Consider the following 144,179-nt stretch of genomic DNA (forward strand, 5'->3'; position numbering starts at 1 on the left):
TTGGTACCGTATCTGTTTATTTGCTCTTTATAAGAGGTTATATCAGTGGACTTGCAGTCGATGAAGCATAAACATCAAACTTCCAATAGTGGCCCTTATTCTGATCTAGGCGGTACGGCCCGTGTGCGGCTGTACCGCCAATGTTTTCACTCTGCACATGCGCAGAGGTCACTCTGCGCATGTGCAGGCGAAATCGCCGCACACAAATTTTATACGCCGCAAAGGGGGCGTATAGGGGCGTGAGGGGCTTAATAGCCTCATTTCCCTATGCATACGCCCCGCGTTTCATGGGCGTTCCCATGCAAACGCGGGGCGTATGCATGGTAATGAGGCTATGACGCCAGTGATGGGGGCGGAAAGCTGACATCGCCGGATGTCAGCTCTCCACCCCCATACAAGCTTTCACACGGACGATTGTCCGTGTGGTCTAAGCTTGCGTGAGCGGGGGGAGCGTGCGGCCCTGCCTTCGATGGTCGTCGACCATCGAATGCAGGGGGCAGCTCCCACCATGGTGGAGGCGTACGCCCCACCATTTTCATGCGGATCGCCAGCCGTCCGTGTACGGACGGCCGTGGCGATCCGTCTTGTAGGCGGGGATTGGTTTGTGCGGCCGGAGCAACGTATGCGGCTCCGGCCGCACAGATCAGAATAAGGGCCAGTGTTATGTTTCCCATAGGAAGGAGAAACAGCCTCTGGGAGATAGATATATAAGTGATTTGGACAATTCTTCAGTCGACTCTGTGTCGTCACCTTAGGTCATACAGTATTAAGTAGATATAATGCAGTAGGTTGTGGCCCCAACAGTATTTATACAGCACATTCAAGATATCGTTGTCATATCATATTGTCATTTTGACATTTCATTGGACAGAGCTTTAATTCTGTCACGTGACAGGAATATCTGGTCAGGTATTGACTGCCACAGTCGACACACTGTGTGTCGGCCAAATCTGTCAGTGGGTAATATATTCAACTTAGAGGGAGCCAAAATGTATAATCAAACACTTTTGAACATTCTCCTGTATCATTATGTTTATTCTTAATTCAGAGTGACTGACACCGGTATATATATATAACCAAATTGGTTGTCAGTGGTGTGTCGACTGCCACCTGTCGACACGAGGGTGTGCGTGTTTCTCTAGAGGCAGTATTCACACTTCCAGTCAGTGAGCATAGATTTTATAGTGCAGGCTATGTACACGGATAAATAGGTTGGGTCCCTTCAGCAGTTTTAATAATATATATAACCAAATTGGTTGTCAGTGTTGTGTCGACTACCACCTGTCGACATGAGGGTGTGCGTGTTTCTCTAGAGGCAGTATTCACACTTCCAGTCAGTGAGCATAGATTTTATAGTGCAGGCTATGTACACGGATAGATAGGTTGAATCCCTTCAGCAGTTTTAATAAAATTGTGAATGCAGAGGGATAATAGTAGGTCAAAAGGACACTTTTATTGTTACATTTGTTAAATACTTATTCCTGTGTACATATTCTCACTTAGATACACTGTAGTAGGATGCTTTAATTGCAAAAGTAGATTAGAAGTGGACTGCAAGTGACTCGAGTATTACTGCTGCCCGAGGCTCTTTAATTTGATAAGAGGGGTAGACTTTATTACCGTCTCCCAATACCCACTGGTATTCAACTGAAGGAGCTCAAATGTGGAAATCCCTGTGGCATATACCGTACTGATACTGTGATAGCAGAGGGTCTTCTGATAAATCTATCAGCTCTGTGGCTGTATAATAGACCCCCTGTCTTAGTCAGTGATATGCGGGGATACGTGGTAGCTTTACAGGTGACGCGCTCCCATGGCGTGCCAGGTGTTAAGCTACTTAGCTTGTCAAACTACCGCTGCTGCCCTTCTGTAGGGTACGGGATCAGCAGCCGGTATAAGACAAGTGCAGATAAACCTGTGGGTAAAAGTACACAATCAAAATACAATGCTAAATATTGGCGAATGAGCAGGCACCACCGCTAGCCGGCGCGCGCTTCGCCTCCAGCTTTTTCAAGGTCCAACTGACAGTTCACCTTTTTAAACCTGGTCAGACAACAGATAGACCATCTTCTGAGGAAACCATCAGATTTACCACAGACGGAGAAACGCGTCAAGAGTCTATCTTATTCCGACACCCGCTTCCCATCTTCCCCTAATTACCATCTATTGGCTGCCCGATTCCCAATTCATCTGGACTGATTCCACCTTGCTACAACGGCACAGCCATCACCCGGGTGAGAGCTACCATCCTGCCGTGTCAGCTCCCAGCGCCGGCTCCCCCAACATCGGGGCCATGCTGGTTGTTCAGCAGACCGGCCACCACTCGCTCCCAAGTGCCTGCTCCCGGCGAGAGATACCGTTCCATCTCCATGTCAGCTCCCAGCGCCGGCTCCCTCAACATCGGGGCTACGCTGGTTGCCAGCAGACCGGTCACCATCTGCATCTGGAGTGTCTGCTACCGGTACCGGCTCCCTTACCATCGGAGCAACACTGGTGGAAGCGGACACCAAAAAGCACTGGATCTCTGCCGCAATTTCATCACGTACACCAGCCGGTAATATATACCATAAAAACAATGAATTTATCAAACTGCTACAACAATTGTAATTTAAAGGGGAGCACTCATATTGCCATTATCCAATTTGAGAACTTTCCTATTATTGGCAACATAATAACAGTATGGGCTCTAAGTGGTGCTAGTCGGAACCATTCTTTTATTGTATATGTATGTATGTATTTTTCAGTTTTTCAATTTTTATTGTATAATAACTGTATTAAATAATATTGAGTAAGGAATAATAACAAAGATCAACACAGTGCGCTCTCTTTTATCTTGTTGTATTTTGTATTGCTAGAAAGACCTATTGGCCTTGTTTTGGGAGCAGCAAATTGAGCTGTGGATTAGAGTTATATATCTATATAAATTCATTCCTTTTTTATATATCATAACTGCGCCTGATTTACGCCCTGGGGTATTTGCTTGTTTAGTTCTATACAATTATCCCCAATGCATTTTTGCCCCCCCAAAAATGGCTGTTAGTGAGATATATACAGTATATGACCAATGGTCATTATCAGGCTATCCAATTAGAGCTTATTTTTTTCAAGGAGAAAAAGGTTGATAATACATGGGATCTGGGATAACTTCCTGCACCTATGTAATATCATAAATCCGCAGGCACTTATTTGGGATTTTGCTTTTGGTGCCTAAGGCAACCAAATCATAATCTGTGATAACTGCTGGGTTATCAGGGCTAATTGGTTAGATCCATTCATGCCCACAGTAGTAGTGCCACTTACACACATGGAGCCTGAATCAGAGTGGATCACTAATGTGAGAAACTGCAGTGGACTGCAAGAAGTAAGCCACCACCCAGGCAGATAGAGCAATGAAATATAAAGGTAGGAAGAGGTATTGACTGCACTAAGAACTTAATAAAATAAAAATTATTAAAGTGGTCAGGTGTGTGAAGATAAAGAATAAATGTAATAGTTCTAAAGCATTAAAAACATGGAATATTTGAGAAATCAGACATTCAGATCAATAGTCACCCTTAGTTTCCACAATGCCAGGATGTGAAGAGCCTCAAAGTGCAATACTGTGCGTGGATCCGTATGAAGAGAGGCCTTATTGTAATCCACCCTTTTGGGTATAACGGAACTCAGGAAGTGGTACTGTGTGTGCGTCCTCATCCACTGGTGATACTGGGTTTTCAAGAAGGTGGTGTGCCTCCAAATGATCTTGTGCCTCGAAGTGGAGTGGGGGGACCAGTTGTTATCCTGAGAAGAGGATATCCCAAAGTGGAGAAGGGTGTGCTGTGGTTGCTTGGCAAACTTCTTCAATTCCACAGGGTTAGGAAGGCCGGATCCTCTGGCAAGGGTGTAGATAGGAGATAGAGGGCCAGATGCACTAAGCTTCAAAAGTAATAAAATGGAGAGTGATAAACAGCCAGCCAATCAGCTCCTACCTGCCATGCCACAGGCTGTGTTTGAAAAATGTCAAGCAGGAGCTGATTGGCTGGTTGTTTATCACTCTACAATTTCTCACTTTTGAAGCTTAGTGCATCTGGCCCGGTGTCTGTTAGGGTAAAAGCAACTTACGCGTTTCGCTGCTATCTGCAGCTTTCTCAAATGTGACTTACTCATTGCACTGACCTGGTTTAAATACCGATTGTAATAACAGGATACTGATTATGCAATCCATACACATTTTCTGTTTCTATTTCCCCTCGTGCATGCATGTTTTGATCAGCACGCATGTGAAGTCATTCGATAATCACACAATTTACTAATTGTCTGATTAGCAATTAACTCTGAATCAGGCCTATAATACCCATAGTTGAGAATAAGGGCAACAGGCACAGAAAGGTGCAACATGGTGTGGATAATGGAGGAAGGGTGAAAGAAGAGGTGTACAGAGGGATTTGGTTAGAGGCAGTAAGATGGAACAGGGGATGAAGGGGTTAAGGAAATAGCTGGAAAGGACAGAAAGGTGCAAAGATTGAAAAAGGGAAGATAAGAGAGGAAGCATTTAAAATAGATGGTAAACCTTACCTAACTTACCTTATCTGTTACATGGGGAACCGTGAGCCGTGGGAGGGGGTGGAACCTTGGGGATTGGATGGTTGCTGTAGCAGGAAAAAAATATCCTATTTATAGCAGCAGCACTGTGGGATCAGCACTTAGGCTGTGTCCACACATTCGTTTTAGCACCGGGCTTTTGGACCTGGCCATGGTTCCCAAAATACAGGGGACAAAGTGCGTGGGTGTCCCCTGTATTATAGGGACCAGCACTGGCACTAACAGAGAGTGTAATGCCATAGCCAGGGACACACTTGACAGATTCCCATGGCCAAAGCATTACCCTCCCTAACTAGTCAGCCCAGGCCGGAAGTTGTTGAATAGGTAGGTAGGGACCTCCCAAAATAAAGAGGTCCCCCCCTCTCCAGGGCACCCCAGGCCAGGGCTGAACCCTTGGGCTATGCCCTGCAGTAAGTGTGGGGTTGATAGCTGGTTTAAAAAGTAATATTTTCCTTAGGGACTACAGATTCCAGCAAGCCTGCCCCACATGCTGGTACTTGGGAGAAACAGATACCAGCATGTGGGGCAGGCCCATTGGTACCACTGCTTCTTCTAACTTTACCCAGGGGGACACCCCCCCCCCCCCTCTAAGGCTTCTGTGGTATCTTTATCCGGATGGCGGCAGACTTTCAGATCTTTTGCATGGCTGTCACACCCCTGGGGCATCTTCATCTGTGTTCTTCACCTGGGGGCGGCGTCCTTATAAGCTCTTTTGCATGGTCGTCGCCTCCCAGCACTTCGGTGTCTTCAGGAGCTCTTTTCTTCTCCTCATCCTCCGTCGGACTGCCCGCCCCCTGTTTCAAGGGGACGGCACGATTATTGAAATCTAAAAACAATGTTACCGCTTTTGCACCCTGTGGCAAAGGGACTATGGGCCACCACTGACGAGGTACCCAGACCATTGCCACTGCACATGGTGGACTCTAACCGCCGCTGCCACTGCCTTTGAGTATCCCGGATCACTGCTGCTGATTGCGGGACTGCATCGCCAACAACTGGGTGATACAGGATGTACTTGATATAGGATGTATTAGAGGAAGGGGGTGCAGAGGATTGCAGCTGTAATCCTGCCATCCAGTCCTACAGTGCTGTGGTAGGATCCAGCAGCTGCAGCACCACTGTATATGTGTAGACGGCCACAGGGGAGCCTGTGTGCTAAACGAAACCTGCTGTGTGGTCACAGGCTTAAGCTCCTTGAAGCTGCTGCTCTGCTGTTGCCTGTCATAGAGTTTCATTGGTGGAGCAACAGTGGATAGCAGCAGAGCGGGGAGTGCATTGTGCTGGCCTTGATTATATACCATTTTCTAGGGAGAGGGCCTAGACCAGGGGTGTCCAAACTTTTTGCGACGAGGGCCAGATTTGGTGAAGTGTAAATGTGTGGGGGCCGACCATACAGCCTGACATTTTTTGAATCATTAATCACATCAGAATGGTCCCCCACTCTGCCCCCATTCACTGTATGTCCCCCAGCCTGTCCATCAGTGCCTCCATTCATTGTATGTCCCCAAGCCTGACCCTCCTTCACTGTATGACTCCCATTAACTGTATGACCCCCATTCACTATGTACCCCACTCTGCCCCCATTCACTGTATATCCCCCAGCCTGCCCCTGCTCCCCCTTCTCTGAATGGCCATCACTGCCTCCATTCACTGTATATCCCACAGTCTGACCCTCCTTCACTGTATGTCCCCCACTCTGCCCCCTCCCTTCTCTGTAGGTTTCCCAGCCCCTTGTGTGAGCCAGAGGAAGGAGAGGCAAAGCAGGCACTGCAAGGACAGGAGATGCTTGGTCTCCTGCTGCCACCCTCCTCCACTCTGCATGTTACGGGAGCAAGCTTCCCCCTTGCTGCCCCCCTCCCCAAACACTGCTGTCACTGTTATTGTGAAGTAGGGTGATATATATATATATATATATATATATATATACATCTGACTGTGGTGGCCGGTACCTCCTTACTGCAGCAGACAGCAAGGTAAAGGCACGCTCGCCGGGGCCCCACCTTTAGTGTCCTGTGCTGTGCTTCTCACATCTGATGCTCTGCCCACTTCCAGCTGGAGGCTGCGGGCCGCATGAAATGACAGCACGGGCCGCATTTGGCCCCCGGGCCTGACTTTGGACATGCCTTCCCCAGACCCTACACACCCTATGCAATGAGAGGTGCTACCATACATAGGCTTATAGTGACACAAATAAAGATGCAGGTGCACTATGCAAACATTACAAATTACAAGTAGAATCCATTTTGCAATAAAAGAGTTTTTGTGTAGAATCTTGGCCATGGATAAGGGTTTACCCACCATGTCCAGGTAACCTCATCAGGTAAGTGCCTAACATTCTAAGGGTTCAAGTCTTGAACATGGGACACCCCCAAAACGAGCATAGCCAAACCACCCCAAGACATCACAATAGTGGAGCATGTGTTCATTATCCTGTTCTATAAAATAACATTTCTTCCAGCACAGGGGACCTCTAGGGCAAAGCAAAATTGTAGAAAGTGATTTAACAAACTTCCTCTACTTCCTCTACATGAGAAATAATTATATACTCGTTCACATCATATATATATATATATATATATATATATATATATATATAGCATATATTGTAGGTCCAGGCACTCGCATCAGACAATCAATTTCAGCAGAAAAAAACAGAATACAACAGGTATACGGTGGTCAACGTTTCGGGTCCTTGACCCTTTATCAAGACATACGATAAAGGGTCAAGGACCACCGTATACCTGTTGTATTCTGTTTTTTTCTGCTGAAATTGATTGTCTGATGCGAGTGCCTGGACCTACAATATATGCCATATTTCCCTGTTTGGGAGCAAAAGGCACCGCACAAGTTGCATCGATAGACGAGGAGTGCCGAGCACTTTCTACAACTATATATATATATATATATATATATATATATATATATATATATATATGTCTATTGTCTGTGAGTCTCCGAAACACTGCCATCTGCTGGCAGAGAGTGAAACGACATCTCTTTCTCACACTTGCACAAACACAGAAGGTAGCAGACTAGCTTTCGAAGCTTTTGTTTTGAGCTGGCTTACTAGTTTTTAAATAAATGTTTATGTCAATAAAGAATAAATATATCCAAAGCATAAACTTACTTTTATTGATATGAAAAATGACTCACTAAAAATAAACTGGTATGTATGATCCATATTAAAGGTCATTTAATGGGTTCCTGTTTTGAATAATTAAATCATTAAAATAAATAATTGATTTAAAATGAAATTATTGATCATGAACGAAGCCTTTGTGCTGAAACTTTGTCACGGATGGTAAACGTAAACATCTGCTTATTGCTGGCATTAGTATATACTGTATATCTATATATACAGTATATCGATATATAGTCGAGGAGAAGGTTCCCAGTGCGTGGCGGTGTTTGTGGAGGACACCCAGTGTGGTGTGAGGTCCCAGAATCCTAGTGAGGAGAGGCCTGCTGCTCTGCCATATTGGTAGATATGACACCATGTGGTTTTAAGTTCACACCAGTGAAATTCTGTGGTACCATCCTCTGGGTCTTACTGCTATGTGCTTTTAAGATGTTATCCACACAGTGAACTATCACATTTCCATGAAAACCTGGCCTGTGTTTTCCAATGCTAACAAAGCCGCAGCTCCACCTATGTACAGCCTGTGTTTGTTGTGTAGTGCTGTCACCTCTGAATAGCTGGCAACCCCCAACCTATGCTAATGTCACAATAGGTCAAGTAGTATAAAATCACCTGACCTCACAAACCAGTGTTGTTGTTGTTGTTTTACACAACCTCATCTGTTACACAGAGGACAATAATGTATGTAGCTGGTTCCCATCACCTTTGTGTCCCCGTCGGAAAAATTAATGAACTCACCAATTTTTTATATTTTTTTATATGCGATTATGTATCATAAAAATGTTGCATCTAAAGGTTCAGTACTTTATTTGCTTATTTTCTAGATGCAGGAACAGCAGGTAGTGTAGTTAACATTCTCCCCCTCTGCTCAAAGTAATCACTATTTGGGACAATGAGGGCAACCAGCCCTGTGGCTATGTTTTTGCAAAGCTGAGTGTTGCACTTATTCTACATAACAATACTGGGAGAGGCTCTGCCCTCAGCCCAGTGCTCATGATGCAGGATCATAACATAAGAAATCGCTGTTCAAATCCCTGCAAGTATTTACCTTTTTTGAATTGGGCACTAGCATAGTTTAATTTTCAACTTATATTGTTTAATTCATAAAAATAATTGAAAAGTCCACAATTTTCTGCTTAATGTTTTAATTTTATTTGAGAATCTTTTTGATCATTGTGTAAGAATGCAGGAGACTCCGGTTACTCCGGTTACTCCCCAATCCCAAAATTTACTGGTAGGTTAATTGGCTCCCAACAAAATTAACCCTAGAATGTCTGTGTGTGCGTGAATATGTGGTAGGGAATATAGATTGTAAGCTCCACTGGGGCAGGGACGGATGTGAATGTTCAAATGTTCTCTTTAAAGCGCTGGGAATATAATATACAGATACATTGCACTTACCAGCCATTCCATGAACAATTGCAACCAAAATGCTTAAAAATGTGCTTTGTATAAGTCTGTAAATGTATTTTGTTTCAATTAGAAAATATTGCAAAACAATACTGTAGGTAGAACAATAGGGACATATGAAAAGAATATGACACCTTGTGATCCCATCATACATTTATTTATTTATTTATTTACAGTTTCTTATATATCGCAGCAGATTCCGTTGCGCTTTACAATAGTAGACAGTGATAAAACAAACTGGGTAACAACAGAGAGGTAGGCGGGCCCTGCTGCAAGGTTACAACCAATAGGGACATAGGATGGAAACACAAGGACAGGCATCAGTAACAGTGGCGGATTCAGGGGGGGGCACCCGGGCACGTGCCCCCCTGTCATTTATTGTAGCTGAGGACCAGGGCTTTCCAACGAGCCCAGCCCCGTGTCTCTAGCCCCCCAGGAACTGGAGATATCGCCTGGCAAACCTGTAACGTTTTTTCCCCATAGGATAATATGGGACCCGTCAATTCCGACCCCCACCCGGTTCCGACGGCTGCCAGTTCCCGCCCTGGCATCACAGAAGCTTGTGGTTGATTTCATTCAATTCTAAATCGCTGGGCCTTCAATATGATACCAGGCTTGTCCATTTCGGTCAATCGGTTCCAGAGATATTGCGTGTAAACCGATTTTTTTATTTTTTAAATGTAATTTCATGGCTGTTCATGTTCTTTGAGGGCAGATTACTCTGGAACCAAACGTTCCAGTTTCACTGGACCAAAATCATTCAAAGCCCACTCAAAAGTTCTTTAATATGATACTTGTCTCATGTAAATGGGTCAGTTGGTTCCGAAGATATAGCCGGTTAAATGAGATAACTGGTTAAAGGGGGGAGGGGTGGTTTTCTCTCCCCCTCACACCAGAAAATGCAGGGACTAGGCTGGTGTAAAAGGGGCCAACCTGGGAATGCATTTTCTGGTGTGAAAGGGGTATTATTTCAAATAGCCGGGACCTGCAGTGCTCTGAATACAGCCAGGCTCTGCCACTGTCAGTGGCTATCACTTCTGCCTGGCGGCTGTCCCCCATTTACCACGAGCATGTATTCCCCCTTGGCAATGAGCATGTAATCCCACATGGCAACGAGCATGGAACCTCTGGCAATGAGCATGGAACCCTTGGCAATGAGCATGTAGAGAAGCAGCACTTACGTAGCATAATTTTTAATAGGCATTATGGTGTTTGGCATAACACATAATGGACATAATGGCGTGTAATTTAACGTGTAATGGATATTATGGTGTAAATGTTTAATGCGAGCCTTTGGTGGACAATGTCCCTGTTTATGAAGTGTATTGTGAATTTTGGCTTAATCTGTGTGGCATTATGTGAATTCTGTCTCAATCCATGTGGCATTATGTGAATTTTGTCTCATTCCGTGTGGCATTATGTGAATTTTGTCTCAATCCGTGTGGCATTTTTTGAATTTGGCTCAATCTGTGTGGCATTATGTGAATTCTGTCTCAATCCATGTGGCATTATGTGAATTTTGTCTCATTCCATGTGGCATTATGTGAATTTTGTCTCAATCCGTGTGGCATTTTTTGAATTTGGCTCAATCCATGTGGCATTATGGGAATTTTGGCTCAATCCGTGTTCCATTATGGGAATTTTTTCCCAATCCGTGTGGCATTATGTGAATTTTGGCTCAATCCGTGTGGCATTATGTGAATTTTGGCTCAATCCATGTGGCATTATGTGAATTTTGGCTCAATCCGTATAGCATTTTATGCATTTGGCTCAGTCCGTGTGGCATTATGTGAATTTTGACACAATCCATTTGGCATTATGTGAATTTTGGCTCAATCCGTGTGTGTTATTATGTAAATTTTGGCTTAATCCATGTGGCATTATGTGAATTTTGACACAATCCATGTGGCATTATTTGAATTTTGGCTCAATCTATGTTTAATTATGTCAATTTTGGCTCATTCCATTTGGCATCATGTGTAAGGGGCAAGTATATTGGGGTCTAGTATTTTGTTGCATAATGTGTAGAAGTTGTATATGGTGTTGACACGCCCCCTGTTGAGTGGCCACACACCCTTTTCCGGAGCGCGCCTTTGGCGTGTGCACAACTACATCCTTTACTTTTGTCGCCATGGTGGGCCTGCATACTTTAAATGCCAGGGCCTATTTTTAATTCCATTCCCACCCTCTCCTGCCGCTCTCTTAGCATGTACACTGGCACCACTAACACTGCCCCTCCCCCACCCAAACCCTTTTTTATCATGGTGCCCCCCCCTGTCATTTTATCCTGGATCCGCCCCTGATCAGTAATAGCATAGCAGTCCCACCAAGTTACAAGTCCAGAAAGGAAGCTATATAATACATTAGTTCCTCAGAGGGTTATGCGTGTGGAACGTAAATATAATAGGTTGAACGCTTGAAATTTTGGAGGCTAGCAGAGAGTCTTATTGTGCGTGGAAGGGCATTCCATAGGATGGGAGCAGCCCGATGAAAGTTCTGTAATAGTGAATGGGAGCTAGTGATCCGTGCAGAAGAGAGACACAGATCATGTGCAGAGCGGAGTGGTCGAGATGGGAGATATTTTGTGATAAGTAAAGAGATATATGCTGGTGCAGTATGGTTAATATAAGTGTTTTATATTGAATACGGTAAGATACAGGCAACCAATGAAGGGACTGGCAGAGCGGATCAGCAGACGATGAGCATCTTGCTAGGAAGATCAGCCTAGTAGCAGCATTTAAAATGGATTGCAGTGGCGAGAGTCTGTTCTTGGGAAGACCGGTTAGGAGACTATTGCAATAATCAATGCGGGATATAATGAGTGCATGCATAGGTGTAAGATAGGGTCATATTTTGGATATGTTTTTTAGATGCATGTAACATGATTTGGAGACAGATTGAATGTGGGGAAGAAAGGACAGTTCAGAGTCGAGGGTGACCCCTAAGCAACAAGCTTGTGTAGTAGGGTTTAAAATTGCAGAAATGGGGCATATCTGCTAGCTTTCACTGACATTTTTTGTTATTGTGAATTTTCCTCCATATTAGTAATACAAGAAACAATATTCCAAAGACAGCTGTATAATATTGCAGTGGACAAAAATTGTGTGTACTAGCTCCATCCAGATATATATGGCCTCCTGTGACCTTACTGATGAGAAGCAGGGAACATGTCTTCTGCTCCACTGCAGCAAGAGAGGGGCCGGATGATCTCCCGATGGTCAGTAGACCTTTTGTCAAGGTCGACATTGGAATCCTGACTGCTATAAGCACGACAGTCGTCAATAAAGGGAGAATATAACCAGTGACAAGTGCAGCGAGCCACCAAGCCCATAGCGTGGTGAGCGCAATGAGCCCGTAAGGGGCTTCTTTGTGCTTGCCCTGCTGTCGGAGTACCATCTAATGACCATCGGAATCCTGACTGTCAGACCCCCATACCACAACAAGCAAGACATAAGCTGCATTAGCCTGGTATCCAGTTGATAGGTCTACAATGTCTAGGTTGGCAGTCAAAAGGGCGACACCAAAAAAGTTGACATCAAAAGGTCTACATGGACACATTTCTACATGCAAAAGGTCAACACAATCAACATTGACAAAAGGTCAACACAACCAAAAGGTCGGCATTCACAAAAGGTCGACAAAGCAAAAGGCAATATGAGTTTTTCACTTTAACATTCACGTAGACTCTAGATGGGAACACTAAAGTGTGCCAAGGGCAGCGAGGCACAATGGCTAAAGTATGGCGAGCAAAATGAGGGTACGCATTTCACAGGTGTCGACCTTGCCAACAATTTTTTTAAATAACACCTTTCCATGTGTCTACCTTTTTCATGTCAAAATTTTGTCAATCTCTGCCTTTTGTTTGTCTTCCTAGACACTGTAGAGCAGGCATGTCCAAACTATGGCCCTCCAGCTGTAGTGAAACTACAAGTCCCATCATGTCTTGCCACAGTTTTGCTATTAGGGAATGCTGAAACTATTGCAAGGCATGCTGAGATGTGTAGTTTCACAGCAGCTGGAGAGCCATAGTTTGCATCCATACCCATCAGCCTATGGGTGTAATTATAGCCAGTTCTGACATTTACATTTAACTAAATTAACAAATACTGTAAATACAGAATTAAACAACTGTCCCTTAATAGAGGAACCAGTATGTGATTAGAGCAGGGGTTCACAATCTTTTTGGAATCACGGCACCCTAGAGTATCATAAATTTTTCACGGCACCCCTAGGCCCCCTCAAAAAAGCAGAATAAATATAACATTAAGTAGATCAGGTTTATATGCAATTCTTAGGGTCAGTTATGTGGCAGGATTTGCTTCTGTTTGTACACATATTTAATGATTAGCAGCCACCAGTACTGTTTTTTCCCATAAATAAGTTGACCACCAACCTGTGGCACCCTTGCAAGTGTCCCAAGGCACCCCAGGGAGCCACGGCACACAGTTTGGGAACCACTGGGTTAGAGTATAAGCAGCACACATAAGGACTATAGCAAGAACCTCAAAGTGTGCAAATCCTTATACCATTTATTAAAGTAGACTTTTACTGAACTTCAACTATTCATCTCTGAAAACAGAAGGACTAAATTGCTTATTTCCTGACCAAGATTTATTTAATTAAGACAACAATGTTACTTTTTGAGTGTTTTTGTTGGACAAGATCGAGGTTTATGCAATAGACGCAGCAAAGCTTTTCCTTGACAGCATCAATGTTTTTTACACAGTGCAAGTTAAGTTTGCAATATATAATTTGACAAAGATTCATACATAGGGCAATGGAGTCATTAATCAACCACTGCCAAGGTTAACTGCAGGAACAGATAGTGCATTGAAACAGCAGGAGGGGGAGTGCCGGGGTACTAACTTTTCATTATTCAGATGGGGCCTTTATTATATCCACCCATTTGCATTTACACAGTAAGGAATTGTTCCTATTCAAACATTCACTAGTGTTCGAGGTTATCTAAGAAAAATAACATTATTACTAAATATTTTCCAATTATAAATCTGTGTTTAACCAAAGACAAACTTATCTCACATGAAATGTAAATATAAAGCATGAGTTTTCATATTGTTATCTCAGATAATTTATTGAAACTGTGGCTGCAACCTAGATATAGCAACATAAATTACCTGATTGTAATAGAATATGATTTAATATAGGCTATAAACCAGTATAAAAGAATATAGAGGCATAAAAGTCTCCAATGGAAAATAATACAAGCTTAGATGTTTTTTGCTAAGAAAAACAAACAATTGTGAAGGTTATCATTCTACTCACTCTATGTAGAATACTTCAGTTATGTAGTTACCATATTTCTGTAGGCTCACCATGAAAGGAGGGAGAGTGTGTGTGTGCGACTATTTAGTACAGATGCTCCACTACTATTAAAGGCCCCCATACACTATGCAACTTCTCCTATGGGAGAAGTTGCAACCAATTTCCCTTCAGCCACCCGAGACCCTCCCGGGTGGCAGGATCGCATGCGATACAGGTCATGCAGCCCTTCTGGATGCGATGTATCACATGCGATCCACACTCCCTGCTGCCGGGAGGGGGTCCAACCTGAAGATCTTACATGCAGCACATATGATCTCAGGGTCTGTTTTGATGTGCATCAGATCTGACCTCAGACTCATGCTATTTGGGACGATTACACCTGATTTCTCAGCCTGTTCCACCAGAATCTGGTGAAATCGGGCCCAAATCACATAGTGTATTGGGGCCTTAAGCCCCATACACACAGGGTAGCGGGTGCAGGAGGCGGAGCGATGTGCTTAAGCATGATCACTCAGCACACATTGCGGTACACCCGCGATGTGCGCTGAGCGATCTAGGCATAGCGGGGTTTTGCCTATTGTTTATAGGCAAAGCCCTGCAATCTAGCAGGAATGACAGTGCAAGCACTATCTTTGCCTGTGGGTGAAGGAGACGCACGGGACCGCGCATTGCCATTGCCTTGGTCTACACACACCGGTGCGATCTAGTCAGATCGGTGAGAAATGGGCTGGAAATCACCCAGTGTGTATAACCCTTTAGGCCTAAAGTTTTTTACTGTGCGATCGTGATTTTTCAGGTGGTTTGATTTTCCAGTTCAGAGCTTTGAATTGAAACAAAAAACTATAATATAAAATTTAATGTTGTGTGCTTCAGGTCAAATGGCCAATTGTTGTATTGTTTGGTATCTGCATGTGGGAAGAAGGGAAAAGGAATGGAGGGATGAAAGGAAGAGAGGCAAAGGTCAGGGTTACATGGGGTCCATGGGAAACTTCTGTCACCAAAGGCGCCTCCAGGAGTCATAGTCTCCTCTATACTATCCACATGGCACAGGGAGGTTAGAGTTGTGCCAGAAGTGCTCAGAAATCCTTCTCTGCTTTAACAGCATCCAAGCTGCAATGCCGACCGACACTTTCACTGGAACTTATACTTTATTACATCATGAGGTATAGAAAAGTATAGTGACATGTAGGTATAGTATAGCATAGTATAGTATAGTGTAGTATAGTAGAATGAAGCATTGAGACACTGATATAATGAGGCTACATGGTTGGTCATATAGATGTATAAATATTTTCTGTATGTTGTGGGCATTTCTCAGATCCATCCACTTTGCACACTTCTTACTTTTTTGCCATGGCGCACTTATTAATTATTTTAGTTTTCACTGAATGGAAAAAGTATATCAAAGGGGGCATTGGAACTATCTATTTGAAGACAGCAATAAGTACAATATTGTTTTCCTCATAACACACATACAGGTTAGGTATGTTGTTTTGTTGTACATGGTTTTAATTTAATGGAAACCTCAAATTTCAGTGAGCATTGCAATAAAAATATTTCCGCTGGTCAGGATGCCGGCGGTTGATATGCGGATGCTCAGGATCTCATCTGTCAAGATTTTGGCATCGGTGTCCTGACCCTCGTCAGGATTCTGGTCATAGGTGTGTGGACATTGAGTGTTAGGGGGTTCTTTATGAACACCTCCCTGCTGCTAGCAATACCAGAAAAACTTTTTCCTGAAGACTTTTGCTTTTTAGAAATGTATTCCATTAAAAGAAGCGCCCATCAATCATTTATGTGTGTTTCGCATTGTTAATTGTACTAGACCATTGTTATATAACTACATACCTGCATCATCCATTTATGTTATTTACTTTATCTGCTTGTACCATAACGAAGAGTAATTAGAAGATTAAAACTGAAATTGGCAGGAGACTATGGTGTGGCTGAGAGACTTTTTATATTGTAGCGAGTGCCAATAGATGATGGTAGACACGCCTGATTTGCTGTATTAAGGCCCCCATACACTATACGATTTGGGCACGATTTCACCCGATTCGGATGAATCGGGCCATGAAATCGGCCCAAATCGCATGGTTTGACAGCCCCCCCGATCCGATGCGCGGTCCCGTGCGCATCGGATCGGAGTCGGGCAGTCGGACCGGCTGCACATAAGATTTCCTAAATCTTATGTGCAGCCTCCGGGCGGGGGACGCCAGAGCCAGGCAGGGGGAGAGCGGGCAGCGTCAGCGGTGACAGACGCTGGGGAGGGCGATGCTGGAGAGCCGGGCTGGGGACACAGGCAGCAGCGGGCAGGGGTGGACGCCGGTGAACGGAGCTGGCCGGGCGCAGCATGACCGGGGACAGGGAGAACGCTGCAAGAAAAAAAAAACCCATTACAAATGAATTGGAAGCCAGTGATTGGCTGAGAGAGCTCTCTCAGCCAATCAGCAATTGGCTGAGAGAGCTCTCAGCCAATCACTGGCTTCCAATTCATTTGTAATGTTTTTTTTTTTTTTCTTGCAGCGTTCTCCCTGTCCCCGGTCATGCTGCGCCCGGCCAGCTCCGTTCACCGGCGTCCACCCCCGCCCGCTGCTGCCTGTGTCCCCAGCCCGGCTCTCCAGCGCCCCCCCCCCCCCCCCCCCCCCCCCCACCGCCCGCTGCCTATTTGACAGCTAAAATGCCCGGCTCCCCCCCTGTTGCTCCCCAGTGTCCCTCACCCCGCTCTCCCCCTGCAGCTCCCCGGGAGTTTTATATGATAAATCGCATGGCGATTTATCATATGCACAACTTGGCACATCAAGTGCCTTATCATGATGGAAACCTCCCGGGGAGCTGCAGGGGAAATCGCGTCCGACTTGTCCCTAGGACAAGTCGGGCTAATGTATGGGGGGGCCTTAGACTCACTAAAAGGAGCAGTGTTAGACACGCCCAATAGGTGGTGCTAGACCTACCCCTTTGACAGTGCATCTTCTAATAAAAATGTGCTGCGCACACCTATGATTCTGGTGTGGGAATTCTGGACGGTATCAGGATTCCGGTGTCCGGATCCTGACCGGTGAGATCTCGATGTTAACTGAATCCCCTGAGGTGCAAAATGACCATCTGGTTTATTTACTTAAAGATACTTTTGAATAGATCATTTTATAATTTTGACAGTACAACTATCATGAATGTTCAAATATTATCATAAGCCTTGAAGCCCCTCCCCAAAAGTAAGCTAATCACATTTTACACCTACTGTGGGTGCACATGCTCACTGTAAAGCTAAACCTAGCACAAATAACACTACCTAAGTACACTACTTGAGCTACTTTATCCGAAATAAAAAAGTTGCAAGAAAAATGAATGTGCAATAAACCTTTCAATGCAAATAGCTTTCATTGCTGTCTCTACTCATTATATTAGCTGCACGGGAATCATTTTTCTTTAATTATTCCCAGGGGAACATTGATTTCCAAGGTATTCATGAGCAAATGTAAGGCCAACCATGCTGAGATACAACCCGTTCAAATGCAACTCATTGTCTTGTATTCAGGGAAAATGCTCTCTGCTTTTGTAAGCAGTCTATACATATAGAGCAACTTTGTATTTACACTGAAATTCAGCTAGAATGTGTCCCCTCCTGCATCTAAATGTTTCTACCTGGTGTCGCCAAGGCATACCTCCCAACTGTCACGATTCCGTCGGGACAGTCCCGATTTTCGGGTCCTGTCCCGACGTCCCACCCGCGGCAGGCATTGTCCCGCTGCGGGGGGGTGGCAGTTGGGAGACCCCCCAATGTAGTAGAATAGACGCTGTGCGCATGCGCACAGCGTCTATTCTCGTATGAAAATGAGGTCGCGGCTAATTAGCATAAGCCGCGCCCTCATTTGCATACGCCACGCCCCCTTTTCGGGCGCTCGCGCGGCTTCGCCGCGCGAGTGTCCCTATTTCTTAACATGAAAAGTTGGGAGGTATGCCAAGGTGTATAATTCTTTAATGATATTTATTACACATTTTTGTTTAATCTTTCTAAAGGTGCCTATACACTTGTCTGCATAGGCGTGCGCACGGGGGGTGCCAGAGGTGCACAGGCACCTCCTAATGACAGGCACCCCCCGCCCCGCACGATTGCAGACACCTCCTGGCAGCAGCAGTGATATGCGGCTCGGGTGGTCTGGCTGCTGACCAGTGCTGCGCCGGCCACCACAGGTGGAACTACAGGGGGATGACAGACGTGCGGGTGCTGGGCGGGGTTGTTCCTCCCCTCAGTCGGCAATAGCAACTGGCAGCCAATCGCGACGCTGCCTGTTGCTGAATGAGGGGGCGGGCCAGAAGTCACTGCTCAGACACGAGGGATCTGAGCAGTGAGGAGCTTCATGAGTGACAGTGCTTTCGGGAGCAGCAATTCCAAGCCAGCGCAACAGGTATAGTAAGTAAAGGGGAGGGGGGCACAGAAATATTAGAACATATAATACATATAATATAACAGAAGAACTAAGTTATCTACGGAAAGGAGGGGGGGGGTTCAAAATTTTAATAACAGATCCACAAGGAGGGGTTGTTTAATAGTAATAAAACTACACGGAGGTGCCTGAGCAGGATACAGCCTAGAATGCTGGGTCCTGGGAGGGAGCAGCATTTGGCTACTCTCCGCCGTCCATCGCCATGGCCCTGTCTGGTGCCTGCGCTGAGCTGCTCACACTGGCACTGACGAACATTTGAAATATGGCACCTGTCTGCCAGCCTGTCAGAGCTCAAGGATCGCCAGCCAAAGCTAGCAATTGGCTGCTAGACCGCAAACTCTGACTCATGAGCCAGGTCCATATATCAAATGTCCGTCAGTGCTGGTATGAGGTGCTCAGCCACACAGGAGCTGAGCGCACACCACACAGGGCTGGGACGGTGAGCGCTCTTCTTCCCTCTTCTCTCCTCTCCTGCACTAATATGTGAAATCTGTAAGGGGCCCTACTGGGGGAATTATGTGTAATGGTCATTACTGGAGGCATTATGTGTGTGGCATAGTGTGTAATGGGCATCACAGTATGAGGCGTAATGTGTAATGGGCATCACGGTGTGAGGTGCAATGTGTAATGGGCATCACGGTGTGAGGTGCAATGTGTAGTGGGCATCACAGTGTGTGGCACAATGTGTAATGGGCATCAGTGTGTGGCATAATATGGAATGGACATCACAGTGTTCGGCATAATGTGTAATGGGCATCATTGTGTTAGGCGTAATGCCTACCATCAGAGGTGGTAGACACAAATACAGTAGTACAATTTAAACATGCTTGGGATAAGCATATTGATATCCTTACAAAAAAATAAGGATCAAATATGGTTTAAGGTAACATGTTTAAAAAAAAGGGGCAGACTAGATGGGCCAAGTGGTTCTTATATCTGCCGTCAAATTCTATGTTTCTATGTAATGTGTAATGGGCATCACGGTGTGAGGCGCAATGTGTAATGGGCATCACAGTGTGAGGCATTACAGTGTAAATTTTTGTTAATATTTTATAAAAATTTGTCAAGCCCTGGCATAATGTGCAATGGGCATTATGGTGTGTGGCATTATGTGGAATGGGCATTATATGTTATGGGCATTAGTGTGTGGCATTATGTGTAAAGGGCATTATGTGTAATGGGCATTACAGTGGAAATTTTTGCAGCGCGTCCCTTTTTGCACACTGTCCCTGTTTCTAATATGTGTGGGGCGGAGATGATTCATTCTGAATTGCATATACATAAATAAGTCACCTTCTATTTAGTTTGCATTGATGGACACGCCCATTAGGCTGTGATGGACATGCCCCTCCAATGGTGCACCCCCTAAGAAAATGGGCTGCGCACGCCTATGCTTGTCTGATTAGGGGTGATTTCAGAGAAATGATCCAAATTGGATGTATTTGACATCCCCTCTGACCCGATGCGCGGTCCCGTGCTCATCGGGTTGGAGTTGGTAGGTCGTACGGGTTTCACATAAAATTTATCAGATCAGACCCATCACTGGCACATCACGGGTCCTTTTTAGAATCCATGATGTGTTGGGTCCGATCCCAGGTGTGTGCCAGCGGTGCTTCACCACTGGCACACACCTAAGTGCAGTGTCCATGGGGCAGGCAGCGGGATGCCGCAATGGCTGGGGAGGCAGTGGGGTCCATTCAGCGCTGGGGAAGCAGTGGGGTCCCTGTGGCGCTGGGCAGTCAGCGGGGTGTGTGCCGTGGCTGGGAACTAGTTGCGCTATTTGCCGGGCGTCGGGGGAGGGAAGCAGCTGCTGAATGTGAAACCATATTTTGAAAAGACTGGCTGGTCGTTTATTGGCTGAGAGAATTCTCTCAGTCAATCAGTGGCCTCCCATCAGATTGGTTGAGAGAATTCTTTCAGCCAATAAATGGCCAACCAGTCTTTTCAAAATATGGTTTCACAATCTGCATCAGCTTCCTGCCCCTGCTCCTGGCAAATAGCGCTCCTAGTTTCCAGCCGCTGCAGGCACCTTGCTGACTGCCCCGCTCCGAATGCACCCCACGCTGCATGGACCCGCTGTACGCCCCTGCCAGCTCCCCGGTGATATACGTGCAATAAATCGCATGCGATTTATTGCATGTAAATTTGGCACATCAAGCACCAAATCGTAAGCGAGCCTCCCAGGGAGCTGCAGGGGGCTCTCAAGGGCAAACTGTCCTTAGGACAAATCAAACTAGTGTATGGGGGCCTTAACCCCTTAAGACAGGCTTTTATTTAATGCTTCTACCGTATACTGCAATTTACCCACAATTTTTACAGCTGTTGCATTTTATGCTCAGGTTTAGAATTAGCACTACCAATGATGCAACTGGTGCAATACGCACCAGGGGTCCCTAAGGACTAAGGGGCCACTGCTGCACCTCGCTTTGTCACACTTTGCTTCCCCCTGCCTCTCCCGATCACCCACTGCTGTGTTGCATATTGTGAACTTGAGTTGGGGTGGGGTTATATTTTTGCACCTTTGAACCATATTTTTTCAGACCATTCCCTACCCACTCTAAGTGCCTTTTATGCCTTTCATACCCGTAGCCCCTTAATGCCCTCAAATGCCAGCCCACAGACACCTCATACCCTTTGATATGTCTCAAAGTCTGTGTTTCTCCAGCTGCTGCCCCCCTGTGTGTCTCCAGCTCCAGCACCCCCTGTATCTTTCTGGCTCCAGCCTTCTTCTGTCTTTCCAGCTCCAGGCCCCATCCAGTCTCTCCTGCTCCAGGATCTCTTCAGTCTCTCCAGCAAAACCCTCCATGTTTCTTTCCTGCCCCAGCCAGCATGTGTCTCTCAAGCAGCAGCCTACATGTCTGTCCAAGTTCAGCAGCCCTCTGTCTCTGGAGCCCAACACCTGCATGTCTCAATTCAGCCCTAGCCCGCATGTGTCTCTCCAGCCCCAACCTGCATGTGTTTCTCTAGCTCCTGCTCACATACGTATCTCCAGCCCAGATGATATCACGCATGCACTACTCCTACAACAAAGAAAAGGAGATGGGCTGGACAGCATAGCGTGCCATTCGTTGGCATTACTGTCCGTGCATCACAGCACAGCCTCTGTACTAATACAGACTTGCCTGCCATCTGAATTCCAGACACAACTTTTCCTGGATTATGCAGGCACTGAATTATGCAGACTCCAAACGGTGCTGATGATTTCCTGATTTTGCTGTATTTGTATATGTGAAGGCTCATTATTTATTTATAAATTTTTTTATTAATTTTTAATATTGGAAATAACAGTGATAAAACCAACTGGGTAGTAAAAGATCGATGTAGAGTTAGGAGGGCCCTGCTCGCAGGCTTACCATTTATAGGTTACTAGCAGTATTTTCCCTGCACACATATTCACTAATGTTTTTGGGTGTGGGGAAAGTGCAGACTGTCTGTATAGAACCTATAAATGTTAGGAAGCTTTATTAAATCATTTAGAACAGTGGTTCTCAAACTTAGGGTCCTGACATAAAGGGGATCGCGACCATCTCAGACTGAGGTTGCAAATTCATTTCTGACCTTCAGACTGATGATTTCTCTGATCTCTCAGCCAGTAATCCAAGGAGTCTGAAAAATCAATTGAATGGTCTCTTACTTCAGACTCCTCACATTATTTTGTGCTTCTACAATGCTACTGTGCACAGGGCCGGTGCGACACGCCGGAGCGCCCCAGGCAGGGAGGGCACCCTCTCCGCCACGGGGGGGTCGATGGGGTCCCCGCCGCCACTTTTTCTCAGTATTGCTCTACTTGGTTACATCCTGTAATAGCTTTTATTGTGTAACTGGGTCTCAGATCAAAATAGTTAGGACGTACCTGTATCTGTCTGCACAGTTCAAATTCACAATATGGATTTGCCAAGCTGCAAAACTGCACCTTCTAGCTGGATTTACTCCTAATTATAAATCAGACCATATTAATTTTTTTTTTTTTCGGATATTCATATAGGCAGCCGTCTAATCTGCATAAAACAGGTCTTCTGTATTCCTGGCATTTTTGAATGCTGTAATTAACATAGCATCTGAAACTGGTGAAACGCAGTTTCTTTGAAAAACTATAAAAATTACCCCTAAATATATTCAGTACATATTTAGCAATTCACAATTTCCAAGGGCTGTATAAATTGTACCTTATAATACTGTATATTCACAAAGAGGCACTCAGATAAAGTTACAAGTTGACATGAGATAAACATTTTCAGATACATGTTTTATTCATTCTGAAATGTCACTTATTTCTTTGTTATTGACCAAAAAAATAAGATAAACAAGAGCTGCTACTGCGTACCGCTGCGTGCCACTATATGAGTATAGTTATCATAACTTAATGAAGTATATAGCCTGAAGGCCATCATGCTAATAATTGAAAGCACCAGATGCATGCTAGATTATAATATGAATGCCTGCAAGTCTATTTACTTTCAAATCACTGTTCACTTAAAGATCCTGTGGGGGACAAAAAGTGTAAACAGACCCAGAACACCTGCACTTGTGTCATCTATTCACACAGCATCCAGATGTAGCTGTAATGATATCTGACAGCGCTTATTGGGAAATGACTATTTATTCCTTCACCAGTAATGCCAAATGATATTCTCCTTTTTGCAGATGCTTGGGTAATGTCAGTCTAGCCTGAGATGATACTGTCATTGGGTCAATGAATCTACTATTTAGCTTCTGATAGGCTGGCCCTTTCAGCAGCACAATGCACTGGGATTAGGTTTAACAGCTCGCAGATAGGCTTTCAATGGATTCCACTTTGCAGCAACTGTACTTTAGTAAAAGATAAATCATTGGTGCAGCAAGTCCTCTGACAAAGCATTTTGGGGTTTTAAGTGCGTGCTCCAGGATTCTTTCAAAAAGGGGACAATAGAGGGACTTCCTGTCATTTCCATTGCTTGGCTGCATATATATCCAATATGGGGGTTGCAAAGTTTAAACAGTTGCAAATGTAAGAGCATCATGGCTTACTTTGCATAGGTCTCCCTGGATGGGCGGTAGTTAAAGGAAAGACCCCCTCTTTGTTTCTTATTCCATATTCACTAGCAGGAATTGTGGAATTGGTATTTATCTAGGGAGGCTAGGGAAGAGGAGAGACAGAGCAAGAACAAGCTGAGAGGGAACGGCAGAAAGTGGGAGGCTCCATAACCTTGTCTCCTGTGATCATTAACCTTGCAGTGATATGCAGCAACCACTTCACTGAGAAGAGTTAAGTTGAAAGCAGCTTTCAAGGAATTAATTCATCAGCTCGTGGGGATTTCCAGTCCCAACAGAAAAAAAAATGGAATTTCAGAAATTATTTTACATTCTATTAATCATCCTGATGAGTCTGCTACTTATCCATGGACAAAAACCAGGTAAAGAAATTTAAGATTTTATATCATTATTAGGTTTAGTTAGAAACTTGAACAGGAGCATTTATTTCTTTTTGACCGGTTTTATTTATATTTTTATTATTAAGAATTTCAATGGAACAATATTCAATATGTCACAAAGCAACTTCAAAATGTAATTTGTTTGAACTTGTGATATTATTGCATGAACATTATGTTACAATGTAAACCAGATATATTATATATTTGGCGATAATATCCGGATTGGTATTGTTTACCAAATGATAAAAGTAGAGCAGATGAAATAGTAACATGAGCAGGTCAGTGACCACATCCGTCATACATTAGATAATGATGTAGGACTGTGCAGTACTTCTAGGTATTCAATAGATTATGGAATCAACCTGGTTAAATAACAAGGTTAAATATTTACTACTAGTGTGCTGGCTCATGAAAACAGTCACATACTGTACTGTACACGTAGCCATAGGTGAATATCTGATATTATATATAACTGAGTCCAGTAAATAAAGACAACACTTGGCTTGTAGTGTTTTTTTGGGGGGGTGGGCATGTTTGTAACTGATAATGATTCGTCTGCACGAGATCCTTTAATATTAACCCATAGACACCTTTATGGTACTGCCAATTACACTCATCTTGTATAATGAAAGCGATGTAAATATGTCTTAATGATTGTAGTAGCAGTGAGAAAATATTGTTATCAACTTTAGTTTGATAACAAACTTATGGTGCCCATACACGGTACAATTGTTGGGTGCGATGAGATGTGCGCTCCCTCCACATATTTTATTACACAGCTCAAAAAGGTATAGTGCTGCACATACTTTTTGTACTTGATCTCATCTCATTGCATTTCAATGCATTGCATCACTTATGTGCTCTAGTCCAAATTGTATACAATAATTGTACCGTGTATGGGCACCTTAACTTTGCATGAGTTTGCATGAGTGCACAGATGATTCCAGTTTTATCATTTATAGAAAATTGCTGTTTCATTTATTTATTTATTTATTTATTAACAGTTTCTTATATAGCGCAGCATATTACGTTGCGCTTTACAATAGGAGACAGTGATACAGCAATCTGGGTACAGATTGAGTATCCCTTATCCAAATATCCATTATCCATGTTATTCCGAAAAGCATACATCCCACAAAGTAGGAAAACTTGCTAAAAACCTACTTGGGACATCTGTATCAGCACTACTGGGGACATGATATGTAACTGGCACTACTGGGGACATGATATGTAACTGGCACTACTGGGGACATGATGTGTAACTGGCACTAAATATGTGCAAGAAGATGATTGATTGGCTTCCATATTCAGTATCTGAGATAGTACACAAACTTTGTTTCATGTTTTGAAACCTTGTTTTATGCACAAATAAAATATATTTGTGTGTATTTCATGTGGTATATGTACAACATAAATGCAAGATACCCCAAGATACATCATTGAAATATAAAAATATTCTGAAATACGGAATAATCCGTTATTCAAAATTCTTTGGGTCCCGAGCATTTTGGATAAGGGATACTCCACCTGTATTTACAGATAGTCAAAGGTACAATCTATAGATAGAAAGTGTTATCATTTATTACTTGATTATGTCAATATTAAAACAGGGCTATTTCAGCCATTTAATAAGATAATGTTTTTAAAAACTAAACAAAAACATAAATAAACAATGCAAAAAGTAATGGAAAGTTTGTAGAGGGTTTACTATATTTGAAACAAAAGTTGAATGTAGTTATGTGCAATAAACTGCAAAAGCCAGTTCAAGTAATGAATACCAAGAACGTCACTCTGCATAACAAAATAGTTAGTATGGAAGAGGAAGGATTTTATAGAAGATGACTACAACAATGTTCCTTACAGTGGGTGGAATACTAGCACTTGATTAACAAAGGTTCAGTGAGACACAAAATGCATATCAAATGGTGATGGGTGACCAGCACAATAGCAAGAGATCAACATAGATTTAAATCAGTGTCTCAAAGAACAGTTTACAATTGTACTGTGGTCCACCTGCTCAATAAAAGTCTATTGCACCTTTGTGCACTTGCCGAGGGGATCTTGGGAAGGTTAATAACTCTCCAGAACACATTAAAAAAAGGGATAAATCCCATCGCCTATCCATACTTTCTGCACTTTGGTTCATAGACTATATTGATGAAGGTTTTCCTTATCTGGAGCTAGCTTGAGCTACTGTTGGTGGCCTTGGGTTACTATGAGGTTATAGTTAAAGTGTGGAGTAGGCTTTGTTTTAGGACACAAGTTAATGGCATTTCTACATTAGGGTTAAGGTCGGTTGCATTAAAGTTTGCGGACTGCATCTCTGGCATGCAGATCTGAATTACGTATAATCAGTCCATGTATTATTAATTAATAGATGCTTTGTTTTAAATGCCAATTACTGCAACACTTCATATTAATGTTTATATTAATGCACAAAAACATGCAAGTGTCCATGAATACAAGTAAATGTGTACCTACTTACACTTACCTCTTACATTCACCATTTCATATGATAGGGAATGCTAGCAAATTGGTTTGCTTTGCATATGGTATTTCATATTTTCCGATGTACCTGAGTATAGGTGACAATCTCTCAGTGTCCAATCAATCAATTAATATAAACAGATGTTCTCATTTGTCCTCCATGCTGCGCTACCTACACTATGCAATGGACAGACATTCTGTAATTGTTCCAGTATAAGACCTTTATTTAAATGCAATGTCTCCACAATGCTTTACACAAGGGAATGTAAATGAGGAAACAATCTGAAAGAGTTGTCCCTGGATTATTCAACCCTTGTGCATAGTTGATGACCAGTAACCATTCAAACCTCCATTGTTTTTTTCCTTTCCTTTTTATTCCACGCTGACCATTTATTTTTATGAGCTAAGAGTCAGCATTTTTAGCAGAAGATATTCATTCCATGTTAGCCACTGACGTATTTATCCTGGCATGTAATTGCATTATGTGCTATGCATGTTTTGGATCAGTGGAACTTTGTGAAAGTAATTGCCTAGGGTCCATCTGCTGAAAGAATGTCTGTGTGACGGTGCATGTGCAGAAGATAACAAGGATACTGACATTGTGCTATCCTTTACACATTTGCCAATTATCTTCATAGGGGTGTACAGACAGTGACATTTTGGCAGGAGATTTTGACTAGATAGTTAAAATCTCCTAGAAGGTTTGCCAAAATCTCCCAGTGTTTCTCCTGGTTAGTCAATATTGTCTAGCATAGATAGACTGTGTAGGCAAGGCAATTTTGACTAGATCATAGACTATCATTAATTAGACAAAATCATTTAGTCAAAATCTCTTGTGCATCTAGTCAAAATTGCTTAGTCAAAATTGACCATTAGTCAATATCTCACCGTAAGGTGCATTACCCTGATCAGATCTTGGTCTGGATAGCAGGCATTTGCTGAGGGGACTTATGCCTTGCCTCCATTATATGGACCATGCTGTTTTGGGGTGATATGCAAAGATAACAGCATTCTACATATTCTGTAGGGGTGTACACATGGGGAGATTTCGGCTAATGGACAATGGAGATTTTGACTATCTAGTCAAGATCTCCTGAAAAAATCTCACTGTGTGTACACCTGGTGAGTAGCTTTAATAGATGGAATAGATTTACTAAAACTTCTAAAACAGACAATTTGTGGTGTTACCTATAACAACCAATCATATTCTGTGTATCATTTTCTAGAATGCAATAGAGAAATTATAGCATCTGGTTGCTATATAGATACCAGCACCTCTTTAATATTTTTTTTTTTTTAACTTTAGGACCCTTAAGCCTTTAGAAATAGGTGTTCACTATATTAATTAGCAACAACTCATAACTTGCTGAATTTACTTTCGTTTACGCCTATGAAGTACCAGAGGCCACAGGGTAGAGACAGCAGCAGAAAGTCCAACAAGTTTTCAGAAGTCAGATTTCTGATGAAATCCCAAATGTTACTTATTGTACACAATTAGTTCATAGCTTTAATTGTGGGTTCTATTTATTGCAGCAAACTTTGGTCAGCGGAGAAGAATACATAGACACAACTGTTTCCTGAAAAGGTGCATGCCTCTTCATTCCAGAGTGCCCTTTCCCTGAGGTATGTATCTGCATTACTCCTAACCCAATGTCTGGTAATGAATGTGTGTTCTGGAACTTGACATTCGTTTCACATGTCTCATATAGGGCCAGATGCACTAAGCTTCAAAAGTGATAAAATGGAGAGTAATAAACCACCAACCAATTAGCTCCTACCTGTCATTTTTCCAACCTAGCCAGTGACATGGCAGTTAGAAGCTGATTGGCTGGTGGTTTATCACTCTCCATTTTATCACTTTTAATCTTAGTACATCTGTACATCTTGGGTGAGAATCCTTCAGACATAACCTGCACAAAAGGCAGTTAGAAGCTGGTTGATTGGTATATTATCTCTAGCTAAAAGTTGGATACATCTCACCCGCAGTGTTATATGCATCTTATTGATGTTTGACTACTGCCCTTTAGTTCAGGTGTGGGTGGATGAAAGCTGCTGGCAGTAAGCAATGAATGGACAGATTGAATAGTCACACAGAATACAGTACATATGCTGTAGGTCTTGTGCACATGCTACACCTGGATGCAGCACAAGGCAGCTTTAGTAAATACAGAATCAGTTTACTGATAATAAAGCAGATTGGTAAAAACTGGATCAAAATATCCAAATCAGTGCATGTACAGTATAGCACTTGCCAATTCAATTGAACCCAATCACCAATATAATACTCATTGTTGTATATATATGACACCAACCTATCACAATTATTTTTCTCTTCTTAGTATTAGCATTTATTTATAGAGCACCACAAGGGACCTGTAGTGTCCATTTATAAACAAGTAAACAAAAACAAGAAAACAGTAACTTAAGGCCCCATCTACTTGTGCGATTTTGGCCCTTTTAATCCGATCCCGGGATGAGAAATTGGATGAAAAGGGCCTTCAGTGGTGATTTTTTATTTAGGGAGCGCTCCCCACTGAGTGAGTTTTTTTCTGGGGAGCGCTCCCTAAAAAAAAACCCCACCACTGTAACCCCGGGTCCGGGCAGCACGCTGAACAGCCCATGAGCTGCTGCCCGGCCCTGCCCCCGGCAACCTGGCTGTGTGCGGCATGATGTTACAAGGTCACTCCGCACACAGTCGGGGGGGAAGGAGGCAGGGCCGGGCAGCAGGAGCAGGGCAGCCGCTGAAGCTGAGCGCGATGCAGATTTCAGCGCTCAGCTCAGCAGCGCAGGCAGTGACACTCCCGAGAATTTTCCAGGTTTGCCAGTCTGCGCACTGGAGCAAAACCCAGAAAATTCTCGGGAGTGCCACTGAAGGGGTTAACCTCCAATTCTGATCTGATACGTGGTCCCGTGCATCCATCGGATCCCACAACAGGGAATGGGATTGCATGTATATATGTATATGGCATGCAAAAGGACCGCACTGGATGAGGGCTTTACAGTTCAAGACAGTATAAGACAAGTACATGGTACATAAACATTTTTGAATCAGCATACTAAAATAATTTATAGGGTGGCATAAAACTGAGGGATTAGATGCCATCAAAGGAAGTATGGAGATGGTTCAGGCAAAAGAAGGAAAGGCATATTAGGTAAGAGGGCCCTGCTCATGAGAGCTTACATTCTAACTTGGGAACAATTGATAAATGACCCTTCTGGAGACACATATTACATGGATGCTTAAAAATGGCCACTCAGAAAAAAAAAATGGGAGAAGTTGCCTATTACAACTAATAAGCATTTTGCTGTCATTTATATAGTCATTATAGTCATTGTCATTTATATAGCATTTTCTATAAAGATGTCTATGGACAACTTCTCCACTTCTTCACTTTAGCAGGGTTGATAGCAGGGTTGATATATATATGCCATACCCAACACTACTGTTGCTATACCTTTTACTATCAGTGACCACCTACAGTGTACAACTACAGACATTTTCCCATTCCAATGAGTTGGGCAGATTAGGGGATGGTGCTTACCTATTGATATACTTATCCAATCGGAACTGGAGGTCATGCAAAAGGATGTCTGATGCAGTATTGCATCAGAGCCAGAGGTCCAGGTTTTGTTGTCAAGGGGAGTAGTGAGAATTCGGGTACCCTCTTTTTAAATTATTGGGGTTTTCCTTTTTTTGTGAACTTACTCTTTGCCAGAATAAAAAAATAAGTGTTTCTTTTTCCTTATGTTAAAACAAAACACATACAGTACTTACTTCAAAATGTTTCAATAATATATTGTATGTATTGTCTATGAAGCCAACATTTAAAAAAAATATGAAAATATGTCATTAAGGTCTTCAGCTTGTATTACACAACTACAAAAGCGTAGAATAAAAAACAATATTACATGTGATACAAGTGACATCATTCTTGGAAGGACACATTTTAAAGGTGTAATATAGCTACTCTCAAAAATTAAGCATATGTGTTACAGAATAGTGGATATATTTTATAAATATTCAAACATAAATACTTACTATTTGCAACCTGACATGGCCCCATTGCCTTCAAAAGATCATGGCTAAACGCACCACAACCTCTTTTCTCTGATGTATGGACATAAATCAGGCTTAAGGAATTTGTCAATTTGGATAAGAAGGGCCATGACCTCAATTTAATCAGGCTATTTGATTAATTGAAGCTTCATTTAAACAGAAGCATATGTATTCTCTGTAGTAAACATTGATGACCTGTAAGTGGCTTCCTCATCTAACCATAGCTGCTGACCCAATTAAATAGAACTATAACTATTTCACCTGTGCATTGAACTCCTTCAAACATGAACCAAGGTCAATCTTGTTTATCCGAGTCAAGAGGTTGTTGGTAATATCTTCCCAGTCACCATCAGATGGGCGGAAAACTGACCATCAGAATCGTAAACACCGGGGTTATGGTTAGGCACTGGGGTGGAGGTTAGGATTAAATTGCTGGAGGAAGGGGCATTTAGTGTTAAACTGCAAGGGGTAGGAGTGGTTAGGGTTAGGCAGTGGGAGGGGATGGGTAGGGTAATGATTAGAGCAGCATTATTCATTTTTAAAATTGGCAAGAAGTGGTCATGGAAAAGTTTCATACAGCATAACGGGGTCAGAATTCACAATTATTTTTTTCTTTAATAAATTATGGCAACAAGTAACAAGTAACTCTCACTGTTAGGGCTGTTTCACACAGTACGGTTCCTGCCGCACGGTGAAATCCCGTACGGCCAGGGAGCCGCGCCGCACTCAGCAGTTGTGAATGGACACTATTGTGTCCATTCACACGGGACGGCCACGGCCCGGCCGCACGGCTGCAGCCGGATCCCCCCACTGGAAGGGACGGCTGCCGGGCTGTGGCCATCCCTGCCATAATAAAATTCTGAGTGCGGCGCGGCTCCCTGACCGTACGGGATTTCACCGTGCGGCAGGAACCGTACTGTGTGAAACAGCCCTTAGGGCTGTTTCACACAGTACGGTTCCTGCCGCACGGTGAAATCCCGTACGGCCAGGGAGCCGTGCCGCACTCAGCAGTTGTGAATGGACACTATTGTGTCCATTCACACGGGACGGCCACGGCCCGGCCGCACGGCTGCAGCCGGATCCCCCCACTGGAAGGGACGGCTGCCGGGCTGTGGCCATCCCTGCCATTATAAAATTCTGAGTGCGGCGCGGCTCCCTGACCGTACGGGATTTCACCGTGCGGCAGGAACCGTACTGTGTGAAACAGCCCTTACTATATATCATACAATTATATTGATTAGAAAGCCGCAGGTTATCTCAAGGTTTATAATATGGTGACACAGAAGAGCATACGTAACTCGACAAGTCTTTTGCTTAGCCCACAGTCTCCATTAAGTTTAGTATTGATAAAGTAAAGATACTGGTCAATAAAGCTTCGGGCATGTGATTCCTCCTCCCTCACCCCCCCACCCATAGTCTTGTATACTGTTGTGTAAATGTTACCGTTAGAATGCATAGTGCATAGTATAGTCTATAGTGTGAGTTTATCTTGTACTGTATTTTTTAATATGTACTATACTGTTGGCATGTGTACTGTGTTTTGGCTGTGCTGCGACACGGTATATGTGTGATATTTGTTATCGTCTGTTTTTTGCATTCTTTATGTACAATAAAGACCTGCTTTTTCAATCAAAAATTGATAAAGTAAAGATTATAACAATAGTAGCGGGTTTGTTAGCTTTAACAATAGATATGCAATTATTTAGGCCCATGGGTAATAAGATGATAAAATCAGGGCCTGGGGCAAAGTGCAGACTATAGACTCAGTTACATCACATCATTGCAGGTACTAATTGTTCACAAATAAACCCCATATGCAGCCATTATAGCACATGCAATAGAGTGCTGTAATAAAACACACATCTATGTAAATCTATTTATTTATCTATAAATAATAGAGAGAGAGAGAGAGAGAGAGAGAGAGAGAGTTATGCTGTGTACACACGGTACAATCCAGCATGAGATTTTGACTATATAGTCAAAATTGCATGCAGATCGTACAGGTTTTTTACCTTGCGATCCTGATGCGCGCTCCCGTGACAGCACAAATCGAAACCCAGATAGAACGGGCAGCAATAACTATATAGTGCAGATTGTATGAATTGTATGTAAAAAGTACAGAGTTAGCAAAGATTGTATAGCACTCGAATCTTAAGTTGAATAGCAAGGGAATCTCATCGTGTGTACACACCAGAGTTAAAAAGTTTGATGTGGAGATGTTACTCCAATGCTAGGCTCATTCATCCAGCGCCCTCCAATTACCATTGGCGTGTTGGAGCATATAAGCAAAAATGTAAAGATGGCTCTCTATAGTAAAGTAGATAGGTTAAGCTAGGTGTTAGGCTCCCCTCCTAGCAATTAAAGATATATTTCAGTCCCCTATTAATACCTTGCGGTATAATTCATTACTAAACATGCATGCGTAAACCCCAAACATCAGGGAAGGGGCCAAATTCGGGTCTGAATTGGCCCCCTAGTTTAAAAAAGTGATAAAGTGGAGAGCGACAAACAATCAGCTCCTGGCATGTTACACGCTGGGTTTGAAAAATGACAGAAAGTGATTGGTAGCTTGTTTATCACTCTCCTCTTTATCACTTTTTGAAGAGCATCTGGCCCTGGATCACAAATACATGTCTATGAAATCTCAGTCCCCGTGTAAAATGCCCATTCCCATTGAGTATGCCATGAGTATTGCGGATGGTGTAATGGTTAGCATTACTGCCTCACAGTACTGAGGTCATGGGTTCGATCCCCACCATGGCCCTGTGTGGAGTTTGTAAATTCTCTGCATATTTGCGTGGGGTCCCTCCAGGTCCTCCGGTTTCCTCCCACAATCCAAAAATATACTGGTAGGCTAATTGGCTCCCAACAAATTAACCCTAGAATGCCTGTGTGTGCGTGTACATGTGGTAGAGAGTATAGACTGTAAGCTCCACTGGGGCAGGGACTGATGTGAATGTTCAAATATTGGGGGAGATTCTCTAAGAATCTCCGCCCCCCTTCGCAATTATAATTATCGCATATGTTCTAACATATGCGATAATTATAGCAAAGGACAGCTCTTGCGTGGTTTTTACCGCATTTTTAGCTTAGAGAATCTCCCCCATTCTCTGTAAAGCGCTGCGGAATATGTGTGCGCTATATAAGAAACTGTTTATAATAATAAATAATAAAATGAGTAGGTCATGTTATACCTTCCTCCACTTTCAACTGCAATGTTGAACGAAAAATATTTATCTCCAGTTTCAAAAATGTGCGGTTTAACTAGCTACAAATTAAATATTAGAACAATATAATTATACCAAACAGAAAATGCATGTTGTTTATTCATGTACAGTGAAAAGGGCGGCAAAAAGCCCAGCAGGAAGATGTTATTATTATTATTATTATTATCCTTTATTTATATGGCGCCACAAGGGTTCCGCAGCGCCCATTTACAGAGTACACATAATCAGTAATTCCCTCCACCAATTAAGTAATACAATAAAGCACATAAAATGATCTGTTTTGTATTGCAAGCTATTATAATAATTTGCTCCCTAGCAATTACAGAAACCTAAGGCATCACTCGCACACTCATGGAAGCCCAGATTCAATGATTTGGGGCATATGAAATGTCATTGGCCGACTCATTCTAATCCTTTATAGGAATGTGTCCACATGACAAAAGAACCACATGATTAAGTAAAATTGGACTCCTGGGACATTTAAGTTCAGGAAAAGGCTCACTACGATGAATGTGGGTGGGTCAGGAACACATAAATACAAGCACCTTGTCACAGAGGTTGTTAAGTAATGGCATTGTCCAGGAGAACTAATCCTGCAATAGTTTTACACCAGCTTACAAAATGAGCATCATTTGCACATTTACTAGCTAGGAGCAGACACACAAAGCAAAGTAATGAACCATCCACATGACAGACGTCAGCAGGTTATGAGGAGCCGTGTATACAATATATAGAGGAAAACATAAAGTGCAACTAACCTTTGTACAGTTGTTAAGATTTTTAATGCAAATCAAACTTCAACTCATCATGCATACAGACATGTCCTGTGTATTATATTCGTCCCCTATTATTATTTTTTTTTAATAGTTCCAAATAAGTATTTAAAAGGTTGACACAAGCAATAGGTTGACATGAAAACAGTTGACATGAAAAGGTCAATGTGGGTTTTCATGGTTTTTTTTGGTGTCTATGTCGACTTCAGTCAACATGGACCCCCAATTGGTGTAACGCATACCCTCGCAAGGCTCGCTTCACTCCCCATGGTTTAGGCATGGTGTCTCGCTTTGCTTGACACACTTTACCAGTCTCAGTTGTAGTCCACGTGGATCATAAATTCTGAAAAAGTTCTAAGAATAAAAAACATAAACATTCTTGTCGACCTTTTCATTTATCGACCATTGCTATGTTGACCTATTGCTTGTGTCAACCTTTTGCATGTCGATCAATAGTGACCAGCCTACCTACTGTTGACCTAGACCGGGCATTCCCAACCACGGTCCTCAAGGCACACCAACAGTACATGTTTTAGTGATATCCAGGCTTGAGCACAGGTTACTTAATTAGTACCTGAGTGATTCTGATTAATCCATCTGTGCTGAAGCCTGGATATTACTAAAACCTGCACTGTTGGTGTGCCTTGAGGACCGTGGTTGGAAATGCCTGCACTAGACACTGGCAACCTATCGACCGGAACCAATACAATTAACGCCACGAGTGTTGTTTTTCCTTTTGAACTACCTTTGCTTGTCCTATCGGAAGGGGGGTGTCAATACCTAATCAGCCAATCAGAATTAGCAACTGTAGACTGTATTACTGAAAGTCATTATAATTGCATATCATTTTACCATCTCCATTGTACCTGTAGACACACGTCTCCTTACAAGTGTACCTGGGGGGGAGGGGGGTCCACAGATCATTACATTGCAGTTACCTTACCAGAGGCGGAACTACCATTGGTGCAGCAGGTGCATTGCACCGGGGCCCCTGACAACTAAGGGGCCCACTGCTGCATAAAACCATCAATGAGTTATTGTGAACCTGGGTTGGGGTGGAGGAGGGGGCCCAGATTATATATTTGCACCTGGGCCCACAACCCACAAGTTCCGCCACTGTACCTTACCATATATTGTACTTAGGACCCGATTCAGCAAATCTCGCTAAGCAGTGCTCGTTCACTGCTAAGCGAGCCACTAAACGCCACCCGCCGCCCAGCAGGCATTGGCCCACCTGCATCCCTAGGGGAACGCTTAGCGTTTTCATGTGGACGCCCATAAAAAGCTGGGTGTTTCCCTGCCCGCCCCCCTCCCTCCCCCCCTACATGTATGAATGCCTCAGCAACTGTGAGAGTCGCCAAAGGTATACGTACAGCATCCCTACACATGCGCAAATATGCACAGAGCCACACCATCGGTCCTCAGCACAAATATGCTGGGGACCGATCAGTATTGAGTTATCCCCCTTAGTCCTCTGCTTGTTAAACCACAATATATTTGGGTGTGGTATAACACACCGACAGTGGGGATTCCGACAGTCATTAGTGTGACGTCGGAATCCTGACTGCACAGCGGGGAGAGCGCAATGAAGCCCCTTGCGGGCTCGCCACGAGGGAGCAGTCGGTGGACCCCCACGAGGGAGCAGTCGGGATTCCGACGTCGGAGTAATGACTGTTGGAATCCCGACTGTCGGTGAGACGTCCGGCACCCATATATTTTATGGTAAAATAATGTTAAGCTACATTATTGAAGTACTTTCTCACCAACCCAATATAAATGTCTGCAGGAGGCCATACTATTATACTTAGAGATTTTGAGGGGGGAAAAAAACATTTTTATAAATATTATTTCTACAAGCACTATACCCATTTAGTAACATGATACCTAAGGTTTTAGTTACCCAAAGAACGCTTTTCCCTCTCTCCAACCAGATGTAAAGGTAGGACCATAACTCAAGGTGAAATATGTTATTTGGCTTAAAAGAAATGGAAAAATAATTGTTGTGATATAAATCAGATGTTTATTTGCAAATTATCTCATGACACATGGTCATGCTTAATTTTCCAGCTTGTGCTCAATTGTAACACGATCAATTGTGCCACATTTGTTCCTTGCTACAACTTAAGTGCTCATCAATCACAGAGAAGGTTTGAAAAGGAGGGGCGGACTACCTTCCCCGTACAGAAGCCCTGCCAGCCATAGGGACTTACCAATGAAGATAGGACAGCATGAGAAAGCTGTTCCAGTCTGCCTCAGACTTTCATATTTCAGTAATAGCGGGCAGGAAAAATAAACAGGCAAAAACAAAAAGTTTTCCAGGTTGTCACTTACTTTTAAATGAGTATTTCCAACTACAGTATGAATACATTGCTGTGATTTCATTTGTGGGTGGCAGGTAAACTATAAACAGTCTTCAGTAAAACATACATAAGGATTCTTTGTAGCACATTTTAGTATGGCAAAATAGATATAAGCACAAAATAAAAAAAAGTAGATTGGTAGTAAAAATCATCTGGCCGTATGTGGTAACAAGGGGTTAGATTTAATAGGATGAGAGATTCAGAAAGTGAGAGATTTGGTGAGAAATCTCCACTTTTTTTAAAGCGGCAATCATTTACACTGCAAAACCAGTTTGATTTTGCAGTGTGAATGATTGCCGCTTTAAAAAAAAAGTGGAGATTTCTCACCAAATCTCTCACTTTCTGAATCTCTCATCCTATTAAATCTCACAGATAGTGTCTTTAATAGGAGGTGATTATGTGATCCTATGTTTCTGGCTAAATTTCCAAAAGTAGTAAATTAGCATAAATAAAATAACAGGAAATATATTCTACACTGCTATACAGTGGCGGCTCCAGAGGTGGGACTGCAGCACAATCCATAATTCAAATAGGGGAGCCGAACCAACTGACAGTGAGTGTTGGAGTGGCAGTTGGTGTGACTTCCCTATTTGAATTTTGAAATGGGCTGCAGCACCCTGTCTCCCCTGGTTAAGGCTATACTGGGAATCCAACTCAAGATCTGAGTTCTGTGGGGCGGCAATACTAACCATTACACCAATTGTGCTGCCCAATTGATTCAGTCAAAACCAGAAGTTCTCAAACGCAGTCTTCAAGGAACCCTAATGATCCAGGTTTTAAGTATATCCACGCTTCGCCACAAGTGACTTCATTAGTACAGTATCTCTGTCAATTTGATTCAGCCACCTGTGCGGAGCTATGGATATACTATAGAGTGCTTTGAGGACAGCATTCAGAATCCTTTCGTCTAGATTATTGCATATGGAAAACCAGGGGGAGACTTAGGAGCAGATCATCATTGCATGGGTCCAATCGTTTATACAACATGTTGGAAGATCTACACTTGTTATGGTGCCAGCATTAGAGCATTTTGATTTTAGATCCAATTAATACTTACTAGAAATATTTGACAGTATGAGATTCCACTTATGAGACTGTAGCTCAGGGAAGATTGTTACAAAAAATGTATATTCCATATATACAGTATTTAATAAACAAAAATTGCCCTTTACCCGGTCAGTACTAGGTCAGGATAAACAATTAGCAACATTACATTATCTTCTGCGTAGAGCACTCCAGACACAAGATGAAGTGATACATTATGGCAGAGGACGGAAAAGATAGGCCTCTGTTTGTTAAATATCAAGACCACTAATTGACTGATACCATTCCTATTAAAACATTACTATCTCAAGGGCTTCCGCAATCCTATTGAAGCTCTGAAGGAGATGATGAATGACTTAACCTGATAATTTGGCCGATTTCAACAAAACTTATTTACCATAGGCCTTCGCTGAAGTGAAGAGGGCAAAATAGTATCAGTTGCATAAAAGGGTGTTTAACTAGCACTGTAAATGACCCACCCCATTAGGCCAAATAAAATAGCCTGCAGAAAGGATCATTGTTTGGCCACAACCCATTGTCTGTAGTTATCAGCTACTCTGAAAAGACAGTATTTTGTGTGTGTAGGAAGAAATACAGAGGAGGAAGACTCGTTTTAGTTTTCTAAAAACCTTATGAGGAAAAAAACACTTTCCCAGTATATATATATATATATATATATATATATATATATACATATATACATATATACATACATACAGTTGTTTGGAGGTGCGGCACTCCTCGCAAATTAACAAGACATACTGCGGTTTAAAGGTATGTCTTGTTAATTTGCGGGGAGTGCCGCACCTCCAAACAACTGTTTATATGAATACTACAGTGGGGGCACCCAGCCAAGTAACACACAGCGTCTGTGCAAGTGAGTGTGCCGGTCTCCAGTTCCTCTTGCGGGAATATATTGCTCAGTTTCTCCTGTTCATCAGCGACCAGAGATGGTCGCTGATGAAAAAGAAACTGCCCGGGGGAGCCCGGCAGTGGTAATCAGCTGGTCGCAGGAGCATGTTCCTGCGACCAGCGATCACCACAGGGGCAAAAACGGGAGCGCGCACCCGGCGATATATCGCCGGTGCACACTCCCATTGCAGGCAATATGGTCGCTCAGCGACCATATTTCCCGCGATTTTGGACAAAATCGCCCCCGTGTGTAAGCACCTTTAGGCTGGGGTAGCCAACCCTAGTCCTCGAGAGCTGCCAACAGTGCATGTATTGCAGGTCTCCTCACAGAGTCACATGTGAGCTAATTAGCTCCATCTGTGTATCTTTTAAAATGTGTCAGTGATTTATAAGTGCAGCTGTGCAGCAGCTAGGTTGTCTGGAAAATGTGCACTGTTGGTAGCTCTCGAGGGCTAGGGTTGGCTACCACTGCTCTAAGGAGTTTAAAAGTACCAAAAATAACTTGGTGTAGTGTGGATTTTATAAAATCACAGAAAAAATTATAAGTACCCAGAGTACCGAAGTGGTGAGTGTGTTCACTTGCAGAGCCTGAGTGATGAGTGTGTGTGTATATATGTATATATGTATGTATATATATATATATATATATATATATATATATATATTTATTATTTTTTTTATTTTTTTTTGTATTCCGGTTCCAATATCTTCAGTTTTACAAAAAGAAAATATTTGTAGTATCAAAATACCTAAATTATAAACATAAATTATGTAAATTGAACATGCTTCTGTTTTAAACATCATAATGTAGTCATTTTAGATGATCTAAATATGAAAAATACTATGTGAGTAAAAGAAAACATTTGCATTCATGTTTGCTATATGTAAATTTAATACAGAGAAAAGTAACTTTCAATCCCATTTTGAAATGTTTCATGACTTGTTTGTAGATCTGGCTAAAGTTTAAGATTTAGTGACTTGCTCTTAAGATTTAAATAGAATAGATTTAGGACCTTTTTTTTCCAACAGTGCAGAAATCTGATCCCAATTAATCAACTTTAACATATACAATTGGATACTTTGCTGTAGCATTTTTTTCCCAGCTAAAAGTACTTGTCTTTTTGCACATCCATCGTAATGGTTTAAATAAGGCACCAATACAGCCTATGTTTTAATGGTAGGTCTCTTCATCTTTATACAAGGAAAGAGCATTTAACAGTTTGTTTCAATCAATCAGAGCTGGGGTATGCAATGTACAGTACAGATGTTGGAAAACTATATATCCCACCATGCACTGGCACAGATTATTTGCTCGAGTAGGCTACAACTGTGGCATGCGGAGATGTGCAGTTCCACTACAGCTGGAGTACATTGCATATCCTTGATATAGGCAGTCTTCATGGAATACATATACAAGCCAAGCAACGGGATGCCAGTGGTTGGACAGTGGCATCCCAATCATCAGAATCCCACACAAATAGGGCCATGGTGGAAACAGGCAAATATTTTAATTCATCATAATAACCTGTAATGTTTACTTTAAGATTATTTATTATAATTTATGTAACAAATGTGAGCGACGCTGGTATTTTTAGCGGCTGTTGGCTCTCAAGTGGTTAAAATGTAAGAACTCAGTATATCATATTGCTGTCTGACCTCACACAAATCTAATACAACTTGTTTTGTTTTTAGGCTGAAAATTGTGCGTAATTTCTGGAGAATGTGAAAGAACAAGAAACAGTATTATTTATTAATGAGTACTTGTGCTTGATGGCTAAACATCTCTATGGATCATAATCATGAAATACTTATTCAAAAGATTTAATTGGTTGAAAAAACTGAAACTACAGAACAGCAAGACTTGGATTGTTTTTGTAGTCTCGCGGTAAGCAGAAACATCCCAGTATCACACTGACGGACAACCAGGATCACCTACAGATACTTCATGGCCAGGAAGGAAAAAAAACATGGAGTGTCTTTCTGAAGGAGTAATAAATGACAAGACTCGTTTGTGAATATTTGTTTCCAGGTGGATGACTAAATGTTCCAGAAGACAGTGGCAAATATACTTTTCTACCAAAAGGGACGAATGCACACTGCCACTCCATCCAACCCCTGCTATCTCCACATTTTTACTGTATTTTGCATAGCGGTTAATGTGGTACACACAATCAAGCAGTTTATGTGACCAAAATAAATATTTGCATCGACAAGCCGCTTCAGCTGGGCAGCATGAAAACAAAACAATCATTTTATATTTGCGATTGGTGCCATTCGAATAATGTATAGGACTTAATTATGCAGGAGTGCAATACTGATTTCTATAACATATGCAAGAATTAATATTTACTAGTATTGCTGTACCTCAAAGTTGCATAGGACTTCTGCACAGTTGTTAGTGGATGCCAGAGTTCATCCATTCCCAACAGTGTATATCCACAAACAAATAAAAATGCTTCTAGTGCTCAAACACTGAGGATAACAAGGAGGCAGGGAGATGATCAATACTTTATTTAAAATTGGTATATCCGTATTTTTCATATTGATTGATCACAAGGCTGTGAGTAAAAAGACTCTAGCTAATAAGTTGAGCTCAATCGGACTTTCCATCTGGACTGAATCAAATGTACCTTTAAAATATATTCAAGATATCACAATGATATTGACTTTTTATTAGGGTTTCAAAAATAAAAGTTGGTACAGTCCAACTAAGATCCTGATCCATTAATGGCCACATGGGGGGATAGATAAAACTATATATACAAATGGCCGCATCGTACGGACCTAGATGTCCGACTAACATGTGCGACATGTCCGAAAACCTTGTGCCAATGGAATTCATCGTTTCTCCAGAGACCAAAATAAGTGGACTGGATTTTGCTCAGGGATGAGGAACCAGAACATAACACAATGGTTGGTAGTTTTGGTTGACACTGGCTAACCAAATTAGTACCCAACACATGGCAAACTTCACCTTTGATATATGTTTAAGAAGTATAATACATCCATTTAAAGACTCTCACTGAAACAGCTTTAATGACCCATTGCACGTTTCCGGTGTATCCTAGTAATGACACTGGTAAAATAGACTAATACGGTCATTAGTAACTTGAAAATAAATATGTACATAATACTTAGTACATAAAGCAATTTTGCTCATACACTAAAACCTTGTGATTCCTTTTAATTTAATATTTTAATTCTCTAGCTGCTAGCATCTGCCAAAAAAACTCACAGTATTTTCATACATTTAAATGGACAAATCACAATACAGTCTACGCCATACATATTTTAATTTCCGATAAAATGGACAAGCGGTCATCTAGGCATAACATGATTTACAAAATATATTTTCTTGAAACTGTTCAAGTGTTACAGTTGGTTGCGTTTATATTTCTATATTAAAAAATGTATATGTATATTTCTTTAAAGAAAAGTTGCACTTCCAAAAACATTAACATGTTGTTGTAATAAACTATATATTTTTTTTTATGGCTTTATGCTTTTTGGTTAGCGGTGCTTTATTTTTATGACAAAATAAAAAAAAAATATTGAAATAAGACAGTTACGGATATATTGTTCTTTGCAAGTTAAAACGGTTTTATTTATAACTGTTTCATAAAAATTAACTGCTTAGGGAAAACTTCAGTTTAAGCTGTGTCTGTGTCGACATTCGGGATAAAAAAAAAAAAAAAACATGTTGACCTTTTGACTATCGGCATTCCCCATATCGACCTAATGACCCTGTGGAATTAGAAATGAGCAGGTCCTGATTTACCTGGATCTCAAAATGGGATCTTATTGGCTATGTTTTGGAGCAAAAACATGTGACAGCATATAGCCAATAAGATCCCGTTTTGAGATCCGGGTAAATCCGGACCGGCACATCTCTAGAATTAACCCCATGTCGACCTTCATGCATGTCAACCTAGTGGTGTTGACCTAATGCTTGTCTACCTCTAGTTGCAGCCTATCCAATGATACATACCCCCTGCAATGGTGATTGAAAAATAAATATGTTCCCGACTTTCCATGGTTCGTTGGCATCCTGAGCCTTTCGTAATTCTGGTGAAGGTTTGCTGATGTCAGCCAAGATGCTGGCGTTGGTATACTTAAGCAGACCCAAAAAGTGGCAGACTAAAACCTCTGGAATCTTCTCTGGTCCAGATCTTTAGTATTCACATCGGTGCAAAGATCTTCTCAAAAGTATATGCTTTTAGCTTTGGGTGAAAGGCTTGATGTAAATAATAAATATGTACATACTGTATAAAGAACATAAAAAAATGTGCTGCTTATGATACTGGTATGATATGGTACTTACAACTTAAAGATGAATCCCACTCAAAAATGGCTGTAGTTGCTGGCAGCCTCTGAAGATATTGACCATGCGCAGTGCAGTTTACCGGTGGGGGAGTTTGCACTACCCTGCTTAGGCAGCGAGAGTGACTCCTTGGAGAAGAGATAAAGCCGGAAGAGTTATACCCACTATAAATACCTATACCCCAAAGTACCAGCCATTCAGCTCTTAACTACCAAGTCACCAGCTGATTTTGAAAAATAAAAGGAGCTGGTGGTTGGTACTTTTTCTCCCTTCAATGCTTAGTACATAGACCCTTTTTTTTTTTTTATTACGAAAAGGATGGGCATATGCTAAAGTGTAAATCCATGCGTGCTTAATTTTTATATGCACGCAAGAGCATTTTATTGCGGGTTATTAGACAATAGTTATGTAAAGTAGAGGAATTGCCCATCTTATACTTCCACACACTGACCACAAAATCACAACATTAAATAAAAAACAATCCTGTCCGAACCAATTTGAACCTAGTGTTCATCAAACATTTGTCCCTTAAAAAAAAAAAAAAAAACAATATTCAGTCTGTCAGAAATCTTTATTAAACACGCATTATTTTATAAAGAGATGTAGCAAATAAACAGAATATATAGAAAAATTGACTTCTTTTTATTTAAACAGTCAATATAAAATTTTGTACCAATAATTTATGTGGTAGCATTCAAACTTTCTTAGAGGGGTCTAGTTTTATTTCAAATAAACTCTCACCTCTATAGGATCATCATGCCCCATGTGCAGGGCCGGTGCAAGGCACCGGAGCGCCCCAGGCGAGTCGGGGTGGGGGCCCCCCCGGTGCCGAGTTACCTGTTGGGCCGTCTGGGGGAGCGTACAGGGGGGTCCAGGCTGGCGTCTGACAGGAGCCAGTCCTGCGGCGCTGAGTATAAAGCTGGCGGCGGTGGGGGGTCCCTTCAGTGAATAAGAAATCACTAGCGCTATGATTTCTTATTCACTGAAGGGACCCCCCACCGCCGCCAGCTTAAGCTTTATACTCAGCGCCGCAGGAGGTACCCGCGCGGCAAGGACACCACTACAGGCTTCTGTCAGAAGTCGGCAGGGACCCCCTTTGCACGGGGGGCGAGGGTCAAACTGCCGCCCTCCAGTGGCCGGCACCCTAGGCAAATGCCTAGACCTGCCTAGTGGTGCCCATGTGCCTTCTCACAGTACATATACTGTGCACCATATTTAGTGGTCGTCACCCCCCTACCATGTTATAGCCAATCCTGTACTCCAGTGCTGAAATGTACCGTTACAGTATCTAAGAGGCTGCATGTAACGAGCTACAGGAAATGCAGACTTGGAGTGGTATATATTGGTGCTGGGCTAGGCTTATATAGTTAAGAATGGAAATACAAACATTTATTATAGGAGTACTGTAGGACAGTAGTAAAAACCATAATACTTCACATTATGACAATACAGTACAATGAGAATAAGGTGGCATTTTAGATGTTTTCATACTCTGTAATTTATTTCTAGTACAGCAGTTGCAACATTTAAAAAACAAACAAATCAAATCACGCACGCAGAAGAGCAATACTCCGATAGGGTGAAATGTACTGTAGCATGTACACTTGTAAGCAATCCATGCACAGAGGTTGCTGAATCCATGTACCTCCAGCAAGGGGTGCTCACATTGATGACCGGTGGACACAAACTGTGGACATGATATGGACAGTGCAATGCTGCTGCACATCTTTTATATGTTTATATTATACACGTCCGAACAGCAGCTCCCAAATGTCACATAAATATACATTTTAAATAAAATGATCATTGTATATACTTGTTTTTTTAGGTAACAATTTTTGATAAAAAAACGTACAAATGTAATTTTTCCAGAAAAAACAAATGCAACATATAATAGAAGCCCATAAATGGACACTTATCCTACATTGAAGAACAGAACCGGTCAATAGCAGCTTTGGAGATAAATCCAGAATGCAATGTAATAAGGACAATGGCATTTATAATGTTCATTGTGTACAGTAGTCTCTGTTGGTGCATAGAATGCAGTGCAAAAGTACTTAAGTGGGTATTCAATTCGTGGATTGTCAAGCTCAATGAGAGATTGAAAAAGTGAGAGATTTTTTAAGAAATCTCCAGGGTTTTTTTTAAAGTGGCAATCATTCACACTGCAAAATCAAACTGGGTTTGCAGTGTAAAGGATTGCCGCTTTAAAAAAAAACAAAATGGAGATTTCTTACCAAATCTCTCACTTTCTGAATCTCTCATCCTATTACATTTCCCCCAGGAAGTCATATTTTCAAGGTAAACACGGACACAGAGCCGAGAAATCAGCTGAAAATGCAGTTGATAGAGTACACAGGAACACTATATAATCAGTGCAACGTACAACCTGGTGATAGACCAGCATGTGAAGAAATGCACACAGATACTTCAAAGAAGGTCATTAAAAAGATGGAAATTAGAAAACAGAAGATTTTTGCCTTTTTTCTTTGGATCACAGTTTGTATAAACACCATACACATTAAACCAATAAATACAAGTCACCAAGTCAAAGATTAAATTTTACATTGAAAACAATAAAAATAATACTGGACCACCACAATAGGCTTATGAAATAAAACTACAGCCCTGAAAGGGGATAGTGGACATTTATAATAATTGACAATTAATTCTTTACAATTGCACTCAAAAAATATATACTTATATACCCATGTTTGGTTTGTCTTTTTACATTTTGGGAAAAGGATTCTCATTGAAATCCCATAGGACCATTTAAATATATTTCAATAGAAACCAAAACATTGCAACAAAATAATTCAAACAAACAGTTTATAATGCAAGAGATAATTGAATTATTGTAGATTGTATTTTACATCCGTAAGTAAAAAATGAAATAGAGTTAAGTTTACATAAATACACAGCAACTTCAATAGGTCAAAGAATTTAGACCAGAAAGAATGTTCCAAGCATCCTGAAGCTTCAGATCCGGGGATCAAGGGTAGGAAAAATCAGTTCTAGATTCTGAAGGTCAACCTCATGAAGGTCAGTAATATACTGAACTGAAGTCATAGGTCAGTTGTCTGCATCGGTGTGGCAACCCACTGATATCTGTGGCTGTGTATTCTTGTGAGGCTATGCTTGGGGTGATGTTGCAGCAAGAAGTTGCTGACACAGCAATGCATTGTGGCGCTGAAGATATTCAATTGTATCACCTTGTTTTTCAATGACTTCTTCTAAGCTTGCTCCTTCACTATAGAATACAAAAATATTGGAATATAAGCACAGATAAGTGTGACCATAATAGGTTAAAAGTACATATAGATACAAAATACTGGCAAATAAATGACTGCTTCTGCAGTAATACATTTCCGCTCTCGTAGGTTAAGCTTTTAAAATGTATGTAGTGCACCAGTATGTCATCCCTCATCTATTTTACCGTGCGTGTATGCATCACCACATGTGACTCAGACTTGGGAGCATGTGCACCATGCGGTCTTCACCACAAACAAGTCGCATCTGCCATGGCTAGTGGTAAATACGGGCTCAGACTCATTTGACAAAATGTTATAATTTATATAGGATTACAGTGAGGGAACGGAAGAGCTAGATATGGGCAGAAATCAAATTTACATTAGAATTGAAAAATCCTATTCAAAAGCCTGGATGACTGCTGATTGGCTGAGAGACCAGCTGCCCAGTCTTTTGAATAGGAATTTACAATTCTCCCACCGTCCGCGGGACCGCGCATTGGATCAGATCATTGAAATTTGGGAACGCGGGAATCGGGTGAAATCGGGCCCAAATTGCGTAATGTATGGGGGCCTTTAGAGTACAATAAATGTCTATGTTGCATTATTTCCCTAGTGGTTTTCATTCTGACACTGCCATACATAGGACCTTACTACTGTACTTCTCAACATTCATTAATTTCGAAAACATTAGAAATATATATTAGAAAAACTTTACATTACTAATAACTTTTAAAATCACCCTCAAGCTAAATTTATATCCAAATATTACATAAAGGAGATACCTGAATCCAATTCCTGGATTTACATGACTTTGAAATGTATGGATCCTCTCTTCTTCAATAATGTCTGGTCTAGGCATGCTTCGGTTAAACTTGTATATTTGCACTAAAATGTAAAGAAATGTATTAAGGTTATAGTCAAAGTTTCCTTGGCAATTTATTAAAGTACGATTAACTGAATATTAAGGAATGGCAAAAGATATGTGTGCAAATCTCAAGTGTAGAAGGAGCGTTTCCAGGGGAGCTTTTGTAAATGTCAAACAGGCACTTGTTGTGCTCGTCTGATCAGACTGACATATACAGTATGGATACTTGAAATTAGCCACTCCCATTGGCAAATTTAACATGAATAACTAATTCAGCAACATTTTTCAAGTGATGTTAAATAGAGGCACCAAAACATTTTTTTTTAAATGGAAAACATTGGGCCTGATTCAGAATGGATTGTATATGCTAAGCTAGATATACAAGCCATGTATGAGATCCTAAGCAATGGAAGAGATGGAGGAGATGCATCGGGACCATCGTTCACAATGTTTATCTGCGACTGCAAGCCGGATTAAGTCTGACCTTAAGGCGTGTGTTATGGCAGATTTGGACTAACTGCACTTTAGATGTACTTCAGATTTAAGGTGCATACACACGGACCGCATTCAAGCGATTTTCCCTGGGGTGGATGGCTTTCCATAGCAGGACACTATAGAAGCCATCCACCCTAGCTGATGATGCTGGAGTGCGCATCAGCACTCATTGCCAGGCCATACACACTGGTTGGCTTTTGAGCTAAAAACAGCTCAAATAGTTAAAGTGAGCTGCTTTCAGCTCAAAATCGCCCTTTAGGCCCCATACATTAAGTCTGACACAATGGAATAGGTATATCCTGCAGCCCTCCACAGAGAGATCTTATGAGTACGGATAGCCCACTACTTTCAGAGAGACCACGAGAGATCTGCAGAGCTTCGCTCTCTGCTTTTGGTAAATACCATCCCCAGGGCCGAAACTAGGGTTTCCGGCGCCCGGGGCAAGGCAGTCTTTTGGTGCCCCCCCCCCTCCTAGTGATGCTGCTGCGCGCCGAAATTTTCGGGGGGGGGGGGGGGGGCGTGGCGTGGCCTAATTTGGGGCGTGGCCTATAATCGCTGCTCTCCCGCGAGGCCACACCCCGTTTATTCCCCGCTGCTTAGTTAGCAGCTGACAGGGGGGACCGACCAAATGACGCCTTGTCCCTGGCCCTGGAGACCCCCCCCTCCCCGCACAGCCGGAGACCCCCCCCCCTCCCCGCACAGTCCTCTCACCGTCCATCTCCTACTAGCGCGGCTGCAGGAAGCGCTGATGACTTCAAAAAGACTTGCCGGACGCTGATTGGCTGAATTCAGCCAATCAGCGTCCGGCAAGTCTTTTCGAAGTCATCAGAGCTTCCTGCAGCCGCGCTAGTAGGAGATGGATGGACGGAGTCAAAGTAACATGCCCGCCACTACACTACAGCGTTCACATACACCGGACCTCACAGCGCCCCTCACCTCCAGCGCCCGGTGCGCGTGACCCCCCAGCCCCCCCCTAGTTACGGCCCTGCCATCCCTGTACAAATTATTGGGCTAGATTTACAACAATGGCTGCTTTTAATATTAGCACTGGCCTCCAGAAAGCAGAATTCATATACATTCCAAGTTTAATTTAATACTGTAGAATGCAAACACAATTTGGATAGCATTGGGATTTAGGAAACAATTTTTTATACCTTGCCTCAATTAAAGGCATAACTTGTTTAATAATGACCAATTTAGAATGGTTGGTTACCACCCCCAAAACACCTGCTTACTGTCAATCACCTTGCCAACAGCTAGCAAAAAGTAGCAGGATTTAATTGCTGGACGGCATTGCGCGTGTACATTGTGGCCCAGACTCACGCGCAGTCTATCAATAATGCAAATTCATACAGCAGCGATCAGGTCTGAATCAGGCCCATACACACTTATGTTGTGGCTATGTATGCGGTTCGATGACCATGCAGTTTCACAAAGCACTTCTGAGAAAGGCCTCCTGTATGTTCCCCAGGTTGGTGCTAATAACAGGGAGTTTATTATTATTTTTTTACTTCTCAGTGGCAGCCACGTTACAGGTAGTGAGACATTTGGTCTGAACCCTGACCCCTCCCACCTGTGTCAGTGGTGTTCCTACATGAAAGGTTCAGCACCTACTAAGCTGGGCAGTCTCAGGACATGCTTTGCAGAATTATTACACAAATGTATTCATCTTCCAAGAAATGCTCCGAAGGTCCAACATCAGCATGCTATTTGTTGTACAGATTAAAAAAAATAAAACGATTTGGATTGATCACATATTGTATTGGCTTAAGTCGACATGGACTTTAGGTCGTCGTGGTGAATTTTTTTTGGGTGTATGTCGACTTACATCGGCATGGACACCTTATAAGTGTACCGCGTCCCCTCACATGGCTCGCCATGATTCAGGCACACTATTTTATTCTCCCTCCACACCCTAGTGCAGCGATGGCTAACCTTGACACTCCAGCTGTTAAAATGCACATCCCAGCATGCCCTGCTACAGTTTTACTATTTGGCCATGCTAAAACTGATGCAGGGCATGCTGGGATGTGTAGTTCAACAACATCTGGAGTATAAAGGTTAGCCATCACTTCCCTAGTGGATGGTAGGGCATGAAAAAAAAATATTATAAACCATGTCGACCTAAAGTCCCTATGCCCTGTCTACTGAATATACTGTAGGTTGACCCAAGGACCGTATCCCTCACATATACTGTATGAAGATAGGATACACAGGCAAAAGGCTGGAAATAGAATCCTATATGGGTATACTGAACTGGTTTATCTTCATCTAAAAAGGACAACTTGTGCCAGCACGGCACTTCCCCAGTATATGATCCTATGCATGATGTCCCATTAAACCTTCTTTGTCCTCTTTTGTGACGAGAGAACAGCCCTCCACCATTGTTGCTGAGACCACCTGATGATTTGGGAGCAGAGTATATGGCTTGAACTCTGTGGTTCACAATGACTGTCCCACAGAAGAACACGAATATAAAACAGCAGGCTGTAAAGTAATCAGACAGGCCACCATCGGATCAGTTGCTGGTGGTCCTTTCCCTCCTTCTGCATTACATTTTAGAACAGGAGTGTTTGATACTTCAGATGCATTCAAGAGAAAAGATGAAAACAAGCTGAAAAGAAACCATAAAAACATGCAAAAGTAGCAACTGGGTCTCTGGGAAGCTTCTTTGTCTGTTTCAGACAAGTTCATAGGGTGCTGCTAAATAGTACGCCAGTCCGTAGAGTAAACAGAATGTATAAAGTCACATAGCTTAAGGAAGTACAGGACAGAACGCAGCACAAGCACTATGGTAGCTAGACAAACAGGAGGCAGAAGGTACTGAAGGCACTGCTTGTGAGATCTTACAGCCTAGGATATTGAAAATAATGGGAGCATGTTCAAGTCCAGTTGATCATTAAAACTACTGATTGTTGCAAGTTGGAACATGGACATTTTCAAAATCATACATGTTCATAATACAGGTTGAGTATCCCTTAGTGCCAGTTACATATCATGTCCCCAGTAGTGCCAGTTACATATCATGTCCCCAGTAGTGCCAGTTACATATCATGTCCCCAGTAGTGCCAGTTACATATCATGTCCCCCAGTAGTGCAAGTTACATATCATGTCCCCCAGTAGTGCAAGTTACATATCATGTCCCCAGTAGTGCCAGTTACAGATGTCCCTAGTAGTACTTTTATCAAAGAAAAGGGGAAAAAATGTTGGTTTTTGGAATAATTTGGATAACGGATATTTGGATAAGGGATACTCAACCTGTATGTTGAAATATATAAACAGTTCTAGAAAACAGTTAATTTTAATTATAATGTGTATGGAATGGTTGTATTTAATGCGCGTACCAGATCTACAGAATATTTGTATGCATACAGGTGCATGTGTATAGGTACAATGCTCCCTGTGGCTTTCATCAGGACTAATACTGGTGCTGACCAGACATTAAATGTGTAACCAGTCCTGTTAGTTCAAGATGAAAAAAAACTTAACTGGTGATTGATTTTAGAAGGAAGCTGCCAGGTTTTGGTTTTACGGCTATTATCGGCCAACATCTAGAACAGGGCTGGGAAACACTGGCCCTCCAGATGTTGATGAACTACACATCCCAGCATGCCTTGCATCAGTTTCAGCATGGCCACATAGCAAAACTAATGCAAAGCATCCTGGGATGTGTAGTTCATTAACATCTGGAGGGCCGGTGTTGCCCAGCCCTGATCTAGAACCACTGGCAAACTCAGACCCTATTGCATATACTCGCCATGTCTATTATGTCAGTCAACCCATTTTATTGTATCTGATTTGAAGCATTCAACCAATTACTCAAAAAAAAAAAAAACACATTCCAGTTTATTTTGATATGGAATTGCCACTAAATTTTATGGCAAAATTGCTGAAAAATAAGCACCTTGCCAAGTTGAACCCTATTACATCTGGTCTTATGTCTCAGTTGACAAGACTAAATACCCATCTTTTTCCTAAAGATCCGGTCATTCTTTTATGAGTCTAGTTTAACAGCACGCAATTTAACAGAATTGTAATCTTGGTGGTTTATTCTCACTGAGCAGCAACATCTGTACAAATAATCTGTGCAAATAAGGTAAATACTTGCTGTAGTTCAATTAAGTTAGCCACAAGTACAGGAAAAAAAAATCCAGAGCCATTGTTGCATGGCTCTAAGTATCTATTAGAAAGCATATAACAAAATAAAAAAAAACAATACCTTTACCACATATCAGAGATGTGAAAGTCATAACCTTATGTACAGCTTTTTCTTAGAAAAATACATGTAAAAACGTTCTTACATGGGAAACAGAGGTTACATTGCATTAATAGTTATTAAAGGGCCTAATTCAGAGATGTACACAAACTTGATGGCTCACAAACATCTCTGATGATTTTTGATTTGCAGTATGTGCAAATCTGTGTCTGTCTTTGACAATGGTTGCAGCATACTGGATATGCTGCAACAGTTTGGGAGTGTTTTTTTATGGATTTTAGAGAATAATGGGGCACTCTGATTCTGCCGCCTTTTCTTTAATGACATTGGATCAGTCCCTACTGTTCCTATTCAAATTGTATCTAAACAAGGGGGTATGTTTTTGAAAAAATGGCGCTGAATTAAGTTGGAGTCCGGACAATACGTATCTATTCATGTTACTTTGGATGTTTGTGACTTATCCACCTCCTGTGCTTGTTTTTATCACGGTTGTCAAGGGGGAACACAATGAAAGATGGAACCAATTGGTAATAGGATTTCCACATACAGGGGGAAATTTACTAAGATGTGTATTCTACTTCACATGTGATGTTGCTATGGGCAACCAATCAGAATCTACTACTTATTAATTTAGCACCTTCTAGATTAGGGCTGGGCAATTGCGGCCCTCCAGATGTTGATGAACTACACATCCCAGCATGCCTTGCATCAGTTTTAGCATGGCCACATAGCAAAACTAATGCAAAGCATCCTGGGATGTGTAGTTCATCAACATCTGGAGGGCCGCAATTGCCCAGCCCTGTTCTAGATGATAGTAGACAGGATCTGATTGGTTGCCTCATAGCAACATCACATGTGAAGTAGAATACACATCTTAGTAAATTTCCCCCCCAGGGTCACTCGGAATCAAACATTCAAAATGTACAAGCAAAGGCGCATACCTTACTTACACAAAATTAAATGCTTGACACATGTAAAAGGTATCTTTAAACAGGAAGCGAGTGGACACTCATACTCACGATGGAATTGGCGTTAACACTCCTCAAAAGGTAGCTTTTTAATGCCTTCCCGAGTGTGGCAATGGCCAGCATCACTGGAAATGTGGGTGTGTCAACCTGGTTTTCTGGGAGTGCCATAGGCAGTGGCTTTGTCCCCGGCAGCAGCAACATTGGCCCTAACAGTTCCGCAGATGTCAGAAGGAGGCTACTCTTAAAGAGGTGTACACTCGGTGCAATGTACTTCAAAACGGGATTGAATCGTACGGCGCTGTGTACACATTAGATTTAGACTACAAAGTACAGATCCGTACTATATATATATTCTTGCTTGCACAGTCTATTTTTCTATTCGATTTTTATGCCGCACATCAGAATTGAATGCATTAGATTAGATTTGATTTATATAAACAAAACTGAATAGAAAAATAGAGAAAAATCTAACCATGTGTACACCCTATATTACACAAGATGCCTCCAGAGGAATACGCATATGACACAGCAACATATATTGTAAATATGGGATGCAGTTAAAATCCCGGCGGTCGGGATCCCGGCGTTCAGAATTCCGACTGCCGAAATCCCGACACATTCTCCCTCCGTGGGTGTCCACAACACCCCTGGAGGGAGAATAAATTAGTGTGCCGAGCGTAGCGAGGCACCGGGCCCACTGCGTGGCGAGCACAGCGAGCCCGCAAGGGGGGGCGATCCACGTCCCCCCCTTGTCGGCATTTCGGCTGTCGGGATTCCGGCGTCGGGATTCTGAACGCCGGGATCCCGACCGCCGGGATTCAGTACTGAATCCGTAAATATAATCAATTTCATGAATAATAGGAAATATAAATATTTCGATTTTTTTTTTTTGGACCACAGAATAACCTTTCCCTACTGTTCAGGCAGTGAGTATATTCCGAATACTTTGGAAATGTTAAAAGCTTAGATGACAAGTCTATGTGAAGTAGAAAATAAATAAATAAATTTGATAAATGGACTCATTTTATTTGAAGACCTTTTATTAACCTATTATACAACAACAATTCAATATTCACTGTTGACGTATATATTGTATGGTCAGAATCCAAAATAGAATATCTTTAAATAGTAAAATACTGTCAGAGATGCAATCATCACTGGCTGTATCCACTGCTTGTTTTGATGACCGTTTTTGGTCATCTTAAATGTCATCATAGAAAGGAAAAGATTGGAGACTTAAAAAGCTAATCTGACACGTTAACAAACTGATTAAAAGACATCAACAAGCCCACAGCCTGTTCTGCTGCAGACATGTCACCGCTATACCATTTCACAGTATAGAGTAGGAGCTGTAGATAGCAACAGGGACAATTGTAGAACAGACTATTAAAAAAAAAAAAGGCAAATCTATAGGACAGTTCAAACGGAACTAGATGAACATAAACAATGTATTTGGGTTTTTGTTTTTTCTGCCAAATAATGATATAGGCAATAAAAGTCCTATGTTGGTGTTCTCTATTAGATCTGGTCACTCTACCGTTAATCCTTTGTTGTCTGTACAGCTAGAACCTACATGTGTTAGCTTAATAGGAGCATAAAATTGACAGTCTTCTCCTAAAACAGGTGTAAGAATCCCTCATTTTAAGAGCTTATTTAATTTAAGCACAACAAAGTTTGGGGACCAAGGCTCAACTTCAAATACCATAAATGACAAAAGCCAACTACTTAGTGAGATGTTTGTCCAATTAAACGGAGGACATTGATCAGGCCAGAAAAAGAGCCATCACTTCTCCTTTTAAACACCAGGGATGTAAGAGGGGAAAAAGTAATGAGCCTTTGATGTCAGGGATTGAATACAATTCAAAACCTGGCTTTGCCTTGGATGGTTTTCACTTGCAAAACAAAATACTACCTTCAAAGTTCAGTAACTAAACACAATCAAGCAACAGACAGAACATCAAAGTACATCGCTGTGTTCCAAGGAGATTTTAAAGTAAACAAATAAATAAAATTAGCAAGAAACAATAGGGGTCTTGAACACAAGAAAGAGAAGCATCTGAATAGATCCTCTGTATAAGTTATAGAAGTTCAAAGATCTAAAATATGAACACTACAGCTAACTTAGAAAATTACTCTACCGGGGGAACAGAGCAAGAGCTCACGCGTTCTAAACAAAACTATATCAGCAGCGAGATGCATACAATAGGCTAAACATGAAACTTTCATTGACACGTGCCATTTTGTGGGTGGATCCAAAATCCAGGAGGTTGCGACCATAAATTCACAAAGAACCAGTGATGCAAAAGAGGCACTGTGACCCAAAACTTATGATGTAGTGGTCTCTAATGAATTAATAGTCTGCATTCCACATGTATTAGTTAGGTACCAGAAAGGCCTCTGTAGGCTATATAGTAGCTGCTCTTAAAAGCAGCAATGCATGTAGCAACTTGTGGGTTTCAGGCTGACTGTAAAAAAATAAAATAAAAACCACACATCATGGCAGATCTGATGGTAGGGTGGGGGGACCAAATAAATGGATTTCAATCGATGTCTACTGCAATCCCATTCAGAGATTCTTCTCTCCCAGAACTCTAAACTTGAATTTCTGAATCTATCATTTAAATCAGGACAATGCACATTCTGGCACTGTGACCATTAGCATTTTTCCATAAATCTGACCATTTCAAGGCAGATGAACAGAGGTAGCTGGCACTAATTACACAAGCCCATTGCCGCCTCCCACAAACAGATCCACTTCCTCTCACCAGCCAAGCTACTGTGTGCCGTCTGCCAGAGAGACTGTTGCTGCCGAGAGCTCTACAGGTAAATAGGGATCTGATGTGGGATTAGAAATGACAATCAGTTCCTTAGTTGAAGTTCACTACAGCCATGGCATCAAGAGTGAAGGGCTCCAACAGTGACATAGTAACTGGTAGAAGACATGTTTAGAGTATGGTTAAAATCATGCAGCCATCATCTAACAGATAACATGGACAGTATGTGGTCCCTGGTCAAAAATGTCTAGGTAGACAGTCACTAGGTCAACTACTAATGGTCAACAGTGACTAGGTTGGCAGCTAAGAATGGTCGACATCTCCTAGGTCGATGTGGACATGGTCGTCATGAGGTTTTTCTTCATTTTCTTTTTAAAAAGGTGGTTTTCATACTTTGCCATCTAAGTGAGAATATATGTGTAATAGTGTGCAGAGCACAGCGGGGCCCCGCGCCCGAAGCATGGCGAGGGGATGTGGCACACCTGGCCCAAGAAACATGAAAACAAAACTAAAGATTGTGTCGACCTTCTGCCAATGTCGAACCAGGGTATGTCAACCAATAGTGGTTGATTTAGTGACGGTCGACCTAGACATTGTCTATCATTTATACTGTAACCAACATGGACACCACGGAGATACACTTGTTTAGCTTTAAATGTCTGTACTCTATATGTTCTATGCTGATGTTGTAAAACAGGATTGAACTAGGGATGGCCATCGACTATCAATGTTCCCAAAACATTGATTGGGACCTTGTGCTCGATGTTTTGGGCATCGATAGTGGATGGTCCAATAGTTATATGCCATCGAAGGATGGCTTCCGATGGTAAAAGTTGGGGGCGCATGCGCAGCGTCATTGCGTCCAGAGGCGTCGCTGCGGGCGGCCTGCCCCTGCTGTGAGGTGCGCGCATGTACAAATGAAACTTAAACTGGATTGATGGCTAAAGTTTCTTCTGCGCATGCGCACGGATCCCAGCCAGGCAGGCTGCCGCAGTGACCCATCCCTTTGCTCTGCACATGCGCGGCTAAGCGATGGCAGGAACCATCGATGGTGTGAGGTAGAATGGTTTATAGCCATTGATGGTTCCTGCTCTAGAAGCCATCGATGGCAACCATCGATGGGGAATGTGCCGATGGCCATACCTAGATTGAGCCTTTTAGTAAATAAGAACTTTGTATGATCTGTTCATTTTATTAGGAAGATTAATTACACACATATGTATAGAAAATAGTTTGAGAAAACAGGATTTTGCACCTGTGTGTGCTACTGCGGTATCTGAATGATAGGTCAACAAGGTTCAGGTCAACACTAGCAAAAGATTAACAAGACAATGGTCGACATTATTTTTTCCCATTAGATTTTATTTTTTGGACTTTCCTGCTTTAATATCCACATGGACTCAGATTGGGAATGGTGCAGTGCGCTAGGCACAGAGAGGCACCTGGCCCAAAACATGGCATGTAAAGCAGTACACTATTTGTACACGTACTTCGGTGTTGACATTTATACTGTCGACCGTTTGGTGTTTCCTACTGTCTGTTTAGCTAGACATGGTTAACCTTTTAAAATGGAACCTGCTATTACAGACGTGTATTACACGTACAGTGTACAGTACAGATGATTCTAAAACAATCTACAGTACAATAAAACTCTTCGGTCTTTTAGCAGGGTATTTATCAAAGTACGCAGAGAGATAAAGTGGAGAGAAATAAAGCCCTTACTTGTATCATGGAGCCCTAGAGAAACATATATAGAAACATAGAAATTGACAACAGATAAGAACCACTTGGCCCATACACTCTGCTTCTTTTTATCCATGAAGATACCTCGACCCTTTCTGAACCATTAGTTCCTTCTAAGGATATTCATAGACTCTATCCCATGTTTAAATTGCTCTACCACCTCTGATGGGAGGTTATTCCACTTATCTACTACCCTCTCAGTGTATGTCCTTGAGCAAGTACTCTTCCTTTAAAGACTGTTTCCCTCCTGTACTTTGTTAATACCCTTGGTATATTTGAAGGTGTCTTTCATGTCCCCCTTTTGATTTGGTAAAAGACTAGCAACCTGTGCCACCCTGCAAGTTCCCACTTTGGGAACCACTGTATTAACCACTCAGCTCCTAAATGTCAGTTCCACGGCCTCCTGTAGCATGGCAGTTACTGTTGGAGCAGATTGGTTAGTGTTTTATATGTCTCTGCATGCTTTGATAAATAGGCCCAATAGACATAAACCATTATGTTGATAACACTGGAGAAAATGAGGGCACAGAATTGGAGGAGAATGAGAACCTTAGCAAATGACAATCTTCTGGAAAGTGAACAAAGAATCAATTAATGAAGCAAAGAACCTAAATGGTAAAATGTTATTTTGACTAATAACATGGCTTTATAACAGGAAGGCATTGCCTTATAAATGCAGAGTTTCCTTTACTAGGCACACAATGAGCCTGTAAAAGAAAAGTAGAACAGACTGTTCTCCAGCTCATCTACAAATCTCCTGCTGTACTGTGAAGGAGCACAGTTCTATGGCCCCAGGACTGCATAGAGCTCATTTGAAGTGGCTGATTATAAATCTTACAAATCAAATATGTAGACTTCACTACAAGAAAAGAGGGGATGAGGTCCAAATGTCACGCTCTCTGCACAGGTTACATCTGCCCCACCAGCAGTGCAGCATGGTTTTGCCCAATTTGGGGACACATTTTCCCTGTGATCAGGTCTGAATTAGCCCCAATTTTCATAGGCCCCCTCCCAGCTATATCTTGTTTGCCAACAGTTTATGTCCATCCAAGTAGTGACCCCTAAAAGTACAATATGATTTACAGGAGAAAAGGCCTAGGCCAACTTTAAAATGAAGTATAATGGGATATGGTCACTAGGTCGACAAGCATTAGGTCGACATGCAGGACAATCGACATGCACGAAGGTAGACAGTGGACACAAGCATTAGATCGACATGGGGAAGGTCGATAGTCAAAATGTTGACATGGGGTTTTTCGTGTTTTTTGTAATCGACATGTGTCATGCCCTACCATCCATTAGGGCGTGGTGGGAGGATAAAATAGTGTGCCGAGCACAGCGAGGGGATGCGGTGCTATGTTTCTGTGTCCATGGTCGATGGTTCGGCATTCGTGAAAAAAAAAAAACAACGTCGACCTTTTGACTCATTAGGGCGTGGTGGGAGGATAAAATAGTGTGCCGAGCACAGCGAGGGGATGCGGTGCTATGTTTCTGTGTCCATGGTCGATGGTTCGGCATTCGTGAAAAAAAAAAAACAACGTCGACCTTTTGACTGTCGACCTTCCCAGTGTCGACCTAATGCTTGTGTTGGCCTAGTGCTAGTAGACCTAGTTGCTGTCTATCCACTGAAGCCCAAGTTCTCCAGCCACAAGACCTGACACTGAACCACTATCAACACGAACCCGAAGCGTGGCGAGCCCGCGAGGGGTGGCTGTACGCGTCCTCCAACCTTTTCATACCCCCACTATCCACGTCGGCGCGGAGTTGATTTTAGATAGTGTGGCGAGCGCAGCGAGCCACCGAGCCCAAAGCGTGGCGAGCGCAGCGTGCCCCGCGAGGGGACATGTATTACTTTACATGTATTCCGCGTGCGCTTGCCATGCTTCTAAAATCAACTCCACGCCGACGTGGATAGTGGGGGTATGAAAAGGTCAGAGGACGCGTACCGCTGCGCTCGCCACGCTTCGGGTTGGCGTTGATATTGGTGGGGAATTTAATATTGTAAGGACCCATCAGGGTGGTTGTACAATAAAAAATCAAATACCATCGCATTGTATGGCATACGATGCCATACTTTTTTTTTATTGTACAACATCACTTCGCATCGCATACCATATTTAGTCTTATGGTATACAATGCGATGGGCGCCATACTAGGAAACAAGTACCCATTGTTCTCCACCAGGGCAGCAAATTAGCTTTGTAGACTGCATGTAAACTTCTAGTTTAATTGGAAAAAGGGGGGTGGAAGGGTGGGAGCAATGATGGCAGGGGGTGGGAAATATACGAAACCACTGAATGATAATAAATAATCAGTTCTTTGTACACAGCCACCCAAGGGGTAACACAAATCAAACATTGCTCATTTTGCTGCAGAGCAAGACAAAGTGCCACAGTTACAGGTCTTCCTACGCTATTCCAAGAGCACAACGCCAGCATCTTTCTGAATTGAATTATCAACCCAATACTCTACACATAGGTAGAAAATCCTGATGATTCTATAGTGCAGGCCCCCTCGTCAATCTGCGGCCGTCCTGCTGACTCCTCCTATTGGAAAGTACTAGCAGGAAATAGCCTTCTGGTCTCTATCGATTCAACATCTTAAAACAAACAGTATGGAGATGTATTACTATTACTGGATATCATTTTACTCCTCTACAGGCCCTCAGTAAATGCAGTTTAATTGCTCATGTTAGTCACATAAACACACTCGTCTAACCTGCAGGCTATGACACAAAGCCGCTTAGAGGAACACATAGCCAATTTCAGATAAGAAGATTGTAACACATTTGGCTTAGAAATCTAGAATATGAAAGAAGATTAAACATTGTTTAACAAACTATAATGGATTGTAAAAAAAATCATAAATACAGAGATATACGGCTGTTCCATACATAATCATTTAACACAAAGGAAAGGAATAACCTGCAGGCTGCTGCGTAGGACATAGAACATCAGCCAAAGACAAGACTTGTGCAGCCCTGGGTAGGAATCCTTCACCACAGCTTCTAGTTCCAAAATAATCATGTATGAAAAATAAATCACCTTGTGCTGGAATTTAACACCCTACAACAAGCCTGGCCAACCTGTGGCTCTCCAGATGTTGGCAAACTACAAATCCCATCATGCCTTGCCACAGTTTTGCTATAAGGGAGTGTTTAAACTGTGGCAAGGCATGCTGGGATTTGTAGTTTCACAACATCTGGAGAGCCACAGGTTGGCCTGTCCTGCCCTACAATAAATAGACCGCTCAGACAACCACCTCCAAACAAATAAATTGTAATATGTATTTGTGGCACGTAGGGAATGAACAGTTTCAGCCAATACATTTTTGTTTGCTTTATTCATTATGGCACATGCTCTCAAAATCGGTCCCCAGGACCCCACACAGTGCATGTTTCTGTACAGAATGACAATAATGTGAAATTAGCTCCACCTGTGGATCTTTTATAATGTGTCCCTGAGTAATGAATGAACCTGTGGGGTGACCTGAAAAACGTGAACTGTGTGGGGTCCTGAGGACCGAGTTAGAGAGCCCCTGCACTATGGAAATACTGTAACAAGTAACAGTGGGCCTTATTCTGATCGGTGTGGATTTTACCGCATGCGGACGTCCCGCCGATGTTGATTGTCTGCGCATGTGCAGAGGTCACTCTGCGCATGTGCAGGCGATTTCGCCGCACGTATTCTTTATACGCCGCACAGGGGGCGTAGAGGGGCGTGAGGGGCTACTTAGCCTCATTACCCTATGCATCCGCCCCGCGTTTCATGGGCGTTCCCATGCAAACGCGGGGCGTATGCATGGTAATGAAGCCGTGACGCGTGTGTAGGGGGCGGGCATCTGACATCGCCGGATGTCAGCTGCCCGCCCCCATACGTGATTTCACACGGACAAGTGTCCGTGTGGTCTTGGGTGGCGGGACCTGGTGGAGCGTGCGGCCCTGCATTCGATGTTCGGCGACCATCGAATGCAGGGGCTGCTCCCAACATGGAGGAGGCGTATCCCCGTCCACTTTCATGCGGACCGCCACATATCCGCATACGGACGGAGGTGGCGATCCGTATGGAAGGCGGGGATTCGCCTGCACGGACATGACCGCATATTTCTGATCGGGCCGCACCGATCAGAATAAGGCCCAGTGTTGTCTGTTGAAACACAATAGGTGCCATGATAACCCATATCAGCCAATCAGAAGCCTGCTTTACTATAATACAGAGTATGATTTATATGTCTGGGACCATTCTCTATAACTAGTGATTACTTGCTTTTAACACATCGTTCCATATATCATATACAGTGTCTATGCATGCATTACAGGACACATTTAAAGTCATTTTTCAAGAGACATGTAAAAGAAAAAAAGGTAGTGTTACCAATAGCCTCTAATCAGGGATACTTTCTAAAGTGCACTAGGTAAGGTAAATGAGCTTTAAAATGGATCGCAGCATATTTACATAATCCTCCAGTGTAATTACAAGTTTACACATAGGGTTTATGTTGATTTAAATCATCTTTAATGAAATGCCAACCCTGCTGTGGCTGTGAACATGATGCCTGGATCTGAATATAAAATTTTAACAGACGTCAACAGGAGAAACATACCGTACATATGACATTAAGGGGGGGGATTCAATCCCTGCCGCTATTTCTGACAGGGGAAATAGCGGTGGGTGCCTATTCAATGCTGTCTTTCCCAACAGCATTGAAGAGGCAGAGCGACAGAAAGGGCCTGACTGTTGGGCCTGTTTTGATGATAAAGGCCATGAATTGTTGCGATCACGGTCGAATCGCAACAATCCACGGCCATTTATGGGGACACGCCCCCTTTTCGTCGATCGGCAGGCAGGACATTGAATCCCGCCTGGCGATATGCTGTCAGGACGGATTGACAGTCGTGACCCAGGATTGAATACCACCCTAAAGGGTATTCTATATGCAGCCATAATACAGCATTTTAAAGAGGAATGCTATTTACTGTATGTGAAACAATGTTAGAAAATTCAGCGCATGGCACAGAATTAGGACCACCATGGTGCAAGATGCAAATATTTCCATTTCAATGAAAACATTCTTTAACTTGTATTCAGTAAGTATGAAACTGAAAATATATAGATTAGTCTTCCTACTGTGAGGCATATTGTAAGAATACTGCACAGTTCTATTAAAGTTGGGATGATGCGATGGGCAATCAGTATATGCTTATTATTTATTTAGCACCTTCTAGAAAATAGAATCTGATTGGTTGTCCAGAAAAACATCCGATCTTAAATAGAACTCCCATCTTAGTAAATTTACCTCCATGAATGAAGGCAGAATGTACCGATCTTACCAAAGCATGGCATCATCCTTATTCCGGCTCTGCACACCATCAACGAAGGTGGAATGTACTGATCTTACCAAAATATGGCATCATCCTTAATCTGGCTCTGCACACCATGAACGAAGGCGGAATGTACTACTTTTACCAAAGTATGGCATCACCCTTATTCCGGCTGTGCACACCATGAACGAAGGAAGAATGTACCGATCTTACCAAAGTATGGCATCATCCTTATTCCGGCTCTGCACACCATGAACGAAGGCGGAATGTACTGCTCTTACCAAAGCATGGCATCATCCTTATTCCGGCTCTGCACACCATGAACAGAGGCGGGATGTACTGATCTTACTAAAGCATGGAGGTACCATATTCCTGCTCTGCACACCATGGACAGAGGCGGAATGTACTGCTCTTACGCAAGCATGGCATCATCCTTATTCCGGCTCTGCACACCATCAACGAAGGCGGAATGTACTGATCTTACCAAAATATGGCATCATCCTTATTCCTGCTCTGCACAGCATGAACAGAGGTGGGATGTACTGCTCTTACCAAAGCATGGATGTACCGTATTCCTGCACTGCACACCATGAACAGAGGCGGGATGTACTGCTCTTACCAAAGCATGGATGTACCGTATTCCTGCGCTGCACACCATGGACAGAGGCGGGATGTACTGCTCTTACCAAAGCATGGATATACCGTATTCCTGCGCTGCACACCATGAACAGAGGCGGGATGTACTGCTCTTACAAAAGCATGGATGTACCGTATTCCTGCGCTGCTCACCATGGACAGAGACAGGATGTACTGCTCTTACCAAAGCATGTATGTACCGTATTCCTGCGCTGCTCACCATGGACAGAGACAGGATGTACTGCTCTTACCAAAGCATGGATGTCATCCACATAAACGGCCTCATTAAACGATCATGGTGTCTATCCCTAGTACAGTGAATAAAGACAACACATGGTGGACATTTACGATGAAAACCTGTATAAAGCAAAGCGTCCCTTTATATGAACTGCTTAACATACAATTGATGTCTGTTTTATTCACATTGGACTCGAGCATATTAACATTTAAGTAAAAATGTAACACTAGTTGGGAAATTATGGGACAGAAATCTTATAAAAGTCAAATGATTCTAAATAAACTCAAAAAAGGAATATACATCTAACACAGTCCAGGCTACATCCCCAGTAGAGATTGCATAGCTCGACTAAAGTGTTTGATCTAGGCTCTGAAAATATCCTTTAATCTTGTTAATTGCTCAAATAGCTTGAAAAAAATAAATTAGCAAATATTACAAGAAGGCGGTAATTGAATATTCTAGAGACTGCTGAAAACCCCATCTTCTTGTGGGCTTCAAACAGAAAGGCTGGTGTCTTTCTGCTAATACACAGTATGTGCACAAAAACAATTACTGGGAAATGCGAAAATAAGGAGAATGCCACATCAGGTTTACATAACATAATAGTTGAAATGCATGCTGCATAGCCACAGTGTGCTCTCGTTTAATTAATGTGCATTGTTTAGCTGGAACGTTTTAAAAGGTGTCTAATTTTAAGTGCTGGGCATCAAGTATTCCAATTTTCATAGACTTCAATGTATAAATTACTACTTCTCATTACCGCCTTATTGGCAATCCCAGTGCGGAGGTTCAGGTGTGTAGGGAGGAGGATGGACATAGTGATGTTATTCACATCATCATAGCCCCACCTCCATTACAAAAATGCATTTTCGGTAGTCTACTGAATATTTCAGAAGAGTAGCCAAGCATATCACTGCAGAGTAAAACTAGAATATCCATTTAAAACTCAAATTAAAAACTGTAAAAAAAAAGGTCAGAAGAATACAAACCGCATCACCGTGTTACCGCCACAGGTTGCCAAGGGCATCACCGTGTTACCGCCACAGGTTGCCAAGGGCATCACCGTGTTACCGCCACAGGTTGCCAAGGGCATCACCGTGTTACCGCCACAGGTTGCCAAGGGCATCACCGTGTTACCGCCACAGGTTGCCAAGGGCATCACCGTGTTACCGCCACAGGTTGCCAAGGGCATCACCGTGTTACCGCCACAGGTTGCCAAGGGCATCACCGTGTTACCGCCACAGGTTGCCAAGGGCATCACCGTGACCGCCACAGGTTGCCGAGAGCATCACCGTGACCGCCACAGGTTGCCGAGAGCATCACCGTGACCGCCACAGGTTGCCAAGGGCATCACCGTGACCGCCACAGGTTGCCAAGGGCATCACGTCACCACGTCGCCATCTCCCAGCAATTAATATCATGCATGCAGGATAAATCTAGTGAGAGTGCTGGTCAGGGCCAGTGTCCTCACAAGAGAACACTGGCCCTGAAAGATCGCTCGGCATGCAGTGCTGACAGTGCTGTCAAGCGGTATGTGCTGAGCGAAGTTGCTGAGTGATCTATATTGCTCTGATCGCTTAGCAGTGTCGCCCCGTGTGTGGGCCCATTAAGGTATGTTGTGCAAACATAAATATATGAATACCAGGGCACAGGAACTAAAACAAAGACTGAGAACGCCATATCACTCTCAGGCAGCCCAGGGAAAATATTGCAAAAAGATGTCAGGTTCACCACTACTGTAAATTACTTTTTCCCCATGTATTTTTTAGCAATATTTTTGCTTCAGTAAGATGGAGAGTGGTTTCAGTATTTTGAGTTTGATTGATGTCTAATAGGGAACTCCTATTCTGCAAAAGAAACAAATGGCTAAAACACAGTAAGAAGTATAATACATGTATTGAGTAACCGTTGTGCATGGTATTAGTGGCATCCTGCACAGATTGCACCAAGTGTATAGGTGTAAAAGCACTACTTTTTGTGCACAGAGAAAACTATACCCAATACTTAGTTACCACTATTCCATGTGGGAGTACCATGGAGAGCACCATCCAGAATTGAACCCTGGAATGACTGCGAGGATGGAATCATCTATAAATTGTGGCAGCATTGACTCATACACATCGACCTTATTCAGATCTGATTGCCTTACAAATTTGGGGTACTTGTTTCCTAGCATGGCGCCCCCGATTTTGATTGTATTACATCTTATACAATCGCTTCGCATCCCATGCAATATAGCGGCATGCAATGCAATATTTTATTGTACAAGCACCCTGATGGGTGGTTTTAATGTTAAATGCACCCCCATTGGCAACGCCACCCCAACTATCAACGCCAACCCGAAGCGTGGCCAGCGCAGCAAGCCCACGAGGGGTCGGCGGTACGCGTCCTCCGACCTTTTCATACCCCCACCATCCACATCGGCGTGGAGTTGATCTTAGATAGTGTGGCGAGCGCAGTGAGCCCAAAGCGTGGCAAGCACAGTGTGGCCCGCAAGGGGACACGGATTACTTTACATGTATTGCACGTCCGCTCGCCACGCTTCGGGCTCGTATTCCGCGTCCACTCGCCACACTATATAAAATCAACACCACGCCGACGTGGATAGTGGGGGTATGAAAAGGTTGGAGGACGCATACTGCCGCAGCTCTCCACGCTTCGGGTTGGCGTTGATAGTGGGGGTGGCGATGACAATGGGGGTGCATTTAACATTTGTAAGCACCCATTTTCTGGCATGCAATGCTATGCGATATTTCATTGTACAAGCACTCCTGTTAATTTAGCATGAATATCGCATCGCACACCACCAGGAAACAAGTACCCAAATTTGTTCTCAAAATGGACAAAACCATGTTCACTGCAGGTGGGGCAGATGTAACATGTGCAGAGACAGTTCTATTTGTGTGAGTTATTTTGTTTCTGTGCAGGGTAAATACTGGCTGCATTTTTTTCATACTGCAATTTAGATTTCAGTGTCAACACACCATACCCAAATGTAACTCTCTCTGCACATGTTACATCTGCGCTACCTGCAGTGCACATGGTTTTGCCCATTTTGAGAACAAATTTGTACTGCGATCAGATCTGAATAAGGGCCACTGTGTGATGTCTTGATTAGAGCTATGCTGAGCAGGGCAAAAATAATATATTTTGCCTCCCCACAGTGGCCACCTTCACCTCACAGTGCAACAGATAAAGGCCCATATTCCAGTTCATTCTTTCTGACAAATTCCTTCTTAATTGGACAAACCCATGTGCACTGCGAGTGGGGCAGATATAACATGTGCAGAGAGAATTATATTTGGGTGAGTTATTTTGTTTCTGTGCAGGGTAAATACTGGCTGCATTATTTTACACTGCAATATAGATCTCAATTTGAAGTAAAACCCCACCCAAATCTAATTCTCTCTGCACAAGTAACATCTTCCCCACCTGCAGTGCACATGGTTTTGCCCATCTAAGAAGGAATTTGTCAGAAAGAATGAACTAGAATAACCCCCAATGTTGGCAAGTACGGCCCAAGTTGTCAGAAATATACCCAGCTAGAAGATCGCAGTGTTCATTCTAACACCCTGCAGATTTCAAAACCCATGCAGTTCTTTATTCCTGCCTGGGGTATCGCTGTCTGCTGCGGTGTCGCTATCTCATTGGTATCCTGTATCCCAATACAGATCAGAATGTAATAGACCAGGGGTTCTCAAACTATTTTGCACTGGGTCCCCATCAGACAATAAAAATAATTACAGGACCCCAGCAAGTTACTGCAGAAGGTCATAACATCACATGTGTAGTCGGCAGACAGCACATACATGGCAGCATTGTGGAGGCACAAAATGAAGGGAGGAGTCTAAAATAACAGACAATTCAACAGGTTTTTCAGACTGCTTGAATCACTGACTGAGATTAGAAAAGTCATCAGCCTGATAGTCAGCAACATGGAGTTGTGACCCCACGCTGAGAAGGTCAGGACCCACAGTTTGAGAACCGCTGTACTAGAAGCAGCACAGCAGGCAGCATTACCCAAGGTTGGAAAGAGGAACTGCACGGCTTACAGGTTGCTAGAACACGAATATCGGGCGTATTTCAATGCACAAAGCAACAGATTTCCCCAAGATATGTACATTTGTGGTTTGAGACCTGATTGGTCCCAGCGGGGAGGGGCAGCTGCCGTCACTTCTATTCTCATTAAGGAGTGCTGCCCGCATTGTCGAAGATTATATTATATAAATGGCTAGGCTGTTTATTTCTAAAACCTGCAGCACTCAGTGCAATAAAGACACCGTTAGCTTGGAAAATGCTTCAAAAGCTAGTTCATCATTTTTGTCAGGGTGCATGAACATTGGGTTGACTCTAGGTCTGTATTAATGTATATAACACAATACATTTGACATGACATCATTTCTGAGTCTTCTATTACTGTTACTCATGTCAATCGGATGACTTGGAAACATTAAAAACCAACACACACAAAAACATGAAACCACAAAAATATACACAAAAAAACAAAAATATATACACATACATAAATTATCTCTCTATCCACCACACACACACACACACACACACACACACACACATTTATACAGATGTAGCCACTGCCATCCTTGGCCGGGGCTCGCCAGACCCTCCCCGCTGGCGAGCGCCGGCGGACAGGGGCTACACTGAACTGGGACGCGCGTGTGTCTCACACGCACGCGCTTCCCAGTCTCTCGGTGGGGACGCTGCATGTCCCTGTCCGTCTCCGCTTCAGGGAGATGGTTAGGGGGGCGCTCGGGGCGGCGAGGGGTACCTGCGGCGACGGCGGGGGAGGTGGCGGGGACCGAAGACAGGCTCCGTTGCCAGGGGGCGCCCGAGCGTCTTGTGTGTCCCTTGGTGGGATGGCGGGGCTGGCGTTAGAATCGCCAGTCCCTGCAAAGATGGCTTAAGCTCCATTGTACAGGACAACAATCCCAAAAAATGCCGTTAAGAACTATCTTCAGCATAAAGAACAAGGATCCCAGCTGATCCCAACATCATAGAGTATGTCTGAGACAGAAGGATTTCAGCAAGCCTCCATCCACAGACGATCTGTGGTTAGTTCTTTGAGGTGATTGGAACCACTTCCCAAGTTTCTTCAAAAACTGTGTGCAAGTGGACCTAGTAGAACCTATGCTATTTTGAAGGCAAAGGGTGGTCACATCAAATATTGATTTGATTTCGATTCATTCACTTTGCATTTTATGAATAGATAGAAATAAACTATTGAAAGCATTCTTACTTTGCAGCATTATTCACACCGGCCTAAAACTTTTGCGCAGTATTGGAGATATAGATTTTCCCAGTGACATATTTATGCAATGTTATAAAATATTCTTGATTGTGAAGTGTACCTTGTAGGCAAGTATATATATCACATAGATGAAAATGCTGTAACAGGCATATCTCTGCTATGGCATGGTGTAGAAATAAAATAAAAATGCAGACGAAAACACCATGCTTATTTGGGTGACAAGGTCGTTTATTTATGAAGGGTCCGGTTGTAAACCCGGCACATCTGAACATGTTTATGCCTGATATTTAAAAGGGAAATGATTTTTCTAGTCTTGTTTTGCTAGTAGGATTATTGCCCTTTTAAAAGTTTTACAATCCATTCCGTCAAAAATAAGCCCAAGGACTCCTACAAATCAGCCAAAACGCTATATGAAAAGATCCGATGGAATATACTGTACACTGGAATATTGACCAAGCTAATGTGAGTAGATTAGTCATTGTGCGTTGTAGTCTCTGGCGTGTGAGGACAGCCCCAGAAATAAAACAGAGGGCGAGAGGGCTTTGATTAGGTGAGCAATACAAGCATTGCATTAGATCTGTCATCACATTCTGCAAACTTGCTTCTGGCCCATTTCAATGAGCCTGAGGGAACATACTTTCAGCAGGTAATAGTAGAAATCCTCATCTGTGCAGATAACAGCACTGAGAGGGCATAAACATACATCAAAGAAACCCTATGCTCAGGAGGGAGGAAACACTTTTCATTCCAGGGACAGTAAAGAATGCCCATTCCCTATGGAAGAGATAAGGCCTCCAGAAGACAGCCGTGATATTAGAAAGAAGAACATAACTAATGCATAAAGAATAAACGGTGACAATGAGATTTTGGTTCCTCGTGTGTCCTGATATGGTAGATGCCTTACTTTGTTTAATGTCATCTTACTAGATTTCCATTACGTTGCCTGTCCTGTGAGGGCTTCTGGCAGAGGCATATTCCTCCTATACACGCTCTTGGATATTTAGAGTTCTAAGCAAACACTGAAAACTTTAATGATCTACTTTCAATTGTTAGTGTTTCCTGTTTTCCTTTTTTTAGCCCCAAGCCTTCACAAAAAAGCAGTCTCAACACATGGGGCAGATGTCACATACCTAGTGCACTAGTGTGGCCATCAGGTCTGTTGGTACACAAGGTTGTGTATAGTGCACAGCAATTTCTCAGACTGACTGTGTATGTGTGTGTCTGTGTGTATGTGTGTGTTCTCACCTGTGTACATTAGGATGAATATCACAGATAGGATCAGCTCCAGGATCAGGACACTCAGCACCAGGTAGAGATAGAGGCTACTGCTACCGAAGGAGTCTTGGGCAGAGACGATTAGGAGGACAGCAGCATTGCCTAGCAGAAAGGAACAGAGATCATTACAGCTGGGTTGTAAGAACAAGGATTCTTTAGAATGAAATGGCAACAAGTACTCATAGAACATATTTATTTATTAACAGTTTCTTATGTAGCGTACAGATAGGAGGTTATTTTTATTCATTCGGTCCTCCGTGCATTTGAACCGATGTTGCGCCTCTGCGCAGGTGCAGATGTAGGGTGCGTGTACACACGGCGAACTTTCGGTACGCCGAGTCCACACACCCTAGACGGCATGCAGGGGGGCGCCGGGCTGCCCCATTACCATATGGGAACGCTGGGCGTTCCATGGGTGTTCTCATGAGAAGGTGACGCGGGTGCGGGGGGTTGGCAGCTGACATCACCTACCCAGCGTGCACGCTTATGGAAGGGACTTGAAAGTCACTTTTATATGCGTGTACCTCCCACAAATTTCGATGGTCGGCGTGGGAGGTTACCTGCGGCATACAAATGGATGTTTATGCTAAACATGCTAAATTGGATGCTAAACATCCATTCACAGCCTGTGCGGGAGTAATCGCGCCGCGAAGGGGGGGGGCGGGTGGGAGCTCATTCTGCGGGTGGGGTTTGGTGGATTTGCAGGGCTGCGAATTCATAGCCTTGCGAATCAACCAGAATAATGCCCATATTCCGCAGTGCTTTATATATATACACACTTGCAGATTGGTAGGGGACACCAATGCATTTTTACAGTGCAGAGATAGAACATATTGAGGGTTCCGTTTATAAAAAGCTAAACACATAATAGTAGTTATATTATATTAGATGCACATGTTAAGCAATGGACCAGCTATAGATAGAGGAGGTGTCAAACTGGGTGCAGGTGGTTGCGATTGCCATGATTTCCTGAACCATTAAGAAAAAAGGCATTGTAAAATGGCTTTGCAACATGCTCATTGTATCATATACATTAGGACTCACAAACCAGCACCTGAATTACAAACATGCCTAAAAATACTAAGCCAGGTGGGTGAAGGCCTACATACTGTCTATTACCCTTTATATCACCCTTGGCAGACAGATGACACACACATACACATTCTGTCACTTTCTCAGCAATCTCTAGTACTAAATTTGGAATACTGTAATCCAATTGACAATGAGATTACCCATCTGCCCATTTTACAGGAAGCAGCAGTGCTAAACTGCAACCCAGCTCTATGTTCTTCCTTCCCGAGACTAAATGTTCCCTGATTCTGTATACAAACTGGATTAGCCCATGTACTCTATAGGTGCCCACACACTAGAATTTTTTTTATGGCCGATTTGGCCGATTTTCGATAAATCGGCCGATATATCGTACGATATTTACCGATAATCGGTCAAAAATCGCCCGATATCGGTCCGATGCGCGCTCCCGTGGATCTTTAGCTGAATCTTCTGATCTTACGTGCTGCACAAAAGATCAGAAGATTAAACAAAAGATCCATAGGAACGCACACAGGATCTTAAGAAAAATCTTTGGTAAAGAAATCTGAAATCTGAAAATCTGAAATCTGAAATCTTTGGTCCAGGGCGGACCAAAGATTTGAAGGCTAATTTATGTGCACATCTTAAGATCGCAGATCTTTCTAGTGTGTGGGCACCTGAACTGGCTTGTCTGTAGCTCAACTTTAAGCCTGGCAGTAACAAGCAATTTATCTCCTTCAAAAGCATACTGTATAATGCACACATGCTCTAGGTCAGTGATGGCTAACCTTGACACTCCAGCTGATGTTGAACTACACATCCTAGCGTGCCCTGCTACAGTTTTGCTATTTGGCCATGCTAAAACTGACGCAAGGCATGCTGAGATGTGTAGTTAATCAGCTGTAGTGTCAAGGTTAGCCATCACTGTTCTAGGTCATAGGGTGCTACACACCCTGCACCCTATTCTTGCTTAACATCCAGGAGAAATCACACATTTTAAAGGGTGCACCTCAGGCTCAACATTGATGCATATGGCTGATATAGCCAGTACAGAATAAAACCACAAGGCTGTTTGAGTGTGATGGTAGAGTCTACTTGGCGACTGCTCCCCTAACCCCCCCAGGGCAGGGGTCTAAATGGAACACCTCTTCTTGAACAGCCCTGGCTGTGCATGCCTTTCCTTTGATGCCATGTATCAACAATATGAGGTGATGTATTACCAGAAAACCTCCAATTATGTTTAAAAAGATGGCCCATATGTATCGGTGTGATTTGTGTACAGACCACTGCTCAAAGTCCGTTGGTATCAAACGGCATGTCATACAGTGAATTTGACGCCTGCTGTTAGACCATTTCCGGCATGCAGATCGGCAGACAATCAGGGGGAGCGGTGAGGAATTGTGAAGTGGTGTGATGGGAGCGGTGCTAAGCACTGAGGTAGCGTGGAGGGTCCGGTGCTGTGCAATATGTTGGAACAGGGGTACTGTGCTGTGATGGGGGAGGGGTACTGTGCTTTCATGGGAGAGGAGCAGAGAGGGAGGGGGAAAAAAAAAGAAAAGAAAGCCAACCACCAAAGAAAGAAGATAAATCCTATTATATTAAACAACACTAGTTCTAGGTTGATTATACACTGTTACACTAGTTCTAGGTTGATTATACAATGTTGCATAAAAACACTGAATTATGACATGGCTCCAGCAGTCAGAATTCCAGCGTAAAGGAATAATAGGGCAGCCTTGATCAGATGTCAACCTCTTTTCATTGAAATAGGCATCTTATTACTGTGGAGCAAGTAAACTTGGGGGTCAAAGGTCAGTAACATTTGACACATTCCTTTGGTGCACACAGTTTCGAAACAGTTGTAGTTAATATGAAACCAAATATGCTTCATCACCTGAGAGGTGTTGACCTCTCCAACAGTTAGGCTGCTTTTTTTTGGGGGGGGGGGGGGGGGGGGGGGGTGTTTAGGAAATTACAAAATATATGGCAACCCCCAGAGAGAAACAATAAAACGGAACAAAGTGTGTGGAACATTGTGTACATAAGCAATTGTCCCCAACTAGTTTCCTTGAATTGAAAGGAAACATTCTATTTGGACCAAACATTTAAATAGATATATTTGGTTTTAAAGTGGGGTGAGGGACAAGTCTATTTAAAAGGAAAAAAGCCCAGAGTGTCTAGATTTGCCATAACATTAGAGTTGTGCAGAGATAGACAAACGTAATCAGTAAGTAAATAGAAACTGTAAGGGTAGCACCTCCAACTGATGTAACGGAAACATCCATGTATAGCACCTCCATGAAAGGAATCCAACAGAAGAGGTGGCAGGGGGCAACCCGGTCTTGTGCCATTAGACATAGAAAAGGGAGAGCCATTAGAACATATGGCAGCTAGCAAGAAGTTCCAGTCAATGAAGGTCCAATGACCCCTCTACCTGCTGTTGTGCATAAATCATGTCAACCAACTTATGGAACATGTCCACTGGATTCTAGATTATCAAATCTACCAAAAGATTTAATGGTACTTGTTTCCTAGCACGGCGCCCACTAAGCTATTTGCTTAGTGGGCTATTCTGCGTAGTGAAATTGAATCGCATGGGTCATTTTTGGGCCATGCGATTTTCCTATGTAATTTATTCACTGCTCTCTCTGCCCCGGGCCATCTGCCGCAAAATCGCATGCGATCGCATGTGTTTTTATAGGGTGTGTGATGGTATACAATAATATGATTATAACAAAAAAATAGTCGAGGTTGTCCTGTGCGCTACAAGCTGCCCTTGGGGGGGGGTACATCCAAATAAAGTGGTAATCCTGAACCACTTGCAGGATTTTTGTCGGGCAGCACCCATCTTATGGATTGACCTTCCACGCACACTAAGACTCTCCTCTAGCCTCCAAAATTTCAAGCGTACCCTGAAAACTCACCTCTTCAGGCAACCTTAACAAATTGAGGATCCCCACACAGCCTCCAGTAGCATTCATATCTAATTGCATCCCATCAGGACCATCTTGTAATCTAGTGGGACTGCCATGCTATGGAATTCTATCCTTATGTATCCCTCCTATTATCCCTATAGATTGTAAGCTTGCGAGCAGGGCCCTCCTACCTCCATGTCAGTTTGTATCTACCCAGTTTGTTTAATCACTGTTTCCAATTGTAAAGTGCAACGGAATACGCTGCGCTATATAAGAAACTGTAAATAAATAAATAAATAAATAAGTACCTCCATGTTATTTCGAACATACCTTCAGGAAAAAAAAAAAAAGTCTCCAGACTTAAAACCCTATTGAGATTTTTTATTAAAATGGATAGATAGATAAAGCAAAGCAACGTAGGGAGTGCATATATATATAAAGCATATGTGCAAACGGTAAACACATAACCATATATAGATTTGTATCTTTAAAAACATACTATAACATTCCATACACACACACATTGTTGAAGAGAGGAAGTTTTTACTCCACAGGAAACACAGGACAGCAGTGTATAAAGTAATCACAATCAGCTATAAAGATTGTAGATTGTATTGGATTCTAGGACCTCAGTGACCCATAAGTGTAATCCTGGAAGACTCATTTTAAAGTTCAAGAAGGTTAGATGGAAACGCAACATTCCAGTGTATCAGACATAGAGCCAAGAAAGAATAGTGAAATATTCTTTACAATAAGTTCACCCACATGCAGACTTTCTTAGTCAAAATAAACTCATTAGATTAATCACACTGTCTGTGTTTCCTCCACAATCTTATTCTCTGTATGACATTCCTGTGTAACAAAAGAGAATACATCTATACAGTAACCATGCAAGAATAAAAAACAACCCCTAGAATATGTTGCTGAAAACACAGCAATTCCATTGCAATTGAAAATGCAATTCTTTATTTATACGGATACACAAACAGTTCCACGTTTCAGGTGTATGGCAGTTAAACATGGTGCCCTTGTCAATACACCATATATACTCGAGTATAAGCCTACTTTTTCAGAACATTTTTTATGCTGAAAAAGCCCCCCTCGGCTTATACTCGAGTGAGGGTCCCACTTGAGTCAATAAGTTTTCCCAGTTTTTTGTTGTAAAATTAGGTGCCTCGGCTTATATACGGGTCGACTTATACTCGAGTATATATGGTATTTTATTTAATGATGTCAATTTTTTTTACAACAATTTCTTAACTCACTGTCCCAAATAACCTACAGTAAGTATAAAAATATGGTATAACACCTTTCTCTTTCTTCTCCAAAAGAACACAGCTGTGACCCAGAGCCCTATAAATTTGATTAGCACTAAGCGAATCAGCAACCACCATTTTTTTGCTACAATGTTTAAATTAAAAGGTGCCCATACACAGTACAATTATTGTATACAATATTGCATCTCACCTCATGGCATAGGTTTTGCAATACAATGAGAAGAGATGAAGTACAAAAGTTATGTGCAGCACACTTTTTGTGCTGTGCGATGAGATGTCTGACAGGAGCACGCATCTCATCACACCCAGCAATTGTACCGTGTATGGGCACCTTTAGGGTTTGAGAACCTAGAATGCATTATTGTTGGCTGCTTGGGGGGAGCGGAAAGTTGTACAGTGTTTTCTTTTGCAGATATTGGACATTAATAATTATATATTAAAAAAAAAAGCTACTACAAATTTGTTGCGTTTAAGAAAATCATTAAGAAGGTTGAAGGCTATGCTTTTAGGAAGTAAATTAAAAAAATGAACAATAAACACCACATGCCTTAAGTAAAAAAGAACTAAAAATAAAATTACGTATGTTAATATTTTGTAATTTATGTATATAATGTTTGCCTTGTAAAAATTCATTTTTCTTTATGGCTAGACAGAGAGAAGGAGAAGCACCAACAACTCTGTGAATAAGCTAGCTTTATTTCAGGGGGGGGGGGGGGGGGTTGTATTTACATTTTGTTCCTAATCAAAACAAAGAAGGTAGCTGTGCAGCTTTAGCTACAGTTACATTTAGTGCACGTCCTTCATTCCTCATTATGAAAGGTGCTGCTGTAAAAGATATTATGGTCAGAGAATTTATCACTGACCAGAATATCACCTATCACTTTCCTTGGCTGTTTAAAACATCTTTCTGTGCTGTGCAAGGGCTACAGAAATAAATCTACTTATAATAAAACAAAAATATATGCAATTAACAATAGGAGTGAAACTTACTAGTAAAGTGTAGGGGTATAGAAAGAGGTGTGGATTATTAGATAGACAGGGTCTAGAGACTCTAGATAGACAGTCAATAGGTCTACCCCCAAAAGGTCGACAGGGTCAAAAGGACATGGGAAAGGTCAACATGAAAACCCTACACATGAGTTTATCACTTTTTTTGTTGTCAATGTCGACAACTGTCAGCATGAACCCCCCAATTAGTGTAACACGTACCCTCACATGGCTTGCTGCGCTCGCCATGCTTTGGGATTGGTTATGTTCTATTACAGAGGTTCTCAAACTCTGTCCTCAGGACCACACACAGTTCCCGTTTTCCAAAACATGACAGGTGCACAGGTGGAGCTAATTATTTTGTGACTGTGAGGGGACCTGCAAAACTTGCACTGCGTGGGGTCCTGAGGATGAGTTTGAGCACCTGTGTTCTATTATATTCTCCCTCTACTCCAAATAGATGGTTAAAAAAAAAATGATGTTAATCATGTGTCTCCTATTGCACATCCATCCTTTGGGATAAACCTATTGACTGTATCTAGACACTGTAAATCTATCAACCAGATTCAATAAAAAAGGCATTAACCTAAACTACCCCCATGGCATAATGTTTGGGAAGCCAACTGGATTTTGGAGAGTTCCCTGCTCCGAGTACCAGGAGGCAATCCCAATATCTATAGTAGGCAAGTATTGATTGAATAGAGGAGTAGTGTTCATTCTTGCACTCGCCATATTTGAAAACCCATGCAGTTCATTTTCCCTGCCTGGGTGTTGCTGTCTGCTGTAGTGCATCTAGCACAGTGTGGTCTGTATATGAGCACTGATATGCAAACCAGATCTGCGCTAGAAACACCACAGCAGACAGCGACACCCCAGGCAGGGAAGAGGAACTGCATGGGTTTTCAAGTATGGCGGGTACTAGAATGAACACTAGAGGAGGATAATGTCCCTTATTCTGGTTCACTCGCAAGGGCAAAATCCTTCTCAAATGGATAAAACCATGTGCACTGCAGGTGGGGCAGATGTTATTTGTGCAGAGAGAATTCGATTTGGGTGGGGTTTAACTTCAAAGCGAGACCTATATTGCAGTGTAAAAATAAAGCAGTCTATATTTTTCCTGCACAGAAACAAAATAACTCACCCAAATCTAATTCTATCTGCACATGTTACATCTGCCCCCCTGCAGTGCACATGGTTCTGTCCATTTGAGAAGGAATTTGCCTTTGCAGGTGAACCAGAATAACCTCCTATGTGTGGTTCACATAGTCCACATTAGGGTTTCTAGTGCTTCATACTAGTAAAGTTGTTTGTGCTGGATGGACAGCACACAAAAAGAAAAAAGTTTAATCATTTCATCATCATTATTGTCAGAGCTTAAGAGGTTATTCTAATTTGCGCGTTCGAACGGGGAGCGCATTTATGCACATGTGCAGCCGCTTGGTGGATCCCGCTAATTACAGACCCATTAGTTTAACATCAATTGTGGGTAAACTATTTGAAGGATTTTTAAGGGATGGTATCCAGGAATATTTAGACCATCACCGTCTACTCAGTACTAACCAACATGGGTTCCTGAAAAATCGTTCATGCCAAACTAATCTACTAGGGTTCTATGAAGAGGTTAGCAAAAACCTCGATAATGGAAATGCTGTAGATGTGATTTACCTAGATTTCGCTAAAGCATTTGATACTGTCCCACACAAGAGATTGATTAATAAAATGGAGAACCTAGGATTGGGTGAAAATATCTGCAAATGGGTAGGGAATTGGCTGTGTAATAGAGAACAAAGAGTGGTTGTGAATGGTGCCGTATCAGATATGATACCGGTACTAAGTGGAGTGCCCCAGGGCTCGGTTTTGGGGCCCATTTTGTTTAACATTTTTATTAACGATATTGGGATGGGGTTACTCAACAATGTATCCATCTTTGCGGACGATACAAAACTTAGCAAAGTCATCAAATCATCAGAAGATGTCACCATGCTTCAAAATGATCTTGCAATTCTAGATGAGTGGGCAAAAAAATGGAAGATGAGGTTCAATGTAGATAAATGTAAGGTTATGCACCTTGGGAGACACAACTAGTGTGCAAGTTACAACCTTAGCGGGGAGGAACTGGGTAATTCCATACTTGAAAAGGATCTAGGAGTCCAAATAGACAGCAAACTGGGATGTAGTGCCCATTGTAATGTAGCTACAGAAAAGGCCAACAAAATTCTGGCATGTATTAAGAGGGGAATGGAAACTAGGGACTCAAAGGTAATTATGCCACTGTATAAAGCATTGGTGAGACCTCACCTCGAGTACGGAGTGCAGTTCTGGGCCCCACACTATAAAAAGGACATCATAGAATTAGAAAAAGTCCAAAGGCGAGCAACAAAGCTTATTAGGGGATTGGAGAATTTAAGCTACGGGGTGAGATTAAGCAATTTGGGACTATTTACATTGGAAAAGAGACGTTTAAGGGGGGACATGCTCAACATGTACAAGTATATCAAGGGCCAATATAAGGAACTGTCACACACCCTATTTTCTACTAGAAGGGAATCTAGGACACGAGGGCATGAGTATAGATTAGAAGAAAAAAGATTTCATTCAGCTAGTAGAAAGAATTTCTTTACGGTCAGAACAGTCAAACTCTGGAACTCTCTTCACAGAGAGGTGGTAACGGCTGGCTCATTAAATGCGTTCAAGGCAAAGTTGGACAAACATTTACTGGAGAAAAACATCCATGGGTACAAATAAGAAATATAATCTGTCTGTAAAATATCAGAAACTACCAAATCAGCAATGGATATCTATACCAGGTTGAACTAGAAGAACGCAAGTCTTTTTTCAGCCTTACCTACTATGTAACTATGTAACTGCTTCTTCGCCGTACAGCTCGCACCTAGCAGTGCGGATGGGAGTCAAGTCCATAGGAACGCCTAGCGTTTCATGGGCGTTGCCATAAAAACACAGGGCATTCCCATGCTAATGCGCCCATGACGTGGGTGCGGGGATGCCCACCCTCTTCCTGCACATGGCGCCAGCAGATGTAAGAAACCAGAGAGGTGTCTTACATGTTCGAGCACTGTAGAAATCATTCAATGGTCGGCACTCTGCGCGCAAGGGGGGTGGCGTTCGTGCAGGCAATGTTTAATCCACACGCAAAGCTGCTGATTTTGCAGCTCTGCTTGTGGACCAGAATAAGGTCCTTAGTCTCTACATGGCTGCCCCAACACCTGCAATATGACAAAAGTAACAAAAATTCCTTATTATAGAGAGCTAGGCAATTTGCAGTAGACCACTCAATCCCATTTACATTGCATTATTATACGAACCCATTTTTTTGATACTTACCCTCCGGAGTCCAGCGGCGGCGGCAGGAGCACTGTTGAAATAGCCATTTTTCTGACTATCTGTGCTTGAGCAGTGGAGTCTGAACACTCTAATGCTCAGACTCCCCAATGATGGCAGTAGCAGCAACGCAAAAATTGCCAGAGATCCGCGAATACGCAGTTGGGTCTCAGCACTCTAGTGCTTAGACCAGAAGTACTGCTGCCGGCCGAAAGGAGGGGGCCTGGCCGGAGGAGGCTGCACATATCTCCTCCTCTCTTAAAATGCCCCTGTGAAGGGGCTACACAGCAGACATTCCTGCTGATGGACAGTGACATTTTTCTTACAGAAAACCCTTATTGGGCTGTACTGTATGGCAGTAGAAATAAGCATATGTTTATCTGCTGTAGGAGTTCTTAAAATGATAATACAAGACCTAATTTGGTCAGATAGCACCACCTTGTGGCTGCATGTGAAACCTGTTTTAAAGACATTCCACTGCACAGAGTCCCATATACACAGGTTGATTTTGAGCTGAAAGTAGCTCATTTTTGATATTTTGAGCTACTTTAAAGCTGTTTTACCAGCCAAACAAAACCCACTCAATGAGCAATTTTCTGTCCAGCGAATTTCACATCATCGCTCCTCATACACGCTGGGCAAAAACATCCAGTCTGTATAGGGCTTTAAGATACACATTAGTAAAATAAAAACATTTGCATAGTTAGATTTGTGTATCCTTTATGACATTTGCCACTAGAATCAGACACAACAATGTGCACAAAATTGAAATAACAAACCATGTTCTTCCATTAGTACTTTTCCTCCTCCCACCTGTCAAAACAGAAAAATCCATTGCGGCTCCCCTTTCGGGGGGTATTCAATCTTCGGGTCACGGCAGATGAGCTTGCTCGCCTGCCGTGACCCAGTCCCGTTCACGGTCAGCTCGACCGAGAACATGCAGGCGGGATTCAATGTCCCGCCTGCAGCGGGACGAGAAGGGGGCGTGGCCGCGAGTTGCGGCCGGGAAGTGACGAGATGCAGCCGGCAGCTCGTCACTTCCCGGCTGTTCTCGGCAGAACGAGCCCGACAGCTAGAGATGTCGGGCTCGTTCTGCCAGGAAACCCTGTTCAATGCTGTCGGGGAAGACAGCATTGAATAGGGCCCGTCGAGCATCTCCCCCACGGGAGATGCTCGACGGCGACTGAATATCCCCCTTAGTATGTGATCTCACAAGCAGGGCCCTCCTCGCTCATGTGCTTCTCTTACCTAAACCATTTTTACACTTTCCTCAATGGTATTTAGGGGGTGATTCAACTTCACTCGCAAACACATTTGGTTTGCTAATAGAAAAAACATGTGCAGAAAGAGTTACATTTGGGTAAGGTGTATTCAACCTGATATCTAACTTGCAGTGTAAAAATAAAGCAGTCAGTATTTACCCTGCACAGAAACAAAATAACTCACCCAAATTCTGCACATGTTACATCTGCCCCACCTGCAGTGCACATGGTTTTGTCCATTTACAGACCAAATGTGCTTTGCGAGTGAACCTGTATCAGGCCCCTAATCCCTTGGTTATACGCCAGCCTAATACTTAATTCAGTGAGGTCTGTTGATGCAGATAGGTTTATAAACCCTGTAGTTGTCCTCTATTGTCTTGAATTGTAAACACTTAGGTCATGGGTTTGATTCCCAAAATGTCCCTTACTGTTTGGAGTTTGTATATTCTCCCTGTACTTTCATGGGTTTCCTCCGGGTACTCCGGTTTCCTCCAACAATCCAAAAATATACTGGTAGGTTAATTGGCTCCCAATAAAATGAACCCTAGAATGTCTGTGTGTGTGCGTGTGGTAGGTAATATAGATTGCAAGCTCCACTGGGGAAGGGACTGATGTGACTGTTCAACTATTTTCTGCGAAGCGCCGCAAAATTGGTGTACGCTATATAAATAACTTAATAATAAATAAATAATGCATACTTGCCTACCTGACCATCTTCATGAGGGAGAAAATGCTCTGTTCCTGGACTTCCCTGGTAATGTATGATTGCTAGCACCTGTGGTTTAACACCTTTCTTATCAATTACCTATCTCACCACAGGTGATGGCAATCATACATTACCAGGGAAGTCCAGGGACAGAGCATTTTCTCCCTCATGAAGAAGGTCAGGTAGGCAAGTATGCAATGCAAATCTTTTATTGCACACCACTGACTACATTTTCCAAACATCTAGACAGATCGCTTAGAAAATAGACCAAAATCACACCATGTTTATGCCCCTTTATTTCATACTTGCCTACCTGACCCTCTCAATGAGGGAGAAAATGTTCTGTTCCTGGACTTCCCTGGTAATGTATGATTGCCATCACCTGTGGTGAGATAGGTAATTGATAGAAAGGTGTTACACCACAGGTGCTAGCAATCATACATTACCAGGGAAGTCCAGGAACAGAGCATTTTCTCCCTCATTGAGAGGGTCAGGTAGGCAAGTATGAAATAAAGGGGCATAAACATGGTGTGATTTTGGTCTATTTTCTAAGCGATCTGTCTAGATGTTTGGAAAATGTAGTCAGTGGTGTGCAATAAAAGATTTGCATTTGAAATAAACTTAAATCAGAGTTGGAATTGTAAGCCTGGAAGATATACTGTAGCTCTGCGCTGACTGGTCATAGCATGAAAACAGGTGCCAGTGGGTTCTAGATTTCTGGGCATGCTGGCACTTGCGGTCGGACAAGTGCCATCATGATTGGGAAGCCTTGCTGGGTCTGTTCATGCAACCTATTACAATGTTATTTGACCATTTACTGACACCATCACCTCCATACTGGGGAAGGGGGGTGGGCTCATCTTACTCATAGATTCCATCCTTGGCTGTCTAGTTTGGGACTGGCTGCAGCTATGGCAGGAGCAGAGGCATAACTAGGGTTGATGGCGTACAAGGTAAAAAAAAATAAAAAATGAAGCACCATCAAACCAGTTAAAGAGGCCCTTGTGAGTATCCCACAAGGAAATTACAACAGTGCGGGTTAAGAGAATAGGCACTTGCTATGTCAGGGACCATCAGGTAGACAGGACTGTCCTTACAATTTACATGCCCAAAACATATGGCATTAGATCTGGTTGCATAGGTCTCTTGGAAAGTATTCCACAGCAGCTAATCAGGCCAAATACTAAATCCATTTGTAATAAACCTCAGGAACGGACTTCACACCACCCTGCAGTTGCACCCGATGTGTAAGGTAGAGGAATAAGTTGTGGGTGGCGGTGGGAAAAAAAAAAAAAAAAACGCTTTCTGCGACAAAAATTACGGGCACCAATAGTAATGCAGTTATTATTCAGAGTCAGCTGTGGGCAGCTTACTTTCTTCTAGCACTGTTCCTGGAGAAAGTCAGGAAACTTGCTATCCATGTTTCCAGGCAGCAGGGGTCACCCAAGATGGCAACTGCAGTGACCGATGACCTCATTGAATCAAACAGCAGAGCTGGGAGTATCCCAGTAGATCTTTGCACAATCCCATCCAAAACATGAGCTTTCTGTAACTTCCCACTGCCTTGTTTTGACTATACAGCAGGTTACTGCCCTTAATTACTGCAGCACATTTACCAAATTAAATTATTTTCAATAGTCAACAATATAAAACATTTGTCAATAACGATGTAGGAAACAGCTGTTTTATAGTACCGTCACCTCTGTCATCATATAATCTACAGTATGTTAGTGCGTTCATGCTTTCTACCGGAGAGAAGTGCTATATAAATAAAATTATTAATAAAAAAAGGACAGTAATATGTAGTCATTGTATAGGACACATAATAAAGTACCTGTGGACTGGATCATTAGAGGAAGTGTGGTGAGGTGCCTAGTGGAGCGGTACAGGTTAAGGTAGCCTCTGTTCCTCACACGGAAATGCTGGTGTTGGACAAAACGCTCATTGAGCGCATGAAGCAACCACAGGATGACTTTGGCAATGATCACAGTGGTGGTGAGATTAAACGGTGTGGTGTACTTCTTACATATATCCTCTTCATTACTGTATAAGCAAAAATACCCAGCGATGGAAGCCAGAGCTACAAATGGCACCTGGTAAGAGAAATATTTGATATTACACTGCTCAAAAAATACATATTATAACCCCATTTTTTTGTGGTGGAGGTCACTGGGGTGCGTGTAGGGCAGGGATGGGCAACAAGCGGCCCTCCAGATGTTAATGAACTACACATCCCAGCATGCCTTGCATTAGTTTCATCTTGGCCAAATAGCAAAACTAAGACAAGGCATGCTGGGATGTGTAGTTCATCAACATCTGGAGGGCCGCTTGTTGCCCACCTCTAGTGTAGGGTGTGGTGAGGGGTTGTGTTAAACCATTTAGCACTGTATGAAAGGACAGATTTGCAATAGTATCCTATGTTGTAACTGTCCTTCCCAAGATTTATATTTCAAATAGGATTTCAATATTTTACAGCATCTATACAAAACACCGTACTGCACGATTACAAATTGCTTACTTCATGCAAATTGCTTACTTGACCCAGTCAAGCAGAAGTGGCCCTTTTCTAGGGGGTGAGGGGTTATGGAGACCTTTAGAACTTATAAAGTCAGTGGAGTAATTCCCATTATTAGGTGTTAATAGAGTTAGCTCACCCATGGAACCCTTCTCGCACTGGAGCTGCTGATTTTTGTATACAGCTCTATGGGGCACACAACAAAAATCAGCAAGTCTGGAACTGCCATATGTGTCCATAACTGAATCGAGCCGGGAGTGTTTCCAAACCCAATGACTCTGCGGCAGATGTATTATGCAGCCGTTTACGTTTTTAAGATAACAGGTCCCACTTCTCCTGCGTAACGAGGAGAAGCCGGCACCCGTTATGGCCGAATGTATGCGCAATATCTTGCTTTTATCACAAGATCTCTTGCGCAGCCCGTAGCTAGCAGCAGGATAGGATAACGCTAGCCCTGGTCGCTACTTACTGGGGGGGGGGGGGGGGGGGAAGAGATTGCAGGGGACAGCACGTTAGGTGCGCTCTTAGAACAGATTAATAACAGTTAATACAGATATTGGATTTGTCACCAACTGATAACATAGAATACTATGTACTACTTAGTATTTACTAAGTGTAAAATATAGAAATGTTGTTGGAGTGTGATAATGTGAAATGTGTTTGCTAATATGGTGTGCCTTAATGTAAATAAGTGCTCAACTTATCAATTGAAATGTAATTGTTGAATATTACTCTCAAATTAGTAGAATGTTAAAAGATAAGTGGGAACAGTTAGCAAAAAGGGTACTTGTTTCCTAGCATGGTGCTCGTCGGGTCCCATCACATACCATAACTTAAGGTATGCGATGGGACCAGATCAGACCCAACCGAACCGATTTTCGGGGTTTAAAGACATTTGCATACAATTTTAAAATCGGTCGCATCGCATGCCATTACAATGGAATGCGATGCGACGCAACCGACCCGATTTTACATTGTACAGTCACCCTGATGGCTGATTACAATGTAAAATGCCCCTCCAGACCCGATTTTTAATTGTATACCCACCATGACGGTTAATTATTAGGTCAAATGCCCCCCATTGTTAACTAAACGCCACGATAAACGCCAACCCGAATCGTGGCAAGCGCAGCGATCCCGCGCGGGGCGGCGGTACGCATCCTCCAACCATTTCATACCCCCACTATCCACGTCGGAGTGGAGTTGATTTTATATAGTGTGGCGAGCACAGCAAGCCACCGAGCCCGATGGGGGGGCATTTGACATAGTAATTACCAATCAGGGTGGCTGTACAATTAAAAATCGGGCCGAATCGTTCGCAACGCATGTGATCTGGTCGATGCGACCGATTTTTCAGACCCTATGCCTTCCATTGTTAATCGGTGGCGCAGTGCTAGGAAACAAGTACCGCAAAAAGAAACGTTTACACTGATATTAAAGAGGCACACGTGTAGTGTAAATGGTTAGTATACTCTGGTAAAGTGCACAACACACGTACTGTACAGCCAGTACTACTCAGTGCAACCTCTAGACCTGGGGTAGCCAACCCTAGTCCTCGAGAGCTACCAACAGTGCATGTTTTGCAGGTCTCCTCACAGAATCACGTGAGCTAATTAGCTCCATCTGTGTATCTTTTAAAATGGGTCAGTGATTAATGAGTGCAGCAGCTAGGTTGTCTGGAAAATGTGAACTGTTGGTAGCTCTCGAGGGCTAGGGTTGGCTACCACTGCTCTAGACTATGCTTTTATTATCCAATATAGCTGAAGGATGTTAATCTAAAGGTTAATTCAAATGGTTTATGAACCAGAGAGCATGCATGTAAATAATATACAACATTTCTATGACATCTGTATGTTTGTATATAAACAGTTGATTGTGCTGGCATTTCTATTTTGTCGCTTGCCCACCTGCAGCAGTACTAGTAGAATGTTAACGCTGACTGTGGGAACCGGGAGAAAGGTTGGCTGGATCTCTGACTGAAGTTTCTGTGATGGTAGAAGAGGGGCGTCCAGCAAACAGTCTTCATCTGCACTCTGGGTCAGCTCACCAGAACTCTGCACAACAGAGACAGAAATAGTATAGTCACCAAATGTCCAACTGCACTGAGATTCCAATAACAGCTGTGAAAAATAGGCTGCAGGTCTATAGACATCACAGGAGAATTCTCCGCAGTACCAGAGGCGGATCCAGGAAGGGCTGGTACTACTGGGTCACCCCCTTCCCCAGATAGCAGGGTTGCAATTTTTAATGCAAACGTCATACAAATTCCAATTGTCCCAGTTGTGCTGTAAATAATAGTCATAATAATAATTAGGAGATACGTACTGAGTAAGCAGCGCAGGAGGACAATTCAGTTCAGATTTAAGTGTCTAACAGACATTAAAACCATATGGGGCAGTACTATCTCTTTTGGCCAATTAGAAGAGCTGGGGGGATAACATTAGGGAGACTTTGCTATGCCCTCTCAAATAGGTTGGGTTCATTGGATCTAAAGTGTCTAGGTTGGCCCCAAAAGGTCAACATGGAAATGTTTGATATAAAAGTAATGTATGCCTAATAATTAATTGTGTCAACCAATAGTATTGACTGTTAGATTAAAATCTAAATACCCACTCAAACAGCATTATGAAGGAATTGGCAGGGACGAAGAAATGACATGAAACCTAAATACCCAACTGCTGACAGATGCTTTTAATCAGCAATCCTTAAGAAAATAAACCTACACAAAGGCAAACAGATGTGCAGCATTTAAAAAGGACTTCATCATAGAGCAATCTCAGGCTTTTCTTGATATCTAGCATTCATCCATTAAAACATATTTGGTTTGCAATGTAGCAAAAATAAATATGGTCTATGTAATCTACATTCTTTCCACTAGGTGTCAGTATTTCGTTAGACATTTCATTTTGCATAGAATAAACTGCTTGATTAAAAAACAAACAAAAACCGTAACCTTTCATGTGCAATTTAATTCAAATAAAAATTAACATGCAAAAAAATAAAATAAACCAAACAAACAAAAACACCTTACAAAAACAAAATATACCTGTTGCTTTATATTGAGCTCCATAGATGGAATTTAGATGTCACATGTCTCATGTAAGCAGCAATAAAATAATGATACTTAGGTCTACCATATGACCAAATGAAGGTCGACATACATTGTCTCAACCACTGAAGGTTGACAGGCCTAAAACATACATGAGGTTGACATTGGGAAGGTCGACAGTCAAAAGGTCGACCTAATGCCTGTGTCGACCTTTTGTCTGTGTCAACCTTCAGTATTTGACCCAATATAAGTCGACCTAATGACCATGTTCCATGTATCCAAAAATGGCTGGAGAGATTATACAAAACTCAAAATAAATAACATTTTGTTTTGCAATGTGATCCGTGAAATACAAGATCTGTAGTAGCCTTAATGGGCATACACACCTTGAGATGTGCGTTTCCCTCTATGCTGAGCGTTCTATGGAAGGATGACTTCCCTTGAACATCCCAGCAGCTAGATCATCTATACACACGTAGCGAAGTGTGTTTGGGCGATCTGTGCTAACCAGTGTTCTGGTGAGCACAGGCTGACGATTTGACTAGATCTAGACTACATGTAGTCAAGATCTAGTCAGGCGATGTGCAGTCCGTTGCTCGGGGGTATACACACAGAGCGATCTGTGCTTCATTTCAAAGCGATCGAGTCAGATCTCTTAGAAAACGTGCTAAAATCGCCACGTGTATAGGTCTCTTTAGAATCAATTATAAACCCAATTATAGTGATTCATCCGCAAAATCGAAAAAAAATGTGAATTTTGTACTGCAGAGACCTTTGCAAATGGTAAGCTTGCTGGGTTTTGTCAAATCCAGCGCGGACTGCTTGAACTAGTTTTCACGAAAATATAATGTCATGAAATAACGCAACTGGAGACATGCCAGGAAGCAAATGGTCATCAAACTTCCAAATGCTTTCTTAAATGTAGTTAGCCATTAACTGGTGTAATGCTATTGTACAGCACCTAGACTTATACCACAGATGTATACAGTATGTAGATTTTATACCACATACAGTAGATCCCACAGAACAGCAACCACGGTGCACACAAAGGGGTTTATATATGTAGCACTGGGTTGTAAAACCTGGCACTTCTGATTGTATTATTCCTGTAATTGAAAAGGTTAATACTTTTCGAGCCATATCCTAAAATTAAAGACATTCTCCTTTTAAATATTGGGCATAAACACAAGTGGCAAGTTTTACAAACTGATAATTCATACATACTGTATCCCCCTAATGCTGTGTACACACGGTGCAATATGATTGCTAGCGATATATTGCCAGCAATCATATTGCTCAGTGTCTCCTTTTCATCAGCGATGAAAAGGAGACACTGCTACTGTCACGTGGCGGGGGGAGCAGCAGTGTCTGGTTGCTGCTATCACGCGGCGAAGGGGGGGGGGAGAGACGGAGACCCGAACGGAGGAGGGAGCAGCAGCAGCGTCTGCTGCTGTCACGGAGAAGGAAGGGAGGGACACGAAGGGAGGAGGGAGCAGCAGCAGAAGGGAATCCTTCTGCCGCTGAACTCCGCTGACCTCCTGCTCAGCTGCCGGGGGAAGTCGCTGGTCGCAGGAGCATGCTCCAGCGACCATTAGGGAGTACACACGGGAGCGCGCAGCTGGCGATTTATCGCCAGCAGCACTCCAAATCACTGGCAATATGGTCGCTCAGCGACCATATTTCCAGCGATTTCAGCCAATATCGCCCCCGTGTGTACCGATGCCTAATTCACACATACATTCCGGTCTGGTGAATAGAAGAACAATTTAAGAAATGTATTAATCTAGGTGAAGTGATAAAGTGTCCAGTGATAATGCACCATCCAATCAGCTCCTAACCTGTCAAGTTACAGGTGGGTTTTAAAAATGACAGTTATGAGCTGATTGGATTGTGTGTTATCACCAGCCACTTTATCACTTCACCAAGATTAATAAATCTGCCCCTGAGTTCCTTCAAAACCAGCCCACAGTGCACCAGCAATTAAAAACACATTTTTAAGTGCACTAACTTTAGGAATTGAGGGCCCACTGTAGTCACTCTCACTCTATCCCCATCTAGTTTTGTTTAAGTCAGCGGTTCTCAAACTGTGGGGCCTGACCCCAAAGTGATCCCAACCTTTTCAGCATGGGGTCACGACACCATGTTGCTGACCATCAGGCTGATGACTTTTCCAATCTGTCAGTTATTCAAGGAGTCTGAAAAATCTGTTGAATTGTCTGCAGTAACTTGCTGGGGAACTGTAATTATTTTTATTGTAGGATGGGGTCCCAGAGTAAAATAGTTTGAGGACCCCTGGTTTAAATAATTCCTTTTTTCATGTTTTGAGCTACAGTCCACTTTCTTTCTTGATTAGTTATCCAGATGGCTGATAGACATGTCCAGGTCAGCAGTCAAAAGACCATATGGTCTAATTAAGCAAAAGTTTTTTTTTGGGGGGGGGGGGGGGGGGGGGGGCGATTATTTTTTTTTTTTACTTGGATCATTTACCATCCACATGAACTCCAACTGGGACCGATAACGTGTGCCAAGCGCAGAATGTGCTGAGCAAGGCACCTGGGCCAAAGCATGGTGAGCGAAGCAAGCCATGTGGGGATACACAGGAAACATGTAAAGGTGTCAACATAGACACCAATTCTTTTTTTTTTTTAAATACTTAGGTCAACCTTTTCCAATGTCAATCTAATATATCACAACCCCTTAATTTGAGGCCTGTTAAGTGCATAAAGACAAATGAAAAGCGCTGTAGAGACTGAGTTACTTTTGATGTGCTTCTGGTCTTCTAAACAGGACTCCTTTATTTTAATGGAGTCCTTCAAGTAACGATCTTCTAGATCAGGCATTCCCAACCACGGTCCTCAAGGCACACCAACAGTGCAGGTTTTGTAGATATCCAGGCTTGAGCACAGGTGACTTAATTAGTATCTGAGGGATTCTAAACCATCTGTGCTGAAGCCTGAATATCACTAAAAACTGCACTGCTGGTGTGCCTTCAGGATCGTGGTTGGGAATACCTGTTCTAGATCCCTATGGTTAGTATAAATAATATATATTTCTATATATATTAGCTTACTTTGTGGAGTGCTACCTCTATGTAAAATAAGGCATTTCTACAAATTGCGTTATCCAGGTGGCCCAAACATCAAAGTAGAACCTACAGTAAACCAACCATGACCTCAAACATCAAATGAGCCATGACACACCCAGCTTAGTATACAAGCCTCAGGTGTAGCTTAGAATTCATAAGTCCACTTATGTGGTTTCTTGAACTAGCATATACTCTGCAACAGTGGCAGAACTACCGTGGGTGCAGGGGGTGCAGCTGCTATGGGGCCCGGCAGCTGGGGGGGCCCGGGCCGCATGGAGAGCAAGCAAGCACTCCCCTGCACCGTGACTGCCAATATAATAAATGCCGCCAGCCTCTGTATTAAAAGAGCCGCCGCCATTATGCAGCTTGCGCCTGAGGAGAAACCAGGCAGAGGATGCCACTAAGCACTTTGACCCACCGCTGCTGGTATTAGCCCCAGGCCCGGCCGCACAATGTCCTGCTGTTTGGGAGAGACTCGCGAGATGATGATGTCATCATCTCGCGGGTCAAAGTGCAGCAGCACAGCGGTGTCTTCTGCCTGGCTTCTCCCCCAGCCAGCCCAGCACAGGCAAGCTTCTGTTCCGCCTCCGAGTACTGCTGCTTGTATTAGCCCCTCCCCGGGCCCGGCCATGCTGCAAGACGGACACACTTGATGCTGCCTGGCTGCCACGAGGGATCTGATCTGGATCCATCATCTGGCTGTTGTTGCAGACATTGACTGCAGTGTGGGCAGCCGAGGGAGGACTCCTGAAGCAGCAGCAACTAATATATCTGGTGAGCTGGGCAATCTATTTATTACTGTATTTTTTGGAATACATGGGTCGCATAATGTGTAATGGGGTCGGGGGGGGTCGGGCACGGGGGGGGCCCCATTATAAATTTTGCTATGGGGCCCCCAAAGTTCTAGTTACGCCTCTGCTCTGCAATGTACCATATACACTGTGCATCTCTGTGTACATGCTGCATTTTATCACTCACTATGAGTATACCACACACACACCATCATGGCTTGTCTGCATCACCATAATATCCAGCCTAAATGATGCAATACTACAGCTTTGTCTAATGAATAAACCTAATACAGAGTCATCTACAGAAGGGGTCCCCAAGCAGAATCCTTTACTCTTTGAGTGCCAAGTGGATTTGTCAAAATAGGTTTAAAAACTTGCCAAGCAAAAATTTTTATTCATCATAATGACCTGTAACTTTTACCTTATATAGGAAATATCTTTTTTATACAACATTTTTATTTGAATTTATATAACAAATGTGAGCGATACTGGCATTTATAGCAAATAATTTGTCTCTCACAGAGATGTTGGCACTCAAGGAGTTAAGTACCACCAGCAGGCCATGTCTGGTGTGTTGGTCCATCAATAGTTTCCCCCAGCTTCCACAGACAGAAATGACTTGATTTTGGTTCTTGAAGACCACAGTTGCGAGTTTCTGATCTGTAGCAATGTGTTGGTGGACATTTTCATCAGAAGAGTCCCAAATAGGCAACAAAGTGCCGTTAAAGAGCTGACAGGGACTACTAGACCAGCTTCTGAATCCTGTGTGTCTATTTTTTATGTAGATATCTGTTTCCCTCCTCATCACTTCCTTATGTGTTTCCCCTGTTGCCCCCTGTCTCAGTGTAATATGTTTAAAAGTGTTTTATTTGAGTGCTTGTTGTTCGAAACAAGGTTAATGTATGTTATGTTAAACAGTACACGTTTTCTATAGAACTTTAGATATGATTTGCCTACATCACTGTTCTTTGATTATATATGTATACCTCATAGAAACATAGAAACATAGAATTTGACGGCAGATAAGAACCATTTGGCCCATCTAGTCTGCCCCTTTTTTACCCTTCAGGTAAACTCAACCCTTTTTAATCCTTATTTCTTTGGATATATGTTTATTATATGCACTGATCTACATGTTTGTATCTTGGAAATCCCTAATAAACAATTGTTTAAAAAAAGAGCTGACAGGGGCTTCTGTGCATCATTTTCAGTATACAGCAAAGCCAAGCATTAATCATATAGGAGCACACACACCTTAATAAGAAAAAAGTAAGCTTTGCTTTATTCAAATGGGCCCTCTGGGAGAAGTTACAGGCATTCATTTCACTCCAGGTTTAACTACTGAAGCAATAGCTACATTATAATTAGTAAACTATTACAACAAGCTGGCAGCAACCAGAGCTCACATTTACCAGCATTTAAACATATGTTTAAAGACATGTTCTTAAGAGTTTTACAAAACTTTAATTTGTACTTTGGTTGTACAAATAGATACAGATTTATTTATTTTTGAAAAGCTTAACCTGTCACGCGCTACTAAGAAGTGTTGTAACAAGGGCATGGACACAGAATTTACTAGACACAGTCTGGTCCATCATCTTGTATCAGGATGATTATTTTAATCGACATTTACCTCACGAGAACAGGACAATGGCTAGCAAACACTGATGTTCCCTATGCAACGAGAGTCATTTTTCCATCAAATTGTGGGTATTCGATGGTTGCCAGCCATCGGATGCTACTTTCTGATGGTTAATATCATAAGCTCTGGACCCCCGGAAGTGGTGCCCGCAGCTCAGCTTATATGCGCAAAGGTCCAATTGCTTCTCTGCATGCACACTTTGTAACCATCGATGGTTAAACCATCAATTTGTTTTGCATCGATAGCTGGTAGCCATTGAATCACTTGATTTGATGTTGGAAGCTCGGTAGCCATTCGATGCCAGAGTTCAGATATCTACAGTCCGGTCCATAAATATTGGGACCGACACAATTCTCATATTTTGGGCTCTATACACCACCACAATGGATTTAAAATTAACCAATAATATGTGCTTTAACTGCAGACTTTCAGCTTTAATTTAAGGGTATTTACATCCCAATCAGCTGAACGGTGTAGGAATTGCAATGGTTTCTATACGTGCCTCCCACTTTTTAAGGGACCAAAAGTAATGGGACAATCGACTCAAAACCAATTTCATGGACATGTGTGGGCTATTCCCTCTTTATATCATCATCAATTAAGCAGGTCAAAGATCTGGAGTTGATTCCAGGTGTGACATTTGCATTTGGAATCTGTTGCTATAGACCAGGGCTGGGCAACACCGGCCCTCCAGATGTTAGTGAACTACACATCCCAGGATGCTTTGCATTAGTTTTGCTATGTGGCCATGCTGAAACTAATGCAAGGCATGCTGGGATGTGTAGTTCATCAACATCTGGAGGGCCGGTGTTGCCCAGCCCTGCTGTAGACTTTCAATGGGCCAGATTCTCTAAGCTTCAAAAGTGATAAAATGAAGAGTGATAAACAGCCAGCCAATCAGCACCTGCCTGACATTTTTCAAACACAGTCTGTGACATGACAAGAGAAGACTTCACAAGAGTAAATATGGAGGGTTCAACACAAGATGTAAACCATTGGTGAGCCTCAAAAACAGATTAGAGTTTGAAAAACAACATCTAAAAAAGCCTTTACAGTTCTGGAACAACATCCTATGGACATATGAGACAAAGATCAACTTGTACCAGAGAGATGGGGAGAGAAGAGTATGGAGAAGGCCAAGGAACTGCTCATGATCCAAAACATACCACCTCATCAGTGATGCATGGTGGTGGTAGTGTCATTGTGTGGACATGTATGGCTGCCAATGGAACTGGTTCCCTTTTATTTATTGATAATGTGACTGCTGACAAAAGCAGCAGGATGAATTCTGAAGTGTTTCAGGCAATATTATGTGCTTATGTTCAGTCAAGTGCTTTAGAACTTATTGGAAGGCGCTTCACAGTGCAGATGGACAATGACCCGAAGCATACTGCAAAAGCAGTAAGCATTTTTTTTTTAAATGTTTTTATTGAGGCACTGTGAGTTAGACAATAAAATACAACTTATACAGGTTGTACAGCCTCATAATTTCAGTGGAACAGAACTGATGTCAAAGATATATGCATAGGTATAATTAAGTGTTTAAACTTGATATTATGGTATACCATCCACAAGTTTGACAATGACAAATTGAGTATTGGAATAGTGATATACAGGTTGAGTATCCCGTATCCGAAATGCTCGGGACCAGAAGAATTTCGGATAAGGGATTATTCCGTATTTCGGAATAATTTTATATTTTAATGTTGTATTTTGATGATGAGACCCATGTGTGAACATACAATTCTTTTATGTTGTATTTCACCAAACACATGAAATACACACAAATATCTTTTATTTGTGCATGTACAAGCTGTCAAAAACATGAAACATGAAACAAACTTTGTGTGGTGCCCTGCAAAAGAAGCCTATGGGAAACACTTTGCATCATTGTAATACAAGTACACCGTATAGTGAAAACAATATGCTCAGGATTAGTATAGATGTGTCCTCTGATATCTTTGCAGCGCATCATTCTGCACAATGCTGCACCATTTATGCCTTGAAAGAGAGGCTCACCGGCAGGAAAAAAGGACACATCTGTAAGTAGCACATTAGCACTCTTTAAGTCTTAAATTATAATATTAAAATGAGAAGATGCTGAAGACGTAGAAAGTGCATCTGATCGAGATGAAGAAGAATCCTGCTGGATAGATTTGTCTAACATTTCCTCCAGAGTCTTCTGCTTCAATAATAATGGTTTTTGGGTTAACAGTTTCTCTTTGATTTTATAAACTGACATGACTTCTTGTTCTGTTATGAATGCACGCTGCTCTAGACCTTTAATAAGTCCATCACACATTTGCACCATGTCATCTATAGACACTTTTTTTTCAGTGTTAACCAAAATAACATCATCTTCATCTTCACTGTCATTATGACCACTTTCATTCCGAACCATTTCAGCTATTTCAAAGTCGGTCAATGAATGGATAACTGGAGCCTCTTTATCGATGTCAAAAACTTCTGCAATATCAGCTTCCTCCAGGTTGTTGATGGATTCAGAAGATATATTTCTTGCATATGCAAGGAGGTCGGACACCATTGCTTGCTCACTTGAAATATGGAACCCTTCAAAGTCACCATCTTCATCATCTTCACCACTGAACATAGTTGCAGGCCAGAGGTTGTGCCAGGCATGTATGACTGTCTCTTTGGACACTGTGTTCCAAGCACTGACAATAGCATATATGGTATCCTTGATGGTAAATGCCTTTTGAAAACCTTGCACACCCACGCCTCTGTTAACTGCTTCTAGCATGTTGTTCAAGAAAGTGTTTTTATACTTGCTCTTCATAGACCTAAGGATACCCTGGTCACATGGCTGAATTAATGAAGTCACATTTGGAGGAAAATATATGGTGTAAACGTTATTTTTGATGAGAAGTTCAGCTGAGGGATGTGCAGAACAGTTGTCAAGAAGTAACAGAATCTTGCAGTTTTCATCCAAACCAGCTTCCCTGCAGTGAGCCCGAGCCTCTGGTACAAAATGTTTGTGGAACCAATCGGAAAAGATTTCCCTGGTGACCCATGCCTTTCTGTTAGCATAATAATGGGCTGGCAAGACGTTTACTCCTTTAAAACAGCGAGGATGCAAGCTTTTGCCTATTACAACAAGTTTACACTTGTGTGTGCCTGCTGCATTAGCACATGCAAGCACAGTTACTCCGTCCTTGGCATCTTTAATTCCTGTAGGAGCTGTGTCATCAGCGGTACTCAGTGTCTTTCTGGGGCAATAACGCCAAAACAGTGCTGTCTCATCAGCATTATAGACTTGTTCTGGTTTGAGTTTTTCATCTGCGATGATCTTAGCAAACTCCTCAATGAATTTCTCTGCTGCTTTGTGATCAGCAGATGCTTTATCACCACAAATCTTTAAAAATTTAATGCCATGTCTTCTCTTGAATTTCTGCAACCAGCCTATTGTATATTCACAATTGCCTTTAATGTTAAGTTCATTGTGAAAAAATTTGGCTTGTTTCATAATCAGCATTCCTGTAAGAGGCACATTTTCACTGCGACGCTGACGGATCCACTCCATCAATATACGATCCAGATCTAAAATTTTAGCCTGATGCATTGTTTTTCTGTTATTCATCAACTTCTGCTCATCACTGTCAGTATAGAACTTCAATATTTCAGCCTTCTGTTTCTTCAGGTCATAAATGGTGGTTGCTCCAACAGAAAACTCTTCTGTAAGACGTTTCACACTGACACCACTGTCCATTTTCTGCAGCAGCTTGACTTTATCGGCTATAGATAAACAGTGACGCTTCCTTTTTTTCCCCATCACACTGTCTGCAGGACTTTTTGACATTTTCAACACTAGTGTGTATACACTACAGAACAATTTATCTTGGTACAGGTACCTGTGAATTAAATCAGAGATAGTTTGACTTTAGTAAGCTACCAGAGAGAATACTGTTTAGTGCAATGTAGAGCATGAACATCACCATTAGTGCCAGATACAGTGCTGTACAAATAACGCCACCAATAGTGCCAGATACTGGACAAATAATACTCCCAGTAATGGCAACTACAAGAAATGCCCCATTGGTGCCAGATACAAATAATGCCCCCCAGTAGCAGCAGATGAATATCAATTAAACTGGGGAAGCATATTCATAAAGTGAAGGATGGTGTCATACATGCACTTTGAATGCTGGCACTTATACAGCTAAGCCCAGCCTATGGCCACTGAACCTGTATTGTATGTGCTGCTTCTGGGGGGTGGGGGTAATAAAAGCCCTTTTCTGTAGGCACTGGCAGATTCTCTAAGGGCCCCCTTACATTAGTCCGGCTTGTCCTAGGGACAAGTCGGACCTGATTTCCCCCTGCAGCTCCCCGGGAGGGGGGCACACGATTAGGCACTTGATGTGCCAAGGTTTGCATATGATAAATCGCATGGATTTATCATATGCAGTCCCCGGGGAGCTGCAGGAGGACAGAGCCGTGCAGGGGATGTCAGCTGGCGGGGGATGCCAGCTAATAGAGAGCCAGGCAGGGGGAGGCTGCATAGGGAGCTGACAGGGGAGCAGGGCACCGGGCACTGCGCTGACAGAGAACGCTGTCACTGGCTGCCAGACAGCGGTGACAGTGGGAGCCGGGCACTGTGCAGGGTGAGAACGCTGTCACTGGCTGCCAGGCAGCAGTGACAGCGGGAGCCGGGCACTGAGCAGGGTGAGAACGCTGTCACAGTCACTGACTGACTGGCAGCGGTGGCCGGGACCCAGGAGGAATAACTTGAAAAAAAAAAAACACCCATAGAGATGACTAGGAAGCCATTGATTGGCTGATTGGCACAGTGCCCGGCTCCCGCTGTCACCGCTGCCTGGCAGCCAATGACAGCGTTCTCACCCTGCACAGTGCCCGGCTCCCACTGTCACCACTGCCTGGCAGCCAGTGACAGCGTTCTCTGTCTGCGCGGTGCCCTGCTCCGCTGTCAGCTCCCTATGCAGCCTCCCCCTGCCTGGCATTCCCCGCCAGCTGACATCCCCCGCACGGCTCCGGGCTGCACATAAGATTTAGCAAATCTTATGTGCAGCCTGTCCGACCTCCCTACCCCGATCCGATGTGCACGGGACGGCGCATTGGATCGGAGGGGATGTCTACAACTGCGATTTGGGCTGATTTCACGGCCCGATTCATCCAAATCGTGCCCAAATCGCATAATGTATGGGGGCCTTAAGTCAGTGGTGTCAAACTCATGGCCCTCCAGCTGTTATGGAACTACACATCCCAGCATGCCCTGCCACAGATTTTATATAATGAATTGCTAAAAATGTGGCAAGGCATGCTGAGACATGTAGTTCCACAACAGCTGGAGGGCCATGAGTGGACACACAGCCCGCGCACAGACAAAGTATTATACTGTCACACATCTTGAGAGTTTGTGGCACACATGGGGGGGGGGTTCTGCCTTGGGGCCATTGTGTATATGATTGCCCAGGCTCCTGCACATGGCATGGCTAGCACCAACACAGATAGGGGACTGTGCTTCAGAAATGCTTGCACTTCAGCAGCTAAGGACACCAGTAAGGTGGCACTGCTATCTATGCCTGGATAAGGGTGGCAGTGCCAGCTATGCTGGGCAGCCGTAGGGCAGGAAGGTGCCAGTCCACAATTGTATCCCTCTCCGCAGGGCTAGTGCTAGGGTGTTTGGTGCTCTCCTAAAAACTTTAAATTGGCACCCTCATACTTAAAAAATAAAATAAAAGATGCCGGCATACCACCTCCACCCCCCACATTGTGAATACCACCCCCATCCCCCACACTGTGTATATCACCCCCATCCCCCACACTATGCATACCCCCCCATCCCCACAATGTGCATGCCAGCCCCACCCCCCACACTGTGCATACCACCCCCCATCCCAGACAACGTGCATATCACAACCATCACGCACTGTGCATTTCCCACACTGTACTTCATCCTAATGCCACACTGTGCTCCGGTTTACCCTCTAGCCATGCTGCACTCCCCTACAATGCAATCTACCTCCGGCCATCTGCAGCACACTCAACCAGGCCTGCGGGGGAGGGGGGTGCTGACTTGACTTGTGACTTGAAGCTGTCACTCATAACTGCATTTCTTCCTGGGCGGGCGGGATGAGGCAGCGCGGAGAGAGGTTGGCTGAGCGCATCAATCAATCATCTGCGCGTCTGCCCACACCCTCTCCCCCCCCCCCCCCAGATACAGAGAGCCGCCAGGCATTAGCCCGTACCCCCCCTCCCCCTGTTACTATCAGTCTATGCCGTCAGGCGTCTGCCCGCACCCCCCCCCCTCTCCCAGATTCAGAGAGCAGCGCCGGGCATTAGCCCGCACCCGCCCTCCCCCCGTTACTATTAGTCTATGCCGCCGGGCGTCTGCCCGCACCCCCCCCTCCCAGATACAGAGAGCAGCGCCGGGCATTAGCCCGCACCCGCCCTCCCCCCGTTACTATTAGTCTATGCCGCCGGGCGTCTGCCCGCACCCCCCCCCCCTCCCAGATACAGAGAGCAGCGCCGGGCATTAGCCCGCACCCCCCCCTCCCCCGTTACTATCAGTCTATGCCGCCGGGCGTCTGCCTGCACCAGGGTCTGGCTGGCAACTTTTAGCCTAGGGGGCATGTCCAGAGCACTGGCCCATACCCCCCATCATTCTGGAAAGTCCCCCCATCATTCTGGAAAGCTGAATGCTTGTGCGCGCCGGTGGCGCGCAGAAAAATTAGGCGTGTGGCCTGTACCTTGATTGTATTGTGTACCTGCAGATTGCACATTGTGATGCTAATTACACATTATGCCGCACACCTTGATGCACCCCATACTGTGATGGCATTTACCCAATGCTCCCACACCGTAATGCCCATTACGCCCCATACCATGATGCCCATTACACCACACAATGTGATGTCCACAGTGCCAGATTTGCCCCCACAGTGCCAGATATTCCGCCACAGTGCCAAATACACATATGCCCCCACAGTGCCAGAGACACATATGCCCCCACAGTGCCAGAGACACATATGCCCCCACAGTGCCAGACACACATATGCCCCCACAGTGCCAGATATGCCCCCACAGTGCCAGAGACACATATGCCCCCACAGTGCCAGAGACACATAATATGCCCCCACAGTGCAAGATAAACATATTATGCCCCCACAGTGCCAGATACACATATGCCCCCACAGTGCCAGATATGCCCCCACAGTGCCAGATATGCCCCCACAGTGCCAGAGACACATATGCCCCACAGTGCCAGAGACACATAATATGCCCCCACAGTGCAAGATAAACATATTATGCCCCCACAGTGCCAGATACACATATGCCCCCACAGTGCCAGATATGCCCCCACAGTGCCAGAGACACATATGCCCCACAGTGCCAGAGACACATAATATGCCCCCACAGTGCAAGATAAACATATTATGCCCCCACAGTGCCAGATACACATATGCCCCCACAGTGCCAGATATGCCCCCACAGTGCCAGAGACACATATGCCCCCACAGTGCCAGAGACACATAATATGCCCCCACAGTGCAAGATAAACATATTATGCCCCCACAGTGCCAGATACACATATGCCCCCACAGTGCCAGATATGCCCCCACAGTGCCAGAGACACATATGCCCCACAGTGCCAGATATGCCCCCACAGTGACAGATACACATATGCCCCCACAGTGCCAGAGATGCCCCCACAGTGCCAGAGATGCCCCCACAGTGCCAGGGGGCGACACACATGCCCCCACAGTGCCAGAGATGCCCCCACAGTGCCAGAGACGACACACATGCCCCCACAGTGCCAGAGACGACACACATGACCCCACAGTGCCAGAGACGACACACATGACCCCACAGTGCCAGAGACGACACACATGACCCCACCAGCGCCAGAGACGACACACATGACCCCACCAGCAACTCACCATTGTTGCTGGGCTGGGGGGTCTGGGACAGACAGCCCTCCTGCTCCCCCGGGCCGCTTAGCCAGTCACTGGCTGCTGGCTGCGCTGGATCACTATCCACCTCCTCCAGGCCGCGGCTTCCAGAGCACGGCCGCAGCGACAGGAAGATGTCCGCCGGCCTCCTGCACTGAGGACATGTCCTCAGTGCAGGGGGCCGGCGGCCATTTTCCTGTAGCCGCTGCCGTGTTCTGGAAGCCGCGGCCAGCGCAGGAGGGCTGCCTGTGCCTGGAGGAGGTGGATGGTGACCAGCGTGGCCCGCAGCCAGTGACTGGCTAAGCGGCCCGGGGTGCACATGGCACCCTGCCCCCCGGCCCAGCCCGCCCCTGGCCCGCACCCCCCCTCATACAGAGAGCAGCGCCGGGCATTAGCCGCACCCCCCCTCCTCCCGTTACTATAAGTCTATGCCGCCGGGTGTCTGCCCGCACCCCCCCCCCCTCCCAGATACAGAGAGCAGCGCCGGGCATTAGCCCGCACCCCCCCTCCCCCCGTTACTATAAGTCTATGCCGCCGGGCGTCTGCCCGCACCCCCCTCCCTGGTTACAATCAGCGGGTGACAGTCAGTACTGTCCCCCCGTTACCATCAGTGGCCGGGTGTCTGTGTCCGCACCCCCTGCATAGGACAGTGTCAGGATGGCTGCAGCACACTCACCAGGACTCCGTGCTGACTTCTCACCATAGTGTGTCCTGTCCTGCTGACCCCAGCTGCTGGACATCTCGTGACTGCAGTGCACGTCTTCGTGGGCGGGCGGGAAGAGGCAGCGCAGAGAGAGGTTGGTGGAGCATATCAATCAATCATTAAAAAATAAAATAAAAAATCACTCCAAAACCCACGGTTTTTGGAATAATACGGATAAGGGATATACGGATACGGGATACTCAACCTGTATAATATATGTGACGGTAAAGATAGGATCCGTTATTGTACCATATCAACTTGCGTCTATGGTAGAAATATAGTAAAGAAGATATTGCAGTGAAATATTAATAATGCAGTGAATAATAAAGAATACATATTAAATTGTGACTCTCTCTTATCCCATAACTCCCCCCACCCCGCGGCCCAGTTTTTAAATGGTGAGATCATATTGTTATCTCATCAAATGTAATGGGAGGGTCATTAGCCACTAGGCGTAGTAGATACCAAGATGTGTTCTGTAAGCTTTGGTGGATTTGTTGTCTCATATCCACCGACAATGTGGCGATATAGCTCTCCCATATTGTAAAGAATTTATTTATTTTGTGTTCCTTGTCCAGACTCCAAAAAGTATTTTTAAGGCAAATAATTGGAATGTTCTGCAATGGCCTGACCTGAATCCGATTGAGCATGCATTTCACTTGAAGACAAAACTGAAGGGAAAATCCCCTAAGAACAAGCAGGAACTGGATACATTTGCAGTAGAGGCCTGGCAGAGCATCACCTGGGATGAAACCCAGCGTCTGGTGATGTCTATGCGTATCAGACTTCAGGCTGCAATTGACTCCAAAGTATTAAATAGTGAAAGTTTGATTTAGGATTGTTTAGTTTGTCCCATTACTTTTGGTCCTTTAAAAAGTGTGAGGCACATATTGAAACCATTGTAATTCCTACACCGTTCACCTGATTTGGATGTAAGTACCCGTAAATTAAAGCTGAAAATCTGCAGTTAAAGCAAATATTGTTTGGTTCATTTCAAATACATTGTGCTGGTGTATAGAGCCCAAAATATAAGAATTGTGTCAATGTCCCAATATTTATGGACCTGACTGTATATCTACAGGAATTACATAATATTAAAAGGACACCGATCATTGCATATTTGGAGTACATGAGAAGACTGCTTGTACACAGGACTCATTGCACCTGGTAATTAAGAGACTTTTTGTAATTAAGACTAAAATATTTTTCCCTCCTACAGGATAGCAAAACCACGATTCTGAAGAAAATAACTTTTATTCCAGAACCTATGCACCTTCCACATGCCTGGATTGGTTATTGTCATTGAAGTGTAATGCTGGGTACACACTAGATGATGTGTACCCAATCCTGACATTGTGGGATGGGGGAAGTGAGCCCTTTCGCATTGCCGGCACTGGCAGCAACAAGTGACAGCAGGGTGATGCTGCATTCGGCATTGGCAAATATGTATGCACTTGCTGATGCCGCCAATACCGCCGGGTCCTGTTGTCGTCCCCCCCCTATGTAGTGTTCATTACACATCGTCTAATACCCCTTTCACACCAGAAAATGCAGGGACCCACCCAGAAATACAGCCCAGGGATGCTGCCGGGGCATTCCTGGGTTGGCCCCTTTCACACCACAAAAGTCCCTGCATTTTCTGGTGTGGGGAGGAGGCGGTGGAGGATACTCACCCCAGGTTGCCGGTCCTTGGTGTGTGCAATCAGGCCAAGTATCCACACGGACGGCGGGCACAGATGACACTCTCCGGCTGTAGTGAAGGAATCAGAGAGCTGCGTCCTCTTCCTCCGCCACCTGTCTGCGCCCGTTGCCCGTGTGGATCCCCGGCCTGACTGCACGCACTGAGGACCGGCAACCTGAGTAGGCACCCCTACCCCTTTCCCACCTACCAGGACCCAGGGAACAACCCTGTTCCCTAGCAGGGTTGAAATCCTGGCAAATTTTCCCCGGACTTTGGCCGGGGAAGCTTACAAACCAGCACTAGTGGGAATTTTGTCTGGTGTGAAAGGGGTATTAGCAATTTTACAAATTTATCGTAGGACATGTAGTAATTGGCAAATTAATTTAATCATCATCTATTGCGTACTCAGCATAAGACAGTTCTCCACAAGAGTTAGACAGATCATACAGATGCTATAAAATCATTAGGTCAACACATGAAAAAGGTCAACATGGCTTTAGGTCGACAGGGTCATTAGGATGACAAGCATTAGGTAGACAGTCAAAATGTCAACATTAGCTTTACACTTTTTTTTTTTTGAGCCGACGGGCGGTATTTCATGCCCAATCATCCACTCGGGCATGGAGGGAGAGTAGAATAGTGTGGCAAGTGTAGCGAGGCACCTATACAGTGGCCATGTCAACTGTGTCAATATTCAGGACAAAAAAAAGTGAAAACCCCATGTCGAACTTTTGAGTGTCGACCTATCCAATGTTTCCCTAATGCTTGTGTCAACCTAATGACCTTATTAACCTATAGCCATGTTAAAGGGGGACCTTGCACATGGATGCAAGAAAAGAATGATGATGTATTTTCTGGGGCAGTCTTTATAAATGATTTGTATAGTTATTACATTTACAAAGTAACTTTTATAAATATGCCTTAAATAAAAGGAATGGTGATTTTAATCACTCAAAGTGAGAATTCAATTAAAATTGTAATACAATTCAAAAGAGGGTTTCTTCGTACAAATACTTCAATTCCCAATAGAATAATGCATCCACTGTACATCATGAGTTTTAGTCTCCCCTCTAGTACCCCAGTTCATACAGTATGAAGTGACATAGAATTTAATTTGATACATCTTATCGATATGTCATTCATCGTATTTAATTCTGCAACATCACATATCGTATTTAATGATATTGCTTCTTCGGTCAATACCTCCCAGTTTGCAAAAAAATTTATGAATACTATTTATGACCGATCTGGCTTTTATTTCTCATACAGCATAATATGAAGCATTTCTGCAGATATCCCGGGTCATCCCTGCTTTTTTGTCTCACTTTATGTTTTACAGAAAAAGTAATAATCCTTTTTCATTAATTCAGCAGGCTGAAACTAAATTTGTTATAGATACAATTCTTGACAGTGTTGCATCTTTTTCATCAGAACAAAGTAACCAAACTAGGAGGTGTAGAGTATGTGGATACTGTTGCATTTAATTCCAAATAAATAGCTCAACATTAAGAATTGTATCTACTGTATCACAAAATTAGTTTCAGCCTGCTGAATTAATGAAACAGGATTATTACTTTTTCTGTAAAACAAAGGGAGACAAAAATGAAAAATGTATGGAAGAAAGCAGACGCGGAATACATGTGAAGTAATGTGCGTGCGCTCGCCACGCTTCAGGCTCGGTGGCTCGCCACACTATATAAAATCAACTCCACGCCGACATGGATAGTGGGGGTATGAAAAGGTCGGAGGACGCGTACCGCCGCCCCTCGCCATGCTTCGGGTTGGCGTTGATCGTGGCTTGGAGTTAACAATAGGGGGGCATTTGACATAGTAATTACCCATCGGGTCTGGGGGCAGGGGGGCATTTAACATAGGAATCAGCCATCAGGGTGGCTGTACAATTAAAAATCGGGTCTAATCGCATTGCATCGATGCGACCGATTTCACAGACCCGATGCCATACAATGTAAATCGGTGGCGCCGTACTAGGGAACAAGTACGGTCTTTTCTTGCACCCCTGTGCAAGGTCCACCTTTAACTTAGTTTTCCTGAACTTGTTCTGGGAGCTCCACCAACCCTGGGATTAGTAGATAATACATCCCAGGATGTGATCAATGTTGGACTTTTTCTAACCGATATCGATAGTGTTCTTGATTATGTGCGGACTGATATAAATCTAGTATAATAACCTAAAGCCATGTCAACCTTTTTCATGTGTCACCCAAAGACTTGTCTACCTTCAGTGGTTGACCTTATGAATGTCGACCATTGTTTGGTTGAACTAATGACCCATTCTCTTATAGATAACAGTGGAGATGTGAAACGCAGTAGACATGAGCAGGGCTAAGGGAATGGCAGTGAGAGTAAGTTCCAATATGGAGATAGAACATTGCCAGGTAAATAAACCTGTCCCATTGCTTTTTTTTATACATGCATCTAAACCAGATTTTATCATTTAGCTAAATCAGAAAGCTATGCTGCATCAGAATCAGCTTTATTGGCCAGGTATACTTGGAATTTGAATTGCTGTGCACCAGCTGTTTAGGTAACAGTTAAACAGTGACAGTACAGATATACATAACACATACAGGTGTACGCTAGATGTACCCTGGGGATTATAGATGCAAGGAACATATATTTTCTGGGCAGCACAGCCCCTAGGCAGCCATCAGTGGCACCACTGGTCGTTGCAGCAGCCAATACAAGCAGATACAATACAGTTATAGGTAGCTATGCAGTGTACGAGACAGGGGGGTACATACGGCTGAGTGGCACAGATCCTCATGACAATTATTACAAAACAAAATATAAATGGGCCGGATTTCTTTTGATGGTTATGGCCTGTTCATGTGCCTGATTCAGCATAAGTTGTCATTTTGTTAAACCCAGCGGGAGAAAAGCTTTATATAAATGAAATGATTATTAATAAACTCAATAATAATATGCATAGTAAAATGCACAACATAACCTAGTCAGTAATAGGAATACAAATGGTTGGATGAATTCACAGGGACATTTTTCCCCACTTTAAATAAAGGGTATACAGTCACTGGGTCGACAGTGACTAAGTTGACAGCTTGACATGGTCGACATTAACAAGGTGTCAACACAAGCTTATTGTCAACATGAGTTTTTCTTTTCTTTTTAAAAAAGGTATTTTTTTTTATACTTTACTATCCAAGTGGAAATATAATAGTGTGCCAAGCGCAGCAAGGCACCGTGCCCAAAGCATGGCGAATACAATGAGACATGGTCTACCATTTATACAGTAACCTAAATAAAGATGGTATTGGGGTCACAGGTAAAAGGTTTGTGACATTTAAATCCTAAAGAGAAATGTGGATCACTGTGTGCACTGCGGCTGGTTCTATATGTGAATGTTATTCGAAGTCTGTTTACAGAGGATGATAACACAGCAGGCTATGCTTAAACATACACTTTGCCCTCTCTCCCATGTTGTGCAGAGCTACGTGATTACCCCACAGCAGTGGAGGGCTGGACAAAATGGATTGCCACATCACTCATACTCCATTGCTGCAGATCATGGCACTTCAAAATAAGTCATGCAGGGTATACATAACAGTGTGTATTCATGATGGGCTAAAGTTGGGTACCCAGTATGTGATTCGCAGCACCGCCGATATCGGTAGAGGCATCGGACGTATGATCTAGCTCTTAAACGCCTAACGATATTAGTAACAATGGTTCATTGCTGTAAACTGGCCCCTACATGCAGTCATTGACAATATTCCAAATTTTACTTCACCTTCAGATAACAGGGGGCGGTACCGTTCAGGGGCGGATTTAGGAGTGAGGGCACCTGTAGGCACAACAATAATGGCCGCCCCCCTGCCTAATTGTATTGTATTTATTGATTATTTATAAGCCCTCATTTGATAGAATAGAATAAGTAGGTAGGACAGTATCTGCATGACCTATCCATGTACACTCTATACAAGTTGGAATATGGAACAGTATAGTGAATATTGTGCAGTTACATTTCAGGCTGACAGCACCAACAGAAGCATCCAAGTGCCATCCCCAAACATGTGCCGCCCCTAGGCACGTGCCTCACGTGAAATTCGGCACTGGCACCGTTACACCAGTTACTTTAGCTACTACGTAAGGATTTTTGGCAAGGAAGTATCCCACCCTCCTGTGTCCATGCCACTATCTATTACCTTTAGTAAAGTCATGCGGACAATGGTGCTACGTAAGTTACGTAGCGTAGGCGGTGGCCGCAAAGATGAGAAAGTACCTAATAATCATGAACATAAACCCAAACTGTATCAAATGTGGTATTTGAGCCAATACAATATTGCCCCCCCCGCCCCCGCACACAGCACAGCAGGGTCACTGTATTACACACAGCACGCACAGCAGGGTCACTGTAGTACACACAGCACTGTCAGTGCTAGGCAGCGGTCATATGACAGCCACGTGACCCGCACACACACAACAACATGACCACCACGAGGGATGGAGTGCAGCGGATAGAGCACGGGAATGCAGCTGATGCCCACCCTCACCGGCCAGACCCCCGTATTATAAGCGATGTGCTAGACAAGACTAGAGCATAACGTTACTGCACCGGCAACAACACAGATGAGTGGTGAATATCACCGAGCACACAGCCGGCACGCCAGTGGTACAGCACAGGCTCAGCCGAGTTACCTACATCAATGAGCAGCCTGCGGTTACTGTTCATCCTCCTGCTGCTTGTGTCCCTTCACCAGCGAACTGGCTCCCATAGACTGTGCTGCTGCTGTCTGCCTGCTGTGAGAGTCTGCAGCCCTCCCCTTCCTTGTTACACATTATTTCCTGTCCCTCCTGCTCACACTTCCGCCACATCACAGGTCTCTTGTGGTAGGAAGCAGAGATGGCACCTACAGTGGGTGGTGTGGGGAGACAGAGGGTTCTGCCCAGCCCTGTGTCACCCCCATAAGACAGTGTATGACTTTTGCGGTGACATAATATGTAGCTATTACTTATTCACATAGGCAGCTATATTGTATTATATTTTTGTGGTTTATGTATCTATATTAATATCTCTTGCACTATTCAAATCGCTATAAAACTTTTTTTATTGTATTCAGATTCCATATTATAAATTCATACCTTCAGCAGAGATGTGCACATTGGACATAATGGAGTTAAAGGCTGCCACAAGGGCTCTGGTGCCTGCGGCGCAGAAAAAGTGCGGGGTTAGGGATAGTCTGTTTCTGTTGACCATTCTGGCCAGTAGGCTAGTATGTCCCCACCTGAGAGGTGAAGGCGCAGGATGCAGGGACAGTCACTTGCATTCTGAAGTTCATTTTGCATGTAGGGATGACCATCGACCAGCAATGATTAATTTTGGTTTATGGCTAATAGAATAGTTTTGCCATTGATGGGGGGAACCAGATGGTTTCCCTCCATCGATAGCACAGAATAACCGAATAGTTGTTGGGTTTTTTTTTCTCCCCAAGGGGCCAGGACATGGAGCATAGCTCCGCCCCTGACACACATGAAGACCTATGGTCAGGCTCTGATTTGCCCAAGGGACACTCCGCTTTCCTGCTTAACTGTAGAGGGGCCTGCTTGCATTGGAGCCACTCAATGATGGCCCTTACCAGGGGCAAACGCAGGATTTGCAATGGGGGGGATTCCAGATAGGGGTGATCTCGACGGTCAGTATACAGACATCGGAATCCCGGCCGCCGGTACTCTGACAGAGGGGTAAGCGCAGAAAATCCCCTTGCGGGCTCTGTGGCTCACTGCGCTCGCCATATGTTCTACAGCAGGCATTCCCAAGCAGGGTCCTCAAGGCACACCAACAGTGCAGGTTTTAGTGATATCCAGGCTTGAGCACAGGTGACTTAATTAGTACCTGAGTGACTCTGATTAATCCATCTGTGCTGAAGCCTGGAGATCACTAAAACCTGCACTGTTGGTGTGCCTTGAGGACCGTGCTTGGGAAAGCCTGTTCTACAGAATTCTGCCTCTATGAGGGTCTTGGGTCCCACAAGGGAGAATAGCCCCTGTTGATTGGAATACTAACTGTCGAGCAGTCAGGATTTTGATATCATGATTTTCACATTGGTATCCCAACCGACAGTCTGGGCAAATAATACCATTTTTAAACGTGATAAATTGCATAATTTTTCTGCAATTAATCGCATTGTTGGTGCCGCTTACCTACATGCTCGTTGCCAGGGGTTCCAGCTCATTGCCAGGGGGATTACATGCTTGTTGCTAAAGGGGGTTCCATGCTTGTTTCCAAGGGGATTACATGGTCTTTGCTATAGGGAGTTAACTGCTTGTTGGCCATGGGGAGGTATACTTAATGCCCCTGGGGAGGTAAATGCTCATTGCCCAGGGGGAAGTAAATGTTTTTATTGTGGGGAGGAGCGGTGCCGCAGAGGCGCACAGTCTCTGACAGCATTAGAGACCCTGCACCCCTCCAAAAATGTCCGCCGCCGCAAAGGAGATAGCTGCTGGAAGTGCTCCTGCATGTCCTCTAGCGTCTTTGTCAGTTTGACGAACACTAGAGGTGAAAGAGTGACAGACTCTAGAGGTGGCCATTTCCAGAAGGGCGCAGGGTCTCTGAAATGCTGTCCGAGACACTGCGCCTCCCCAGCGCTGCTCCCCCCAGTTCATTAACGCGTTCAAAAAAATATTTATTGGCATTATAGCCCTGCCCCTCCCCACGAAAAGACGCGAATCGTGGGAAATTAACGTTGCCACGGGGGAGGTGCCGGGGGCCACCAGTATCTGGGAGGATTGGGGCCACCTTTCTGGGGGGTTGGGAGGGGGACCCAATATTCAGGAGCCTCCCTGCCTTTCCGGGAAGGTAGGCAACCCCTGATATATATATATATATATATATATATATCTTATATATTTAGCCAGATCACTCATCCCCTGTGTGTATAACGTTCCCGCCTAGCATTATACACAAACCCGCCCCCCCTAGGGAAAAGACCAGTGTTATACACACCACCAACCCCTTGACATCACCTCCCCCCGCCCAGCCAGGGCTACAGTACACGCCCACCATCCACCATGGTGTAGGTGAGCGGCACCCCCCCCCCCCCCCAGACCCCCGCATACCACTATTATACAGCCTCCTGCTCTCATGCACCCTCATTCCCTCCCAGTGGGAGGAGACGCTCACCCACTGCCGGGAGCTGCATACTGTCCCCCACCCTCCTCCAGTTCTAGGGATGCCCATTGAACATCAATGATTTATGGCCGTTGTTGAATACTTTTGCCATCGATGTGGGAGGATCAGATGGTTTCCCTACATCGATGGCAAAGGAGAACCGATCAAGTTTCAAAAATTTTTAAGGTGCCGGAAGACTGAGCATAGCTCTGCCCCCCCAAACCCAGATGTCCCGCCACCAAGGTCTGATTGACCCACGGCCTATTCAGTCAGATATAATGGATGACCATCGATAGCTACAACAATCGATGGTTATCCAAGTAATATTTTACTACTATCGATGGCAGGGTGCAAAATCGCCATCAATGCCAACCATCGATGGCGTCTGCACCAATGGCCATCCCTACTCTGCAACAGCCAAAAACCTTTACTACCTCATGCCCACACACCCCTATAACTGCCCTGCCTCCTGTTCTCCTGCCCCGTAACTTCCGACAGTGGGAACCCGCTCACCCTGTGTTGCCCACATTCCCCTATCATGCTTTACCACCCAGCCTCCTGCTCTCATGCACCCTAACTCCCACCCAGTAGGAGGAGACACTGACTCAGGGGCACCATCCTGTACTCCTGCGCTGGCATGCTGGATGCTCACCCACTGGCTGGAGCTGCACTGTGTCCCCCACCCTCCTCTGCACCAGCGCAAAAGCTTTACTCCCCCTCATACCCACACACCCCTATCCACTACCCAGCTTCCTGCTCTCCTGAACCGTAACTTCCACCACTGGGGAGTCACTGACGCTGTGTTGCCCACATACCCCTATCATGCCTCATAGCCGAGCCTCCTGCTCTCATGCACCCTAACTCCCACCCAGTAGGAGATGCTGACTCAGGGCCACCGTCCTGTACTCCTGTGCTGCCGCGCTGGACCCTCACCCACTGGCAGAAGCTGCAGAGTGTCCCCCACCCTCCTCTTTAGTCCCCCTTAGGCCCACACACCCCTATCACTACCCAGCCTCCTGTTTTCCTGTGTCGTGACCTCCACCAGTGGGGAGCCGCTGACTCAAAAACACCCTACTATACTATTGCACACACACCTAAACAACATGCAGGCACCCCCCCCCCCCACACCCGCAAATGTCACTGTACCCTCCACACTATCAATGTACATCTTACTCTGTAACCGCTTTTTAATTAAACAAAACAATGCACACCCCCTTCCAAATCATATGCTCTCTATTTCACCTATAACTCAAGTTGCAATACAGGGCAATTCTTTCATACAATTCTAACCATATTTCACACAATACAAAAGTTCACAAATTAAGGGGGCACAGCCCCTTATGCTGGTGTGAAGAGCGCCCGTAGGGCACGATGAATCACCTAATATATATATATATATATATATATACACCCATACATATACACTGTATTTACATGCATACATTAACTAAATAAAGCCTCTTTCAAGAGCCTCTAGGCCAGGCATGTCCAAACTATGGCCCTCCAGCTGTTGTGAAACTACAAGTCCCATCATGCCTTGCCACAATTTTGCTATTAGAGAATGCTAAAACTATGGAAAGGCATACTGGGATGTGTAGTTTCACAACAGCTTTAGGGCCACAGTTTGGACATGCCTGCTCTAGGCAGTGGGCAGCAGCAGTGTCAAGTACTTGGAGTGAGGACAGGACAGAGCCCTGCAGGAATCACAGCAGCAGCTGTGTGTTATTTTGGCAGGTTATCTGTTTTCTTCAAAACTTGCTGTTCTCGGGTGTTTGAAAAGGGGGAGGGGCAAATTCATGGGGGCAGCCCTCAATTGCGGACCAGGGCAATGGGTTTAAAATCATTGAAAAAAAATTTTGTCTGTCGGGGGTTTCTACTACCACTAGTGATTGCGACACTGCTTACAAGATAAGTAACATCTATTTTCATTCTATGGGGCAGATGTATTAAGCTTTAACAAGAGATAAATCCAGAAGTGATAAGGAGAGATAAATGTCCAACTGCCATGTTACAGCCTGTGTTTGAAAAAAGTCAGTAAGGAGCTGATTGGCTGGACGTTTATCTCTCCTTATCACCCTTGCATTTATCTCTTGTTAAGGCTTAATACATCTGCGCCAGTGTGCCTAATTTCTCTGGTTTCCTTCCACAATCCAAAAATATACTGGTAGGCTACTTGGCTGCCAATAAAATGAATCCTAGAATGAATGTGTGTGCATGTAGTATGGAATATAGACTGTAAGCTCCACTGGAGCAGGGACAGATGTGAATATTCAAATAAATGCTCTCTGTACAGCGCTGCGGAATATGTGTGTGCTATATAAGAAACTGTTAATAAATACATAAAATATTGTTAATGATATTGTCCAGTGACATCACCCAGACCTCCACTCAACATGCGGACTGAAAGTATTATCAGATACAGTATGACTGCATGTTCAGACGACGGGGATTGTAAATGATATGCACAATAAAATCATTAACTATTACCTTATTGGGAATATTCTTTAGTAAAATTGCATAATGTGTACGCAGTTTAAGATAGCAACCTACATTTTAGGGCTGAATATTCAGATATAATTCAGCACAATTTCAGTTTTGTTTTATGTATTTTCATTATTACATGCAAATAAATTACATGAAATTATTTTGGTTTTTGATTAATAGTTCTAAAAAAGCAGTGTGTACTGCCAACATATTTAATATGGTTGGCAGAAAAGTTACTGCCAACACTGCCTCCCATGTGCGATAGAAACAGAATTACAAAGAACATAAACCACCTACCTATAAAGCAAGCATGTCTTTGGAATAACTAACAAATGTTGAGTTGTCTATATTTCATACACTTTTTTTTTTTTTTTTAACTAATACTTCCTCATAAAGCTTCATCAGCCATCTGTCTTGGAGGTCTAATTCTGCTTTGAAACATGTTCTTTTGATTTAAAAAAAAACAAACTTGTTTTTCCTAAATATACAAAAAAACTGCTTTCATACCAATGGTCCTTAAAATGCATTTATTAGTTAGAAAAACACAAGAAATATTGCAAACAGGTTGTATTGTGTGCACTGCTATTGCTGACCGCTGGATCCCCGGCCCCAGCCGTGTAAATAATACAGAGAAAGACCCTGCACCTCTCCAGTTTTGGGCACTGCTTTAGAGGAGACAGATGTTAGAGGTCCTCTTGTACCTCTAGTGTCTGTCAGGGAGCCCAGCTCTACCCGGGAGCATTATCCTGCTGTGCGTCTGCAGCCCCAGGCAACGAGCATGTAACCCATGAGGCAACGAGCATGTAAACCCCCTAGCAACAAGCATGTATCGCACATGGGCAACAAGCATGTAATCCCCCCCATGGCAATAAGCATGTAACCCCACCCCGTTAATGATGATCTCCCACGCATCGTTAATGATAATTGACGTCTGCTGAACAGCAGATTAATTTGTCAATATCAGTAGGGTCCCGCATGTTCAGCGGGTCCCGGTGGCGTCACGGAACGACATCGGCGGTCGATTTTGTTACTCAATATCATCCACGGACCTGTTGGCTAGTGTGTGTGGGGCTTCAGACTTGCAGTTTTGACTCCCTTATTTCATTAATCTCCACCACACCTCACTCCCTCCTTCCAACCCTCATCCCTGCACCTCACTCCCTCCTTCCACCCCTCATCCCTGCCCCTCACTCCCTCCTTCCACTCCTCACCCTTGCACCTCACTGCCTCCTTCCACTCCTCACCCCTACACCTCACTCCCTCCTTCTATCCCTCCTTCCACCCCATCACATCAATCCCACCTTCCATCCCTCACCCTGCACCTAAGTCCCTCCATCCACCCCTGCGCCTCACTCCCTCATTCCACTCCTCACCCCTGCACCTCACTCCCTCCATCCACCCCTGCATGTCACTCCCACCTTCCAACCCTCACCATGGCACCTCACTCCCTCCTTCCACCCCTCACACCTGCACCTTACTTCCTCTTTCCATCCCTCACCCCTGCACCTCATTCCCTCCTTCCAACCCTTACCCTGCAACTGCTATATATGCAAGGGATAACATTATTAAACTGCTCTGCCCAAACCTCATTCCCTCCTTCTATCCGGCACAATTGCATGTGACTCCCTTCTTCCATCCCTCACCCATGAACCTCACTTCCGCTTTCCACCCCTCACCACTGCACCTCAGTCCCTCCTTCCACCCCTCACCCCTGCACCTTACTTCCTCTTTTCACCCCTCACTCCTGCACCTCACTCCCTCCTTCCACCCCTGCACCTTACTTCCTCTTTTCACCCCTCACTCCTGCACCTCACCCCCTCCTTCCACCCCTCACCCCTGCACCTTACTTCCTCTTTCCACCCCTCACACCTGCACCTCATTACCTCCTTCCAACCCTCACCCCTGCAACTGCTATTTACAAAGGGTAATATTATAAAGTTGCAGATGGGTTTCTGTTCTGTAGCAATGCTGATTCTGATAAGCCGATGGGCGATCCAATTCCAAGTTGGTACTCTGTCTTCACCCACTTAGTGGTCCATGTACTATGCCTTAATGAGAGATAAATCGTAGGGGATAAAGTACAAACTAACCATTTTTTAACTGCCATGCTACAAGCTGGGTTAGGAGCTGGTTATTTGGTTCATTTTTGTCCACTTTTTCACTCTCAAAAAGATTCAGGAGAAGATATACTGTAGCACCGAAACAACCCTGATATATGTGCTGAATGATCTTCTAATACAGTGGTCATGGAACTTGGTCCTCATTACTCCACACATTGCATGTTTTGCAGGTCTCCTCACAGAATCACAAGTTAAATAATTAACTCCACCTCCTGACCTTATAATATGTGTCTGTGAGTACACCTGTGCACCTGCTGGGTTACCAGCAAAACATGCACTGTGTGGGGTAATGAGGACCAAGTTCCCTGACCACTGTTCTAATAGCAAGAGACAGAGGTGAATGTTCAATCTTTATCCATCTGGATCTCTCAGCAGCATTTGACACAGTGGACCCTGGGATCCTAATTGTCTAGATAAACTCCAGGAGTGTATGTGCCAGTTTATTGTGGTTGAACCCTGATAAAACAGAGGTTCTTGATGTTAAGCCACAGGACAAGACTGTAGCATGGTCAACCAATGGGACTTACTCTTGGAGGTTAAAAACTACAATACACTTAACATGTGTGAAATCCAGGGCCGGCGCCACCACTAGGCAAACCTAGGCATTTGCCTAGGGCGCCGGCCACTGGAGGGCGGAAAATGCCGCCCGGGTACCTGACCTAGCTACGGCGCTGTCTATTTAAATCTGGCGGCGGAGGCAGCGGGGGTCCCTGCAGTCTATTAAAAATCACGAGCGCTATCCGCCGGGCTATGCGGAAGCGCTTCTAGTGTGAAAACTCTGGCAGCCAATCAGCGTGCTGCCAGTGTTTTCACACTAGAAGCGCTTCCGCATAGCCCGGCGGATAGCGCTCATGATTTTTAATAGACTGCAGGGACCCCCGCTGCCTCCGCCGCCAGATTTAGACAGCGCCGAACGCCAGGTACCGTACCCCCCCCCCCCCCCCCCCCCCCCCCCCCCCCCGGCACCGGGGCGCCCCCAGCCCGACTCGCCTGGGGCGCTCCGGTGCCTTGCACCGGCCCTGGTGAAATCCTGGCATTGTTCTGGATAGTGTTCTGGATAGTGGCTTGACCCTTAAACATCAGATATCAGCCACAATCAAATCATCATTCTTTCATCTGAGGAACATACTCTAGCTAGAATCAAGCCCTTAATTCCCCCAGAAGATCTGACTACAGTCTTACACACATTTGTATCATCACACCTAGACTACTGCAATGCCCTCTACCTTGGTTCTCCCAGCTAAAGAATTTCCCCACTCTCAGATGGTACAAAATGCAGCTGCAAGGCTATTAACCAACAAGCCCTGCTCCAGCCACATCAATACCATTCTCTACTCCCTCCACTGGCTACCTGTAAGATGGTGAATCATTTTTAAGATTGACTTAATGACTTTCAAAGCCTTTCATGACCAGAGCCCAAAGTATTTGAAGTATTTAAAGCAGCTTTTGATTTCTTACTGCCCATCTTGATTACTGCCCTCTGCAGATGATGGAGTTTTAACTGTACCTAGAATCTTCCTGAACTCATCTGGGGGTCCGACTTTGGAATCCTCTTCCCCACTCTGGATTTCTTAAAAAATATCCACAAGACTTTCCTGTTATCTCAAGTATTTCACTAATATCCACTGTTAAACTTATTTAGTTTTTTTTTTTTGTGCTGTTAAGGCAAAATGTAAAGCACTTGGGGGAGATGTATTAAGCCTTAACAAGAGATAAATGCAAGGGTGATTAGGAGAGATAAACGTCCAGCCAATCAGCTCCTTACTGACTTTTTTCAAACACAGGCTGTAACATGGCAGTTGGCAGGTGATTGGCTGGACGTTCATCTCTCTTTATCACCCTTGCATTTATCTCTTGTTAAGGCTTAATAAATCTGCCCCATTGGGAGAAAAGTGTTATATAAATAACACTATTATTATTTATTAAAAGCTTAGTAAATAAGACTCTCAGTTTTTGGAGTATCGCGTCTTTTAAACCTGGCTCAGTTCTCATGGTAATGATGAACGCTACTGGAAGGGCATTAGAGTACAATTTGTATGCTGAATATTAGTTCCCTATTCTTCTGTGATGGATAAGGGGAACTTCTTGTCCCACACATTTCTAAAACACCCTGTGGGTACCTCACCAGTGATACCTGACATTGATTTGGGACCTGACTACTATCTTATTTTTTCTTGTCAATGTTAAGCTGGCTACACACTATAAAGTTATCTTTCCAATCTGACTCGTTGGAATGAAAATCTGGTAATTTCTCGGAGCAAATTGGTAAAGAGCCTTTTGATTTAACCCAGGGGTTCCCAAACTTCTTGGAATCACGGCATAATGGAGTATCAGAAATTTTTTCGTGGCACCCCAAGGCCAAAAGTTTCTTATTGAGTACAATATATATTAAATGAAATAGTGTTTATATGTGATCCATAGGTCCAGTTATGTTGTGAGGGACAGTATTCACATCGGTTTGTTCACATATTGTATGATTGGACGCCACAAGCACTGATTTTCCCTATTACATTGACCATAAATAAAATGAATTGGTTCTGGACCACAATTCCAGGGCACCCCTGCAAGTGCTCTGAGGCACCCCAGGGTGCCACGGCACACAGTTTGGGAACCACTGATTTAACCAATTTATACAAATAACTGTTTTTATCCATTTTCCAGCTTTTGCATTAGAAATAATGCAAATTTTAAGGCATGGAGTCGTTTTTTATGAAATTTCCGCTAAACATCCTTTAATAAAATTAAAATATACTTGAAAACATCATATTGTAGTAGAATAGTTAAATATACTCCTGAGTATTGTGAGATTATAAAGATAATCCAATTTTATAGGAAGAGTGCCATGATTAAAAAGGAAAAATAAAAGTTTGATACAAAAGAAGAATCATATTTGTGCATACTGATGAGCCTTTCTGTGTTTGTTTTATTTATTTATATATTTCTTTTTATTGAAGCAGAAGCACCGAAAACAAGTATACAATGTATAAATATATACATTGAGCATTTTGAATGTTTCAAGAAAACACAATAGAATACTGAATAATGAAATAAAGCTCAATACATTATCTCTTATCATTATTTTATACCATCCTAAATATGAAGCAATGTTACGCAAATATGAAATGTGTTTATCATTTTAAAGCATTGTTATAAATTAATTGTGTTTAAAAGTATAGAAAGATAGAGTGGGTAGGTGTGACAATTACCAGGTGCCAAAGATTATAATGAAAGGATTTTTTGCAGATAAAACTTTAAAATTACATGAAAAGACATGTAAAAACATCTAATTGGTTCTTACCTCTAAGGGTATTTGGAGTCGGCAAGGATGGTATATGGCAGGGATGCAGTCCGGAAGTGCACCCTGCCTTGGCTCCAAATAGCTTAGCACTGGGCAAGTCCAATGAAGAGTATGTCAGTCACTGCAATAAATCCTTTCATTATAATCTTTGTCACCTAGTAATTGTCACAGCTACCCACTCTATCTGCATATCTGAGGTCTGAGGGAGACCCCATAGTGACATTTTGAAGGCTGCCATAAGTAGGAGCTCAGGACATTGCTACTCCAACATCTTTGTTGACAATAAAGAAAGATGTCTGAAGCTCACCAGCTGGACAACACAATAGGGGATCACCAAGCAAAACACAGGTTTTGTACCACTGAGTCAATCACATAGTATTATGACTGGGTTGTTTTAGGTATCCTCCTGAAAAGACAAAGGTTTGCCCCAGGTTGCAGAAAATTACTCCTTGCAATAAGTTTCGCAGCAACAAAAACTGTTCTACAAGATTGGATTTAACCAACCCCTTTTCATTTTCAATTCTATACGGAGAAACTTACCATCATTTTCTGTATGGATTGAGTCAAGACTAAGGACCTTATTCAGATCTGATTGCAGTACAAATTTGTTCTCAAAATGGGCAAAACCATGTGCACTGCAGGTGGGGCAGATGTAACATGTGCAGAGAGAGTTACATTTGGGTGGGGTGTGTTGAAACGGAAATCTAAATTGCAGTGTAAAAATAATGCAGCCAAGTATTTACCCTGCACAGAAACAAAATAACTCACACAAATCTAACTCTCACTATACATGTTACATCTGCCCCACCTGCAGTGCACATGGTTTTGCCCATTTTGAGAACAAATTTGTACTGCGATCAGATCTGAATAAGGTCCCATGTTTGATAAGGAAAATAAAGCTTATTCCATTTTTGATACATGGGAAAAATTTATTACAACCCTGCGACTATCAACAAAACCTCTTCATATTTTAAAACCTCAACTGGGTCCTCCTCGGAGGTCTGTGAATTTCAGTAGTTTATGTTTTAATTGTATAGCTTTATTTATTATTTGTATCAACTTTTATTTTTTTGTTTTGTGTTTTTGTTGTATAATATATTTGTCTGATTTCCTTGTGTAAATATGTCTGACAAGAAATGCAGCATTATAATTCTCAGCAAAAAGGTATTGAAAAAAGAAACAAACTACAAAATCTTTTAAATCATCTAGGCTTATAAAATATCAATCTAAATTTTTTTTTTGTATTTAAGTCTACATTTATTTTTGTACACTAATAGTGCAGACTATAAACGCCCATCCAGAGACATTGTGGTGTTATATACTATAAAAAGCAATTGTACTAAAGACGTTAAGCAAAGTATCTGTGAAGGCACATTAACATGTGGGAGTATATTAAGTTTTCAGTATTTTTTGCTGACTGAAATAATAATTGCGTACGTGGGCACAAATTCTAGAGGAGTTGAAAGCATTTGCTTAGAGTACTTGAAAAAAACAAGTCTTTATAATGAATCATTACTAAAACGTCATTTTTGGAACAGCTAACTAAAAATGTACAGTATGGAGCCGATTATATAAAACAGGGTATTTTATCATGTTTACTAACATTTTAAACATCAAAAGGGGAAAGCATTGCATACACACATTTGGGTGAAAATGTGTATATCTTCATAGTGCTACAAATATATATGCTGGACAGTCCACCCAAGGGTCAAATCCAACCATAAGAGTGGCCCTTTATCAGGTGGACATTCATGCAATATCCAAATCATGCTACATCCTACCCAATACAAGTTTATGTCCCTGTTTAGCATATCATGTGCACTGATGCACAGACTAGTTGCACTGAAACTGGAGGGAGGTAGGTTCGGGGGAAATGTTAGAAAGAATTACTTCACAGAAAGGGTAGTGGATAAGTGAAATAGCATCCCATCAGAGGTGGTAGAGGCTAAAGCTGGGTACACATATATACAATCCCTATTTCTTGCAAGCGTTCGGCCGATCGTACTCCCGTCGGACCGTCCACAAACAACAGCCGACACGCGCGTATACACCTGTACAATTTTACTTGCGACGTCGCAAGAAAAAGATTGTACCACCGTACACACTGTCTCGATTTGGGCTAGTGACATGTCACATGTGACCAAAATTATAATAATGGGCTGGGTTAGGGCATAATTATAGCAGTCACCCTCCTATTAAAAAAAAAAAAAACGGCGTGGGGTCCCCCCCCCAGCCGTAACCAGCACCAGGCTGAAAGAGCCGGTTCTGGTATTAAAAAATCAGGAAACCCGACAAATAGGGCTTCGCTGATTTTTTAAAAATCAGCCCCAGGCTCCAGGTCCGGGGCTGGTTCCCAAAATACGGGGGACAAAATGACCAGGGGTCCCCCGTATTTTAAGAACCAGCCCCAGGCCAAACCAGCCAGCAGGGTAATGCCACAGCCGGGGGACATTTATTATATAAGGTCCTGCGGCCAAAGCATTCAGCCCTCTGACCGGTCAGCCTGGCCAGGGGTCCTGGGGGAGTGGGGACCCCCCCAATAAAGGGGTCCCCCCCTCCAGGGCTTACCCGACCAGGCTGAAGCCTGGTGCTGTCCCCGGTGGCCCGGTGCGGTGGCCGGTGGCCCGGTGCGGTGGCCGGTGGCCCGGTGCGGTGGCCACCGGGCTGATCATTGTGTAAAAAAAATAGAATAAAAACTATTGTTTTTTCCTGTGGAACTATGAGTCCCAGCAAGCCTCCCCCGCATGCTGGGACTTGGAGAACCACAAGTCCCAGCATGCGGGGCATTAAAGGGCCCACTGGCACTTGTAGTTCCACAGAAAAAAAAGTTAAATAAATACACACTGACACTTTAGAAAAATAAAAGTTTAATACATACATTACACAAACACACTGATACTTACCTATCTTGATCCCGTAGGTAGGTCCCAGGGTCCGGTCCGGTGGCTTGGTTCCGGGGCTGGTCCGGGTCCGGGGCTCCAGGGCTGAAGAGTCCGGGGTCCTGGATCCGTAGTAATCCAAAGGGGTACCTGGGGAAGGAAATCCTACTCACCTGTCCTCTGGCGTCCACCCCGGCATCTTCACTTCAAGACGCGCTGCTCCCGGCTGCTGTGGTACCCGCTCTGCCTCCGCTGTATACTAGAGACGCAGAGATCCTTCTTCCTCTGCGTCTCTGCTCAAAATGATTTCTGGACAATCAGGAGCCCTCTATGAAACCACCAACGGTGTCACTGTATAGAAGTCCACTTCAGCGGCACTCAAGGATAAATACAACGCTTAACTCAGCTGGTTGTCGTCAACGTTTCGAAATTACTTTATTTCGTCATCAGGATATAACATATACATTAAAATCACTCACCTTTATACCACCAGCACCTTGACACCCGCGAAAACACACGCCGGCACAGATGCTACCGGAAGTGCACGCCTACTCGTGATGTATGCAACTCCCGGAGCCCGTTGCCTGGCTACCAAAAACAACAAAAACACAAACATCCCACACAAAGTGCTGTTACTCAAAAAAGCTCCGGCAAAAAAACCTCAGATTACGTCAGGGTGCTGCTGGCATCAAGGTTTTACACACAGGTTATGCTGTCACGGCCTGGACTGTCTGTGTTCCCGGCACTGACCTGGGTGCGCCAGTGGAGGGCGCAGGGAACTGGAAGCGAGGAGGCTTGAGATAGCTGGAGCTCATGCACGGAGACAGGAGAGAGCTGAACTGCCGGGGACACAGAGGATTGGCTGAGACCTAAGGTAGAGGCGCGGGGTCTAAGCCGACAGTGGTATTCACCAGGGACCCCCGCAAGGGGATATGGACTTAGCTGCAACTGCCGACCAGGTCGCGGCCCTCTGCCCAGGTTCCCCTGTGACTTTGGCAGTGTTCGGATAACAAGAGTCTTTAATGGGGTACGAAAACCATCGATGGTGATCGATGGCACTGAATGCTATACAGCAACACGGAGGGTACTTGAGAGTAGTGGGATGCGGCCTGGAAGCCGGGGATGACGTGAAGGTAACACAGGGGGACACTGGAGACAATGAGAATACCGGGGCGGCTAGGGAGCCGATACTTGAGATCACTGGGGATCGCTGGAGCGGCTAGGGAGCCGGTATTTGAGATCACTGGGGATCGCTGGAGCGGCTAAGGAGCCGGTACTTGAGATCACTGGGGATCGCTGGAGCGGCTAAGGAGCCGGTACTTGAGATCACTGGGGATCGCTGGAATCACTGGGGCGGCTAGGGAGCCGATACTGGGGATCACTGGAGCGGCCTGAGAGCCGAGAGGAGACGGGCACGGAACCCACGGATAACCGGACACTGAGCAAGTAACCTGGGCTGCACGAGAAGACAGGATCACACGGCAGATGGAAACACGTGGAGACTTCTGGCAGGAGTAGAATGACCAGGACGCTGAGAGTAACACAGGTGACAGCGGACTCAGGAAAACCGGACCTCTGGAGCACGTGGGGAGTCTTGACAGGAGCTTAACGCTGGAGAACTCACAGGTAAACTGACGAGTTGTTCAAGACAAGGAGGAGACTGTGAGCTGGGTATTTATCCCTCCAGGTGATTAGGGAATCAGACGCAGGTGATGGAATTAGCCGCAGCAGCAGCACACAGACCAGGAAGTAGATGGAGTTTTACCTGGATCATGTGACCCGCAACTTGATCAGGGAATACACCTGGAGCTTACAGTGACGCAGGGGTGACTTGGAAGCAAAAGACATCACGCCAGGGATTGCCGACTGTGCCGGCAGCTGACCTACGGAGGACACTACCCCAGCGTGCCGGTAAGGGGCGCATGCGAGCAGTGCGGGAACCGGGGTTCATGACAGTACCCCCCCCTTTAAGGGTGGGCACCGAACACCCTTTGGGCTTACTTGGATTGTCTTTATGAAAAGCTGCAATCAAACGGGGAGCATGCACATCTGCAGCATTGATCCAGCTTCTTTCTTCCGGGCCATAGCCCTTCCAATCGATGAGGTATTGGATATTTCCATATCTTTTGCGAGAATCCACCACCTTATCGACCTCGAATTCAACCCCTCGATGGGTATAAACTCTGGGGAGCTCAGGAGTAGTACTTTGGAACCGGTTGAGAACAAGAGGTCGCAGTAAGGATATGTGGAAGGAATTTGGGATCTTCAGGTATGGTGGTAGCTTCAGCTTATAAGCTACGGGATTGATCCTTTGGATCACAGGGAATGGCCCAATGAATCGGGGGGCGAACTTCATGGACGGGACTCGGAGGCGGAGATTTCGAGTGGAAAGCCATACCTTGTCGCCAGGCTTTAACTGAGGAACTGCTCTTCTTTTACGGTCAGCAAAGAACTTGTATCTCTTTGAGGCTTTCTTGAGAGAAACATGTACATTTTTCCAAACTTGCGAAAAATGTTTGAGGGTGGAAGATGCGGCAGGCACTTCCAAAACTGGTAAGGGCTCAAAGATCGGTGGTCGAGGGTGATGACCGTAGACTACGTAGAAAGGAGAGTAGCCAGTAGCTGTGTGGTATCTGAAATTGTGGGCAAATTCAGCCCAAGGCAGCCAGTTGACCCAGTTGTCTTGTGACGAGGACACATACAGGCGCAGAAATGCTTCTAGGTCTTGGTTAACTCTCTCTGTTTGCCCATTAGACTGCGGATGGTACGCTGTGGAAAAGTTCAATTTCACTTTCAGGGCAGAACAGAGAGCTCTCCAAAAGCGGGCTACAAATTGCACTCCACGATCGGAGACAATATCTGTGGGAAGTCCATGAGTTCGAAAGATGTGTTGGATGAAGATCTGGGCGAGCTTGGGAGCAGAGGGCAGGCCAGTCAATGGAATGAAATGTGCCATTTTGGAGAACCGGTCTACCACCACCCAGATGGTATTACATTCTTGAGACTTTGGGAGTTCAGAAATAAAGTCCATGGAAATGTGCGTCCAGGGACGCGTGGGAATGGGCAATGGAAGGAGAGTACCTGCAGGGGACTGACGATGGACTTTATGTTGGGCACAGATAGGACATGAGGCCACGAAATCCTGGACATCCTTTTTCATGTGAGGCCACCAATATGACCGGCGAAGAATTTCCAGGGTTTTGTGAACACCTGGGTGACCGGAGAAGGGCGAGGCGTGAGCCCAAAACAAGATTTTGGGCTGGAGCTCAGGTAAAACTAGCATCTTTCCTCGAGGTGGCACAGGTGACACATGGGTGGCCGCAAAAGCCGTAGGACTGATGATGGGACGTTGTTCTTGTAGCACTGTGTCATCTTCCATAGAGCGGGACAGTGCATCGGCTTTTACATTCTGGGACCCAGGACGATAGAAAATTTTAAAACTAAATCGTGAGAAGAATAAGGACCAGCGAGCTTGGCGGGAATTAAGACACTGGGCGGTCTGGACGTACAGTAAGTTCTTGTGATCTGTGAAGATGGACACGGGAAACTTGGCCCCTTCTAACAGATATCGCCATTCTTCCAGTGCAAGTTTAATTGCCAACAACTCCTGATCGCCAATGGAATAGTTTTTCTCGGCAGGGAGGAATTTCCGGGAGAAAAACCCACAGGGGTGCTGTTTGCCATCGTCTGTGACTTGAGAGAGCACAGCCCCAACACCCACATTAGAGGCGTCGACTTCCAAGAGGAAAGGTTTGTCTGTATCTGGCTGCCGGAGAATGGGGGCAGAAATAAAGGCTTGTTTTAGCAGGTGGAATGCGGACAAGGCTTCTTCGGACCAGACAGCTGGATTGGCACCTTTTTGGGTGAGGGCTGTGATGGGGGCGATGAGGGTGGAGAATCCTTTGACAAATTTTCTGTAGTAGTTGGCAAAGCCATTAAAACGCTGGACTGCTTTGAGAGTGGTTGGTTGGGACCAACTATCGATGGCTTCAAGTTTTGCGGGATCCATTCGCAACTCTGAGCCGGATACGATATACCCTAGGAAGGGTATCTGGGGAACTTCGAATGTGCACTTGGAGAGTTTACCGTACAATTTATTAGCACGTAAACGGGACAGCACTTCTTTGACTTGAGACCGATGAGACTGGAGATCTGAAGAAAAAATCAAAATATCATCGAGATATACAACAAGATATTTGTATAGGACATCTCTAAAAATTTCATTGACGAATTCTTGAAAGACGGCAGGTGCATTACTGAGACCGAAGGGCATCACTAGATACTCGTAATGCCCATCTCTAGTGTTGAAGGCAGTCTTCCATTCGTCGCCTTGGCGAATTCTGATTAGGTTATACGCCCCTCGGAGGTCAAGCTTGGTAAAAATGTTTGCCCCTTTGATACGATCAAATAGTTCAGTGATCAAGGGAAGAGGATAACTGTTCTTGATGGTTATCTCATTGAGGCCTCTATAATCTATGCATGGGCGTAACCCTCCATCTTTTTTTTTCACGAAAAAGAATCCTGCACCAGCAGGGGAGGTAGAGGGTCGGATGAACCCTTTCTGGAGATTTTCTTGAATGTATTCAGACATCGCTTTGGTCTCAGGGATTGACAGGGGGTAGGTACGCCCCTTAGGAGGGGACTTCCCAGGGAGGAGATCGATGGGACAATCCCATCGGCGGTGTGGAGGCAGAACATCAGCGGCTTGTTCACTGAAGACATCACTGAAAGAATGATATGCTGATGGAAGACCTGGAAGGCTTTTGACTGTGGAAGATCGGACTGGAGTTACTTCAGTCAAGCAATGTTTCTGGCAATAATCGCTCCATTCCACAATTTGGAGAGATCTCCAATCGATACGGGGGTTGTGGAGTTGTAGCCATGGTAATCCTAACACAAGATCATAAGAAGATTTAGGAATGACCAGGAAGTCCATACATTCTTGATGAAGTACCCCTACGTGGAATGAGACAGGGACTGTCCGATACACAATGTCACTTCCGCGGATCCTGCTTCCATCCACCGCTGTGAGGTAGTGAGGCTGGGGAAGAGGCAGGATTGGGATTTTGCACTTCTTTACCAGCTCGGCTGAGATAAAGTTCCCTGCAGCCCCGGAGTCTGCCAGGGCTGAGACTTTCAGGGTACCCACAGGGGACACAAGGGCAACAGGTAGAATTAAGTCATTGGTGGGAGGAGCTTTACTGAGACAACCTAACCTGACTCCCCCACTGCAGGTTAGGACTTGGCGTTTCCCGGACGCTCGGGACAGGACCCAATGAAGTGACCGGGGGCGGCACAGTAGATACATAATTTTTCTCTTTGTCTCCTGGACCGTTCATCTGTAGATAACCTAGATCTACCTATTTGCATAGGTTCTTCTGTGGAGGTTGTCGCAGGACGGTGCTGAGACGGAGGCGGGACTCGGGGAACTACTTTCTTTAATTTTTCTAAACCTCGCTCTCTTAGGCGCAGGTCTATTTTGACACACAAGGAGATTAAATCTTCCAGCTGCTCGGGGAGATCTCGGGTGGCAAGTTCGTCTTTGATGCGCTCTGAGACGCCCAACCAGAAGGCGGCTGTTAGCGCCTCATTGTTCCATTTGAGCTCGGAGGCAAGGGTCTGAAACTGAACCACGAATTGACCCATGGAACGAGAGCCCTGTTTGATACGGAGAATTTCTGTAGAGGCTGACACAGGCCTTCCTGGCTCATCGAATATCCGTCGGAAGGTAGAGACGAATCTCTCATAATCGGTGAGAATTGGATCAGATCTTTCCCAGAGGGGTGATATCCAATCTAGGGCAGAACCTGACAGCAAGGAGACAATATATGCTATCTTGGTTCTGGCAGTCGGAAAGTTCTGTGGTAAAAGTTCAAAGTGAATGTCACATTGGTTTAGAAAGCCTCTACAGGCCTTGGGATTGCCATCATATTTATTAGGAGTAGGCAGCTGAAGACGAGGGAAATATGAAGAAGCATGAGTGGCAGGCTGATTAGATACTGGTGGCGGAGGTGGCCGGAGGGATTGCTGGAGAGAATCCAGACGGGTGGATACATCCTGGAGGTATGTAATCACCTGCTGCTGCGTCGCTTCTTGCGTCTCTATACGCGAGGTGACATCTTGAAGCGCCGCTGGCCCCACACTATGGTCGCGTGCCGAGTCCATCGGTCTTGAACAATCTGTCACGGCCTGGACTGTCTGTGTTCCCGGCACTGACCTGGGTGCGCCAGTGGAGGGCGCAGGGAACTGGAAGCGAGGAGGCTTGAGATAGCTGGAGCTCATGCACGGAGACAGGAGAGAGCTGAACTGCCGGGGACACAGAGGATTGGCTGAGACCTAAGGTAGAGGCGCGGGGTCTAAGCCGACAGTGGTATTCACCAGGGACCCCCGCAAGGGGATATGGACTTAGCTGCAACTGCCGACCAGGTCGCGGCCCTCTGCCCAGGTTCCCCTGTGACTTTGGCAGTGTTCGGATAACAAGAGTCTTTAATGGGGTACGAAAACCATCGATGGTGATCGATGGCACTGAATGCTATACAGCAACACGGAGGGTACTTGAGAGTAGTGGGATGCGGCCTGGAAGCCGGGGATGACGTGAAGGTAACACAGGGGGACACTGGAGACAATGAGAATACCGGGGCGGCTAGGGAGCCGATACTTGAGATCACTGGGGATCGCTGGAGCGGCTAGGGAGCCGGTATTTGAGATCACTGGGGATCGCTGGAGCGGCTAAGGAGCCGGTACTTGAGATCACTGGGGATCGCTGGAATCACTGGGGCGGCTAGGGAGCCGATACTGGGGATCACTGGAGTGGCCTGAGAGCCGAGAGGAGACGGGCACGGAACCCACGGATAACCGGACACTGAGCAAGTAACCTGGGCTGCACGAGAAGACAGGATCACACGGCAGATGGAAACACGTGGAGACTTCTGGCAGGAGTAGAATGACCAGGACGCTGAGAGTAACACAGGTGACAGCGGACTCAGGAAAACCGGACCTCTGGAGCACGTGGGGAGTCTTGACAGGAGCTTAACGCTGGAGAACTCACAGGTAAACTGACGAGTTGTTCAAGACAAGGAGGAGACTGTGAGCTGGGTATTTATCCCTCCAGGTGATTAGGGAATCAGACGCAGGTGATGGAATTAGCCGCAGCAGCAGCACACAGACCAGGAAGTAGATGTAGTTTTACCTGGATCATGTGACCCGCAACTTGATCAGGGAATACACCTGGAGCTTACAGTGACGCAGGGGTGACTTGGAAGCAAAAGACATCACGCCAGGGATTGCCGACTGTGCCGGCAGCTGACCTACGGAGGACACTACCCCAGCGTGCCGGTAAGGGGCGCATGCGAGCAGTGCGGGAACCGGGGTTCATGACATATGCATTTCAGACTTATTAAACAGAATTAGATTACTCAAGCATATACATTTAGCTGCCTTGTATAATAATACATAATCTTTTAAAAGTCAGTTATGTCATTACCAGAAATACGGAGCACAAATTCTCACGGATAGAGGAATGCATGATGTGAAGAATGCTACATTTAGAGTCCATTATAAGTAAGACCCTAGTCCTCGCTGCTCGTTCAGTCCTATCGGAGACATAGTACCTAGTCTCTGAATCCAAGCAGCCTCTCTTTGTAGCAATAACTTAGACCTATCACCACCCCGCTTAAGAGGTGCGATATGGTCGATAATAATATATCGAATTGTGGAGAGATTATGTCGGTTCAGGACAAAGTGCCGTGCCACTGGCTGGTCACTTTTTCCTGTCTCGATCGCTGCACGAATGGAGGATCTGTGCCCCGCCATCCTCTCACGCAGTGTACGGTCTGTTTTCCCCACGTAGCCCTTCCCACATGGGCATAAAATAAGATAGATGATAAAGGTAGTAGTACAAGTTACACGTTGCCTAATGTTGAAGGGTCTACCTGAGGAAGGATGTTTAAATACAGTGCCGGTGATCAATGATCGGCAGGTGATACAATTTATACATCTAAAACATCCAGGCGCAGGCTAAGAAAGCCTGGATTAGCAGAATCGCCCATTGTTGATACATCGGTTTTGACAACCCAACTACGTACATTTTTACCCCTGCTATAGCAGGGCATGATGTCGGTGTCCTGCAGACCTAACTGGGGGTCGGTTTTCACAATTGGCCAAAGTTTTTTAGCAATAGAATTTATTTTTGTGCTATCTTGATTAAAATGGTTAACCCAGGGGAACTTTTTGCGTTGTATCTTAGTCCCTTTAGCAGCCAACAGAGATTCCCGGGTTACACTTAAAGCTCTCTCCTTAGCTTGCAGGAGAGGACCATGCTGATAACCTCGGGATAGGAATTTCTTAATCATGCTATCAATATGTGCCACTGCATCATCGGGGTCACTGCATATACGTCTGGCCCGGATAAACTGTGAATATGGCAATCCATATTTTAATGTTTTAGGGTGGAAGCTAGCGGCGCTGAGAATAGTATTCCTATCCGTTGGTTTACTATAGAGTGATGTAATTAATTGGCCATTATCAATTGTTACTTGTACATCAAGGAAGTTCACAGTGGAACCATCAATGTTATGTGTGAACTTAATCGGACTACTAGTTTTGTTGTGATCATCGATGACCTGTTCAAAAGCTGTCGACTTATGAACTGACGCCGGCTGAGGAGACGGTCCTGAGCCGTGGGTTGTCCTATGTGCCCACAGTTAAACTTAACCCGTTAAAGTTGGACATTGAAAAATTTTGTCTAAACCGTAAACTTAAATTGCACGAGTACTATAATAATAAGGAAAGTGTATCGCAGAAATCCAATGTGTCTTCTATTCCCCCCAGTGTACGCAATTTACTGCCTAAGGGGGGTATTCAATCTTCGGGTCACGGCAGACGAGCTTGCTCGCCCGCCGTGACCCTGTCCCGTTCTTGGTCAGCTCGACCGAGAACATGCAGGCGGGATTCAATGTCCCGCCTGCAGCGGGACGAGAAGGGGGCGTGGCCGCGAGTTGCGGCCGGGAAGTGACGAGATGCAGCCGGCAGCTCGTCACTTCCCGGCTGTTCTTGGCAGAACGAGCCCGACAGCTAGAGATGTCGGGCTCGTTCTGCCAGGAAACCCTGTTCAATGCTGTCAGGGAAGACAGCATTGAATAGGACCCGTCGAGCATCTCCCCCACGGGAGATGCTCGACGGCGATTGAATATCCCCCTAAATTTCAATTTGATCCTATGTCTAATTCTGCATCGATTAAAACTTTCACAAGCATGTTGATTCATGAGGTTGATGTTGCTGTGAACATTGGACATAGTACTGATGGGTATGATAACTTGTCTAGGTGTGAATTTGATGCACTGCGAGATTTGTCTAATAATACCAATATCATCATCCGCCCCGCTGATAAAGGCGGGGCGGTGGTGATACAGGATCTGAACAAATACAAACTCGAAATCTATAACCAATTGTCCGACAACAATGTGTATGCTAAACTGCCTGGTAACCCCACGAATATATTATTTAAAGAATTGAAGGCAATTTTGGGTCGATATGTGTCTGAGGGTGTAGTGGAACAGGAGTTGGTAGAGGCTCTATGCCCTGCTAAACCCATTACCCCTTTAATTTACACGCTCCCCAAGATACATAAGAGGTTGGTTCATCCCCCTGGTCAACCTATTATTGCGGCCAGGGGGTCTTTATTTCAGCCAACCTCTATGTATCTTGATTCTCTTTTACAGCCCTGTGTTACGGGACATCCACGGTATCTTCTTGATACCACGTCCTTTTTGAAACGTTTAGAGGAATGCAAAACTAATTTACCTGCTAATTGTTTCTTGTGCAGTGTCGACGTGTCGTCACTGTACACGATCATCGCCAACGGAGAGGGATTACAAGCTGTGAGACGGTTGATAGAAGGTAACCCATTATACAAAGGTCCTAGTGTGGAATTAGTCCTAGAATTGCTTAATTTAATTTTGACAAAAAAAAATTTCATGTTCGATGGTCATTATTTCCTACAGCTGGCGGGGTGTGCGATGGGGTCCAATGTGGCCCCATCGTACGCCAACGCCTATATGTTCACCGCTGAAGAGGAATTTTTTTTGAGTAGACCATCGATTAATCGATACATCCATTTTTACGCTAGATACATCGATGACATGTTCATTATCTGGTCCGGTGATAGGGCAGCTTTTGAACAGGTCATCGATGATCACAACAAAACTAGTAGTCCGATTAAGTTCACACATAACATCGATGGTTCCACTGTGAACTTCCTTGATGTACAAGTAACAATTGATAATGGCCAATTAATTACATCACTCTATAGTAAACCAACGGATAGGAATACTATTCTCAGCGCCGCTAGCTTCCACTCTAAAACATTAAAATATGGATTGCCATATTCACAGTTTATCCGGGCCAGACGTATATGCAGTGACCCCGATGTTGCAGTGGCACATATTGATAGCATGATTAAGAAAATCCTATCCCGAGGTTATCAGCATGGTCCTCTCCTGCAAGCTAAGGAGAGAGCTTTAAGTGTAACCCGGGAATCTCTGTTGGCTGCTAAAGGGACTAAGATACAACGCAAAAAGTTCCCCTGGGTTAACCATTTTAATCAAGATAGCACAAAAATAAATTCTATTGCTAAAAAACTTTGGCCAATTGTGAAAACCGACCCCCAGTAAGGTCTGCAGGACACCGACATCATGCCCTGCTATAGCAGGGGTAAAAATGTATGTAGTTGGGTTGTCAAAACCGATGTATCAACAATGGGCGATTCTGCTAATCCAGGCTTTCTTAGCCTGCGTTCTGGATGTTTTAGATGTATAAATTGTATCACCTGCCGATCATTGATCACCGGCACTGTATTTAAACATCCTTCCTCAGGTAGACCCTCCAACATTAGGCAACGTGTACTTTGTACTACTACCTTTATCATCTATCTTATTTTATGCCCATGTGGGAAGGGCTACGTGGGGAAAACAGACCGTACACTGCGTGAGAGGATGGCGGGGCACAGATCCTCCATTCGTGCAGCGATCGAGACAGGACAAAGTGACCAGCCAGTGGCACGGCACTTTGTCCTGAATTGACATAATCTCTCCACAATTGGATATATTATTATCGACCATATCGCACCTCTTAAGCAGGGTGGTGATAGGTCTAAGTTATTGCTACAAAGAGAGGCTGCTTGGATTCAGAGACTAGGTACTATGTCTCCGATAGGACTGAACGAGCAGCGAGGACTAGGGTCTTACTTATAATGTCCTCTAAATGTAGCATTCTTCATATCATGCATTCCTCTATCCGTGAGAATTTGTGCTCAGTATTTCTGGTAATGACATAACTGACTTTTAAATGATTATGTATTATTATACAAGGCAGCTAAATGTATTGATGATTGTTATAACATGAGGATTATGCTTGAGTAATCTAATTCTGTTTAATAAGTCTGAAATGCATAACCTGTGTGTAAAACCTTGATGCCAGCAGCACCCTGACGTAATCTGAGGTTTTTTTGCCGGAGCTTTTTTGAGTAACAGCACTTTGTGTGGGATGTTTGTGTTTTTGTTGTTTTTGGTAGCCAGGCAACGGGCTCCGGGAGTTGCATACGTCACGAGTAGGCGTGCACTTCCGGTAGCGTCTGTGCCGGCGTGTGTTTTCGCGGGTGTCAAGGTGCTGGTGGTATAAAGGTGAGTGATTTTAATGTATATGTTATATCCTGATGACGAAATAAAGTAATTTCGAAACGTTGATGACAACCAGCTGAGTTAAGTAGGTCCCGGCACTCTAGCAGATGTGTCTCGCAGAGACTTAGGTGCTCTTCAATCCCGCTAGGGAAATGTGCAGTGAATGGGACACTGAAGTCACTCTAAGATTTTTAAACTGCACGGCGGCAGTAATCAAATAAAGCAAAAAACACAGGTATAGTGCAAATTGACGTTTCGGGACATGTCTTGATAAAGGGCTACCCGCCCGAAACGTCAATTTGCACTATACCTGTGTTTTTTGCTTTATTTGATCACTGCCGCCGTGCAGTTTAAAAATCTTAGAGTGACTTCAGTGTTCCATTCGATATATATATATATATATATATATATATATATATATATACAGTGGTCGAAGTGGAAATTTTGAAGTGGGGGTATGGAAATTTTGAAGTGGGGGTATGGAAAAGTAAAGAGTGAATATAGTGCGCATCTTCGGACACCCCCCTGTCCATCAACGTCCCCTGCCAGACTGCCCCGTTGTACAGGGGTATTACAAAAGCACAATATGTGCTGCTGAGTGATCAGAGAGCATCCTGAGGGGAAAAAAAAAGTTTTTTTTTTTATCTTCAGATTAAAGTGGCGGTATGGCATACCCCCGTATACCGCCCCACTTCGACCACTGTATTTATATATATATATATATATATATATATATAGTTGTTTAGCCAGGATGCAGACAGCGGCACTCTTCTGGAATATTTAAAGTGCTTTATTTAGTGCTCCAACGTTTCGGGGTTCAAGCCCCGTCTTCAAGGAGAAAAACAACAGTGATACAGTACATGGTTAGGTCCTACCTTAAATACCAGAGGCAGGAGGCGTGCAAGTGCGTTCCGTCCGTGGCTCGCGTCTCAGCTGTCTTCCGGGTGTCTGAACTTCCGGATTGCGCATGACGTGGTTGGCGTCAGCGTTGCTAGGCTGCACGCTGCTGCGGCTACGTTATTCAGTCTATTTACAATCACCCTGGATACTACTGTGCTGCGGCCACGGAGGGAGCTGTAAACAAAAATGAACAAAGTGAATAATAAGAACGTGATTAAAAATATGCATACTTGGGACATACATTTACAGTGCTACATAATTTCTGGTGCACTATATATTTGTCTATATTATACTTTGCAGATAACACTGGTCAGATGCTCAATATACGGCTATTTGTATATTCCTCCAATGCCTGCTATAATGGCTCGTTGCTGGAGTTTTATAAGTAATGAGCATATATACTCTACATAACAAGATTTAATACTTTGGGGAGAGTTATTCAAATGAAAATATTCCATGAGAGTCTCTCATTTAACCCCTTAGGGTTACAAGTGTCCAACAGGTATATCCATTTCATTTCCCTTTGGAGTAGGGTGCCCGCTCGGTCTCCGCCTCTCTGTTTAAGTGGGATATGGTCTATGATGATATGTTTTAAGTCCGTGATGGAATGTCCTTTTTCTAGGAAATGGCGTGCAACAGGTTGGTCTGATTTTCTCTTTGTAATTGCTGCCTTTATCGCCGACCGATGTTGAGCCATTCTTTCTCGGACCGTGCAGATGGTTTTTCCCACGTACATAAGTTTACAGGGGCATGTTATTATATATACCACATGTGTGGAAAGACAGTTGAGTACGTGTCGGATTCTATATTCTATGGTGCCTGCTGAGTTGGTAAAAGATTTGCCAGTGGTCATGTTGTTGCATGTCGTGCATTTCAGGCACTTATAGCAACCTGGGGCACGTGTCAAGAATCCAGTTCTCTGTGCTGGGGCTGTGAAATTGGATATATCAGTGTGCACCAGATGGTCTTTTAGGTTTCTTCCCCGTGTATGACACACCATTGGTCTTTTGTTTTTCATGATGGGTAGTTCTATGTCCGTTTTTACGATGGGCCACAATGCCCTGGATGCTCTTGACACAATCGCACTTGTAGTGTTATATTTGGAAACCCATGGGATGGTAGTGTTTGTTTGTTTTTTCTGGTGTTTTAGAAGATCTTCTCTTTTCATCGCCAACACCTCCATTTTTTGTCCCTCCAGTTGTTTCTTGTCATACCCCCTGTTTAAGAATTTGAGGACCAGCTTGTCCAATTCCTCTGGGAGTTTTTGGCTATTACTGGTGATCCTGGCTGTACGGATCATTTGGGAACGTGGTAGCCCTTTTATTAGAGATTTTGGATGATGGCTATTGGATCGGAGGAGTGTGTTTTTATCTGTGGGTTTGGAATATATGGCAGTATGTAGCCGGCCTCCTTCTATAGTGACATTTACATCGAGATAATTTATCGAGGTTCTTGAATATTGATGGGTCACTTTGATCGGAGATTCTCTGGAATTAATGCCGGTAATCAATTCCTTTAGTTGTACTTCATCCCCGGTCCATAGGAAGAAGAGGTCGTCGATAAATCTGCAATATCCCTTGATTTTAGATGCATTGTCTGGATTATCAAAAAACATGTGCTGCTCCTCTGAAAACATGAAGGTGTTGGCAAATGATGGTGACACGTTGCTTCCCATAGAGCATCCATTTAACTGTAAATAAAAATTACTGTCAAATAAAAAATAATTTCTTTTTAGTGTGAGTTCCAATAACCGTATAAACAGTTGGATATCAAGCCCCTTGAAGTTTTCTTTAGTGAGAAATTCTTGCATAGTGTGCAGACCTGTTATGTGTAGTATTGTGGTATATAAACTGCACACATCTAGTACCACCAGAAATGTTTCATCAGGAAGTTGTCCAATGGTGTTTAATCTATTAAGAAAGTCTGTCGTATCCTGAATATACGTACTTTGTTTTTTTATGAGAGGTTGTAGTAATCCGTCTAGAAATATTGATACAGGCTGGTAGAGTGAATTTTGCGCCGATATGATCGGACGTCCAGGAGGTTTTCTTAAATCCTTATGTACCTTAGGTACTGTATACAGTATGGGTACTACTGGGTGTTCTTGACTCAAGGCCTGTTTCAATTTGGACGATATTAGTTCATCCTTGTTTGATTGTTCCAACAAGGTGTCCAGTTCTTGCTTATATTTTATTGTGGGGTCAGTGGCCAGTTTTTGATATGTACTGGAATCTGCCAGTTGTTGTAAGATTTCTTGGCGGTAATAATCGATGTCCTGGATTACTATTGCCCCGCCCTTATCGGCGGGGCGTATTACCACATCTCTGTACGAGCTCAGGTCCTTCAATGCAGTCCACTCACTTTTTGTTAAATTATAATGATTCGTTGTATTTGCATTGTGGTATCGCATGACTGATTCATCCATTAGTCGTGTGTAAGTTTTTATGGACGCATTGCTTGATGTAGGGTCAAATTGGGATTTGTGTCTTCCATTTATGAATTCTTGGTGCATGTATACATTAGTAGGTTCTGGTTGATGTTGAAAAAATTCTTGGAGTCTTAGTTTCCTTGAGAATCGATATAGATCCTTTTTCCACTCGAACTCCTGGAACCCAGTTGTCGGGACGAAAGATAGCCCCTTATCCAGGACCCTTTGTTCCATCGCAGTCAGTTGTCGTTTTGATAGATTGATAATCATTGTGGGGACTTCGCCTTTCTTGCCATGTAGCCTCTTGTTCTGGCCTCCCCTCCGTGTTGTTGGCCTCTGCCTTTTCGGGCGCGTGGGGGTTTGGCGCTTACCCCTAAAGGGACGTCTGATGCGATGGCTGCTCCTTCTGAGTCCAATTGGCCCATATCTGTGTCGCTATTAGATGACATCTGGGGGTGACTTCTCGTTTCTCGCCTCCTTCTCCACCCCTGTGCTGTTTTGGGGGTGTAGGAGCGTTGAGTATCGCCTCCCGTAAGCCAGCGGTATACGTGGTATATATAATAACATGCCCCTGTAAACTTATGTACGTGGGAAAAACCATCTGCACGGTCCGAGAAAGAATGGCTCAACATCGGTCGGCGATAAAGGCAGCAATTACAAAGAGAAAATCAGACCAACCTGTTGCACGCCATTTCCTAGAAAAAGGACATTCCATCACGGACTTAAAACATATCATCATAGACCATATCCCACTTAAACAGAGAGGCGGAGACCGAGCGGGCACCCTACTCCAAAGGGAAATGAAATGGATATACCTGTTGGACACTTGTAACCCTAAGGGGTTAAATGAGAGACTCTCATGGAATATTTTCATTTGAATAACTCTCCCCAAAGTATTAAATCTTGTTATGTAGAGTATATATGCTCATTACTTATAAAACTCCAGCAACGAGCCATTATAGCAGGCATTGGAGGAATATACAAATAGCCGTATATTGAGCATCTGACCAGTGTTATCTGCAAAGTATAATATAGACAAATATATAGTGCACCAGAAATTATGTAGCACTGTAAATGTATGTCCCAAGTATGCATATTTTTAATCACGTTCTTATTATTCACTTTGTTCATTTTTGTTTACAGCTCCCTCCGTGGCCGCAGCACAGTAGTATCCAGGGTGATTGTAAATAGACTGAATAACGTAGCCGCAGCAGCGTGCAGCCTAGCAACGCTGACGCCAACCACGTCATGCGCAATCCGGAAGTTCAGACACCCGGAAGACAGCTGAGACGCGAGCCACGGACGGAACGCACTTGCACGCCTCCTGCCTCTGGTATTTAAGGTAGGACCTAACCATGTACTGTATCACTGTTGTTTTTCTCCTTGAAGACGGGGGCTTGAACCCCGAAACGTTGGAGCACTAAATAAAGCACTTTAAATATTCCAGAAGAGTGCCGCTGTCTGCATCCTGGCTAAACAACTATACTAATTTACCCGGAGGGCACCCTGGACGTTGCACCTACACAAGGAGTGCCGGGCTGAACAGATTTTGTATATATATATATATATATATATATATATATATATATAATAGCACTGTCTTTTCAATGAAGATAACATTACAATAAATTAAATAAATACATTTATAATAAATGACAATCAGGCTGTACCCAGAGTAGAAAAAAAAGTGGGAGGCCCCGGTGCACAACTGAACAAGAAGACAAGTATATTACAGTCTCTAGTTTGAGAAATAGATGCCTCATAGTTCCTCAACTGGCAGCTTCATGAAATGGTACCCACAAAATGCCAGTGTCAATGTCTACAGTGAAGAGGTGACTACGGGATGCTGGCCTTCTTGGCAAGTGGCAAACAAAAAGTCATATATGTGACTTGCCAATAAAAGGAAAAGATTACTATGGGCAAAAGAACACAGACATTGGTCAGAGGAAGATTGGAAAAAAAAGTGTTATGGACAGACAAATCAAAGTGTGAGGTGTTTGGATCACACAGAAGAACATTTGCGAGATGCAGAACAAGTGAATAGATGCTGTAAGAGGGCCCGGCGCCATCTGTCAAGCATGGTGGAGGTAATGTGATGGTCTAGGGCAGGGGTATCCAAACTTTTTGCGACAAGGGCCAGATTTGGTGAAGTGTAAATGTGTGGGGGCCGACCATTCAGCCTGACATTCTTTGAATCATTAATCACATCAGAATGGTCCCCCACTCTGCCCCCGATCACAGTATGTCCTCCAGCCTGCCCCTCCTTCACTGTATGTCCCCCATTCACTGTATGTTCCCTACTCTGCACCCATTCACTCTTTCCCCCAGCCCGCCCCCCTTCTCTTAATGTTCATCAGTGCCTCCATTCATTGTATGTCCCCAAGCCTGACCCTCCTTCACTGTATGACTCCCATTCACTGTATGACCCCCATTCACTATGTACCCCACTCTGCCCCCATTCACTGTATGTCCCCCAGCCTGCCCTTGCTCCCCCTTCTCTGAATGGCCATCACTGCCTCCATTTACTGTATGTCCCCCCAGCCTGACCCTCCTTCACTGTATATCCCCCACTCTGCCCCCTCCCTTCTCTTTATGTTTCCCAGACCCTTTTGTGAGCCAGAGGAAGGAGAGGCAAAGCAGGTACTGCAAGGACAGGAGATGTGGAGGAGTGCTGCCCTCCTCCACTCTGCGTGTTACGGGAGCAAGCTTCCCCCTTGCTGCCCCCCTCCCCAAACACTGCTGTCACTGTGATTGTGGAGTATGGTAATATATACGATTACAGCAGCAGGGGTAGGACGCCAAACAAATCTGATTGTGGCGGCCGGCACCTCCTCACTGCAGCAGACAGCAAAGTGAAGGCGCGCTCGCCGGGGGCCCACCTTTAGTTTCTTGTGCTGTGCTTCCCACATCTGATGCTCTACCCGCTTTCAGCTGGAGGCTGCGGGCCGCTTGAAATGACAGCACCGGCCGCATTTGGCCCCTGGGGCTGACTTTGGACATGCCTGGTCTAGGTCTTTGTACTAGGGAGATTTGTACGAGGTAAAAGGGATTTCGAATGAAGAATGCTATCACTCAAATTTGCAATGCCATGTCATACCCTGTGGACAGAGCTTGATTGTAGCTAATTTCCTCCTACAACAGGACAATGACCCAAAGCACACCTCCAAATTATGCAAAAAATATTTAGGGAAGAAGCAGGCAGCTGGTATTCTGTCTGTAATGGAGTGGCCAGTGCAGTCACCAGATCTCAACCCCATTGCGCTATTGTGGGAGCAGCTTGACCGTATGGTACGCAATAAGTGCCCATCAAGCCAATCCAACTTGTGGGAGGTGCTTCAGGAAGCGTGGGTTGAAATTTCTTCAGATTACCTCAACACATTAGCAGCTAGAATGCTGCAAAAAGAGCATTCTTTGACAAAATAAAATTCATTATTTATAACCTTGGCAATGTCTGGACTATATGGCCCTTATTCTGATCGGTGCGTACTTTCCCGAATTCTTTCGGTGCGGTCCGCACGCCACGCTGTGCGGTGGCGTACGGCCAACGTCCGTAGAAACGCCCACGTGTCCTCCGCATTCGGACGGACTCCATCTTTAAGAACAGGGCGTGTTTACGGACGACATACAAACCATGCGTGTGCGGGGGAAACACTCAGATTCTGCACGGTCTGACCGCGTATGCACGGCCTTCCCGTGTCAGAACGCACGCGAGCCGGCCACTACGCACAGATGCGGTGTACTTACGCAAAAAACCAGACTACTCTTATCTGAGTTCCCAAATAGATCACATGACACACTTAGGCAATTATCAAACCACTTTGAGAACAGATTGTTGCTCCTGGTCATCTGTTATTTATCTAATTGATCCTTAAACACTTACAAGCACTATACATTAACCCTAACATTCCCTATGGGGATAAAAATGTGATCTACCCTTTTGCTGCGTACATATCTAAACATCAACATGTTTTTGTTTTAAATGCTATTTATACTTTTAATGTGAAATACTAAAATAACACACAGACAACTTCTTAAATAAAGGGTAACTTTTATTAACAACCAAACAAAAAATCAAAAAATTACTCCAGGAGCAGGTCACATAGGTCCTCGACATGTGCTGTCATCCTCCTGAGGTCCTCCCGCAACCTCATGAGGGCCCCTCTAACACCCTGGGCTGGCTCCTGGTAATCTGTGTGCATGAGAAAGGGGGTACAACATTAATTATGCTACTCACGTACACCTTGTACAGTCAATGCAACCTCCTGGGCCTCCTCTATGTCCTCCTCACTGGCCACCTCCTGGGCCTCCTGTGCGGCCTCCTCACGGGCCTGTCTGGCTCTCTCCCGCGCTGTGGGTTAAACAAACAAAATGGGTGAGTGTCATTTGACATTGAAATCACTCTAACAAGAACATATCATAACCACATTATATATGTGTTATATATCACACATATAGTATATGGCATTTCTATGTCATCAACACCCAATTGACCTCATGTAATATTAATATTAAATAATGTGAAAATGCAAACACTCACTGGCCTAGATGCACTAGCCTTCAAAAGTTAGACAATGTAGAGTGATAAACACGCAGCCAATCAGCTCCTTCCTGTCATGTCACAGACTGTAGTTGAAAAATGCCAGGTAGGAGCTGATTGGCTGCCTGTTTATTACTCTCCATTTTATCACTTTTGAAGCAGACCGAATCCTGGCCACTGTCAATTATATGTATTTTGCGAAAATACTTACAGCGTTGAAGACGCCGCCTCAGAGCCTGCAGCCGCTCCGGCTCCCGTCTCCGCAGGTCGGACCATCGCCTCTCCAGTTGGGCGATGGTCCTCCGCACATGAGTGCGGGCGAATATGCGGCGCCGGGCCGCAACATATGCCCGGCGCTTGTCCCTATTTGTGATGAAGGGGCCTGCCTGCCCCAGTCTCCTCTCCATCACTGCCACCAGCGACATCAGCTCCGCAGTGGAGAAGGGCTGGCTCGCTGGTAGGCAGCCATTTTAGCAATGGCACAAATCAAACAATCATGTGCTGTCATTGGTTGGTCAGAGTGATATTTGGTATTAACTTTATTGTTCATTTTTACACTAACAGCGTGTATGCGCCCGAACAGACGGCTAACCCATTGCATCGCACACCCATCCTAAACAGACAGTGTAAACTAAGATGGAAACACATTATATATAATCTATAACATTCACCAAACATGGGTATAAGCAACAGGTGAAATAGTCTGCATCACTAGACACTTACACCTAACTCAACAAGGTACTAAACAGCTATTTTATAATGAAAGCTATGCAGCAGAAACATAGCAAATAGTGGCAGACCTTTTCCCCAAATTAGGCCATGCTGCCATGTGTACACTTACCTTCTACTGCCCCATACTACAGAGGTGGAATGAAAAGTAGCTAGCATCCAGCCTGAATTTGGAGTGCTTTCACATGTGATTTGGATGCTAGCACTGATTACTTGTGGCTAAGTGGTGGACTGGATTTACATATGGAATGGGTAGTGTCAGTTGTACTACATACCAAACAAGTGCACAGTACAGATGTACATTCAAATATACATTTCATGTGTGACCTCAGTTTTATTTGGTCTTTGGTGTTGAAATCTGCATTTAGCTACTAAATCAGACTTACTCAGTTTGCCAGGTTTTTGTGAAATATTTATCCACACCAAGGGGCGTGCCGTATGCGCCGCACGGTTGACGCTGCCGTACGGAACGCGGCCGTACGGAACGCAGGTTCCAGCTGATTAACGCCAATTACAGAAATAGTATTTAAAGTTGTCCTAGAAAGGCAAACAGTTGTTGGAAACATGGCTGGCTCAGAGTCAGAGGAAGAACAGGTGGTGCAGAATCTCTTGTCCCGCATGGAGGCCAACACCACCTATGTCCCCCTCAACCCAGAGCAGCCAGATGGGCCATCAACATCAGGCCAATCAGCAGCTGGCCCATCCTCAGCATCAGCAGAATCATTGGGAACACAGCAGGTGGCTTCCCAACAGAGTAGCCAGGCCAGCACTTCAAGTACAGCAACCGGTGGCCGTGGCCGTGCCAGTGGCAGTGGCCGTGCCCGTGGCCGCAGTCGGGCAACAGAGGAACCAACCACAGGAAACATGGCATATGAACCGCAGAAGCTTGACATCCTGGTGACCCGGGCACGTGATTTGATAGAGTGCCCAGCGGTAAAGTTGACACACACAAGGAGATGGAAGATCTGGGAGGAGATAACGGCGGAGATTAATGCAGTGGCTCCACAAGTTCGTGAGGCGGAGCACGTTAAGAAGAGGCAAGTACATGTGTGTTACATTTGAGCAGTACAAGTCCAGTAATGTTTACATTCAATATTAGATGGAGTTGGTCAATGGGTGGGCACGTTGCTTGGAGGCACAGACATGTTTGCCATGACATTGAATTGATAGTTATTGGAGGGTGACTGTGATTGTATCTTCTAAGGGTTGTTTTTAAAAATGAATATAATGTAAGTTTGGTGTCAGTAGGCACATGTTGTATTATGTTTCAGATTGCAATGGGTGCTACAGCAAACATGAGGGGTGACATGTATTAATATGTACACTTTGATTGCAGGTGGCACGACTTCAAAGGGAACCTCAAGAAGAAATTGACCCAGCGGTGGGAACACAGCCACACCTCTGGGGCTGGCCCCATGCCTGCAAAGCTGCAGCTCACCCCCCTGGAAGAGATGGCACAGTGCTGCATTGCAGTGGAGGAGGTCCGGGGGGTGAGCACCATAGACAGCGAGTCCCCAGCGGAAGTGATGGCTTCTACGCTTGAAGGTAATTATTTGCCAGGCCATAAGTAGATGTTTGGAATTTTGCATGGAATGTGTGGTAATTGGTATTTTCTCCTTCAACAGCATCCCCACCGCTTGGTCAAGAATCTCTTGAGGAGGTTGTGGAGTCTGTGCCACCTGGCCCCAGTAGCAGGCCCATGCAGCAGCAGCCGGCAATATCCGCGGCTGAATTGTCCACGTGGGGGCATGTGCTAGAAAGTATTGTGCAGCAGGGAGACTCGGCATCAGAGCGGGTGCGTAGGGCCGAGGAGGTGCTGCAGGGTTTGACCACCAGCCAGCAGAGTATTGCTGCGAGCATGCAGGCTATTGCTGCTAGCCTGCAGGTGCTGGCTGATCAAGCCCTGCGGCAAAATGACCTCCTCCTCCGCCATAATGAACTTATGGTGGAGCTAGTTACCACCAATAGGGTCCTAATGTCACCCGCTTCTGGTGCATTACCACCATCATCACTCCCTGCTGCCAGAGGGGGAAGAAGATCCACCCCCTCCCCAGCATGTGCTCCACGTGACCCACCATCTGACTCTGGCCGTGGGCGAGGCCGAAGAGCTGCTGCACGTGGCAAGGTGCCTGCCAGGGCCAAACGTGCCCGCAAATGAACTTGTGTCCCCATTAATCTCCACCGTTATGTCTTCCCAAATCTTCCATTGAGCTGTGTGTGTCAGCATCCTGTGTCAAAATCCGTGCCGAGGGTCACCACATTTGCCCGCGGTTCAAATGTCATGTTTGGCTCCCCTGTTGCCCAGTTTCGGCTAGCATTACTGTGTGCTGTACTTGAAGTGTTGGTGCTCTACTTTTGATGTGAAGCCACCTGATGTGTTCCTAATGATTCTGCTGTGGCTATTTATTATATATTATTTACTTTTAGTCCTGTTATGGTACCATTTATTTTGTGATGGTTTCGAAATTATGTTCTACGTTTCTTTAATAAATGTTATTTTGGCCCCCCAAATGTCTGTATTAATTGATACATGCAGAAGTGACATGTGTATTAGTATTATTAATATTAA

The 144,179-nt window shown here is 44.0% G+C and overlaps 2 protein-coding genes across 4 annotated transcripts; one reads left to right on the top strand and one right to left on the bottom strand.

Moving 5' to 3' along the window:
* The first annotated feature begins 23,943 nt into the window (after positions 1 to 23,943).
* APELA (apelin receptor early endogenous ligand) lies at positions 23,944 to 42,595 on the top strand. Its single transcript, XM_083157055.1, has 3 exons — positions 23,944 to 24,254; positions 28,293 to 28,382; positions 40,825 to 42,595. The coding sequence occupies exons 1-2, from the start codon at positions 24,179 to 24,181 to the stop codon at positions 28,379 to 28,381; spliced, it is 165 nt and encodes a 54-aa protein (XP_083013181.1). The 5' UTR covers positions 23,944 to 24,178; the 3' UTR covers position 28,382; positions 40,825 to 42,595.
* Positions 42,596 to 44,021: 1,426 nt separating this feature from the next.
* TMEM192 (transmembrane protein 192) lies at positions 44,022 to 108,267 on the bottom strand. 3 transcript variants are annotated; one of them, XR_014470368.1, is made up of 7 exons: positions 108,095 to 108,245; positions 86,445 to 86,591; positions 83,857 to 84,115; positions 70,475 to 70,606; positions 47,487 to 47,589; positions 44,495 to 46,703; positions 44,022 to 44,352 (listed from the first exon to the last, which is right to left on the bottom strand). XR_014470368.1 is itself a non-coding variant. In XM_083172874.1 (6 exons), the coding sequence occupies exons 1-6, from the start codon at positions 108,122 to 108,124 to the stop codon at positions 46,586 to 46,588; spliced, it is 789 nt and encodes a 262-aa protein (XP_083029000.1). In that variant the 5' UTR covers positions 108,125 to 108,245; the 3' UTR covers positions 44,455 to 46,585. The 3 variants fall into 3 exon arrangements, 2 of the variants coding, with proteins under 2 accessions (XP_083029000.1, XP_083028990.1); XM_083172874.1 differs by lacking the exon at positions 44,022 to 44,352 and having other exon boundaries at positions 44,455 to 46,703; XM_083172864.1 differs by lacking the exons at positions 44,022 to 44,352; positions 44,495 to 46,703; positions 47,487 to 47,589; ... (1 more) ...; positions 83,857 to 84,115; positions 86,445 to 86,591 and adding an exon at positions 93,952 to 96,973 and having other exon boundaries at positions 108,095 to 108,267.
* Between the last annotated feature and the right edge of the window lie 35,912 nt (positions 108,268 to 144,179).

Source organism: Crinia signifera, chromosome 1 (assembly GCF_055691185.1).
Source record: "Crinia signifera chromosome 1, ASM5569118v1, whole genome shotgun sequence".
NCBI lineage: Eukaryota > Metazoa > Chordata > Amphibia > Anura > Myobatrachidae > Crinia > Crinia signifera.

Excerpts from the sequence above, each read along its gene's own strand:
- APELA (XM_083157055.1), top strand. The coding sequence starts at position 24,179 with ATGGAATTTCAGAAATTATTTTACATTCTATTAATCATCCTGATGAGT. Across the intron at positions 24,255-28,292 it reads TATCCATGGACAAAAACCAG|CAAACTTTGGTCAGCGGAGA; the intron begins GTAAAGAAATTT and ends TATTTATTGCAG.